A 144,179-nucleotide genomic window follows, 5' to 3' on the forward strand; every position below is an offset into this window, starting at 1 on the left:
GGTAGTGTTTCCTTTCTCGTTCCGGGCGCTCTAAGCACAGTATTATGAGGGAGTAGTGCAGTCCGCCGGTTCCGGCTTTGGCGTGTTTTCCGTTCTTGCATTTGTTTTATTGGACGTCAGGTAGCTTCAGCAAGATTATCACTAGTCATCGTTAGACTGACGCTAGCCTGAGTCACCATCTTGTGAAGTGAATGCAACTCTTGGCTGCCTATCTCATCACTCGCGAAAGTGTTTGCTGCCGGACCCTCTCAGAGGTCGATTCCTGGACAACTGACTGGATCAGTTGCTTGTTTTTTTCTTTTAAATTGACCTTTGTTTGTATTTGCTGTTTTACACCAGGTTCCTAATTTTTTTTATATAATTGCCGTTCCTGGCGTTTAAGGCCTTCAGCCTTGATTGTGGTCATTTGCTTTGAAAAAATAATTCAGTATTTGTGTTTTAGCAGTAAGCCTTAAAACCTTATTTACTGCCATTCCTGGCGTCTGATACCTTCTGCTGTGTTTGTGGCCACTTATCTTTTAATATTTCAATACCTGTAAGTTGTAATTGCAGCGAATTCTTAATCATTCTTAATTTATTGCCATTCTTGGTGTGTAAGGCCTTCAGCCGTGATCACAGTGGCTTGTTTTTTAACATTATCTGTATCTGTATTTTATGGTGATTTGCTACCTTGTAAGGCACTGAAAACACTATTATTTACGCAGTTGTTTATTCCTTCATTAATAACGTTCGGTATTTTTTTATTTACTGTTGAGTCTGGAATTACTATTTTAAAAATAAATGTGTGTAACTGTAAAAGGCAACGAATAGTAACTGATTACGGCCGCGTCCACAATCGTAACCGAATCCTGCCTTCCCTTGACTATCAGGTTTCAGTATCGTTATCTTGTCATATGTCATCGATCGGATAGACAAGGCATACATTTACTCAGTTATACTAGGAAAAGAAATCCGATAATAATTCAGCCGTTTAATTGATTATAGAGCTCTGTGGCTGTGCATTCTCTTATTTTAAGGAATACAGCAACTAACCACTTTTTTATTTTTTTTTATTTATATTTGTAAGTGCTTAGAGTTTTCACCCATCGTCGACTGCCATAATACATGTTTCAATCTGCAGTTAGTACATCTTTAAAACATCCACTGCGTAAATGAAATGTACATATGGCATTTTTGGCCGGGAGTTCCCTTGTGCGGCGTTCGACGGCTTGGTGCAACTCAATTTACCGTGTTTGACGCTACTTCGGCGGTTTGCGCTTCAATGATTATGGAACGGTGATAATGACAACACACACACCCTGTCTTTTTTCCAGTATGTGATCACAATATAAAGTCCTTCGACGATGACCGGTTTCAGACAGTAACGACCATCTTCAGATCTACAGTATTAAAAGTATACAACTAGTGGGCAGTCTATCTTTCAAAACAAAACAGTATTTCATATCACGATATACTCTCATACAAACTGGAAATGTACAGGTAAAATAAGGTAAAGCGTACCTCTTCTACACGATGTCCTAATGTGATAAAGCCGTAATGCGGCACTGGCTCTTGGTATACGGCATTCTAGGCCTTCGGTGATCGTAGGCTATCCTTACAAATCTCTTATTTCAATATTTTCCACGGGTAAATGTCGAGGAGTGTTGCGTCCGCTGAGCTTCCAGGCCAGTTTGTGCTTCTACACCTAATGTACATACGTACATACTCCGTAAACACGTCAAACACGTCAGAGTGCACGTTGTACCAGTACTAGTCATTCCCTTTCCTGTTCCACTTGCAAATAAAGCGAGGGAAAGGCGACTGTTTGTATGTCTCCTTATGAGCTCTAATTTCTCTTGTCGTATCTTCGTGGCACTTACGTGAAATGTACATTGGCCTCGGTGCAAACGTTGTGTAGACAGCTTCAATTGCCGCTATTACCTTGTTACTATTTAAGTTCTACATCTGTTATGTCTCTGAGGTCGACTATAAACGTTAATAATTATTTTCTTTTCCAAGAAAATTTGCCACTCTGTCCCACGTAGATAACCCAAAACCGTTCGTCGATGTATGTACTTGCTCTGCATACGCCATCTGGTCAAAAGTGTTGCTTGACAGTAAAATGGGGTGTTTCCAGTCTTCGCCTTTATAAAGTCTTGAACTCTGTCTCGTGACACTTTCAGTGAGGTGTCTGAATATCTGTGGAGGAATGGCGATGTAGACGTTCTGACTCATCTCAAAGACGTTCCATTTGGTTCAGGTTGGAAATCTGAATAGACGAGTCGATTTCATATCATATATTCCGCAAATTGCTGCAGATTTCAGAGCTGGGCCATCAACAGGTGTCAGCGTGCGAACCATTCAACGAAACATCATCGATATGGGCTTTCGGAGCCGAAGACCCACTCGTGTACCCTTGATGACTGCACGACACATAGCTTTACGCCTCGCCTGGGCCCGTCAGCACCAACATTGGGCTGTTGATGACTCGAAATATGTTGCCTGGTCGGACGAACGGATGGACGTGTACGCGTATGGAGACAACGTCATGAATCCATGGACCCTGCGTGTCAGCAGGGGACTTTTCAAGCTGGTGGAGGCTCTGCAATGGCGTGGGGCGTGTGCAGTTGGAGTGATATGGGACCCCTGATACGTCTAGATACGACTCTGGGAGGTGACACGTATGTAAGCATCCTGTCTGATCATCTGAATACATTCATGTACATTGTGCATTCCGACGGATTTGGGCAATGCAATGCAGGACAGTGCGACACCGCACACGTCCAGAATTGTTACAGAGTGGCTCCAGGAACACTCTTCTGAACATTACTTAGCATATCTGTGGTACCTTGCAACTTGCTGTTCTGAAGAGTTCTCCACCCCCTCGTACTCTTACGGATTTATAGACAGCCCTGGAGGATTCATGGTGTCAATTCCCTCCAGCACTACTTCAGACATTAGTCGAGTCCATGCCACGTCGTGTTGGGGTATTCCTGCGTGCTCGCAGGGGCCCTACAGGATATTAGACGAGTGCGCCGGTTTCTTTGGTTCTTCAGCGTAATTTGACCACAAAACTTTGCTGGACTTATAGAAATCACACCTTCTTAGAGACAAATATCCCTCTCTGCACAGTCATGCGTTATACTTAGTGTTAAGTATATTACGTGCGGCCCAAAGATACTCTCTTCTTTCTGCGTGGCTGAGGTAAGATAAAAGGTTGGACACCCCTGCTGTAAACCGTATTCCAAGTAAGTGCAGTGCATACATTTTTTTCTAATGGAACCAGTTTCTGTTTAAATGAGCCAGGAGACGCAGAGGTTAGCACGCTGGACTCACATTCGGAAGGGCGACGGTTCAGATCCCCGATTTAGGCTCAAATGGCTCTGAGCACCATGGGACTCAACTGCTGTGATCATCAGTCCCTTAGAACTTAGAACTACTTAAATCTAACTAACCTAAGGACATCACACACATCCATGCCCGAGGCAGGATTCGAACCTGCGACCGTAGCGGTCACGCGGCTCCAGACTGTAGCGCCTAGAACCGCACGGCCACTCTGGCCGGCCCCGATTTAGGTTTTCCATGATTTTTCTAAGTCGCTCCCGGCAAATACCAGGGTTTCTTTGAAAAGGGTACGACCGATTTCCTCTTCCACCCTCTGTTTCCTAATGACCGCGTTGCCGACGGCACGTTGAACTTCAATCTTAATTTCTTCCTTCTTCAGTTCGTGTTACGATTAGTTTGTGATGCGCTTTTGCGAGTATATTGTAGTTTTATCTTAGCCCTATGGCTAAGCATCTTATTCCACACGGGAAATGGCGCACGGGTTCTTCTGTTGTGGCCTGGGAAATGGAAACAACTGTCGAGCACGTGTCCTGTACGCTGTAACACGCCCAGAACGCAGGGTACCATCTGCACAATTGTTTAGCCTTCTTTTCCAGCGACTAGCAGACTCTGGCTCCATTGCTCCGACAACGGCGGATCGTGGCAGACCTAGTACCATTCGTGCTCATGTTGTGGAGGAACAAGTATTGCAACGGATGGAAGATGATCCTGGAAATGGTGTACGTAAAATTTCAGGATCTATCGGTGTTAGTCATAGTATAATCTAGACGATCCTGCGCGAACAGTTGCTGTACCTGTACCACTCACATCGTGCTCAAACTCTTCGACCCCAGAATCAGCATGCCAGGATGTATTTCTGCCAATGGCTGCTGCAAAGTTGTAGTGAAGAACCATTTTCTCACAACAAAAATACTGTTCACAGAGAGGCCGATTTCAAGGGAGTTGATGTTGTCAGTTTTCTTAGGCAACATGTGTGGGCTGACGCCAATCTACACACACTTGAAGAAGCAAGCCATCGGCACCGGTTTTCAATTAATGTATGAGCAGGGATTATGGCCAATAGACTAACAGGACATTACGTACTATCAAACAGGTTGACTGGACCAAGGTATCTTCAGTTTCTATAAAACGACTTGCCTGCCCTGCCAGATGAAGTACCGTTCCGACAGTGGCCCGAGATGTGGTTCACACGTGGTCGAGCAGCAGTCCATTTTCTTCGAAATATCTCAGGACATCTCACACTGACATTTAATGGGCAGTCGATTGGTCGGGGAGGTGCAGTACGTTGGCCATCCAGTGCCTGCAATAGAAGAGCTGTGTCTCGCTGTAGCAAAAACGAACAAGTCCTCTTAGATCTTAAGGGTCCATTCCTCTCAGTCACCTTATAAAATAAGCGGTTTTTACGACTTTCTGGCGAAACTAATGAAGTAATGAAAGTAAATCTTTTTGCACATTATTTATTGTCTCCAGAATAGCTTTTCCTGATTGTATGTAAGAAATTCAGTCATCATTAAGCCCCTTATTTATTAGAAAACAATAAAACTTTGAAACAAACATGAGATTTTGTCGTTTGTTTTTGGTCACTTTCCTTGCTGTAACTAATAAATAATTTAAAATGAAAAGCTAGCCTATTACTCTTCACTGATGTCGGAGGAGTAATTCAGCCAAATTTCAGAAAGTTATCTTCCATCTTGCTCCTCAATTCCAACCAATCCTTCCTGAGGTGAAAGACCAGCTTGGGTCCTAACATTCCCCCTGTATTGTGATCTCATTTGGATTCTGAGAGTAATAGGCTATTTTTTTATTTTAATTTATTCATTAGTTACCGCAAAATACCTGATCAAAAAGTCTCATAAAACCACATCTTTGTTTCAAACTTCCACCGTTTCACTATTTTTTCAAATTTCAAAAAACTGTGCTATTACCCCGTATGCAATATCCTGTAGACTAAGAAAATTATTTTTTTTCGCTTTCCGCCAAGACTTGCAGAGAGCACAGTGTCGTCATGGACACACCTCATTTTGGACAGACCAACTGGAAGTCTTCGGAAGGAGGGCTTAATGATGAGTGCATTTCTTCCAAAAAATCAGAAAATGTTGTCAAAGAATCAATACATAATGTGCCTCATTAGTTTCTGCAAAAACCGTAAAAATCGCTTATTTTATATGATGACTGAGGAGACCCTTAAGTTACGCATTTTAGAACCCATGGTAAATTGATATTTTCGTCTTGTTTTGGTCCTTACTACCAACTCTGAAAAAATGGAATATTTTTTTAACACCCTCTATAATAGTTCTGGCTGTAAGGGACCTTCTCATACACGAATTTAAAAAAATCTTAACAAATTCACTGATAAACGTAAACAGAAGAGCAACGATATACGTAATTCATAAAGGACGCTTGCCGTCTTGATATCTCAGCTTCGTTTGTCAGAACACGTACGTGGTGCATAATTCAGTACTCCCCGACACAGCCAAGGCTCGCCTTACTGCCATCAAGAGGGGCCTGGGACACCCCAAGAGGGCAGTTGAAGAATCGTCGACTGCAGCAGCTGTGAGGCGAGAGGCGGATGCTGCATAACAATTCTGAATAAAGAAGCAAAAAACTACAAATAAGTTTAAAAATTCAGCGAGTTTCATTCCTCTCACCTTATAAAGTCGTAAGAAGCACTTTGTTCCTCAACAACCACACAACGATCGAAAATATGCGGCTACCGAACAAATGCTAGCAGACTGTTATCATCTCCCATGGTTCAGTCGTAGTGCAGCAGGCGACAGCGAATACCCGATTCCCAGAGTCAGTACGAAGTTAACTTAGAACGCTTAGTTTACCATTGTTTAAGTACAGCTATTATTGAACAAAAGCAATAACGTAATTTCTTCTTCTTCTTTCGTTACGCACAATGTAGGACCACGGGTAGTCCATTGATGGACTGCATTTTCTTGTTCTCCTTCCTGGATATCTTTCATCATTTCGCTTCCTTCCATACTTCTTCCGAGATCCTCATTATTCTCTTGTCTGCTCCATTGGTGTCTCTCTGTCCTTTTTCTGTTATCTTCTCTGACATCGATCTGTGTCATATTGTTCGTTTCCAACATATGTTGTGCAATGACTGATTTTTCGAAATTCTTGAGCCTGAAAGCATTTACATGTTCTTGAAAACGGGTCTTGAAGTTTCTGTCTCATTTCCCCACATAGTAGGCAGGACAACTGGGGCATGATACTTTGTACACTCCGCTGTTGTTGTATGTTTGTGTAGTTCATTTTACGTTATAGATGAGTAAGTTTCCTAACTTATTGTTGGTAGAGAATGCAACTGTTGCCGGCCGAAGTGGCCGTGCGGTTAAAGGCGCTGCAGTCTGGAACCGCAAGACCGCTACGGTCGCAGGTTCGAATCCTGCCTCGCGCATGGACGTTTGTGATGTCCTTAGGTTAGTTAGGTTTAACTAGTTCTAAGTTCTAGGGGACTAATGACCTCAGCAGTTGAGTCCCATAGTGCTCAGAGCCATTTGAACCATTTTGAATGCAACTGTTACATTTGTTTTTCTGAAAAGGTTGCCGATTTTTTGTGATATGGGGCCCAGGTATGGGACACTGGCGAATGTTTTCTCTTCTTTCACAGTGTGTCCATTCGCTGTCTTGCTTTTGTGTATTTGTCTGCTTAAATTGTAATTTGTTTTGGCCGTGTAGCCGTTGCTTATGGCAACGCTCCTTATATATCTACCTCATTCTTGACAGAGTTTACTTCTAAATCAAAGGAGTGTACTCTGTGTAGCATGGACCTAAATGCAGCATGTTTCTGTGTAGTACGATGGCATGATGAGTTGTCCAGTGTTATGTCTGTGTATGTGCTTGCTCAAATTTGTTGACAGTTATATTGTCTTGTAAACTGATGAGCCCACGACATTGTTCCTGTACATCTTCATATTCTTCAACGTTACAAAAGAAGAAAGGTTACATTCACCTCAAAACTTTCGAATATCGTCTATAATAACATTTCAGGACTTAGACAAATTCATCCAAGTACTATAAAGCGTAGATTCTCGTGAAATCAACTCCAAAACATCTTGAGTGAAAAAATATGAAAATACGCCACATGGAATTTCCTTGATCAATATCTCATCTTCTAAAGCTTCTCATCCAGAAAAGGTTGCTCTACGTACTTCAGCTTTCCCTTCTCCCACAGAACATTTGGTATTTTCTTTATCTGCACTGTGTTTAATGTCTTACCTTGTGCAAATATGCCAGGAGAGAATCCACTTGTACTTGCAGTTGAATTTACTGCTGTAACTACTGAGCTGTCTGCATTCATTGGCTGTGCAGCACAATCAGATTTATTTGGAGTCGCACCTAGATGGGAAGCATTCACTTCAGAAACAATATGATTAACGTTTTCACAATGGGTTTTCACGAATTTATTGCTACTGCCACAGATCCTATTCTCATCGCCACTGTGATCTTTATCTTCCTTCAGGGTTGGCATTGGGAACCAAATTTCCTCCGTCAGTTCTTTTAACCATCCATGATCATTCATAAAAGAAGCTGTTTCGGTACTCTTGTTACTTTATTTGATAACAGAAACAGCGTACACCCACTGAAATTCTACAAATTCGTGAGCGATGAGAGACAGCTAACTATACAAGTACTCGACATTGCTATGACTGAATTCTTGATGTTGCCAAATGTCGATAAATAATTTTATTTACACGAAAACTTACTTACATGGACAATATTAACATCTGCCTCGTTTTCTATTCCCATCAGGCGTCTGTAACACTGTAATATTTCTTTAAATTAATAGAAGTCGTTCAACATGCAATTACGCTATGAAATTTGATGCTCAACAGTGAGTACAATTCAGTGGCACGCCCTTTGTTATAATTCTTCTCAAATAAAGACTATGTTGCCGCCTGTAGAGGAAATGATCAACTAAATGCTCAGAACAGATTCCAATGCATACTGAAAGCAAGGTATTTCCATCTGGAAATAATAAGTATGCCTGGAAAACATAGCAAGAGTTATTGTTAAGAGATATAACAAAAGCTCCCATCAGACTCTCCTGGAATTTGAGAGCCGACTTGGGGTGTTTTCTGTGAAGTGAATAGCACAACACGTTTCAAGCTGATCATCTAAACCATCCCGATAAGCGGAAAAACTGTTGTCATTGACTAAGTAGTACAAGAGCTAAATATAGTTCAAGATTTTTCAATTATTAAAAAAATTCTAGGATATGTAGTCCTAATAAACTATTATGTATTAATGCAGTAGTTCTTCTGAATGTTTGTAGAAGAGCATGGCCTTTCACTGTCTAAATGTTTACATATTTGTGTCATGCACATGCGACATCCATGGGGGCCTACTATCGGTCATATCGCTCCTGTGTTTGCCTCTGGTCAGTTGCTGGGAGACCAGAGGGCGCCTGACATCTAGAGACTGCGTAAGCAGTGGCGCGTAGTGATACAGAGGCGCGCTCAGCTGGCTATAAGGAAATGACATGGCATCAGTGCGCAGTTGGATGTCCAGGTTTACATAGGACGTTCTGTTGAGCTGAACATAGATGGAAGGCGGTGGCGTGGCCTTTGGAGTGCTAAAGGAGCCGTCACGATAATTGTAGTTTAAGTGTTAGCTGCTCGACCGTTAAAGGAAACGACCCTGCTCCGGGAACTGTTCCTTGCCCACATTGTGGACTATGTGGTGAAGCCCTTTTGTAATGGGTGGTGATTTCGTTCTCAACCTATGTGTCGTCCACTGCATTTTGGTTTCTTTCGAACCTATTCGGTATTTGTATCGTTACTCAGTCTTCTGCAGTGAACCAGCTGTAAGAATGCGATCGTTTATTCGCGACTGTCACAGGAAGGAGATTTTTATCTTGCCTTCCCTTCTGCATACTGGTCTCAGGCTGCACATAACCGAGTAAAACACTATTACAATGATGAAGCATTTCGAACAGTCTGAATTTTCCAGCCCTGTAAAATATTTTGAAAATACCTGACACAGGACTCAGTATTTGTAAAACCCGTACAGCCCCTCGGAACTTATTCGCATTGGCTTAGTTAAATTGCCTGAACACTTAAGACATATTATTTTGCCTGGGCGTTGTAAAGATGATATCGAAGCTTTTCAGGAACTTTTGCAAGGATTGGAAATTGGCACAGACAATCGCATGACGCGAAAACAGGAAAATAACAACAATTACATGTCACATGCATCACAATTTCGTGACGACAGAAACAATAACCGTACACGACAAGTCTACTGTTATAACGCAAATCGTGACCAAAACAGACACACGCATATGACAATTGGCAGAATAACAATCATTAGAGAGAAAGATCACCTTTCCGTGGTAATGACTATGACAGAGACAACCATAGAAATAGACAATATGAGAACCAGAATAATTATTATCAAGGGAGACAAAATGGCTTCAGGCGCAACAGTCTACCTCGTAATTACAGTTACAGTAGAAATTCTCCACCTCTTAATCGACAAGAAAGAAACTACAGAAGTTACCAACAAGACAACAGACGCTATAGTCATGCCAACAGACCTGAATTTAATCAGAACTAGCGTGATTCAAATGTGGCAGGGCGCTCTCAACAAGTTGAAACTGTAGAAATTAGACCTCCAAATCCCAGGAACGATGTACAACAACAAAGAGATGAGAGACAATGACTCGCACCGCAGGCAGCCACAAAACGTACTTATGAAGCTGACGACGTTCCTGCCATGACTGTCAATTATGTGAAAATGGTAAACGTTAGGGAAATTTTACTCCAAGAACATGACATGAAACAGAACAATACTGCATATCCTGTAATTCACACCACAACAAATGACATAAAATTTACAGCAATACTTCACTCCAGCAGTCCTATTTCGGTAATTAGTGAAACAGTTTTCAGTAAATGTAACAAATCGAACAACTGCCCCACACTTGCTTTACGTAAGATTAAATTGCAAGGTACAATTTTTGGAAAAAGTGTAGCTGTACTCCAACAAACTAACTTAGAGTTCTTTTGTCAAAGCCACAGATTTATTATTAAATTTCTTATTGTTCCATTATTGTCGATGGAGGTTATATTAGGTCAAGATTTTTTGAATGAGTATAAAGCAATTTGAAACTTTCATGACGCTGACATAAGTTTAGAGAAAGAAGGTAAGTCAATAGCTTTAAAATTTGAAGATTGGCTTTCATACCGGGACGAGGAAATCAATCGACTTTACCTTTTGTCAGATCACAGTTTGGAACTTTCGACGGAATTTGACACTAATAATCACTTTGCAACTAGCGACAGGTATGATATTGATGACATATTAGGTACTAACGTTTTAGTTCACAAAAAATTCTAACAGTTGAGAACTGTAATGACACTGATAGGCAGGACCTTTTTTACATCTAACAATCATACTCCACAGTTTTTATTCAGGAACAATTAAAGGATTCCAGCACAAATTTCATGTTTGTGGGCATACAATATTTTGCATCAGACCATACATAATTCCGGCACATTATAGAGACTGTCTTAGAACGGAAATACAATCTATGCTTGACAAGGGCATTATTGAACCAGTGGTAAGCTCATAAAATAACACATTACATGTTACTCTGAAGAAAAACGGATCGATCAGGCTTGTCTTAGATTCCAGACAAATAAATACCATAATTATTACTGAAATAGACATACAGCAAACGTTGAAAGAACTTCCTCAAAATTTCAATGGCTTAAAAGTGTTGTCTTCTGTTGATCTCAGATCCAGCTTTAATCAACTGAAATTCATCCAGCATTTGTTATCAATTTCGGATACTTCCTTTTGGTTTGAACATTTATTCGGCAGCATTCATTCGCGGGCTAAATTCCATATTACATGAGTTCGTAAAACGACACATCACCTCGTACATGGAAGATATTTTTGTAGCAGAAGCCACTTGGGAACAACATAATCGTATCCTCAGCTCTTTGTTACTTATTTTTGTTTTTGCTAAATCTAGCATTACAGTTAAATTGGAAAAATCTGAATTCGGCAGGACAAAGGTGAAGTTTTTGGGTCATATTATTTCTTCTGAGGGCATTCAGCCGGATCCTGAAAAGTTGTAAGCAATCAGAGCTATTCCTGTTCCATCCACAAAAAGACAAGTTCGCAGTTTTCTAGGTGTTCTGAATTTCTTCCATCGTTTCCTGAATATGAAAATTCTAGGAACTCCAAAACTTTGTTCTCTCACTGGCAAAAACTCTATTTGGTACTGGGACCAACAGACACAGTTGGCCTTTTTTATTCTTTGAAAGAAGCGCCAATCTCAGCTCACCCAGAGATTTCAGTCTTAACACGGATTCTTTTAAAGTTGATCTTGGTGCCCATTTATTTCAAGAAGCTATAGAAAATGACATTACTGTTCAGAAAACCATCGCTTTTGCTAGCAGAGTGCTGACAAAATCTGAGTAAAATTATTCCGTTACTGAATTGGAAGCTTTAGCTATCGTTTGGGCGTTTGACAAATTTCGTTTCTTTCTTTCTGCCAAACATGTAAAAGTTTATAGTGGTCATCGTGCATTACAATTTCGTATGTCTTCAAAATTAAATCATGACAGCTTGAAACGTTGGGTATTATTTCTGCAAGAGTTCAGCTTCACAATAGTCTACATTTCTGGCACGGAAAAAACTGTTGTGAACGCACCGGCTGTCTCTGAGAGAAGCAACACCGAAGCTAACCTTTTGAAAAATTTCAGTATTCTTTAGATTCAAGAAGTAGCTTGAGAAAACTTCGTCACTACATCTTTAAAGGACATTGCTCATGAGCAAGACAAGGATGCGATTTGGAAAGATATCAAAAGTAAATGGCATGAAAAGACACATACGCAGTTCGTCATTATTATCTGGTTAGAGATAACATACTCTTCAAACGTTGCACTGTTGGTGACAAGCTATGGGTACTTTATATTCCTTACGATTTTGTTAATAAGCTCATCTGCTATATTCATTTCAACTACACACATTTTTGTCCAAGAAAACGTTGCATATTCTTTGGACGACTTCTTATTTTAACAACATGGAAAAGAGAATTTCGAGAGTTTTGTCTATTCGGCAAACTCTGTCAAAAAGCTAAACCGTCTACCATCTCACATCGTGCTCCTATTATCCCTACTAGATTAAGAGAATTAGCTGCTGTTGATATTCTGGGGCCCCTTGTCAAAACATCTAATGGATTTTCGTACGTTCTAGTCACTGTTCAACTTACTTCAAAATTTATTTCTTTCACTCCGTTACGTAAAGCCACTGGACGGTCTGTATCCAACGCCTTTGTTAAAAATTTAACGGAATTCAGATCTGCTATTTTATCACACATGCTTCGGAATCGTAGAATCAAACCTGCTTTTATTTCATTCTACTCACCACATTGTAACCCATCTGAACGCATTATGAAAGAAATTAATAAGATTTGCAGACTTTATTGTCACAGGAAGCTTGAGTATTGGGACAGATATTTACCACTGTCTCAAATTGTATTGAATGAAGTGCCTCATGACTCCTCTGCTTTACTACATATTCTTGTACTGAAGAATGGGGAACCACCGAACAGAATCAGAGAGCCTGTACCTCTTCCGAGTACACGTAAACTTCGACATAAAGACATAATTGATTTGGCTGTTAAAAATATAAATTCTGCTGCAGACAAAAGGAGAAAGTTACACGGTAAGACAAATGCAAAGAAACTGCTCACTGGTCAAAAAGTTTTCATTAAAGCCCATTCATTGTCACGTAAGGAGAAATATTTGAGTCACAAGTTCTTTCTGATTTACGATGGACCTTTCATTATGCGACTTAATAACGCATGATAATTGTGTCGAAGTTGAAACCATGCATACTAAGAAAAGTAAAGGATTACACCACATTTCTCATGTAAAACCGCTTATTGAGAAATAATTTGCTTGCTGATTTAGTCTTTGTTATAAATTTTTTCCTCATCATGTTACTATTATGCGTTGTCACATTTAGAAACTGTTAGCATACAGTGATGTTTTGAAGAAGTTAACTATCTAGTCAAGAACCTATGGAGCATATTAAGACAGTAATTTTACGACTACACTTTTATATGAAACAGACTACACAGTTTTATTATGAGCACATTTTCGCTTCTCAGTTGAACGATTAAGTCACGGCTATAATGCTCACATTCTTGGAACACATACTGCTAATGGGGTTTTATTGCAACATTTTAGTTTGCTTGAAAAGACATTTTAATTAAAGTACTTTCTGAGAGGTCACAGATAACACAGTATTCGGTATGACAGCTACACGAGTATACTATGACACTACTTACGAGTGAAACAATTTTCGTTGTTGCTTGCTTTTACGCTGTATCTGTTTTATGTCTACACAATCTTACATCAATACGTTACAGTACAGTATTTTCAAGATGACGGCAATGAACGTAATAACTGAGACATTTATACGCATACTACTTTACTTTTGTATATGACAAGATAAGTACATTGATTTTTGGTACATTTTTACCGCTAAGCAAAGACAGAAATTTTATTACAGCAAGAAGTACAGATTAGCGCTACATGACAATCATTTGAGTGATTACGTTTTGTACTTGGAACATTATTAGAAATATTTTTGAACCACAATAATATAGAGAAGGTTTTTCGGTTATACATTTCATTCCACAGTTTTAATCTGTAGGATCTGTGGTATAATTACATTAACCCTCATGAGGGTACACCTATTTTATGTAAAATGCGTGTGGCAAGTGCAAGGAGCCCTAGCTTATGTGGTATTTGCTTATACAGTTTTGTACTTTGGTGACATATTTCTCTACTGCAGCATTACACAGCTATCTGGTCATTTGACAGAGATAAATCAACATTTTTACTATGTCTCTTACACATGTCTAGGTAATTACACAGTTGGATTACTTTGCATTTATGAAATTGAACTTTGTCTCCGTTTTGTGAACTGTTCATATATATTTTCAGAACAATTGTGATACTGCGAGAGCTTTGAGTGATATATATTGCAATTGATCATCATTTTTAAGCACATTTGAGATAGATGTTTCTATTGAAACGAGCAGAGAACATTTTTTTGAGGTTTTGAGATAACTGAAAGAAGCTAGAACGATTCTGAGATTTGATTGATGCGTTATGACGATATCATTACGACGATGATATGTATTAGGACATCGAGATATGATTATGATCAATGTGAAAAGTGAGAATATTAATGAATGTGAGTACCAGAATGGCAGTGGAAATTTTGGATACTGTTATTGATGAGATTTCGTTTCTACACAGTTCTCTTAGGTTGTCCGCAGATGATGCTGTAATTTACCGTCTAGTAAGGTCATCCTAAGACCAGTATCAGTTGCAAAGCGATTTAGAAAAGATTGCTGTATGGTGTGGCAGGTGGCAGTTGACGCTAAATAACGAAAAGTGTGAGGTGATCCACATGAGTTCCAAAAGAAATCCGTTGGAATTCGATTACTCGATAAACAGTACAATTCTCCAGGCTGTCAATTCAACTAAGTACCTGGGTGTTAAAATTACGAACAACTTCAGTTGGAAAGACCACATAGATAATATTGTGGGGAAGGCGAGCAAAAGGTTGCGTTTCATTGGCAGGACACTTAGAAGATGCAACAAGTCCACTAAAGAGACAGCTTACACTACACTCGTTCGTCCTCTGTTAGAATATTGGTGCGCGGTGTAGGATCCTTACCAGGTGGGATTGACGGAGGACACCGAAAGGGTGCAAAAAAGGGCAGCTCGTTTTGTATTATCACATAATAGGGGAGAGAGTGTGGCAGATATGATACGCGAGTTGGGATGGAAGTCATTAAAGCAAAGACGTTTTTCGTCGCGGCGAGATCTATTTACGAAATTTCAGTCACCAACTTTCTCTTCCGAATACGAAAATATTTTGTTGAGCCCAACCTACATAGGTAGGAATGATCATCAAAATAATATAAGATAAATCAGAGATCGAACAGAAAGGTTTAGGTGTTCGTTTTTCCCGCGCACTGTTCGGGAGTGGAATGGTAGAGAGATAGTATGATTGTGGTTCGATGAACCCTCTGCCAAGCACTTAAATGTGAATTGCAGAGTAATCATGTAGATGTAGATGTAGATTTCTTCTCCTGTAATGCTTCAACCTGTGAATTTTTTTAAAATTTTGTATTAAACTGTCATTCTAGCCAAATTATTGTCGTAAATATGTTGGTAAAGAGTATATGTGACCTCGACGTAATGCTCTGCTGTGCTGGGCTGCACGCTAGCCTTATTGAAATACACCTATTGTTTTGTTGCATTTCAGCTTTACTAGTGCCGCTTAAGCCACTCTGAAGCTCGATGCACTCCCGCAAACGCTCGCACAGCTGTAGAAAAGAGAGGCCATTGACCTAGTTACTGACATTTCTGTACAGAATACACCACAAACACTACATACACTATTACTTGTAAACATGCGGTTACACTTTGGAGTTTGAACTTTGTGCTACTTACTGAAATGCTTGTGAATTGATGAGAAATATTTTTATGTCTACACACCTCTATGAGAGTCGAGAGAATTTCTACTAACTTATGACATGGCTATTGAATGACGTTTTTATGTTTTGCGTTGTACATATTTGCTTATTTTATTTGATATCTGGATTCTAGCTGCGCTGCAGCATTGCTTTTATAAAATAAAATTCAATACACATGCTAATGTGAACACCTTCTGTCAACAGATCCATTAAATAATAATCGTATGATTCACATTCTTAAAAAAGAGCACTTGGAAAGGAACTGCATACATAATTTTATTTTCAAAAACTTGGTAATTTTTTGCTACAATAAGTTGTCGTGATGCATCTCTTTAGTATTAAGATGTGACATAGAATCAATGCATTTAACATGGGTGGTAGTATAGATCTTGTTCCTTGTGCTGATGTGTTACATAGTTTTGATGATCACAGATGCACACATGCTACTTTAAGCTTACACATACTTTTCCCTTACCTGCATTGCTGTCTTTACTGTAATATTTTTTCTCCTTGTACTTTGTCGTGTTGAGGTACAAGTTATTGCATTTGCTGCTGCTATTTGTCAGGCAATGTCCTACTGAATTTTACTTTGTATTACTGTGCTAAGTCAGTTTTACCATTGATTTATTTTTCTTGTTTCCTATGTATTGCCTTACATTAGTTGTAATGTTGAATTTGCTTTGCTAATTTAGATACGCTGCTGTTTGCTTTGCCAGTTTGCGTTTTTGTCATTGTTGTTTGTTTTGATTTTTTTGTGCTGCTGCATTGCCTCATTCTCTAGATTATGTATCTGGGGCCAATAGATTTAAATTAGCTTTAGAGGAGGTATGCTGTATAAGAAAATGAGTTATGATGAGCTGGGAAGAAATGCATTGAGAAACTGTAAGCAAAAGGTCTGACCAAAGAGTATTGTATAATGAGGAACAATTATTTTGAAAGAGAAAACGAACAGATTTAAGTAGGGTATAGTGACAACAGGTTTAGGTAGGATTTTCTTGCATATGAATGAAGAGGTAGGAAAAGTATGGAAGTATAAGTACTAGTTGAAAGTATAAATATAGATGGCATGCTTAGATAGGATTTTTTGTGGAAACAAATGTTGAAGTTTTGGTTGGAAGTGAAGTAGTTTTGGTTGAAATTAAAGGAGATATGTGCATGAAAGATATTCTTGAAATGAGAAAAATAAAACAGAGGTATAAAATGCACACCACAAGCACTGCAGTATCAAATGTTACACGTACACTTATACTTTGACAAATTTACACTTGACAACAGATCCTGTCCTTTCCATTTATGTTATATCAATATGTTTATGTGTAACCATGTGTCTCTGTGTTCTTCCTATCTCTTTGTGTTTACCTGATAAGATAAATTTAGTAGAATTTTCTTCTTCTAATACTAAGCTGCATTCACTACAATGAGGAATCCTGCTATCCTCAAACCTAATCTCTGTTTTTCTACCATGTCCTTTATTTTAGGAAGATGTTCTGACATTATTTATTCTGTTACGTTTTCTTTTAATATTCATGTGCCAAATTTATCGTTCTACTGATGTTCTAATTTTTCATTTATTTAAGAAGAAGCATTCCGTCTTCAGGTCACAAGTGGCCCATTGGGACCATCTGACCGCCGTGTCATCCTCAGCTTAGGATGCGGATAGGAGGGGCGTGTGGTCAGCACACCGCTCTCCCAGTCGTTATGATGGTTTTCTTTGATCAGAGCCACTACTAATCAGTCGAGTATCTCCTCAGCTGGCATCACAAGGCTGAGTGCGCCCCGAAAAATGGCAACAGCGCGAGCTGGCCTCAATGATCACCCATCCAAGTGCCAGCCACGCCCGACGGTGCTTAACTTCGGTGATCTGACGGGAAACGGTGTATCCATTGTGGCAAGGCCGTTGCCGTTCATTTATTTACTTCTGTCATAATTCCTGTAATACTTGTATATATGTTGATTTCTGTTCTTTTTTAAAGCTTCTGTTACTACAAATGTTATTTGTTTTATCATATTCTTTACTATAATGATGTTTTCTTCAGATTGGTAATTGTATTCTCATGCTGTTAAGTTGTAATTGTATAGGCACCAGTTATTCAAGTTAGGTAAGTAGTAGGGGTTCTTTCTACTGCACACGTTTATCTGTTGGTCATACTATATGTATCAAATCTCAGAGACTATCTGACTGTGTTAGGGCTTGTACATCTGTTGATAATTCAGCAAGGGTCTGGTTAACAGCATTCCTAGTTGTAAGAATATTGCAAAAAAATTAGTGAGAGCGCAAGTGATGGTTTAGAGACTTGAAATTTGCATCAATACTGACTACACGGTAGTGGCTCATGGCCATACCATATTATCCTCAAGACTCTTCAATTGTGATTCTGAACTCGCACAGATGCAACGGATGACTGCTGACCATCTCTACAAGGACTACAGTGGGTCTACACATTTTGTGGCCCACTACTACCATAATATCTTCTAAGACTGTAGTGGGTCTGCTCTATGGTGACCCACCAATACTACCAATATTCTTCAAGACTTCGACAGATACTGCTGTAGGTCTGCTCTGTTGTTGGCCATTACCAATCTTACAATACCAACTGAAATCTTCATGTCAAGAGTCATCTCTGCGTTCCTGTGGGGATGTCAACACTATTTCTTCAAGACTGCGTGGTTGTCCACTACTTACTTGTGCATTTTCATAGACTGCTCAGCCTTTGTGCGTAAAACTGCCGCAGACTTCTCTTCTGATGAAATATTAGGACTGTCTTTAGGGACTGTGAGGAGAATTTTTACTTTATTGACCAACAGCATATTACTTAACCTTTTGTGCATCTGATCTATTTGATATTATTGATATAAAAACATTTGGACACCTTAGTCATTGGCCACTGCCCCAAACACTTCGTAAAATTTTTTGAGGGAAGCAGGGGGGCCATGTGAGTAACCTGTTCGTATGTGTATGGCCTTGCCGCAGTGGTAACATCGGTTCCTGTCAGATAACTAAAGTTAAACGCTGTCAGGCTGGGATAGCAGTCGGATGGCTGACCATCCAGTCTGCCAAGTGCTGTTGCCAAGCGCGGTGCACTCAGCCCTTGTGAGGCAAACTGAGGAGCTACTTGATTGTGAAGTAGCGGCTTCAGTCTCGTAAGATGACATACAGCTGGAAGAGCGGTGTACTGACAACATGCCCCTCCGTATCTGCATCCAGTGACGCCTCTGGGCTTAGAGTGACACGACGGCCGGTCGGTACCGTTGGGCCTTCATGGCCTGCTTGAGAGGAGTTTAGTCTTTTTATGTTGGCAGTGTTATAGACTGTGTTAATATCACTGACAGCGCTCTGCGCCCTCGGCAAGAGATTCTGTGGTTGGACAGACTAGCAGTTAGCGAATGGATAGAAAAGTGTATGGACATGTTTTTCTTAGTGGAGACTCTGTGTTGGTAGGACATGCATTGCAAAGTGAGACGCAAGGAAATGTATGAGGATGAATGTTGTTGATAATGTTTGGGTAGTGGAATTATTGACAATTACATAATTTTTGGAACTGGGTGTCACATGAATAAGATAAAATTTCCTAAATACATTGTTTGCTCTTCAACAAAATCTTTCTTTTGCTAACCGTATGCCTGCTAGTACTTAGTCCATAGCAGTTAGAAACTTTTTATTTAGCTGGCTGTAGTTGCTGCTTGCTGTAATTGCCTTAGTTCGTGTTATGAGGATTTTCTGTGAGGTAACTTGTGCTTGTATATTATGGATAATAAATGAATAGGTTAAGCTTGAGTTGTCTTTGTCAGCGAAAACTCTTTAGGTCAGTGTTTAAATGATAAGAATAATTAAAGACATAGTTTCAAGTTGAATCAGTTGCTCAAAGCGAGGAAACTAATCGAACTGCCAGCTGTATACAAGATACAATTACCGCGACATATAACAAGTTAATTGAAATGTAGTCCAAATATGCTGATACGCGTAATGAAATTACAACTAAATATGGTGAGAAGTGTAATGACATGTCATCCAAACAAAATTAAATGCGTAATGAGATGTCATCCAAACAGGACGAAATATCTAATTAAATGTCCTCTCAACCAAAAAAGTTCACAACCACTGTATAAAATTAAACATTACGACAAAATTAAATGTTAATAAAAAAACGCGCTTGAACTAAAATAACAAATTTGTCATTGAAACAAAGTGTATTAACTACTGAAATCATCACACTGAAAAATACATACAATGGCATATCTGATGCGATTTAACATTAACAGATGAAAAAGATCAATTTAAAGAATCTGTTTGTGAGCTAGATTTAAAAGTAGAAAGTTGTACTGCTGACCGAAAGGCTAAGGTAAAAATTCAGTTTGATACACAGAGAAAAAGTTTTTCTACAGATTTTTTCTTTGTGGATTTCAAGTAAGGAAACAGATATAAATTAAAGATTCGATTAAGAACGACTGTGGGTTGATCAGCATACAGCTACTGAAGTGTTGTCACAGGGAGGCCTTTGGGAGAAGTAAATAACATGGAACTGAACTGAACTACAACTCCTTAAGCAGAGAATCGAGACAGTGTCACGTCACGAATCAGTAATATACAAAAGGAGCTGTCCGTGGTTAAGCAAAGAACAAATGACCCAATGTCCTCTGTTACTGGAATTTATGATAAAAATATTAGTCCTACGTCGTATGAGGGAAGGTGCAACAATGATATAAATGAAACAGGCTTGTCACCTAACACTTTATCATATGGGATCGAAGCAGAACCTCTATTGTTATCTGTTGTGTTGGTTGAAATCTTTTTAAAGCACAGACAATTTCAAGTGTTTGGTGCTGAAGTAAAAGTCATTTATATCGTCGTCTTCATTAGATCATTTAAAGGTATGTTACCGAGGTCATGAACAGATCAGCGAAGGACCCACCTCATGAAAGATTTCATTCCGGGAGAAGCAGCCTTTTGGGCAACCAGGATGGATGAAAATTGTCAAAATTATGAACAGATCGAGAGGACTTTTCTATCGAAGTACTGGTCCGGTTGTGTCCAAAAAGAATACTTTAGTTTTGAACCCTTTAACCGTAGACAAAGAAGCATGTGCAAGTACTTCGAGAAGTACTTGAGTAAGTCACGGTACTGGGACGAACCCATATCACATAAGGACGTTCTAAGCATACTAGAAACTAAATTACTGATGGACTTAAGGGTCGTAATACAATTTTGAACGCTTCATATCCACATCTCACTTGTCCATATATATGAAGGATTAGAATTGATTAAGAGTCACAATAACGACAAAGCACAGTTCTCTTCACAGTGGATACAATAGTACATTAAAACAATGTCATCTGATCGATTTAATAAGATTTTTAGGGTACAAAAGTTCCCACTTCTGATGTACAAAGTTGCAAGATCATTGGAGCGATTGGTGTTAAGTCACGAAATGTCAAAATTCAAGCGCAGGTGGAAGTGAAATGTCAAAATGTAAACCCAGGTGGAAACTGAAATAGGAAACAGAGTTATAAAACGTTTAAGGAAGAAGGTTGCACTAACTGGCTTCTCTCCAGACATATGCTTTATAAACATCAATAGGCAAAATATAGTACTTTACATAGTGAAAACAAAGACAGAGCTTACTAAATACTGTCAGAGCTTAAAGATAAAATTTCTTAAGATAAAGCCAAGATGCACCGACAGTACACCTTCATACAGTAGTCCAGCTGAGGATACTGAAAATCAAGTGAAAAATGAGATTATAGAGTCTACTAACATTGGGTCCTTGCAACATGCAGAGTTATAAGAATTTCTGTTAAAGTATATACATGTATTTGAGAAAAATCCTGTAATTATTGACACATACCAATATCAAAGAAAGTGTGACACCATCTACTTCTGTATCTAAATCTACACCTTACTCCAGAAGCCACCTAACGTTGCATGGTGAAGAGTACTTGTGGTACTACTAACTGATCCCCCCTTCCCTATTCCACTCACGAATGTCGCATTGGAAGAATGACTGTCAGTAAGCCTCTGTATTAGCTCAATTTCTCCAATTTTCTTGTTGTGGTGATTTCAGGAGATGTATGTGGGAAGAAGTGATATATTGTCCGACTATTCCCGGAAAGTGCTTCCTCGAAATTTCAATGGTAAACCTGTTCGTAATGCCCTGCACCGCTCTTGTGGTATTTACTTGAACATCTCCATAACACTCTCGAGCCGACTAAACGTGCACGTGACGAAATGCGCCGCTCTTCTTTGTATCTTCTCTATCTCTTCTAACAGTCTTACCTGGTAAGAATATTAGGCTAATGGACAGTACACAAGAATCGGTCGAACAAATACCTTGTAAGCATTTTATTCACAAATAAGTTACACTTCCCTAAGATTATTCCTACAAATCACTGTCTGGTTCTGCTTTTCCTAATCTTCGTTTTATATGCTCATTCTACTTAAATTCACTCTTAGTAGTTATTCTTAGATATTATACGGTAGCTACTATGTTGCAGGAATCTGTCATCAGCATTGTAGTTCTACAATAGTGGATTTCTTTTCCTATGTATGCTCGTTATGTTACATTCATTTATGTTCAGGGTTAGCTGCCAGAGCCTGCACCATTCATTGCAGGTCTTTCTGCAAATCGATACTGCCTCCTAGCGTCGCTACTTTCTTATAGACAACTGTGTAACCTGCTGATAGTTTTAAAGAGGTTCTGACGCTTTCTACTAGATCATTTACATACATTGTAAACAGTACGGTCCTACCACACTTCCTTGGAGTACTCCATCTGTCGATTTTGTTACGTTAAGGTCGACGTGTTGAGATCTGTCTGTCAGGATGCCTTGAATCCAGTCGCAAATCTTCCCCGATACTCGGTAAGGCTGTGTTTTGTGCTATGAATCTCATCGAAAAGAAAGAGTGAGCTGAATTTCGCAAGATCTCTGTTTGCGGAATTCATGTACATTTTTATAGAGGGGATTTTCATTCTCCAACAACTTCATAATTCTTGACATAAAATATGTTACATAATTCTACAACAGTTGTTGTTGTTGTGGGTTTCAGTCCTGAGACTGGTTTAATGCAGCTCTCCATGCTACTCTATCCTGTGCAAGCTTTTTCATCTCCCAGTACCTACTGCAACCTACATCCTTCTGAATCTGCTTAGTGTATTCATCTCTTGGTCTCCCTCTACGATTTTTACCCTCCACGCTGTCCTCCAATACTAAATTGGTGATCCCTTGATGCCTCAGAACATGTCCTACCAACCGATCCCTTCTTTTGGTCAAGTTGCGCCACAAACTTCTCTTCTCCCCAATCCTATTCAATACTTCCTCATTAGTTATGTGATCTACCGATCTACAACAGATAGGCCTACAAATATGCGCACCTGTCCTACGACTCTTCCTGAAGGTGGGAATGCCCTGCGTCTTTTTTTTCCAGTTGCTAGGTACCGTTCTATGCTCCAGCGATCTACGGTAAACGGCTGCTAGAACGGGAGCAAGTTCTTTCGCATAATCTTTGTAGAATCTTATACCTATCTCAACTGACCCTGATGCCATTCCACTGCCAAGCGGCTGTATTTGCTATTCTGTTCTGTTATGTTCTGTGATCATTTAGCTCAGTATCAGCCATTTCAACGTGCATACGATGAAGGAGGGATCACGTTACAAAATTCCACGGTGAAATAATTTTGGAAGACCGAATTCATTATTTCAGCCTCCTCTCTCTTGTGTTCAGTTCCTATGTCAGTATGGTCATTGAGTGAAGGAATAAAGTATTACCAACCATTTACTGATTTTACCTAAAATAAAAACCTCTTTGTGTTTTTAATCAGATCAGATGACAAAGTTACTTTCAGAGTCATTGAAAGATTTTCTCATTGCTCTCCTTACGCTCATTTTCGCTTCGTTTGTAAAATGAGTTTTGACTTCTCTTGAATCTATGATGAAGCTCGCTTTGTTTACATACTAGTTTTCTAACACGGCTATTGGCTCAAATGGCTGTGAGCACTATGGGACTTAACTGCTGTGGTCATCAGTCCCCTAGAACTTACAACTACTTACACCTAACTAACCTAAGGACATCACACACATCCGTGCCCGAGGCAGGATTCGAACCTGCGACCGTAGCAATCACGCGGTTCCAGACTGTAGCGCCTAGAACCGCACTGCCACTTCGGCCGGCTATCACGGCTATTAGACCACGGTAGTTCTTCCCCATGCCTCCTGACCTTACTTACAAGGGAACCTCCCCATCGCACCCCCCTCAGATTTAGTTATAAGTTGGCACAGTGTATAGGCCTTGAAAAACTGAACACAGATCAATTGAGAAAACAGGAAGAAGTTGTGTTGAACTGTGAAAAAATAAGCGAAATATACAAACTGAGTAGTTCAAGGGAAGATAAGCAACAATAAGGACAATAGTAACGTAGGAGCGCCGTGGTCTCGTGGTAACGTGAGCAGCTGCGGAACGAAAGGTCCTAGGTTCAAATCTTCCATCAAGTGTAAATTTTAATTTTTTATTTTCAGCTGCGGAACGAAAGGTCCTAGGTTCAAATCTTCCATCAAGTGTAAATTTTAATTTTTTATTTTCAGTTTATGTGACAAACTCTTATGTTTTCATCACTTTTTTGGGAGTTATTATCACATCCACAAGAAAACCTAAATCGGGCAAGGTAGAAGAATCTTTTTACCCATTCGCCAAGTGTACAAGTTAGGTGGGTCGACAACATATTCCTGTCATGTGACGCACATGCCGTCACCAGTGTCGTATAGAATATATCAGATGTGTTTTCCTGTGAAGGAATCGGTTGACCTATGACCTTACGATCAAATGTTTTCTGTTCCCATTGGAGAGGCACGTCCTTTCGTCTACTAATCGCACGGTTTTGCAGTGCGGTCGCAAAACACAGACACTAAACTTATTACAGTGAACAGAGATGTCAATGAACGAACGGACAGATAATAACTATGCAAAAATAAAGAAAGTAAAATTTTCAGTCGAGGGAAGACTTGAACCAAGGATCTCTCGATCAACAGCTGCTCACGCTACCACGGGACCACGGCGCTTCTAAGCACACTTCGTCCATGATGTTGCTTATGTCACCCATGGACTACTCAGTTTGTATATTTTGCTTATTTTTTCACAGTTCCACACAACTTCTTCCTGTTTTCTCAATTGATCTGTGTTCAGTTTATCAAGGCCTATCCACTGTGCCAACTTATAACTAAATCTGAGAGGGGTGCTATGGGGAGGTTCCCTTGTTAGAACAAACTTGTTTATGGCATATTGAACGATGCATCTGAATTGTTCCTATTTGTGCTCCACATATTCGTCCTCAGTAGCGAATATTTGGTGCTGACTGTTCACATGCTCTGCAATTTTTATCCTGTCACTCTTGCTAATCAAAAATGTTTTCTTACCTTTCTTAAAATTCCTTGTAAAATCCATGGTCGTTGTTGCCATCACAGCCTTATGATCACTGATAGCTTCGTCTGTGTTAACTGACTGGGTAAGTTCAGGTCTGTTTTATTGCCAGAGGGTCTAAGACGTTACCTTCATGAGTTGGTTCTCTAATTATCCTCTCGAGGTAATTTTAGGACAGGTCATTCAGAATAATGGAACGCGAATCCCTAGCTCTCGCACCAGGTTGGATAGCATAACTCTCTCAATCTACACCTGACAAGTATTTTGTCACTCCCTATTGCAACGGCGCGCACTAGAACTACATTTCCTGACCCTGGTGGTAGTGGTCTGTAAAAGCAGCACTATTTGATATTTTCGCAAAGTATGTTGCACTATATGCTACAAAATCTACAGCATCAGGCCTGATCGTTAAAAGAATAGTAAATGATTATGTACCAATGATTGGGCAGCCTGCATCAAATTTCATGTGCCGAGCATGGAAAGCACTTCTAAATGAATATGAAATTAAACAGATAACAATATCACGCTTTCATTCAGGAAGAACCCATACAGTGAGAAATTTCTGTGATTTGAATATGTTTATATGAACACACGCAGCCACTCAACAGATATATTCAATAGAATTTTCAAAGTTATTTGAACAGATGGTAAATAATTTTCCTCCGTGCTCCATACAGTATATTCCAGCTGCAGTAATATGCAAGACGAAAGAGAAGAATCACTGGATAGATCTGCTTCTACGTCTTCAAAGAGAAGAAGGTTCCTGGGAAGAAAACGTAAGACAAGTCTTAGTCACACTCACCGAATAAGCATACTTGAGAGGGCCTACTGTGACTGTTACATACGACCAATGCAAAAATATCAGGAAGGAGAAATTATTCTTTCCAAAACTCACTCAAAATCTTCACTTCTTCGAAAAATAAATTGTAACTGTCTCCTAGCTTTTCACAGAACCAGTAAAGCTGAATGATTATATTCAGAACACGATGTTAAAAAAAGTAGCTACATAAATGATTAATCCTATTTATATTATATGAGGTTCAAATGGTTCAAATGGCTCTGAGCACTAGGGGACTTAACTGCTGAGGTCATCAGTCACCTAGAACTAGAACTATTTAAACCTAACTAATCTAAGGACATCACACACATCCATGCCCGAGGCAGGATTCGAACCTGCGACCGTAGCGGTCACGCGGTTCCAGACTGTAGCGCCTAGAACCGCTCGGCCACTCCGGCCGGCTTATTATGTAAGGTGTTCTTATTAAATTGATTATTAATTGTGTTATAGATCTAACACCTGGGGCCATTAGTAGAAAGCTTTGGAACCATATGAAAACAAAATATCTATATGGACTAAAAAATACCATGCGATCAGTACCATTAGTACTTGGACACTCAGTACAAGGAGAAAATTTATATCTAGGTGAAGTTAATTCTCACTTACTACACTCCTGGAAATTGAAATAAGAACACCGTGAATTCATTGTCCCAGGAAGGAGAAACTTTATTGACACATTCCTGGGGTCAGATACATCACATGATCACACTGACAGAACCACAGGCACATAGACACAGGCAACAGAGCATGCACAATGTCGGCACTAGTACAGTGTATATCCACCTTTCGCAGCAATGCAGGCTGCTATTCTCCCATGGAGACGATCGTAGAGATGCTGGATGTAGTCCTGTGGAACGGCTTGCCATGCCATTTCCACCTGGCGCCTCAGTTGGACCAGCGTTCGTGCTGGACGTGCAGACCGCGTGAGACGACGCTTCATCCAGTCCCAAACATGCTCAATGGGGGACAGATCCGGAGATCTTGCTGGCCAGGGTAGTTGACTTACACCTTCTAGAGCACGTTGGGTGGCACGGGATACATGCGAACGAGCATTGTCCTGTTGGAACAGCAAGTTCCCTTGCCGGTCTAGGAATGGTAGAACAATGGGTTCGATGACGGTTTGGATGTACCGTGCACTATTCAGTGTCCCCTCGACGATCACCAGTGGTGTACGGCCAGTGTAGGAGATCGCTCCCCACACCATGATGCCGGGTGTTGGCCCTGAGTGCCTCGGTCATATGCAGTCCTGATTGTGGCGCTCACCTGCACGGCGCCAAACATGCATACGACCATCATTGGCACCAAGGCAGAAGCGATTCTCATCGCTGAAGACGACACGTCTCCATTCGTCCCTCCATTCACGCCTGTCGCGACACCACTGGAGGCGGGCTGCACGATGTTGGGGCGTGAGCGGAAGACGGCCTAACGGTGTGCGGGACCGTAGCCCAGCTTCATGGAGACGGTTGCGAATGGTCCTCGCCGATACCCCAGGAGCAACAGTGTCCCTAATTTGCTGGGAAGTGGCGGTGCGGTCCCCTACGGCACTGCGTAGGATCCTACGGTCTTGGCGTGCATCCGTGCATCGCTGCGGTCCGGTCCCAGGTCGACGGGCACGTGCACCTTCCGCCGACCACTGGCGACAACATCGATGTACTGTGGAGACCTCACGCCCCACGTGTTGAGCAATTCGGCGGTACGTCCACCCGGCCTCCCGCATGCCCACTATACGCCCTCGCTCAAAGTCCGTCAACTGCACATATGGTTCATGTCCACGCTGTCGCGGTATGCTACCAGTGTTAAAGACTGAGTTGGAGCTCTGTATGCCACGGCAAACTGGCTGACACTGACGGCGGCGGTGCACAAATGCTGCGCAGCTAGCGCCATTCGACGGCCAACACCGCGGTTCCTGGTGTGTCCGCTGTGCCGTGCGTGTGATCATTGCTTGTACAGCCCTCTCGCAGTGTCTGGAGCAAGTATGGTGGGTCTGACACACCAGTGTCAATGTGTTCTTTTTTCCATTTCCAGGAGTGTATATATATATCAGGCAGTCCGTGAGCTCCATCCATCTAACTAGCACTAAAGGTGCTTTATGCTTATGTGGTGACTACAGAATCTTTAAAAGTACTGTCATTGATTGTTATCTGATGCCCAACATACGAAACTTTACTCACTACCTTGTGGGTGTAGCTGTACTCAGTATTGTGGACTTTAATCAAACTTATCATCAAATACTGATGGATGCAGATGATGTTCAAAAGACAACAATCATTCCACTGTTTCACCTGTTTGAATGTTCTTTTATGTTGCATGTCCTCAAAAAATACTGCCCAGGTGTGGCAATGGTTTCTAGACAGTATCCTACTCAAGCTGTCCTTTTGCTATGCTCTCCTGGATAATATTCTCATCTAATCACCAGATAACGACACCCAACTATGACAAACCAAAGCTGTCTTCCTGGTTCATGAGTTAATACCACAGGAAACCACCCAACATTCGACTGAATGGAACTCATCCATAAACTCCCGCCTCCCCTTATCTGGGGATGGTAAATTTTTACAGGCATCACACACAGCGTAGTGTTACCTTAAAGGACCTGCTAACAGAGGCTCTAAAAGGTAGAAACACCAATGGCAAATTGAAACTGCAGTGGACTACTGTCACGCAGACAGCTTTCAGACAGCTAAAGGACTGCCTTACCCATGTGACAATCTTGGCCCATCTGCTATTTCATGCACCATTATCAATAATGGTGGATGCAAGTGACTTTGCAATCAGCACAATCTGTGACGAAGCAAACTGGGATAATTTTAATTCCCCTCTTGTTTTGCCATCTGCCTCCTTAAATTCATTTTGTTACTTTTAACTATTTACCATTATCATACGTGAATACAAGCTGCATTTTCATAAAAGAGAAAGGTTGACCATTATTTTTAAAGAATATAACACCAGATCTAATTTTGTGGTTAATTTTTATGTTTGTAATTGGTTATCTAATTTATTTTGACTATTCCTAGTTAGTATTGTTAGTATAGTATTGTGTGTGTGTATGTGTGTGTGTGTGTGTGTGTGTGTGTGTGTGTGTGTGTGTGTGTGTGTGTGTGTGTGTGTCAAATAAATTTGTTACCTGTCACTGTACTATGCTACTCAAACACTTACTGATGTATATTACAAATGGTGTTCATTAGAAATGTAAACCTGAAAGACACTTAAGTATTAGTATGAACACAGTGTAGAGAGTGCACTATAAAAGACAGAATCAATTTGTTGTGGAGCTCAATAGGTTAGGTACATTGAGACATATCACTACTTCTGATTATTCGATAGAAATGAAATCACACTACTCCATTGAAGATTAGCATATCTATGTTTGGAGTAGAAAAAGAAGACATTTATATCTGCATGCCTATGCTTTATAGTCTATGGACAGTCTCATACCATATTTGAAACACAAGGTATTTAGCTGTAAGGCTATGTCTTTATGTATTTTTTTCCAGTGCTTACAGAACAAATGAGACAAAAGCTAGGCCCAAGAAGGACTTGCCTTTGTCATCAATTATTTGTAAATACCTAATATATACTATTACTATAAGGTAATGATGGGAGGTTAATGTAGTGTTTTTAGTATTCAAATCTACATAAATATTAGCATTAGCCACGTTTGCTGGCTTTGCATGAGTACAGTTGTCCTAACTTCTCACAAGTTCCAAGTATGTGTCACGCTCAGCTCTGAATGTGTTTTCATTATTCCTATTTGCTTTGCCGAGTTCCACATGTGATTTCGGTTGAACACTCTACGCAAAGACTAATTTTATCCTATGACAAGGCAATGTTATCCTCATCTACATAAATGTGCTTCCATCAGAATGTAGAATTTTATTTAGTCAGGACAGAGTTTTAAGAAAGAAAACTATTTTGATGATTGTAATCGTATTTCTGTAACAAAGTATGGACATGTACACATTTGCTCTACAGTCAGGTTCCCATTTTTGCCTAATAAAAGGCACTACAAGAAGGGGGGGAGAGGGTGATACAAAAGTTTGATCTGTAAATAATATATGTTGATGGACTGTGATATAGTGAACTCAGTTCCTGAATGGTTACTGTGTTAATGAACCAAAGATATGGGACAGTGATAAATATGCATCGTGAACAGTTATGGCACAGCAAACTAGCACTGTGTTAGGGCGTTTTGATATGGACAACAAGAACTAGAACACTGATGCAAGCTCTGTGTGGAATTTTGTACTTAACTCAGATGAAATCACTAATCTGCCATCCACTTCTGGTGTAGTCCAAGATGATGAAGCTTTCCTTGTGGGAGAAGGGTCGCCTTTTCGCACACTTTCACACACACTACGAAGTCAGATGTTCGATGCACTACAGCACTGCGACACAGTGTTGTGGCTGACCATTCTGTGGGCCATGCACCAGGCCTGATAGCCACTGTAAGTACTGGGGATGCTGTCATTACTGGTGTAAACTATATATTTAAAACAATATAAAATTGCCCAGGAGAAACACATAGTGCATGTTGTGGACATTAATTACAAATGTACAGGCATACATCAAATATGTCAGTAGTCCGAGTCACCATATATTGTATAATAAGTGATGCTTTGTAGATGTCATGAACCTGGCCTCCAAGATGGGTCCCACAACAGCTGACATCATTGCCTGAAACTTACCCTTATGTCTATCGCACCTGGTCATCGCCTACAGAAGCGTCCAACCATTCCCATAACCAAGCATCTCATGAATTTTGACACTTATTGTTATAAAAAGAAAGAAACTGTGTTCATCCTAATGCTTTTACCACCTTATTTATTCAACCATACTGACACTACATCGTTTATGAAAAAAGGAGAGCTGAAAAGTACTCGCCTTGATCAAAAGTATATGAAGCTATTATCATAAATGAAGAATTAATATCAAGTTCATAAGCTGCCAAAGCATACATTGTTAAAAATATTATATGAATGTTAGTAAATCGCACATTATAACAAAATTGTCTTTCAAAGAAATATCCATAACAATCTTCATATCAGTAAAGTATGCTTCTTTACTTTTTCAACCAGTAATCCCATCTATCACTCGTAAAGTGGTAATATCTGAAGTCCCCATCAGAGTTTTCTCAGGTTTTCTGTCGACCTCATCCGGATGGGGAGAGGGGAGGGGGACAAATATTGGACAAAATAGCCCTGAGCACAGCTAAAATTCCAGACATTAACGCTAAGTCATGAAATTTAAGATTTTGTTATTAGAGTGTTAAGTAATCCGTTGAGATCAGCTCCTTACTTAAATGTCATACAAGAAAAGGCACTCAAAAGCATTTCCAAACTAAACCAAACAAAGACTCTTTGAGATATACATAGAAAGCATGTTTGTTAAAAATGTACTGTGTAAAAACTAATCTGTCAGAAACACTATCTGACACTGTGTTTGTGCTATATTTTATACTGAATTGACATGTCAATGTACTATCGTGTTTTTTTATTCTAAAATCGATGAAATACTCAAACTCTATATTAACTGAAGCTAAATGACGGAAATAAACTATTGTAAACTTTGTCTGCACCATTCAAGGTGATACTGTAATGAATCATTATAATATAATTTAAAGTCAGTGAGGGAATTATTCTGTAGAGACTACATCACTAGTGTATATTATAAAATCTCTGCAAAATTCGTGGATCATCTGTTTCCAAGAAAAATTGGTGCAAAACTTACCCTTGTGTTTAACTGTTCATTGGCTCTTTTGATTGGTTGTGGAGAGGAGAAGGTTCTGTATTTATGTCGTTAATATACTTGACATTTAAAAATGTATTGTGTTTTATTCATTACTGCTCTATCAATTGTAAACCATTCATATGATTTCAGCTAATTAATCCTGTTGGAAGCAGTCGATTTGGTGCTATGATGACCACACGCCACCAGCACACTATTGAATGTGCATTTACATTTTCAAAAGTTGAGCCTAGAGTCTAATACTTTTATGAAGTCGAATTATCATTGCTATTATCATGCAAATCACTTGTCGTATTGCAATTCAAGATCTGCATGCTAATGTGACACCAAGCTTTTCAATCTCTAATAAGAACTTCTGTTACTGGCTATTTCAAGAATTTCAGCTGTCAGGTATTCCAATATTAATTGATGCAATAGGAGTTTCAATTTTATCACTAATACAAAAAAATATACAACTCCACAGTGTTACTATACTCCTGCTGTTGTCAATGTGATGTGTCCCACTACTTGAATAGTTACCACACAAATCACATTATCTCACTCTTTACATTTATTTATTTTTTAAAGGGATACATTACACTTGCTCCTGAGCAATCTTTTCAAGTTAAACCATAAGGAAATTACTAAATGTGACATTTTGCAAATAAGTGATCCCTGTTTTTCTTGAAATCATACTTAGTCCCATGAGTCAGCCCTGGACAAGACCTCAATAGCGAATCAGCGACATTTTTCCGATTTGGGAATTGAGACAGCTGTGAAATTAAACTCATGAAGAAACAGTACCCACTTGACTAAGTGATCCTGACTCAATTTCTCACACATTAACGACTCCAACGCTCTGTGGTCGATATAAACTTTAGTAGTCTGGCCACATAAGAAACAACTAAATTTCACAAAGCCCCATAAGATGGCTAGAACCTGAGATTCAGTTACTGAATACTTGCATTCACACTTTGTGAGCGTCTAGCTCACAAAAACGGTAATATGACAGTTCACCACTCCATCTAAACTTCCTGTAATAACTCAGCATCGAGACTCATCTTAGAACTATCCGAACTCAACCAAAAATGCTGACTAAAGCCTGTATGTACTAGAAGAGGGCTTTGCAAAAGAAGCAGTTTATACTCTGAAACCTTGTTTCAGCTTTGGTGTCCCAGTCCCAGACAGTCTTCTTGGCTGTCACTGCACACAAATGTAGCACAGCCATAAATTAATATTTATAAACCTTTTGCAAAAGTTGATCAAACCCAAAACTAAACTAAACTACATTCTCTTCTTAGGGACAGGAAAGTCTCTAATTGCATCTTGCTTCTATGAGTCAGATACAAATCTCTGAGGTGCATAAGAAATTTCACTTGTTTCTGTATAAATCTTCTTTTTTCTAGTTTACATTTACACCAAATTCGTTGAAGATACTTAACAACCTAACCAACACCTCATGTGAACAAGAAAGGCTTATTCAAATCTAAAATTGACATCTAATTAGATTGTAATCTTCAACTGGTAACTGTCTAGAGAAAATATTGTCTCACTGGAATTAGGAACAGATTCATATGCATGGAAACAAATTAATAGTGGAGTTTGATAGGATTGCCTCTTACCTCCACATTTGTATCAGTACAGTTGTAAGACAGTGGAGATTAATAATCCAAATAAGCTTAATAACCAATTGTATACAACTCACAGTCTTAAGTAATATTTTCAAAACTATGAAAGTCCAAAGACAAAAAAGATTAACAGCATATCAAGGAATCGTTTAGTAGTCACTGAAATGAAATTCCATGGGAAAACTGAACATAACATTTTCTAGATCATACACACAATAAATCCATATCCCAAGAACTTAAGATACCACATATACCAGGTTACATCTAAGAATAAAAACAAAATTGGCTTCAACATATTAGAAAAATGACACTCTCTAAATTGCATACACACGCAAAGGGTATCAGCGTGTCAAATGGACTGTAAAATTCTACTTGGTCTATTATTTGAAACGATGATGAGAATGGAAGTGGAAGGTTGAGAATTAAGGCACAAGGAGAGGACAGAGTTCTTGATTTTGTAGGATGTGCACTACCAAAGAAAATCCAAGTGGCAAATGTTTTATAGAGGAACATACCACGTGGGACACGAAATTAATGAAATATGTAGGCTAAGTGATCGACTGTTCAGAGCTGCAAGAGTAACATTCGGACTACTAGCTCCACAGAGGAGAGACAGATTGAAGAAATGTATGATGAGATAAGACAAATTATTCAGATAGTTAAGGGAGATGAAAATTTAAATGTGTTGAGGAAATGAAAATCCAAAGGACAAAAAGGATGAGAAGTAAAAATAGTAGGTGAATGTGGGCTGGGGTAGGTGGGGGGGGGGAGAAATGAAAGAGGGAGCCACCTGCCAGAATTTTGCACAACGTATATTTTAATCATCAGTAACACTTGGTTTAAGAATCATGAAAGGAGGCTGCAGAAATGGAAACGACTTGGAGATAATAGAAGGTTCCAGACTGATTATATAATGGCAAGACAGAGAATTATGAACCAGATTTTAAAATGTAAGACATTCCCATGGACAAATGTAGATATCAATTATAGATTAAAAATGGAAAAGTTGCGAAAAGGTTGGCTGTTTAGGAGATGGAGAGTTGAAAGAATGCAAGGTAGTTGAGAGTTTCAGAGGAGTGTTAAGCGACGATTGGCTAGAACAGGGGAAAGCAACACAGTAGAGGATGAATGGGTTGCTTTGAGAAAAAAAGAAACAAATCCTAGTAGATGTCCTTGGATATCACAGGAGATTTTGAATTTGATTGATGAAAAGAGAAAACATAAACATACAGCATATAAAACAGGCGAAAGGGAATACAAACACCTAAAAAATGAGAGTGACAAGGCATTCTGTCTTAACTACTGACAGCCTTGGGAGGGCTAGTCATAACAAAGCAACTCCATCTGGTGTGCAAGTTGTATGAGGCAGGTGCATTACCCCCAGACTTAAAAATGAATGGAATAATTCTAGTTCCAAGGAAGGTGGGTGCTGACAATCATGAATATTACCGAACTGTCAATTTAATAAATCACGGTTGCAAGATACTACCACAAATTCTATACAGAAGAATAGAAAAACTGGTAGAAGCTGACCTCAGTGAAAATTACTTTGGCTTCCAGACAAATGTAAGAACACACAAGCCAATACAAGCCCTTCGACTTCTCTTGGAAGATAGGTTAAGGAAAGTAAAGCCTACATTTATAGCATTTGTGATCTCTGAGAAAGCTTTCCACAGTGTTGATTGTAAGAACCTTTCTGAAGTTCTGAAGGTAGCAGGGGTAAAATACAGGGAGTGGAAGGCTGTTTACAACTTGTATAGAAAGGGCATGGCAGTTATAAAGAGAGAGGTGTGAAAGGAAAGCATGGGTTGAGAGGAGTGAGAGGGTTGTAGCCTCTCCCTGATGTTATTCATTCTGTACATTGAGTGGGCAATAAAGGACACCAAAGAAAAATTAGCAGTAGGAATTAAAGTTCAGGAAGGAGAGGTAAAAACTTTGAGGTTTGTCGATGACATTCTAATTCTGTCAGACACAGCAATGAACTTGCAAGAGCATCTGAATGGAATGGATAGCATTTTGAAAGGAAGATATAAGATGAACATCAAAAAAAGTAAAAAAAGATAATGACGTGTAGTCGTATTAAATTAGATGATGTTGAGGGAATTTGACTGGGAAACAAGACACTTAAAGTAGTAGGCGGGTTTTGTTATTTGAGCAGATAAATAGCTGATGATGGCCAAATCAGGGAGGATTTAAAATGTAGACTGGCAATGGCAGTAAAAGCGTTTGGAAGGAGAGAAATTTGTTAACATCAATATAGATTTAAGTTTTAGGAACTGTTATCTGAAGGTATTTGTCTGGGCTGTAGGTATGTATGGAAGTGAAACTGTTTAGACAAGAACAGAATATAAGAAAGCAGCTGTGACATAAAATTTGACGAAACATCCATCGTGGCTGGCACTAACAGCTTTTGGGATTGTTTAATTAAAGAAGCCAATGAAATAAAAATCACCGATAACACTCTCAATAGAGACGGTGGCCTGCTGCTTAGCACAGGGTGGGATCCAGAGATCGCGCAGTTGAAACGGGTGCATCAAATGCCCAGTCAACATATACCTTTACATGGCAATGCCGTAGGCACCAGTGACGCCACAGCCGGCAGCTAGTGTATATAAGTGGCGTATTAACAGCCCACTGGGATTCATACCACTTGACAGTGGCCAAGGAGTACTTTCCGAAAGGTCGTGTAATTTTAATCGCTTGACGTGGTTGGAAACCCGAGAACATTTTATTCTAGAAGAGATTATAAGCTTTTGCAATGCAGAGCTACAGCAGAATGCTGAGGCAAACACAAGTAGATCTCCTAACTAATGAGGAGGGGTTGAACATAACTGTGGAAACAAGAAATTTGTGGCACAACTTGACTAAAAGGAAGGGATCAGTTGATAGGACAATTTCTGAGACATAAGGAGATCAGTTTAGTACTGGAGGGAAATGTGGGGAGTAAAAATCTTCGCAGGAGACCAAGGCATGAACACATTAAGTATATTCAGAAGGATGTAGGTTGCAGTGGTTATTAGGAGATGAATAGGCTTGCACAGGATAGAGTAACATGGTGAGCTGTATCAAACCAGTCATTGGACTGAAAACTACAACAATAAAAATAGCCCAGCCTACATAGAAAAACTGGTGCCGACTGAGAAAGATTTAAGCAAAGATAGAAATGGGAATGACTCAAATGTCACTGACTGACTCTCGTATTACTGTTACTATAGGTATCGATCTAACTACAGTCCATACATGTTATAAACGGATCATCAGTAGAGGAGGTTCACATGCAGGGAAAGAACATGAACAGTTTCACTCCCAGAATATGTGTAGGATGATGAAGAGGAAAATATTTAAGCAAACTAGAAAAGAAGCTGTTACTTAAGGGCAAATAAAGATGTTAACGGAACTTTCGATTAGTAAAGATGAAAATTCAAGCTGGACACTCAAAAGCAACGCAGATCCACAGCAACTTTTTGCAGACTGTTGCAGACTTTGACACACCGTTGCTTTGAGCCACTTTGTTTCTGCACCTGATGTGAGGCACTGTGAATTCTGCTGATAGGTCACATAAGGCTTTAGTCGTGAGTGTAAGCAATAACAGTTAAGTCACTGTTGTTACACTCCTGCTTCAGTCTTTTCAGTCAACATATACAACACACCCACCAACTGCAGACGATGCTTTCTCAGATACACAGACTGAACTACTATTTGTGACACAAAAGCTGTCACGTTACTAACTCTTGTCTAATACTAATAAGCACTACACCAGCTGAGTAAAAACTAGGTAGTATGCCTCGAAGCGATTCGTATTAGTATCTAACATCCACGAGTAGCAAACGTACATAAAGATAACTATTAATATGATAGTCATATTACTGTTTTTCGTTCCTTGATTCTGGTGGATAGATAAATGTTCTTTCAATTTAAGAGCTTTGGATTTAACTACGAAGATTTTTGTAAATGGTACTACTATTAATAATATAAGCGTTCTCCAAAACGTAATTTTTCGGATAGTAAATGCGACTATGATCTGACTGTTATTTTTCTTCAGCTGGTGCAACACACATTTTAATTTTTATTGATTTCAAAACCAACACCAAAGTGCATTGGTTTAATTACGCTGTCTGATTGCCTAATTACTAATAACTGCCTCCCTAACAACAAATCCATCACAACAAAAATCAACAACTCAAGTCATCTTAATAAAATTTCATTTTTGGTATTGCAAATATTCGATTCTTATTTATTGCGTGTGCAATAGCAGCTTAAAGTCCTGTCATCTGCTGAACAGTTTTGTATCCATGTTCTCTAAAATGGTAGATCTGATTGAGAACAAGAACATCTCTGAAGGTAGGTTTATGTGGACAACACATGAATGACCACAAAGAATTGGACACAAGATAAAGAACTCTTAGCTAGATTATTGATGATCTTAAAAGAAATAATAGTCATATAAATCCGCTAAAATTTTGTGGTTATATCATATTAGCAGAACATATCAAGCCTAGTTCAGAAAAATAAAGGTAACTAAGTAGACTTAGAGCATAGAAACAATTTTTTTTTTAAATTTATTTCAGTGTTCACAGAAAATTTGAAGGAATCTGGTAAATCAGGCAAAACGTGACTAGAGTTAAAAAGGAAAATTTAGCATTGGTAAAAACACGTTTTTGTAATGAGCAGCCTGTTGTTGTTGTTGTGGTCTTCAGTCCTGAGACTGGTTTGATGCAGCTCTCCATGCTACTCTATCCTGTGCAAGCTTCTTCATCTCCCAGTACCTACTACAACCTACATCTTTCTGAATCTGATTAGTGTATTCATCTCTTGGTCTCCCTCTACGATTTTTACCCTCCACACTGCCCTCCAATACTAATTTGGTGATCCCTTGATGCCTCAAAACATGTCCTACCAACCGATCTCTTCTTCTAGTCAAGTTGTGCCACAAACTTCTCTTCTCTCCAATCCTATTCATTACCTCCTCATTAGTTACGTGATCTACCCACCTGATCTTCAGCATTCTTCTGTAGCACCACATTTCGAAAGCTTCTATTCTCTTCTTGTCCAAACTAGTTATCGTCCATGTTTCACTACCATACATGGCTACACTCCATACAAATACTTTCAGAAACGACTTCCTGACACTTAAATCTATACTCGATGTTAACAAATTTCTCTTCTTCACAAACGCTTTCCTTGCCATTACCAGTCTACATTTCATATCCTCTCTACTTCGACCATCACAGTTATTTTACTCCCTAAATAGCAAAACTCCTTTTCTACTTTAAGTGTCTCATTTCCTAATCTAATTCCCTCAGCATCACCCGATTTAATTTGACTACATTCCATAATCCTTGTTTTGCTTTTGTTGATGTTCATCTTATATCCTCCTTTCAAGACACTGCCCATTCCGTTCAACTGTTCTTCCAAGTCCTTTGCTGTCTCTGACAGAATTACAATGTCATCGGCGAACCTCAAAGTTTTTATTTCTTCTCCTTGAATTTTAATACCTACTCCGAATTTTTCTTTTGTTTCCTTTACTGCTTGCTCAATATACAGATTGAATAACATCGGGGAGAGGCTACAACCCTGTCTCACTCCTTTCCCAACCACTGCTTCCCTTTCATGCCCCTCGACTCTTATAACTGCCATCTGGATTCTGTACAAATTGTAAATAGCCTTTCGCTCCCTGTATTTTACCCCTGCCACCTTCAGAATTTGAAAGAGAGTATTCCAGTTAACATTGTCAAAAGCTTTCTCTAAGTCTATAAATGCTAGAAACGTAGGTTTGCCTTTTCTTAATCTTTCTTCTAAGAAAAGTCGTAAGGTTAGTATTGCCTCACGTGTTCCAACATTTGACGGAATCCAAACTGATCTTCCCCGAGGTCCGCTTCTACCAGTTTTTCCATTCGTCTGTAAAGAATTCGCGTTAGTGTTTTGCAGCTGTGACTTATTAAACTGATAGTTCGGTAATTTTCACATCTGTCAACACCTGCTTTCTTTGGGATTGGAACTACTATATTCTTCTTGAAGTCTGAGGGTATTTCGCCTGTCTCATACATCTTGCTCACCAGATGGTAGAGTTTTGTCAGGACTAGCTCTCCCAAGGCCACCAGTAGTTCTAATGGAATGTTGTCTACTCCCGGGGCCTTGTTTCGACTCAGGTCTTTCAGTGCTCTGTCAAACTCTTCACGCAGTATCATATCTCCCATTTCATCTTCATCTACATCCTCTTCCATTTCCATAATATTGTCCTCAAGTACATCGCCCTTGTATAAACCCTCTATATACTCCTTCCACCTTTCTGCCTTCCCTTCTTTGCTTAGAACTGGGTTTCCATCTGAGCTCTTGATATTCATACAAGTGGTTCTCTTCTCTCCAAAGGTCTCTTTAATTTTCCTGTAGGCAGTGTCTATCTTACCCCTAGTGAGACAAGCCTCTACATCCTTACATTTGTCCTCTAGCCATCCCTGCTTAGCCATTTTGCACTTCCTGTCGATCTCATTTTTGAGACGTTTGTATTCCTTTTTGCCTGCTTCATTCACTGCATTTTTATATTTTCTCCTTTCATCAATTAAATTCAATATTTCTTCTGTTACCCAAGGATTTCTATTAGCCCTCGTCTTTTTACCTACTTGATCGTCTGCTGCCTTCACTACTTCATCCCTCAGAGCTACCCATTCTTCTTCTACTGTATTTCTTTCCCCCATTCCTGTCAATTGTTCCCTTACGCTCTCCCTGAAACTCTCTACAACCTCTGGTTCTTTCAGTTTATCCAGGTCACATCTCATTAAATTCCCACCTTTTTTCAGTTTCTTCAGTTTCAATCTGCAGTTAATAACCAATAGATTGTGGTTAGAATCCACATCTGCCCCTGGAAATGTATTACAATTTAAAACCTGGTTTCTAAATCTCTGTCTTACCATTATGTAATCTATATGATACCTTTTAGTATCTCCAGGATTCTTCCAGGTATACAAACTTCTTTTATGATTCTTGAAGCAAGTGTTAGCTATGATGAATGAGCAGCCTATACCCATTAAATCAGAGCTATTACATATTTTTTTCTGGCACCTAACTTTATTACGAGAATTCCTTGCAGTGACTAATATTATGAATATAGGAGAGTGCAAGAAGTCTTTGGACTTATTGAGAATGCATAAGGATAAGAGAAGAGACCCATTGCCTTTTCTGGTAGAACAGTGAAAATTGGAGTAGCAATATTATGTAAAGAAATGTAAGTGTTCACTACTGTAGGAACATTTCTGAAATTATGTAACAGATATAATAAGATGTATGTTTATCAGGGCCACAGAATATTGTCTATTCTGCCAGACTACAGAATGACACACAGTGGACTGACATTAGTTTTGCAAGAACATAATTTTATGACTAATACCAATCAGAAATAGTGAATGTGGTGACAAATTCCCTGTGCAGATTGACAAATACACAAAGAATGCAGTGAAATCGGCTCATAACACTGGAAATGGTGAAAGTTGATTGGAAAAACAGAAATGATGTATTACATAAAGACAATTTATCACGGAATGAGACAACATTTAGAAAATGTAGAAAAGAATTAGAAATCATATTTGACTGAATATGGGACTGAAGAATTGTCCAGAATGACTTCTTGAGCTATAGACTACTTAATTTCAGATGCTACATGGAAAAACTAAGAGAAAATTCTGAACCTGTGGCACAAGATCAAAGCTTTTGGACATAAATTCTGAAGGACAAATTTATACTGTAATCCCAAGCAAACTACTGGATTATAACTCGGTTGGTCAACATAGCTCATCATCTTGAACCAAAGAAGGAAATGTTCACATCTTTATTAGTTTATATTTGTGAACCTGAATCTGCAAAGAAAAGTTGTAGGAGCATTCTGGTTGAAATGTGGGAAACAAAAGTGTATAAAATATTTGGAAGTGTTTAAAGATGGTATGAACATATCGACACAGTCAATAATAGGAAAATCTCCAAATGAGGTCTTGTCAAAGAACTATGAAAATTAAGAGTTTTTCCCACAAAGGATGGATACAGCATTAGATGAAATACAAAGACTGTACTGCAAATAATGAAGGCGATGTCAGAAAAGACAAGAGAAAAGGTTGATATATTGGTGAGACTGAAGAAATTCTATGTAGGTGATATAATATTAACCAGAGCTTGGGCCATATCACCCAGATCAAATTCTGTTGATAAAAACAATTTCTGCTGCACACGTAAAAACGTACTAAACTTAAGGATGTTCCTCTCTGTAATGATGGAGAAAATCATTATTCAACCAGATGTTGGTAATGTGGTATGTAATACTAACTACCTGAAAAAGTATTACATGATGTGAGTAAAAAAAATCACTTACCATTCGGAATTCTGACGATTTATTTGACATTTTGCTTTGTTCACAACTGTGATCAATTTACTTTTTCTTTGAAACTTTGTAACAAAAATATAATCAAATATTATATCTTCTGATATTATATGGTGCAAAAAGCATAACTTGGTTCAAGCGATGCATGAAATATGTTCCACGAATTTTTCAATTTCATGATGCAACCTTCATCTAAATTTGACGTTTGATTCAAGAATAATGCGAATTTTTTTTGAGCAGTGCGTCAGAATCCTGGGAGTATGGCAGCCATGTTCAACCATTGTCACGCAAGGATGGTGAGGTGCACCCATAGAAGACACGAATCAGTTGAAGGGTGGAAGCAAGGAACCAAAGAGGGGCGAAAGCGAGGCGCCACCCCTGCCACTGAGCTGTTGGCAGGGACACCATCCTCTTTATCCTCTTCATCAACAATTCCAGGTCCATCTCGTACACTACCGCCTCTATGTACGGCTTAAAAGGGGGAGCGCTACAATATCCAACCACTCCAGTTACGTGGAGGCAGACTCAGAGAGAGGCAGCGATGTTATTTGTGTGGCAGATAGTTCCACTTTCTACACTCGTGACTCTTGACTTCTGGTGATGAACCACTTCGTGTCGGCCATTAGGCCTCTACAGGAAATCTACAGGGTGGTGAGAAACAGTCTTAAAAGCTTGTAAGGTTGCTATAGGATAGATTGTGCTGAGAGAAAATTCTTAAGGAAAAAAATTGATACTTTGCTTCTTTTCTGAGTTAATTAACATTGAAGTTAGCCAACCAGGTCATAGCGTGCGCAAATTCAAGTGACCCACCGGCAGCAGTATTGCCAAACGTTTTGTTCGTTTGTTTTCCTAATACAGAACAAGAGATCGATACGAAAATTTGACTTGAGAAGGTAATAAGGATCGAACGCGAACATAAGGCTGGGCATTAACGTGCATTATCGTCTATGCTATGAGAACAACTGACGCTAATCGTTCCTGGCGGGCCGTTTGAATTTCGCTCGCAGCGGCCTGATTCGTTAACTTCAATGCTAATTAACTCGGAAACGGCGCAACGTATAGGATTTTTTCTTAACGGTTATTTCTCACCACAACGTTGCCCTGCAACACCCCTACAAGCTTTTTCGACTGTTTCTGAATACCATGTATACCAGACCCGGTAAGAGGATAACAGTCGAAGCTTTTGTTACGCAGATAACCTAAGACGACTGTTACTTCGCTTTTATGGCCTCGCAGCTTACTTTGTAACTCTGTATGATTGTGTGTTGTTTACAACGAGAAAGACATTGTAAATTGGTACAAATTTGAGCTCACGTTACTTGTAGGTATAAAACCTGCTATTTAATATACAAAGCGAAATCAGTAAACCCGTACATCTTAGCCAAGTAAATTCACTGTTAGTTTGTATTTGTAAAGATAAGATTGTGGTGATTAATTCTGCCACTGACATAAACTTACGAAAATACAACTGTCACTGGGTTAAAAAAAGGTAACAGTGCCATTTATTGGCTCTTTGGTGTACTAAGAAACCAAAAGCGCCATCTATTGGTTGCTTGGGGTATTACGCCATGATGATTAAACATCCAACTACTAAGCTTAGTAGACGTTCAAAACTTTAAATTTTGATATCTTTTTTTCATGAGAAATGGTAATGAAATGAAGCCTATACCTTGCCCCAAGCTACGCTCAAGTTACCTGTAAAAAACCCTACGTAAATTCACCTAGTAGGTTTGGGTTTAGTGGTTTCAAACAGACAGACACGATGGTTTTCGATAAAACTTTAATTTACGATATCTTTCTTTCTGTGATAGTATTTTGATGAAATGAAGCTTATACATTACCGCAAGCTGCGCTCAAGTTACCAGTGAATATCCCATGGAAATTTGTAAAGTTGTTTGGGAGATTAGCGTGTCCATAGGACAGACACGACGGGTTAACAGTTTGATTATTAGTATAGATAGATCAATAGAAGCAAATGGTGCACCTGGCTGTTTAAATTTCTGTTATCATTAATAGATGGTTGCTAAATCTTCTCAATTAATGTCAGCATAGCTACAAACATAACACCAACTGATGCTTTACGATCGGCTGTTTTTTTCCGAGATCCTATGGTGCCTAGGGCTACCATCTGCAACCCTCACATCTACGCTCCACAGGCCAGGAACCGCGCCGCTCATACACGCTACCACGACATCGCTGGACGCCGAAGTTACTGGCAAGTCACCACCAGGAGCCGTAGGAGGCGTACCGGGAGCGAGGAACCTCAACAGGCGTAGCCACTAGTCGCTGCAGTACCGCCTAACCACACCCCTGCCAGTCACGTGTGCATGAGGGGATCATATCTCTCCCGGAAGAAAGAATATTTTTAAGCAGACGTAGTGATCAAAGGGGACAGTTCCCGTCGGCAAGAGCTCGCCGCCTCATGGCGCCGGCTACACTGCAGCTTAATAGCTTCCTGCCAGCGAAGTAGACGACGATCCCAACTGAAGCTCCGCTCAAAGTGCTATCAGTGTAGATTGTTTATTTTCTGTCTGACTCTTGGGCACAAGCCAGAGTCAAGATGGTCAGTGTATGTGCCATTCCGCAGGAGGAGCGGAAGGTAGTAACTTTTGTTCTTGGTGAACCCTGCTGAAAGGAATAAAGAACTATTGTGAAGCTTCCTGGCAAATTAAAACTGTGTGCCGAACCGAGACTCGAACTCGGGACCTTGCGGGCAAGTGCACTACCATATGAGCTACCCAAGCACGACTCACGCCCCGTCCTCACAGCTTTACTTCCGCCAGTAAATCGTCCCCTACTTTCCGAACTTCACAGAAGCTCTCCTGCGAACCTTGCAGACCTAGCACACCTGGAAGAAAGGATATTGCGTAGACATGGCTTAGCGACAGCCTGGGGTATGTTTCCAGAATGGGCTTTTCACTCTGCAGCGGAATGTGCGCTGATATAAAACTTCCTGACAGATTAAAACTGTGTGCCGGACCGACACTCGAACTCGGGACCTTGCCTTTCGCGGGCAAGTGCTCTACCAACTGAGCTACCCAAGCACGACTCACGCCCCGTCCTCACAGCTTTACTTCCGCCAGTACCTCATCTCCTACTGTGAAGACGAGACGTGAGTCGTGCTTGGGCAGGCACACAGTTTTAATCTGCCTAGAAGTTTCATATCAGCGCACACTCCGCTGTAGAGTGAAAATCTCATTCTGGAACTATTGTGAACTTCTCACAGGGCTAGTCGTTAATACCCAATCGAGGAACACAGCACTAACACTTGTATCAGACAGTCATTATACAATTGGTGCTCAAGATGTTTAGCTGTATAAAAATATAAATAGCTACAAACGTTCAATTTACGCGTAAATTTTTTCTTCATATCCAACTATTCAGGCAAAACAGGTTACAGTTGTTCTTTGTAACATTTAACACTAAAAGATTCTGGAACCCCCTTGATTGTTTCACTAAAGAAACGCCCCATATGTAATTTTCATTATGGATGTTCGTGATCTTGTGAGCTACATTGTGCAAATATTGGTAAGATTGCATGCGAGTAGTCGTATTCGAACACCAAGAGTAGTCTGTCATGATTGTGCTCATATAAAGAGTTGCACACAGCCCACTACAAAATCCTTGTCAATCATGACGTGTAGTACCACCATAATTTTGCAACGACATTGACTGCGGTCCCTTTAGCTCAGCTTGCTAACATTAAAATGTCGTTAAAGACGTTTGTTTAAATCTTCATTACCTTTTTAAACCTCTGAACCCTAGCATTGGCACATCTCTCTTAACATAGTCTCCTGCCTTCGTTGTCCACTTTTATTACATACACATGATTTTAGATGGCGTACATGACACGCTCTTGTCTCTGCACCGTATATTTGTTCTCCCGAAGATAAGGAGCAACTATTTGCAGATGACATGCTTCGTACCACAATATATGTTGACAAATGCTATAAAAATTTCCGGTTTTCTACGTTCTTACTTCGATAATTAGGCATAAAATCAAAGGTGGCATTCTGGTACCTTTACATACCCAGGAAAGAAAATTACTTTTGTCCAGAATGTCTTCAATGTTTCTTTTTTTTTATTTTTATCTGTAAAGATTTCTAGTCAGTTGTTTGCAAGCATTAGGTGTCAGATTAAACTTCTGATAATTTTCATGTTTATCTGTTTATGCCTTCACTGATAGTTGTGTGATGATAATACATTGAAAATACCATTTAGGTCTCCTATTTTCCGAAATTTCGAGACCACATCAAATACCATTCTGCTTCATTAACACCTAATTTATTGTTATACACTCCTGGAAATGGAAAAAAGAACACATTGACACCGGTGTGTCAGACCCACCATACTTGCTCCGGACACTGCGAGAGGGCTGTACAAGCAATGATCACATGCACGGCACAGCGGACACACCAGGAACCGCGGTGTTGGCCGTCGAATGGCGCTAGCTGCGCAGCATTTGTGCACCGCCGCCGTCAGTGTCAGCCAGTTTGCCGTGGCATACGGAGCTCCATCGCAGTCTTTAACACTGGTAGCATGCCGCGACAGCGTGGACGTGAACCGTATGTGCAGTTGACGGACTTTGAGCGAGGGCGTATAGTGGGCATGCGGGAGGCCGGGTGGACGTACCGCCGAATTGCTCAACACGTGGGCGTGAGGTCTCCACAGTACATCGATGTTGTCGCCAGTGGTCGGCGGAAGGTGCACGTGCCCGTTGACCTGGGACCGGACCGCAGCGACGCACGGATGCACGCCAAGACCGTAGGATCTTACGCAGTGCCGTAGGGGACCGCACCGCCACTTCCCAGCAAATTAGGGACACTGTTGCTCCTGGGGTATCGGCGGGGACCATTCGCAACCGTCTCCATGAAGCTGGGCTACGGTCCCGCACACCGTTAGGCCGTCTTCCGTTCACGCCCCAACATCGTGCAGCCCGCCTCCAGTGGTGTCGCGACAGGCGTGAATGGAGGGACGAATGGAGACGTGTCGTCTTCAGCGATGAGAGTCGCTTCTGCCTTGGTGCCAATGATGGTCGTATGCAGGTGAGCGCCACAATCAGGACTGCATACGACCGAGGCACACAGGGCCAACACCCGGCATCATGGTGTGGGGAGCGATCTCCTACACTGGCCATACACCACTGGTGATCGTCGAGGGGACACTGAATAGTGCACGGTACATCCAAACCGTCATCGAACCCATTGTTCTACCATTCCTAGACCGGCAAGGGAACTTGCTGTTCCAACAGGACAATGCACGTCCGCATGTATCCCGTGCCACCCAACGTGCTCTAGAAGGTGTAAGTCAACTACCCTGGCCAGCAAGATCTCCGGATCTGTCCCCCATTGAGCATGTTTGGGACTGGATGAAGCGTCGTCTCACGCGGTCTGCACGTCCAGCACGAACGCTGGTCCAACTGAGGCGCCAGGTGGAAATGGCATGGCAAGCCGTTCCACAGGACTATATCCAGCATCTCTACGATCGTCTCCATGGGAGAATAGCAGCCTGCATTGCTGCGAAAGGTGGATATACACTGTACTAGTGCCGACATTGTGCATGCTCTGTTGCCTGTGTCTATGTGCCTGTGGTTCTGTCAGTGTGATCATGTGATGTATCTGACCCCAGGAATGTGTCAATAAAGTTTCCCCTTCCTGGGACAATGAATTCACGGTGTTCTTATTTCAATTTCCAGGAGTGTAGAAACAAGGCTTTCATGTTAACTAGGACAAAATTCTCTAATAATTTACAGTTGTCTGAGAGATACGTACAGAGTATTTTAATCATATTTTTAAGCCTACAGAAAATCAATGCATTTCGGGTAATTGTCTGCCAGATAACCAGTAGACTGTTTTATAACATTTTTAAGCCTACAAACATTCAGTGCGTATCAGGTAACATTATCAAGTCTAACTACATTTTGGCCTCTTTTGTACGTAGATTACAACTGAAACAGGCAAGAAGGTAACCACAGCTGCGTCTGATAATGAATGAAAACATTTTATGACATGAAATGTCGCATCCACTATTACACAAATAATTAAACACAAGCACCATAATATTAAGCCCTTTAAAAGTGGTAGAACTAATAACTGAGTTTCGAAATAACGAAATTAGTTTCATTAATCAATAAATAGGTAAATATATATTTTGACCACATGAACAGTAGGAAATGTTCCTCACATGACATCATCAAACATGTTCAGCCACGTAGCACCACCATATCAGACTATTCATCACCGATTTAATAGACAGTTAAAATAATTTACACTTCCCATTTAAAGTTATGTATGTTTTGTCAATACGTTCCTCCAGCATGTTCATGACCTCTTCTGTTTCATACATGCACGTGGTAAGCTTCTGCAGTAACAAATTGCCTTGTACAGCAGGTAGACCAAAATGGACGCCGTCGCAACCATGAAGGCGATGACGTCGACCAACAGCAGCTGCCACCAGCTCAGGTCGAGGGCTGCAGTGCGCAGGTGTGGGGCACCATTGTGGCGGATCACGTACTCGATCCACCAGACAGCCTTGTCCAGTGATCCCTCCTGATGCTCACGGAATACCGCCGAGAACCGCTTCATGTTCTCCTTGTAGCTGAGAAAAAGTGGTACAGCTTAGTATCTTACTGGAAAAAAAAAACAAAAATAAAATGAGAGTTGTAGAAATGGACTATCTCAGAAGATCCTATAGAATATCTCGGCGAGATAACGTAAGAAATACAACGATCATGGAAGTGACCGAGACTCAAGATGGTTGTTCCAGCTTTCTACATACGAAGAGTTATTTATTACTACGTCCATGATATTAAGTTGCCATTCGTGTAATTAACTTTCATAAATATGGTAAAGGAAAGAGACTACAGTTGGAAATACCATAGCGGCAGACATTGGATACCTATTCGGTAGACATATAGCCTTACGTCTTTTTTTCGGATCTATACCATCCATCCAAGAAGTTCCGAGACTTATTTTATTATTGCCGTACAAGCGACGACTGTGCAGTTAAGCACGGTGGCAGCTTGAACGACCAACTGTAAACAACAATGTACATCCGATCAGTCAGTTATGAGAATGTAGTTTTAAGCTGTAGACGTGCAGCCGACTGCGTTGTTATGTTACAAATCGCAGTGGAGGGTTGGGTTGGGTTATTTGGGGAAGGAGACCAGACAGCGAGGTCATCGGTCTCATCGGATTAGGGAAGGATGGGGAAGAAAGTCGGCCGTGCCCTTTCAAAGGAACAATCCCGGCATTTGCCTGGAGCGATTTAGGGAAATCACTGAAAACCTAAATCAGGATGGCCGGACGCGGGATTGAACCGTCGTCCTCCCGAATGCGAGTCCAGTGTCTAACCACTGCGCCACCTCGCTCGGTAATCGCAGTGGAGCAACATCTCTAAGTCAGGTGTTCGACATTCACCAGAATGTTTTGAAGAGGACAAAAGTGTGTGCAAATTTTATCCCACAAACCTTGAGTCCCGAACAAAAATGACACATGGACACCCGCCACGTTCTGATTGAAACCAAAAATACAGAAAATTCCCTTCTGGAATGGAATTATTGCGGGTGATGTGACTTGGTGACATAACCGACATTCAAGCCAATACGACCCCCAACATGAGCAACACCCAAAATTATGTCTTTTCCGACAGTTTCACATGAATGTATGAGCGTTCTGTGCTTTGTACTCAAGTGGTGGGAGATTATCCAGCACATACGAAGCATTACAATCATGATCTTAACTTTTCTCTGTTTATTATTAATACAGTCTCAAAGCTTTTTGGACTGATTAAATATTGTATGGGAACCAGCAGTATTTTGACACTTTTAATTGTGAAGAAAATGAAGCAGTATTGAATGAAAGCCACAGAGGACTTTGCGTAAAGCAGACATTTAAAAAAAATTTAGTGTACGTGATAATGCACGATAAATATTTTAGTAACTTAGAAAGAGACGCGTGATTTGAGATATAGACTTCTCAAGTTAGTATATACATTTCTTCAGTTGTACATCGACGTGCGTAAAATAAAGTACTGGATGGAAGGAAAATTAGGTTTTAGCATCGCATCGATGACTATATCGTGAGAGACGGATAACATTATCCGCATGACATCCCTATTTTAATCATCAGGGACACGTATATACAAGGCCATACTCACATGTTAGTGCTTTAACCTTATCTGAAACACTTCGGCTGCTTTCTTATGTCGTGATGTTATAAGCTTTAGCTATTAGATGCCTGTAGAGAGGCGAGATAAATTCTCAGTATAAACCATTATTGCCTCTGTCTTTGTCCAAACAAGAGTCCAGTTACTGGAGCTAATCATAAAAATTTATTTTTTTGCTGTAGTATCTGCAGTGCAGTTGGAGAACACAATTTTCGAACAACTTCTCTTAATTTAAACATACTATATGTTAAACATTTTTCGTGATGGAGCATTCTAGACGAAGTTTAATCTTATAATCTACCGTGTAATGTTGCCCCTCACCACGAGATTATTATATTGAAACCTGTGAGCAACTGAATCAGAGGCATCTACCTAGTACCATGTACCACCCATCCCTGCCCTAATCACTGACTGCCTAGACTGGTCATAATATACACTCCATGAAACACTGACGATACTGGGAAAGTGCACCAAACGGCCGACACCATACACTATGAAGTAGGTCATAGCCAGTAATAAGGCACACATGCCTCTCCCAGTAGCCATCCAGGTGTCTTGAATAGGACAGAGGTCAGGTAGCTTGCGAGGAGAAAAGGAGGTCAGTAGATCTGCCCAGAATCATCCCCAGTTCCATGAAGTTTTTCTCAGTTTTGGAATTGGTTGGGAAGTGCATCGCATTCTGGAAGCTATCAGTCACCTGCATGACAGTCCAGGTGAAAAAATGGATCTACGCACTTGAATGTTCTCAATTACTTGGACGATTTCTCATAATACGTGAGCATTAGTATAACATTGTTGGAAGAGTTCTGGGAGAGTGTGGTGCATCTAAAAAGTTGATTTGCCACAAGATGCTGCTAAGACTAATTCTTGGTTACCACTCGAGTACTTCCAGTCCTTATCAAGTAGACTTCAGTAATAGGGCAAGGGTGGCACCAGCACATTTTGTTAGTGCGGGTTACCTACATCAGGGACAGGCATGCACTCAGGGGTACTCCTTAGATTGACAGGTCGTTAACCTATTGTTGTGCTAAAAGGCTCCTTCCTTTTGATTCACAGATCCTTAACCTATTGTTGGCCCCCCCCTACCCCCCCCCCCCCACCAACCCAGGAAACCTTCAACCCATTTCCTCCCCATCACTGCTACAGGTACACTTTCAGGTCTGAGTTATTGAAATAGCCCCTCTCAGTCTTATCAGTTTGATTGACTGCATAATTAAACTGATTAATTAATTAACCCCTCCCCCCCTCTGGTAAACCGCCTCCGCTCCCACCCTCCCTCCTGGAAATTGGTGGGGAAAAGACTCAGTTGATCAGTCATTTAAGGGAATTCGATTGCAGTTTATGGAATATCATTTAAACAATAGAGACAATGTATAGAATATTGCTTAATTATCTATGACAGTGTATGGAATATAGTTTATTTATTTAGTTAAAGAATTCGTCAGGAAATAGATTGTGGTGTATGGAATGTTGTGTAAACAGTTTACACAATGTGTGGAATATTGTTTATTTAAACAATTTATGAGATTCAAGTCAGTGTATGGTGGTTCTGTGGTGGAGAGGGAGGATCTCATAACACGAAATTCAGAGGTATATTGTTTATTTATAAAAAATTCAGTTTGCAGGGGTCGGATTTCTCTTGCTCATCATTCTCTGCTGTTTGTAAAGATGGGTCTTGTAAGAAATAATTACATAGGGCAAACATGTTGCATAATGTAATGTTCACCACTGTACTCTGGGTGTCTTAACTTAATGTTTGGCCCTTTGTCATCACTTAACCTATTGTTCTGTGAAGTGGTTTACCATGTCAAATGTATTTTCGGGTATACAGTTAGAATTCTTTGAGTGTTATACTGATGTCACATGTCTATGTAAATAACAGCCAAGTCTCCCTCTGGACGTACTATAGAAATCTGTTGCAGTGCTTCACAGAATAACACAGTTTGAAGTCTCCTAGTGATCCTAATGGGATATCCCATCCCACATGAGAGATGTATCGGCCATGTGCACCTGTTTACCTGTCCAGTATGGCTGATGTGTAGATGCAAGATGTGTGTGTAGTGCGGCTGGAATTTTTGATGTCCTACACCTACTGGTCTGGAGATGTCCTAATGCCACAATGGCGGATGAGGGACACCATCATGCCACAGATGGATGGCATGCTTCAACTTGTCCTTGAACACTTGAACAAAGATGAAAACATCACACTACTCTCAGACCTTTCCGTAGATACCTTGCCCCCATCTTGTTTGAACCAATCTGTAGAGGCTCCTACGTCCCAGCACAAAGGATGTCTTGTGAATGAATGGAGCATTCTGATTGGCTCTTACTGAATTTACCCGCCAAATTACTGATGCTGCCAGTGTGGAAACACTCTCCATCTCTTTTTCTGCAGATGAGACTTTCAGTGGCAAAAAAATATTTTGTACAGATAGCCATATTGCACTGATAGTTAGACCCTGTAAAAGTGATCTACAGATTGTCAAATATATCCCACAGTGAGTGGGAGGACATAGCTAATTACTTAATTTGGTATCAAAGTCGATACAATAGTTTAGGGGGATGGTGGTGACATGGAAAACCACTTAACAGAACAATAGGTTAAGTGTCAACAAAGGGAGAAAAACGTTAGTTTAAGACACCCAGAGTACAGTGCCAAACAATAGGTTATGAAACATGTTTGCCCATGTAATTACTTCTAACAAGACCTACATCTTTCCAAACAGCAGAGAATGAAGAGCAAGAGTAATCCAACCCCCACAAACTGATTTTTTTATAAATATACAATATATCCCCGAATTTCCTATTATGACCAATTTCCAAATATTCCATACACTGCCTTGAATCCCACAAATTGTTTAAATAAACAATATTCCACACATTGTCTAATTGTTTAAACAATATTCCATATATTGCAATTGATATCCTGACCACTTCTTTAACTAAATAAATAAACTACATTCCATACACTGACATAAATAATTAAGTAACATTCTATACATTGTCTAAATTGTTTAAGCAATATTTCATAAGCTGCAATCGAATTCCCTCCAAATGACTGGTCAACTGAGTTTTTTTTCTGCCAATTTTTGGGAGGGAGGGTTGTAGGGGAGGGGGTTTACCAGAGGGGGGATGGGTTAAGTAATTGATCGATTTAATTAGGTAGTTAATCAAATTGATAAGACTGAGAAGGGTTATTCCAATAACCTGAAAGTGTACCTGTAGCAGCGAGAGGTAGGGGATGGGTTGGAGATTTCCTGAGGGGTTGTGGGGCAGCAGGGGGAGGGAACAATCGGTTAAGGACCTGTCACTCAAAAGGAAGAATCCTTTTAGCTGAACAATAGGTTAAGGACATGTCAATCAAACGAGAACAATAGGTTAATGACCTGTCAATCAAAGGAGAACAATAGGTTTGCCCCTGAATGCATGCCCACTCCTGATGTATGCAACCCACACTTACAAATCGCGCTGGTGCCGCCCTTGCCCTACTACTGACATCGAATGAATTCATAATGCATTTGTAGGTATAACCTATATTAAAACCAAAGAACTGAACTGGGAATCATTACAACAAACACAGCATAGTTCTCACTAAATGTTTTTGCACAAATTTGAGGAAGAGTGAGTGACTGTTGTGGTTGTATCTTACTTAGGGATACTGAGAATAACATATCAGAGATTATGAGGGGTACACAGCACCAATTTCTCTACATAGGCTGGGTTGTTGTTGTTGTTGTTGTTGTTGTTGTTGTTGTTGTTCCTGCTGCTGCTGCTGTTGTGATGGTGGTGGTGGTGGTGATGATGGTCTTCTTCCAATGACTGGTTTGATGCAACTCTCTAAGCTACTCTATCATGTGCAAATCTCGTCATCTCTAATAATTACTGAAACCCACATCTATTTCAACCTGCTGCTGTGTTCATGCCTTAGTCTCGCTCTACAAGTTTTACTTCTAGCACTTCTCTCCAATACTAAATTGCTGACCCCTTGATATCTCAGAATGCGTATTATCAACCGGTCCCTTCTTTCAGTCAAGCAGTGCCACAAATTTTTTGACTCCACAGTTCTCTTCAATGTTTCTTCATTATCCTCCTACTCTTCACCAGTCTTATATAGCACCACATTTCAGAAGCTTCTATTCTCTTCTTGTCCAAACTGTTCCTTGTTAACGTTTTATTTCCATACATGGCTACTATCCAGACAAATGCCATCGGAAAAGAGTTCCCGACACTTAAATTTGTGTTCGAATATTAACAAATTTCTTGCCATTGCCAGTCTAAATTTTATATCTTCTCTAGTTCAGCTATTATCAGTCATTTTCATTCCCAAAATACCAAAACTAATCTACTACTTCAAGTGCCTCGTTTCCTAATCTAATTCGTCAGAGTCACCTGATATAATTCGGCTACATTCCATTGTCCTTGTTCGCTTTAGTTGATGCTCATCTTATATCTTCCTTTCAAGACACTGTCGATTCCACTCAATTGTTCCTCCAAGTCCTTTGCTGTCTCTGACAGAATTACAGTATTATCGCCAAATGTCAAAGTTTTTATTTATTCTCCCTGAACTTTAATTGCTACTTCAAATTTTCCTTTGCTTTCCTTAATTGGTTGCACAATGTGCAGATTGAATAATATTGGCGATAGGCTACGATCCTGTCTGACTCCCTTCCCAACCACTGCTTCCCTTTCATATCCCTCGACTCTTATGACTGCTGTCTGGTCTCTGTACAAGCTGTAAATAGCCTTTCAGTCCCTATATTTTACCTCTGCTATCTTCTGTATTTCAAGGAAAGTTTTCCAGTTAACATCGTCAAAAGCTTTCTTAAGTCAATATATGCTATAAATGTAGGTTTGCCTTACATTCACTTATCTTCTAAGATAAGTCGTAGGGTCAATATTGCCTCGCATGTTGCCCCGTAATCCTAACTGATCGTCCTAGAGGTCGGTTCCTACCAGTTTTCCCATTCTTCAGTAAAGGATTCGTGTTAGTATATTGTGACCATGAGTTATTAAACTGATAGTTGGGAAATATTCACATCTGTCAGCACCTGCTTCCTCTGAAATTAGAATTAATACAGTGCTCTTCAAGTCTGAAGGTATTTTGACTGTCTCATACATCTTGAATATCAGATGGAATAGTTTTGTTATGGTTGGCTCTCCCAAGGCTGCCAGCAGTTCTGATGGAATGTCATCTACTCCTGGTGCCTTGTTTCGACTTACATCTTTCAGTGCTCTGACACTTCTTATTTCAGTATCATATCTCGTCTTCAACCAGATCCTCTTCCCCTTCCATAATATTCCCTTCAATTTCATATCTCTTGTATAGACTCTCTATGTACTCCTTTCAGCTTTCCTTTCTTTTCTTAGGACTGGTTTTCCTCTAAGTTCTTGATATTCATACAGCTGCATTTTTTTCTCAAAAGGCTTCTTTAACTTTCCTATAGGTGGTATCAATCTTTCCCCTTGTGAAATATGGTTCTAAATCCTTACATTTGTCCTGTAGCCATTCCTGCTTTACGATTTTGCACTTCCTACCAGTCTCATTTTTTAGACGTCAGTATTCCCTTTTACCTGCTTCATCTGCTGCATCTTTACATTTTCTCCTCACGGCAACTAAATCAATATGTCCTGTGTTATTCAAGTGTTTCTACTAGGCTTTGCTTTTCACTTATTTGATCGTCTGCTGTCTTTCCTATTTCATCTTTCAAAGCTAACCATTCGTTTTCTTATGCATTTCTTTCTCCTGTTTTTGTCAATCTCTCGTACTTATAATTTATACAAGCCCCATCTTCTTAATTTCCTATCTTTTTGTAGTTTCTTCAGTTTTAATCTGTAGTTCATAACCAATGAATTAAGATCTAAGACTGCAGCCACCCCTGGGAATGTCTAGTTTACAGTTTGCTTTCATAAACTCTGTCTTACTATTATGTAATTAGCGTGAAATTTTTCTATGTCTCAAGGTCTCTTTAATGTATAAATCAAGTTTTAGCAACGATTAAATTGTGTTCTGTGCATAATTCTACCAGGAGGGTTTCCCCTGCATTCCTCTCATCCAGTCCATATTTTCCTATTCTTTTTCCGTTCTCGTCCTTCTCCTATTATCGAACACGATTCCCCATGGCAATGAATTTTTGTCTCCCTTAATTACTTAAATAATTTATTTTATCTCGTCATACATTCTCCCAATCTTTTCATCATCTGTGGCGTTAGTCAGCATGTAAACTTATACGACTATAGTCGGTGTTTGATTTGTAATTATTTGGACTACGATAACGCGTTTTCTGTGTTACTCATACTAACTTACGCGCATTCTTATTTCCTTATACATGTTTAGTCCTACTCCTCCATTCCCCCTATATGATTTTGCGTTGATAACCTTTCACTGTCCAGACATCAAGTCCTGTTCTTGCTATCACCGCATTTCACTAATTCACACTACTTCAACGTTTCTATTACTCTTTTTAGTTTCTTTAACCTACCCATCCGATTAAGGAATTTAGCTTTCCACCGTCCGGAATGGAGAACGTTAGTATTGTTTTTTTCTGATGACGATATCCTAGATTTCCTTCTGGGTAGTCCTGGCCCAGAGTTTCGGAATGGGTTCTATCCCCTTCTCCGGAATACTTTAGCCAAGAGAATGCCATCATCATTTAACCACACAGTAGAGTTGCATGTCCTGCTGAAAAATGTTTGCTATTCGCGATACTAGTGCTCGAAGGCCATGTAGGCTACATTACGGAGGCTGATGAGTTAATCATCCAGACTGTTGCCCTACCGACTATTGAAAAGACTCTTGCCCTGATCCTTGGTTAGTCCGCCCTCTCCTCATATCCTCCTCCGACGTTGCTCCACCTAGAGCTCGGCCTATCTGTATGAGTCATGCACGCAAGCCACCTCACCCCACCTCGGCAAGGTCCATGGTTCATAGGGAGTGTATTTTCCCCTCACTCTGTATGCTATATGAACTGCGCAATGAATCGCTAATGATGTTAAGGTCCTCCATCACACACAGTATTCTGGTGTGCAGAATATACGCGTTCATGTATCGTGCACCGGTGGGAGCCGAAAGCACATCTTTGAGAGATGCCATTTCCCCAGTGTAAACATGCCTTACACGAGAGATCTGTCGCCACTTGCATGAACTGTGCTCTGTTAGGTACACGACGTATTTCCATGCTTTAAGGTTCGGAAGGCGATGTCCTAGCACCGACACCGAACTCTGCGTCCTATGTCTCACTGTGATCAGAGGCAACACGCGTGTGGCAATGGCTTCTGCGCCCCACAGATCTAAGGCGACTTTGGATGCTGTGGTTGCACTCCCGTTGCTATTGCCCATAATTTAACTGGCAATTGGTTTGCTGCAATGTGGCCGGCCTTTCTGCTGTTACAATCCACATACGTCGACAGCGAGCCCTATCATCAATATGTTACTGTCTTTGCGATTTTCTTTGAACCTAGATACTCAGAGGTACAACTGCCGCGGCGATGGAGAGTCCAATGCGCTGTGTTGGGCACCCACGTTCTGGCCATGATGAGTTGCTTACTTAGCTTGTGTGCGACTGTCATGCCAACTGGCACCACTAAATTTGGCGACGTCTCAGTCATGTGACATACCAAACTGATCAGTTAGCTATGGTGAGATTCTCTGTCTTTCCAACACAGCAACCATCTTTAACACACTCTCAAATCAAGAGTGTACATAACGCATCCTTTTTTTAAATTAATGAACATTTGTTTCCTTAAACTTTAAAACGCTTATTCATACAATTCTCATTTCCTTCGTAGCCTTAGAAATGTTGCACCCTGTGCCAGAACTGAAGCAACTGGATATGATGTCTGTCACTAAACAGAGATTAATACGTGACAATAGATTTTTTTTTAATAGACCTCTTCATGCCACGTGTGGGAGAGCATTATAAACGTGATTAAGTTTCAATAGAACTTCAATTTCTTTCAGATACCTAACCAAAAACTTACAAGGATTGTACAACACACATCTTTCCACAGCGTGCTCCACATCCCTACATACCTCACATTCTATAAATAGCCTAACTTCTCGAGTGATCTTCCTGCCACCAGTATAGTACAGTATGTATGTCCTCATAATAACCTCTCTTCCAAGCCGGAGCTTTTCTATTATAACTTCATCACATAAATGTCACAATCATACATTGTCATGTGATGCATAGGATAGGACTTAATAACTTTTCAAAGAGAGACAGTTGCAAAGGTTGGACAAAAATATGAACACACCACGAGAAGTGCACGCTTGAACAAAAATGCAGATGCTAGCCAAGCCCTGCAGGTTGCGCTGTTCTACAAACATCAAAAAAAGTTTTGCCTCACCCCGGTTCCCAGAACTCCTGGAGATAGACGTTGACTGTGGATATTGTATCACAGACACAGTGCCTTTGACTGTTCAGAGATGTCACTAAACCCACCACAAGATGTAAACAACCATGGGTGAGCAGCGCCTATTACACGGAGGGGGTCCGACAGCCGATCAGCTCCAGTCATTTCACCAGGAAGGACGTACACGGCTCGAGTTGTCTGTAGATCAACCATGGCAAGACGGTCAAGACGGTTCGATTGCGTCCGCATTGTTACTTTGTGCCAGGAAGGGCTCTCAACAAGGGAAGTGTCCAGGCATCTCGGACTGAAGCAAAGTGATGTTGTTCGGACATGGAGGATATACAGAGAGTCAGGAACTGTCGATGACATGCCTCGCTCATGCCGCCCAAGGGCTACTACTGCAGTGGATGACCGCTACATACGGATTATGGCTCGGAGGAACACTAACATCAACGCCACCATGTTGAATAATGCTTCTCGTGCAGCCACAAGACGTCATGTCACGACTCAAATTGTGCGCAGTAGGCTGCATGATGCGCAATTTCACTCCCGACTTCCATGGAGAGGTCCATCTTTGCAACCACGACACCATGCAGTGCGGTACAGATGAGCCCAACTACATGCCGAATGGACTGCTCAGGATTGGCATTACGTTCTCTTCACCGATGAATGTCGCATATGCCTTCAACCAGACAATCGTCGGAGACGAGTTTGGAGCCAACCCCGTCAGGCTGAACGCTTTAGACACACTGTCCATCGAGTGCAGCAAGGTGAACGTTCTTTGCCGTTTTGGGGCGACGTACGCCGCTGGTGGTCATGGAAGCCATCGTAACGGCTGTACGATATGTGAATAATATCCTCCGATCGATAGTGCAATCATTTCGGCAGCATATTGGCGAGGCATTCGTCTTCATGGACGACAATTCGCGCTCCTTCGTGCACATCTTGTGAATGACTTCCTTCAGATAACGACATCGCCAGCATCTTCTCTAGACACGAACCCTATCGAACATGCCTGGGATAGATTGAAAAGGGCTGTTTATGGACGACTTGACCGACAACCACTCTGAGGGATCTACGCCGAATCGCCGTTGAGGAGTGGGACAGTCTGGATCGACAGTGCCTTCATGAACTTGTGGATAGTATGCCAAGACGAACACAGGCATGCATCAATGAAAGAGAACGTGCTGCTGGGTATTAGAGGTACCGGTTTGTACAGCAATCTGGACCACCACCTCTGAAGGTCCCGCACTATGGTGATACAACACGCAATGTGTGGTTTTTATGAGGAATAAAATGGGTGGAAATGACGTTTTTATGGATCTCTATTCCAATTTTCTGTGCAGGTTCCGGAACTTTAGGGACAGAGGTGATGCAAAACGTTTTTTGATGTGTGTATTTTACTATGAACGGCACTTCTGTAATGTTCTCAATACGTTGCAAAGTCAGTCGCGTTGACAGTGTTTTGTGGAATTGTGAGTGTATGATATCGGAGCTATGCGTAGTATTCGAACGTAGGGAAATTTTTGTTGCTCGTGTGGTGGACGCTTCCGTAAGCTAGTGGGCCGAAGTTTTTGGTGTTTGAAGACGCTTCGTATCCAAGATTTATATCGCATAAGGGGAAAGCAGAGAAACATCGACCGCTAAGTCACAAAGCAGTCGAAGGTGCGTGTTGAGTGATCTTGACATGACAAATGATCATTCAAGAGTTTTTTCATGACTAGCAGGAAGACTATAGCAGCAAAAGTCACTGGAGAACTGAATGTCGTACTCGCGAAGCCTGTCAGCACCAAAACAACACGAAGGGAGTACCATAAGCGGTGAATTACAGGGAGAACTGTAACTCCAAACCCGCTCGACAGTGGTGAAAATGCCCGTAACAAGATAACGTGGTGCGGAAGCCATAAAACCTCGACTACGGAGCGATGAAAGAAAGTCCAATGAACGAAAGTCATTTGGCCGGATGAGTCTTCTTTCGCACTGTTTTCCAATTCTGGCCGAGTTTACGTCCCATGAGTAAAATATGACCGGCGTTCGGTGGTGATTTGGGTAATCATATCGTCGTATTTCCTGGGCCCGATGGTTATTCTGCAAAGTCGCATAACCCGCAAGGATTATGTGGCCATTGTAGCTGATCAGCCCTATCCTATAATACAAGGTTTGCCCCCCCCCCCCCCTCCTCCCAATTGTGAAACTGTGTTCGGAGAAGACGAAGCTCCTGCTGACATAGCTCGAATCGTCCAGAACCGATTTTTTTTTTTTTTTTTTTGTGTACGATAGTGAATGGTCGCATCTTACCAGGCCACAATAGTCACCACATTCATTAATTCTGAGCCTCTGTGGTCTACTTTTCCATCATTGTTACTTCAACTCGCTACTATTCTGCAGGAAGAATGACATAAGATTCCCTTGGAAACCATACAGGACCTTTATTTAGACATTTTGAGACATCTCGAAGCTGTTTTCAATGCCAACGGGTTTCCTGCACCATATGAGGCATGGAAATGTGCAGTGTTTTTGGTGTTTATACATTTTTGCCCAACCTCTGTACCTTGGTTAAAAATTTAACTGTTTATTGATTCGTAAGTCTGTAGCATAACTAGAGATGGATGTGTACCTCGTTCGGGAGTCTCGAGGGGAAAAAAAAAAACAGAATTCTCGACTATGTGAGTTGCTCGGGTATGTAAACTAACCTAACCTAACGTACCTTTATATAAGAACTGCTTCCTAGAAGTGATTGGTCATCAGAATAAGCCACTAACATCTGTGAATTCTTTGAGACTATATTGTTACTACATACGCCCAATAGCAGCATCTGCGTTTCCTGTTAATATGCCAGATCATCTGCCGTCAGTTAATTGTTGGTCGTTAACCGTTAGTAAAACAAGCTTTACAGCTGTTCAGTCAGACCTTGATAAGATTTCGATGTGAAGCATAAAACGCAGAAACGTAGTATTGTATGACCACAATATCAATTTGTTGTAATTGGAATTAATCAACTCATACAAGTACATGGCAGCCACAACTGATGTAGATACTAAATAGAAAGACGATAGAGGATCAGTTGTAAATAACACAGAAGGCTTGATACAGGAAAAATGCAGATAGTCTGCTACTGACATGCTTACGAAACATGTAAAATATTGGTCACATTGGGGAGGCACAAACCAAAGTGGACTAACAGGGGATATTGAATGTATACGACGAAGGACAGAACGAATTGCTACATCACTGACACACGGCAGAACAACATCAAAAATGCTGAAACTCCTTAACTGAAAGACGCATGAGCCTTGAAGACTGACGTCAATTATCCAGAGAAAGTTTCCACAACCATATTTAAGTGAGAAATCTAGGAAAATATTACAGGCCTCCGTACATCGCTTCCTTAGGGATCGTGAAGATAATATGAGGCCAATTACAAAGAACACAGCGGCAATTAGGCAGTCATTGCTCCCTCGCTCCATTCAAAAATGGAACGGGAAGAAACCCTAATATACGATGCAGTGGTAAGTACGTTCTGCCATTCACTTCACAGTGGTTTGCAGAGTATGTCCGCAGTACTAGCGCAGACCAGTCATCATTAAAACAAAGGCGTTTTTCGTTGCTGCGGAATCTTCTCGCGAAATTTCAGTCACAAACTTTCTCCTCCGAATGCGAAAATATTTTATTGACGCCGACCTACATAGGGAGAAACGTTCATCGTAATAAAACAAGGGGAATTAGAGCTCGTTCGGAAAGATATAGGTGTTCATTTTTTCCACGCGCTGCTCGAGATTGGAATAATAGAAAATTATTGTGAAGGTGGTTCTATGAACCCTGTCCCGGGCACTTGTGTGTGATTTGCGAAGGATCCATATTGATCTGCATGTCGCTCCCATCAGCCACCGCGGCGTGTATCAGCTTGGACTGCGCAAACACTAGATGTAGTGCAGATTAAACGTTTCATAATAGGATATAACCGCATACGCTTCATCAAAACGGTAATCCCTTCGTGCAGAGTACTATGTGGCACTTCGGGAACTGGAGTGGTGGAATAAATACGAGGGTCATTTCAAAAAGTTTGAATAACGTAAAATTATGGTTCGATTCATCTTTTTTCACAAAGTGGCTTTACAGGTTTCCACGTTACCTCTAGTCTTCGCAACAACAGCGACTCAGTCCCTTTGTAAGTACTGTATTCCCGTTAGGGTACCATGTTTGTTGATCTGTCTGATTACTCAGATCATAGCGTCAGAAGCTTCATCAATGGTTTGAAAATGTTTCCGTCGGAGTGATTTGTTGAGTTTTGGAAACAAATCGAAGTCTACTAGGCTGATGTCAGGACGCTAGGGTAGATGGGGAAGGATTTCCTATAACCGTAATTCCCCAAACTCTGTGTACAGGTTCGGTAATACATGGTCGTGCATTATCGTGCAGAATGAGCACTCCAGATGAAAAAGTGTAGGACTATCTTTGACGAATTTTTGGCCGCAAAACATTTCTAGAAAGTCCGTGTAGTGATGTCCCGTGGCGCTCTATTTGTTTCTAACAGTTAATTACTGTCATTTACCATAATCATCGTTGGCATTTTTTTGGTCGAGGGGAGTCGGGGTGTTTCTACAGGAAGAACTGATATTTCAGTTCTGGCTCAATATCTCGAACCCATGTGGCAACAATCATTTTAAACGCTGATCTTCCTCTGACTCGTAGCGTTGAAGCCATTGTTGTGTAGTTATCTTACGATTTGTATTTTACTCTGTTCTTACATGATGAGGAACCCACTTAGCAGTGACCTTTCTTTTCTGTAGTTTCTCGGTTATGATTCTGTACACCAAAGAGGCAGACATGTTTACTTCAGAATGAGATTTTCACTCTGCAGCGGAGTGTGCGCTGATATGAAACTTCCTGGCAGATTAAAACTGTGTGCCCGACCGAGACTCGAACTCGGGACCTTTGCCTTTCGCGGGCAAGCGCTTGCCCGCGAAAGGCAAAGGTCCCGAGTTCGAGTCTCGGTCGGGCACACAGTTTTAATCTGCCAGGAAGTTTCATATCAGCGCACACTCCGCTGCAGAGTGAAAATCTCATTCTGGAAACATCCCCCAGGCTGTGGCTAAGCCATGTCTCCGCTATATCCTTTCTTTCAGGAGTGCTAGTTCTGCAAGGTTCGCAGGAGAGCTTCTGTAAAGTTTGGAAGGTAGGAGACGAGATACTGGCAGAAGTAAAGCTGTGAGTACCGGGCGTGAGTCGTGCTTCGGTAGCTCAGATGGTAGAGCGCTTGCCCGCGAAAGGCAAAGGTCCCGAGTTCGAGTCTCGGTCGGGCACACAGTTTTAATCTGCCAGGAAGTTTCATGTTTACTTCACTTGAAATTTCCTTGCATGAGACCCGCCAGGATAGCCGAGGGCGCTAACGCGCTGCTTCCTGGACTCGGGTAGGCGCGCCGAACCTGGATCGAATACGGCCGGCGGATTATCGACAGGGGCCGGTGTGCTGGCCAACCTGGATGTGGGTTTTAGGCGGTTTTCCACATCCCACTAGGTGAATACCAGGCTGGCCTCCATGTCCCGTCTGAGTTACACGACTCGCAGACATGTGAAAATGTTCGCACTATTTCAAGGCTTCCAGTAGACACAGACAGCTGTGGTACACTTATTTCATCCCAGGGGGTATGGGTTGGTGACAGGAAGGGCATTCGGCCATCCTCCGACAGTAACATCGCCATATCTATAGTAACAAGGCCAACCCAGCGTTGAAGTGGGACAAAGGCCCAAAGAAAATGATGATGATGATGATGAAATTCCTTTGCATGTTTTGTGTAGACTTTCTTGCAAATTATTTTCGACAGCGGAAGTGTAGTCTGCTGCAGTTGCTGACCACCCATCCTTGGTTGTCTTCAGTCCTTGTCCAGCCTTTGCGAAAACTGTAAACCCACAGTGACACGTGCTTCGATCCAGATCACTATCTCCACAAACCTCAACTGGAGCATTGTGAATTTCGGTTGATGTGTCCCCCCTTAAACTCTCAATTTTAATGTAAGATCAATGGTCACTGCGCGAGCTTTGACTGAGTCATTCTCTCCCTCCAATTCAAATCACAATTTCTCGCTCAAAGCACAAATTATCGTAACAATGAAAACGCGTGCTGAAGGCAAGGCTGGCAACTTAAGTTGCGCACACGGTACTCATTCCACTGTTATGAACGCGCTTACGTGGGGTGCAGAAGTTTTCAAGCGGTGCTCGTATTATTGTCGTATGTTCTTACCTTTTATCGTCAAGGATGGTGTGAATGGCTTTGAGAACGGTATCGGTCGTAACATCCTTAAACTGCAGCCGGTATGCCACTCCAGCTTGTACCATTTTAGCTACATTGTGCTGCTGGTCCCCCATGAAAGGAATTCCAATCAAGGGCACAGCGAAGTAGCTTGCTTCATTCATGCTCTGGAGTCCTCCCTGGGTGATGAACAGACGAATGTTCGGATGTGCTGAAAAAGCGAAAAGGGAGGTAAGATACACAACTTCTATGAGATTTTAATTACAGGATTGCTGAACTGTAGAGAAACTTACCCAAGACGTCCTGCTGGGGCAGCCATTTGGCTATCATGACGTTCTCCGGCTGCCCAGGGAGGTTATCCATCTCCCACTTCCACAGCACGCGCTGTGGAAGCTGCGAGAAAGCCGACAGGAAGGCTCGTCTCTTGTCTTCTGGCATCGCACTGGCTCTCACGTTGCTACCGAGACTGAAGTAAATCACTCCGTCTTTTGCACCGTCGAGGAAACTCTGAATATTCTGCAAGATAGTTGGTTACTGTAAAGTGTCCAATGTGTCATTCAGTTTAGGAATAAATAAATTCTTTGTACTTGCCTATATGCAATACGCTTTCACTATCTGATCAGAAGTATCACACACTATCAGTATGTGGAGCCTCCTCCCTTTGCCTTTATGACGGCTTGAATTCGGCTGCTGAGAATTCTTCCGTGTTGTATGGCCGTGGTCCATGGAACTCTTCTGTCCCTGACGTTTCGTCCAAGGCTACGTTGGACATCTTCGGAGGTGCTCCTGGTTGTGCTGAGTCTTGCCGACTGACTACTCGGACGTCGAAGAGCGGCCTAAATACCGTGGAAAGTGGCCGTAGTATGGATTTCACGTGATAGCTGAGATAAACCTTGTCAAAGATAACAAATTTTAAACTATCGATCATAGTACGTCAAAGATAAAAACTTCTTGGATGTCTTCGTAATGAGACAGACTGATGGCAGCTTGAAACATAAAGTCTTTCAAAAGGTTACACATACCGACAGATACTTGCATAAGGATTCCAATCATCATCCACAACAGAAAAGAGGTGTATTTAAAAGTCTAGTGGACAGAGCTAAAAGGATTTGTACCCCGGAACACCTGGACGCCGAGCTAAAACATATAAAGCAGGCTTTTGAGAAGAATGGGTATTCTAGTATTCTAGTAAGGAAATAAATAGAGTTTTGCGACCGAATAACAGGAGGTCTAAGGACAACGACAGGACACAGCGATGGAAGAACACGGTTTCTCTACCCTTCATCAAAAAAGTAAGGGATCAGATCGGCAAGATTCTAAGGAAACATGACGTTCGATAGATTTTCAGACCAAGTAAGGAAATAGGCCAAGTACTTCGTTCCGTTAAGGATAAACGTCCCCTCTGTCTGCAAGTGGTGTATACAAGATTCCGTTTACGTGTGGCAAGGTCTACATTGGAACTACAAAGAGAAGTGTAAATACACGGTTGAAGGAACATAAAAGTCTATGCCCACTAGGGAAAACAGACAAATCAGCCGTGGCGGAACATGCTCTTCAAGCAGGTGATCAGGTAGCGAAATTTTCGGAAACTGAAGTTCTACGTACTATGACGACCTATTATCCACGGTTATATGGAGAAACCATCGGAATCTATAAACATGGGGATAATTTTAACAGAAAAGAAGAAGCCATGAAACTCAGTGATATATGGACTGTCGCGCTACAGAATCGATGAGAAGTTTTTATCTTTGACGTACTGTGATCGATAGTTCAAAAATTTTATCTTTGACAAGGTTTATCTTTGCTATCACGTAAAATCCAGACCACGACCACTTTCCACGGTATTTAGGCCGCTCTTCGACGTCCGACTCGTCAGTCGGCAAGACTCAGCACAACCAGGAGCACCTCCGAAGACGTCCAACGCAGCTTTGGACGAAACGTCAGGGACTGAAGAGTTCCATGGACCACGGCCATACAACCCGGAAGAATTCTCAGCAGCTGAAACATCCGATCGTGAAAGCCTTCATTGTTTGGCTTGAATTCAGCTAGGGTCACTTAGAGCGAGGTGATTGAAGGTCTGTGGAGAAATGGCAGCCACATCTTCCACAAGAACTGTAATCAGAGAAGGTGGTGTTAGATGCTGTGGGTCTGGAGTAAGATTGCCGTTGAGGCTAATCCCAGAGGTGTTCCATTGGGTTCAGGTTTGGACTCGTGATAAGCCAGTCCATTTCAGGAATGTCATTGCAAACAAACCACTGCCTCATATTGGTTTATGACAGGAGTCAATATCATGCTCATACCAACAATCATCGTTTCGACAGTTCCTCTGGTAAAAGTAGGACACAATGCTAGTAAATGTGTCCATAATCTTCTGCATTTAGCGTTTACATAATCACAGTACAGAGACCACACAGTAACCACTAGAAACATCTACATGCTCGTACACCGCTTCCTCCGTACTTCACTGTTGGAGTTACATGTGATGGTAGATAACGTTCGTTAAACCCAAACTCTACCATCGGGTTGCCACAGGGTACAGCGTCACTCATCATTCCAGATCACTCGTTTCGTCATACACTACACCACTTCAGGCGTCGCTTAGGATTGTCTACAGACCTGTGTGACATATGACGAACTATTATGTGAATGCATTCACATAATTTGATTGGCCTGGCTGGGCAATGGATCCATCTTCTTCAGTGCGGATGTACAAATACGTCCGACCTCCTGTGGGAATATCAGAGTAGCGAGCATGGAGGAAATGGAGAGGGAATGCGGATAGGTGGCGCTCGATGGGACTGGGAATCTGCCATGAGGCGTGCAGAGATAGTCCACGCAGTTGCGATAAAACTGTGTCCCGGATGGCGCAGTGGCTACCGCACCTGCCTAGTAAGCAGGAGACCCCAGGTTGGAATCCCGGTCCGGTACACATTTTCGCTCGTCGCAGCTTATTCCGCGTCACGACCCGATGCAGCTGACAGCAGCGATCCACTCCCTTTACTTTCCTCTCTTCCCCTCTCCACCTTCAGTTTACATGTAATATAATGAACTTTCTATTCCATTCTTTTTAACTCCCTAAGCAAGCACTGTTGCTCGCTGGGCTACTGGTAGCACTTTGGAACTGATGGGTGATCCCTTTCGCTGATTTTTACAACCACCCTCCGCAACGTTCGACGGTCTCTTGTCCGCCAGTACACGTGGTCTGTCTGGTCTCGGTTTAGTTGTGGTTGTTCCTTTGTCTTTAAACTTAACAGTCACATCACCAACGGTAGACTAGGGCAGGTTTGCAAGGCTTGAAATGATCCTGATGGAATTGTTACTGGAGTAGCACCCAATATTTAGTCCACGTTCTAAATCACTTACCTCTCCTGACCGACCCATTCTGCTCCTAATGCAGCTCTACCGAGAACACAATACTCTGCGCCTCCTTTGATAATGGCGGGTCCGATTCTACTAACATGCAGTGGCTAATTTCGCATTACATTGCGGTGTCCGAATACTTTTGACCAAATAGTGAACTCCTCCACAGCGTGTTTACTGCTATTCGAGGTAATTTCAACCCAGAATCCAGACTAACAAAATTATTTACTCATATTTGCACAAAATGTATTCAGTACTCCGCGTCTGCAGTACAGTGACAAATGGCAGAATACTCTTAATGTACGGTGTTTAATAGAGCGTTTAATCCCACAATTTTGTGATTTCCTTTGTTGTTATACCTAAATGGCGGCGAGACAGACATACGGGTAGAAAGTAAAGTACACAATCTATATGACTATTCCGCAATTCACACTGAAGTGCTTGGCAGACGGCAGATCGAACCATTTTCGGACTATTTCGCTACCTTTCCACTCTTGAATAGCACGCGGGAAAAGTGTATACTTATATTTCCGTGCCAGCTTTCATTCTCTTATTTTATTACAATGATTATTTTTCTGCGTGTAGGTAGGCCTCAATAAATCATTTTCACATTCGGAGGAGAAAGTTTTTGATTGAAATTTCGCGGAAGGATCATGTCGCAACGAAAAACGTCTTTGTTTTAAAGATCGCCACTCCAGCTCGCGTGTCATACGCGTGACGCTCTCTCCCCTGTTTCAAGATAACACAAAACGAGCTGTAGTTCTTTGAACTTTTTCGATGTCCTCCTTCAATCTTCTCTTATAAGCTTCCCACACCGCGCGGCAGTACTCGACAAGGGGAGGGACAATCGCAGTGTATGCAGTCTCTTTAGCAGACCTGCTGTGTCTTCTGAAACTCCCTATCGTACACCCCTCAGATTCAGTGGTAAGGTTGTCTAGTGGATGGCCCGTCAAAAACTGAACAAAGATCAAGCGTCAAAACAGGAAGAAGGTGGTTTCAAATGGTTCAAAGGGCTCTGAGAACTATGAGACTTAACATCTGAGGTCATCAGTCCCCTAGAACTTAGTACTACTTAAACCTAACTAACCTAAGGACATCACACACATCCATGCCCGAGGCAGGATTCGAACCTGCGACCGTAGCAGTCGCGCGGTTCCGGACTACAGCGCCTAGAACCGCATGGCCACCGCGGCCGGCCACGAAGAAGGTGCACTGAACTGTGAGAAAAAGCGAAATAGGAACGGTGGACGGTCCAAGAATAAGAGGAACAGTGGATGGTCCAAGAATAAGAAGTGCAATAAAGAGCAACCTGAAGCAGCAACAGCTTCGTCGGTAAGTGGTCCTGGTGTCGGACTGCCTAACGGCCGAACGGTAATCGAAACTCCCTCCTGCTATTTATTGTTTTCGCAACGTTATGAACCGTCCGTGCAGTCATTGAAATGTTTGTTCTCTTTCTGTAATCTTGGCAATTGACATACTACACATTGGTTGTAGAATATGAGTTATGTGGTAAGAATACGTTACCGTCGGAAGTACATGTGGTGAATATTGAGAGCAGGCGAGATACCACATAGATGTCTCACAGAAATGAAAACATCAAATAAACGGGTGTGAATTATGTTAAAACAAAGGAATTCAAGACTCAAAACACCCAAAAGGAATGCCACTTCAGAAACGTTAAAAACCTGTGTTTTGACAGAGCACAGAGAAACTGCGCGATTGTAAAACCATTGCGTTCATTTGTTGCAGCTTATCACATTCACACGTACACCTACATCGGGCAAGGAGCCGTGTCTCACTCACTTACCAGTCGTGCGAATTAGGTGCGTCGATAAGAGATTTCTATGAAATAAGGCATGTACAGTCACTAATGCCGTATGTGACGCACCAGACGTGTTCTCCGGTGGAGGATTCTATTGAGTTATCGCCTTGTCATCAATTACAACTCGCTGTTGCAAATGAACGTTAAGCCACGACACATCCACAAATTTGAAAAAAATCGAAACAAAATAAATAATTAATTTTTCACGAGGGAGGTTTGCACGGCGCGGTCGCTTGCGGTCCTACACCGTAACCATTACTGACCGAACACGCCGAACTACCGTGCCGGCTGTCTTGTCGCCTGCTCTATATTGCATCTCCTGTTCTTGGACCGTTCACTGTTTCTATTTTGCTTCTTCTCACAGTCCAGTGCACCTTCTTGCTGCTTTCATGTTTTAACTGTGTTCAGTTTTTGACGCGCTGTCCAGTGGGCCCTCTTAACGCTAAATCTGGGGGTGGGTGCGATGGGGATTTCCCTTGTGAGTGTCATACATGTTCAAAACAACCAGGAGTTTGACAAGGAATGGCTGTAGCTTCATCCAAACGGGCAACCAGCTCTTTTGGAGTGTCTGTCGGTATCTCGTACACTATCTCCCTAACAAATAGAAATCCATTGCATTGAGCTCCACCACACTTTGCCATTGACATCAGTCAATATTTAGCCAATATTTTCCCCAGCTGTTGGATTGGGAGCGGTGGGCCAGTACCGTAACCACCACGCTCTCACGGCTGATGCTGCAGCTATTATTCGTGAAACACCTTGTTGCTTTAACGTGTTAGACAATCATTAGCGTGCAGATGCTAGTTGTGCATTAATGTAAACGGACGACATTATCAGGAGCATCTCTAGTACAATGTCCATTACACGGCAGCTTGAACTCCGTCTCTCAACATCGTAAGTGTCGAAACCTTCACGGATGTGTAACGGTGAACCTGTGATATGTTTTGTCATATAAGAAACTGTGTTTCTTTTTATCTCCTCTAAACACTTCAAAATTCTGTACATGTAACTTTTTACACTTTACTTATACATATAACTGTAAGTCTCAAACTTGTTATCACTTTCGTTACACATTTTCTTCTGCCTTCTTAGAAGCCAATTTATTCTTAAATCTGACAGTAGGTCAAATATTTTCGACAATGCCACATTACGATGCATCAGCATCCATTACGATATGTCCAAAATTTTAGTGTCATTCGATGTTCTCTCCTACATCCTGAACGCTTTTGTCATTGCGCAGCATATTTGGGTACGGAGGCGAAGTTGATAATTGGCTGGTGGACCGACTTAAGTTGTAGCTTTTGTCGACTGCAGTACCTGTGTGCATTATATTCTAAATGCTCTCACTTCACAGGTAACGAAACCTAGATACACACTTACAGGGACATAAACAAAAGAATGTCCTTACTAACAACACGTTAAATATTCACTACTTACCACGAAGAAATTTTTATTTACCAGTTTAGGCCATGTCTGTTTGGTACTATTGCCATAAGAGACTCTCATGTTTGGAAAGTAAAACGAAGGAGCTGTAGTTTACAGTACGGATTTGTCTTACAACGCTCCCTACCCAACTTTGGAAAGGACCCAAAGAACATAGTACTTCCTTCCAATCACTGACAAAGTATAACAATCTCGACCTCATTGCTTAACGCACAGGCAGTCGTTCCTTGTAAGGCTAATCCGTGCACGGAGAAAGAAACGGAGAGGAACACTGGTTACATTAGTACAAGATGTGTAACTCGCTAAGCAATCTGACACAGCATTGGTCTCTCTACGGATGGCCGCGCGGAGTAGCCGCTCGGCCTCGGGCGCCTTGTCATGGTCCACGTGGTTGCCCCCGTCAAGGGTTCTCGAGTCCTCCGTCGGGCATGGGTGTGGGTGTTGTTCTTAGCATAAGTTGTTTAAGTTACATTACGTAATGCGTAAGCTTAGGGACCGATGACCTCAGTAGTTTGGTCCCATAAGACCTTACCACAAATTTCCTAAATTTTCTCCACGGAGCGATGATGTCACCAGGCGCGAGGCGCCATATTGGAAACTACCGTTTCTAGCGACTTGTAACTGTCTTGTATTTCCGTTCGATGTCCCACTCGCGACGTCCGGCGCTTTGGCTGATGTTTAACTCCGAAGATCCGCGAAAAATTACGTCCTGTCAGAGACGACTTTGGATCCGGAGAACCAGGTGCGTGCAGTAAGTATTCTCTGTAAATGTGGCAGCATTTACAAACTATTCGCACCGTCACCGAGTTCTGTGAGGATCACAGGGATCACATAAAACAAAAAGCATATATGCTAGTGATACGCCACAGTACACAATTTAAGGGGAAGAGGATTTTGGTCCAGGTGACTAAATATTGCGATTCTATAAAAGAGGGAACTGAGATTTGATTATGGCGCAGTAGCTTCAGCAGAGAACAGAGTTATACTGTTAGATCAACGGTTTCCAGCGTGGGGGTAACTATCCCCTAGGGAGTAAAATGAAGTTTTCTTATGTGTAAAAAGAAGTAACGAAGTAAATTATTTTTAAAAGATCATCACTACCATCACTATTACGTAATACTGATTATATAATATTACTTATAATCCGTCTTGATTGCATTCACATGACCGGTTTCGGTTCCTCTAGAACCATCTTCAGATCTGAAACGATAATGATATCAATTTACTATTTCCCAAATGCAAACCTTTTTCATCCTATCCAGTCAACATCAAATGTACCAGAACATACCTGCAATTTCGGTTACAGGAGTAGCCCGTCACCGGCCCGTGTGGCCGAGTGGTTCTAGGCGCTTCAGTCTGGAACCGCGCGACCGCTATGGTCCCAGGTTCGAATCCTGCCTCGGGTATGGATGTGTGTGATGTCCTTAGGTTAGTTAGGTTTAAGTAGTTCTAAGTTCTAGGGGACTGCTGACCTCAGATGTTAAGTCCCATAGTGCTCAGAGCCATTTGAACCATTTTTGAGTAACCCGTCCACACACAGCAACCTTCACATGCTGCGTCACATAAAATTGGTTGGCAGAATGCACGTCATTTGTATTAATTACAAAACTATTACCGACAGGTGGTGTCTGGTACATTTGTTACATTACATATGGACATACTATATTAAGTAGATTTTTCTAATTTACTTTTACCTCTAAAAATACTTAATTACAATCTGTAGGCGTCAAGTTTAAAATCTCTACTTTTCAAAATTAAAATACACAGTAAAATTATCATTTTTGTACGATCTAAAAGCAAAGGGCGATTTCTATATCCATGGCGCTGGTGTAGACTTGTTTTCCTCCATGGTCTGCTTCCGTGGTTCCCGCCATTTCGGTGTTGTGCCGCGAGCCGTTCGGTCGTCTGATACCCATCGCCGTGGGTAAGAGGGACGTGCAGGATGTCCCCGTCAACGACGTTAGGCGGTGCATGCACCTTCCAACTTTTTCACCATGCACCATTTCTCATCCATCGACTTGCACTTCTATACGCAACAGTGATCATCTCAGTAAGTCGTCATAAATACTAAAATAGGCGTTATGATTGAACTCGCTTTGCTCGTCGAGGGTTAAATCCGGATCTTTCTTTTTGTGGCTGTATATTTCAGTTTCTTCCAAAATGTTAAGAAACCGCCCTTTATGAGCTCTATGCAGGATGTCTAAATTTTGTTCAGTGTTCGTGACTGAGTGCTTTAAGGCAGCCATATGCGCCCCAAACGCTGTTTTGTTTTGAGAGTAGGTGTGCTCCCTGAATAGTTCCTACCAGTTTGCCCTATATATTGTTTACAGCTGTCATTACACCTGAATCCTGAAACTTATTCCTACTATTACATATTTTGTAAATAGTATCATTATCGTTTCAGATCTGAAGATGGTTCTAGAGTATCTGAAACCGGTCATGTGAATAATCATTTTAGCAATCAAGACGGATTATAAGTAACATTGTATAACCACTGATTGCGGTATCCCATCAGACATTATGTCTGTTTTTGCAAACTGATTATATAAGTTAACAACAATCGCTTTTTTTCAAATACAGTAGAGTCTCTATATTCTGATTCTCGGAATTACGAGCCTCGAAAAAAAATTAAAAAAACTTCTATACAGCGTATGGAACCTCGATGCGTTTCCCCCAGCCACTGATGGCACAAGACCTGTTCAACGACACCACACATATGCTCTCCCGGTTTTTAATTGTTTACATAAGCATAATTTTGTTGAAAATGGTGTCTTAGGTTTATCATTATCAGTAAAACACAGTGTTGACTATTTTGCCTGTACACCTAAAATGATTACTGCAACAAACAAAAGCAAATTAGTGCCTCTAAATGTTAAGTTAGAAGCACTGAAACGGCTCGATAAAGGAGGATTGCTTTCGAATATAGGGTCGACGAAGTTACTGTTGGTGACTGAGCAAGCAACCGACTGAAACTGAGACACTTTTCTTCAATGAAATGCTCTGAAGAGTCTCTCAACCGAAAAATTACGAAGAAGTCGGAGTTTGAAGAAGAAGAAAAGAAGCTAGCGAGGCATTCTTCATGTGGTTTACTCTTATGAATATGACTTTAAAGTTCGAGGTGGTCCCGGTCCCGTTCACCTCGAATCATCGAGACTTTACTGTGCCAGCATTAACGCTTGACAGTGTGGTGGAGGTTACAGCTAGTGAAACGAATGTATGAACAACATCTCCACCTATGACAGCAAAATTGAGACATATGCATTAGATATGTTTAAATGTGTCATGAAAATGTCTTATCAGAGTTGAACGTAGTTCCAGCAACAGACCAGAAATTGCTTCATTGTTCACCTGGGAACAATAACTAAACTAACTGACAGCTGAGCGCAACAATAACTATGTAATGGCTAGTGCGTTACTTAGGACCTATTCATTATTATCATTATTATTATTATTATTATTAGTAGTAGTAGTAGTAGTACTTGTTGTTGTTGTTGTTATTGTTGTGGCAGTGATCAGACACAAAGCAATGGCGGCCTGAAGTCTTCTAGTTTGTGCCAGTTCATAGGTAAGGAGTCTAACAATCAAATGATTTACAAACAGTAGGGGTAAGTACAGTGAACACATTTCAACTTGGTTGATCTTAAATGGAGGTGCAGCATGTGGATGAAGCAAATGTTGCTAGGGAGAGAGGTGGTGAAGAGGAAGCATGTTTTGTAACAAGTGTCTGTCCTCAATGTGGGTCGTTATCTTTCTTTCCTGAGAAGGAGTTGTAGGTAGCATTATCGATGCACTGAGGACTGCTTCATCATTCAATAAAAAAAAGGTTGTTAGAAACAATCAGTACCGATTGCCCCATTGGCTCATTAGTTCGTGGTTTAATGAAAACCCATAACAACTTAATGTCATTTATCTTCCGTCATTTTAAAAATGAAAGTGTCAAAGAAAATTATTTTTCATTATAAAGTTTAGTTAAGACCTAATTTTAATAATGGTGTGGGAGGGGGTGGTGGGGGTTGATGGGGGTACTGACTAATATCTGATCGTGCTCAGAGGCAATGGTCTCCGAAAGATTGGGAACCACTGTGTTAGAAGGACATGGGGTCGAGTTTGGGTATCAAACGGAAACTCAAGGAAGCGCTTGATAGTGACTGGGCGATGGAAGCAGTATTTTCCAATATTGCTCCCGACTTTTGCACCTACTTACCTCATCGAACCTGTTTGGGGTCGGTGCTGTGAAAGATTGCTTAACTCACCCTCCCCCGAAATGCGTAGCAGTCGCGCGCTTCCAGACTGAGGCGCCTAGAACCGCTCGACCACCAGCGGCCGGCTTGACCTGGATGGCCAAACTGTAGGAAAACGACGACTGATAATTCCAACGTTCCCAAAATGCCTCTGCAGCAGCCACTTCACTAGCTGTACAAAGTGCGGAGGAGCGCCTTCTTGCATACAAATGATCCTATCCACACATTCTCGCTGTTGAAGTGTTGGAATGACGTCGGTGCGCAAAATACTCTCCTAGCATTTACCAGTGACGGTACAGGTAACAGGACCCGCATCTCCTCGAAAAAATACGGTCCTACGATAAACATGCCGTCAAGCCGCCCCACACAGTTATCTTTGCAGTATAAAATGGTACCGGTTGATGTGCGTGAGGATTTTTTATAGCCCATATTCTGCATATCGACATGTCGTTGGACATGGAAATGAATTGGCCATTTATTCTCCATTTCCACGCGAGCAAGAAATTCCAGAACGAACGTTTCTCTTGCTGGCAGCTCAGCAGGAAGCAGCTCCTTAACATAGATGATTTAGCGTAGATAAAAATGTTTCATAGGACGTACAACGTTAGGACTATTATCCATGCAGCGCATGTTTGCACACCACCGATTGGCCGCTTCTGCATTGTTGTGGCCACGTCTTCACAGACGTCAGACCAACTGCTTACCTCCTTCTGCCACACTGCATTTCAAAACAACCTGTCTTATCGAATATTGTAATAATTTTCTCCAGACCCTTAGCAGATATCGTACCAATGTATTTTTTCTTGCCATTGAGCGTCCGGAACTTCTGCATTGCTGCTGGCACACAGTCACAGTTCTTGTAAAACTGCCTAACCAGCAGCGCTTTCTTTCATGAAGACAGCCATATTGAGCATCTCGGACGCAAATTAAGGGACAACTGCGTGCCGCGCGTCTGTAGGTGTACATATTCTGATGCTTATAGCGCCATCTATTGATCTAATTTTAGTAATTTCTTTCCACTACGTTTGTCCCCGCGTCAGTAATTGCTGTTTAAATTTTGACGTCATTCTGAGCAGTGGTTCTCTTTCTACAGCGTTTTTAAACTGTAACTTTAATTATGGGCACTCTGTATATAAGGAGCACTCAAATGAAAAGGAGACATATGGAAAAGAAGAAAGTAAACTGTTTATTATTTCCAAAGTAATCGCCATAACTGTTAACACATTTATCTCCCTGTAATACAAGACGGCCAATTCCTTCATAGAAAAGTGTTTGCGGTTGCCTTCGGAATCATGATTGTACGCAGACTTCGTCCGAAGTAAATCTACGGTCACGTATATGAACCCGACACTGTTTCGCAATTGCTAAATAGGTATGGGTATTGGATATACATGCTAACCTCCTTCTCCTCCTTTATATTCTCCTCCGCCATCTCACTATCTTCTCGTTCCCAGTCTCTCTGATCATCTTCTCCTTCACTGTCTTCCTCAGCCACCACTTCGCCTATCTCCTCTTCCCCCTTCTCTCTGACCTTAACCGTTGTTTATTGTTATTGCCAATTCCGATTCCGTAGTTGTATTCTAAACATAAGACAGTAAGCCACAAACACAACTATCCCGTTTTCTGTGAAAACAGACTGCGGGGAGGAAAACGAAACAGCACACTGTTCTGATAACAGTTGTTGTTTAAAATGTATATAACGAGAAAGAATACGTATGGGAAAAACAATTTGTCGAATTGTTTAAGGATCCTACTATCATAGTTCAAACAGACAACAAGGAATAAAAACAAAACGCACATTTTCACAGCGGAGCACAGTATAGCATTTCCTTCCTTCCAGTCGGTTTTAACAGAAAAGCACAGTATAGTATTTTCTTCCTTAAGTCGGTTTTAACAGAAAGCCTGTACGTTGTTGTTTAACAAAATGTAAACCCTATGTCTGTCTGAACATTTATCAGAGTGTCGAATAAAAATTTGAAGTCAGGTGGTCAAGAACTTTTCGACATTTTGTTCTAACAACGTTTCCCATTTATATATTACATATATTAAATAAATATGTAGAACATGGCTGTCCAGATGTTCATTAGAAGTAAATCGATCAGGTACTTTTCGAAATTTTCAGTAACAACGTTTCCCCTTTCTACATTAACTAAATATTTCTACAGTATAAACATTAAAAAATACATATGTTCATCTGAAAGTTCATTAGAGTATCGTGTAAAAATTTGAAGTAAATCGATCAACGTTTCGAGATTTTTGATACCGACGTTTCCCCTTTATGTATTAGATATATATTCATTCTATTCATAAATTGAAGAAACGTAGCCCATGTCTGCCCGAATGTTATTTAGAGTATCATGTAAAGATCTTAAGTAAATCAGTCAACGGATTGTCGAGATTTTTGGTAAAAATGCTTCACTTTCATACATTACATTAGCCTAAGTCTCTCTAAATGTTAATTACACTACTGTATAAAAATCTGACTTAAATCGATCAAGAAATTTACAAGATGATTGGTAACAATCTTGCTTTCCCTTTATGTATTACACATACATTTATATGTTACATATATTAAAAATATATAGCCTGTGGTAATCGAAATATTCAATTGAGTGTCATATAAAAATTTGAAGTAAATCGATGACAAACTTTAGAGATTTTTTGTAAAAAAGTTTCCTCTTTATGTATTACATATGTATATATATTATACATATTAAAAATGTGTAGTGTACGTCTGTCTGGTTGTTCATTAGAGTACTGTGTAAAAATTGGAAGTAACACGGTTAAGAAGTTTTCAATACTTTCCGTAACAACGTTTCTATGTATTACATAGATATTTACATATTAAGGAACATATAGGCCACGGCTCTCCATATGTTCATTAGAGTATCACGTAAAAATATGAAGCAATTCAGTAGAGAAATTTTTGAGATTTTTGGTAAAAACGTTTCCCTTTATGTATTATAATTGTATATTATATATATTAAAATATATAGCCTCTGTTTGAATGTTCATTAGACTACCGTTTAAAAAATTGAAGGAAATCGGTGAAGATCTCTTCAAGATTTTCGGTGACAGTATTTCCCCCTTATATACATTACATATGTATTTTATACACTAACAAGTATATAACCTCTGTCTGTTCGAATGTTCATGAGTATTGTGCAAAAATCCTAACGGATACGTTCGTCGTATGTTCCACAATTGACTGCTAGGATTATTTCACGCAGTGTTGCTTCTCTGTTAGCACTGACAACCCTATGTAAACCCCGCTACTCTCAGTCAATAACTAAAGGCCATCGGCCAAGGCGTTGTCCATGGTAAGAGGTAACGCCTGAAATTTGGTATTCTCGGCACACTCTCGACATTGTGGATCTCGATGTATTGATTTCCGAAAAGAAATGTCACATGCATCTAGCTCGAACTACCATTCGGCATTCACAGTCTGTCAAACCCCAGCCTGCGGCCATAGCCACGTCAGAAAGCTTTTCACACGAATCACCTAAGTGCAAAGACAGCTTCGCTAACGCACTTACATTTTATACCTTGTGCACATGACACTATCATCATGTGTATATGTGCTTATCGCTATCCATTGACTTTTGTTACCTGTGTGTGTATTTAAAAAATTTGTAGCCTATGTCTGGCCTAACGCTTTTTGAGTATTATATGAAAACATGAAACAAATCAGTGAAGCATTTTTCGGTATTTGGGTGCCAGGTGTGTATGTATGTTCCACATCTACTACTAAACTACTGGATAGATTTCAACCAACTATGGTACACATCCTACTTACTATTCGGAAAGAAGTGCTGTGCAGGTAAATTCCATCTAGCTCCCATAGGACTGGGGTCGGCGTGATTAACTTGTGGTAATACTTCATATCCAGGCTGCCCTGCAGGACTAGTGTGTTGTGCGAGCAGTATTGAAAAGCATCCATGAGGTACACATAAAAATTTGGATGCCTGAAGAGCAAATATAAGGAAGGAGATGGATAGTGAGAGGGAGGATGAGAAGGACAGAGAAAGAGGCAAAGGAGATGGCCAGAGAAAGGGGGAGAAGGAGATGGACAGTTAGAGACGAGAGGGTGAAATGTACAGAGATATAGGATGAAGAAGGAGATTTACACAGGGCAAGGAAGAGATGAACAGAAAAGGTGAGGAGAAGATGGATGGACAGACATCAGTAGATGGTCATGACATCCTATGAAAGAGGAGGATTACTACTTGCAACACCAGAGCGTAGTCCTACAACTTGTATCATAAGGAGGTAGAGCCACCAAGTAGAGATGTACGAAGAGATAGATAGGAGATCGACAGAAATAGGAGGAGATGGACAGAGAAAAGAGGAGGAGGAGATGGAGGGAGAGATAGGGGAAGAAGGAGGTGGAAAGAGAGAGGGAGGAGGAGAGGCACAGAGAGAGGGGCCAGGAGGAGATGTATACTATAAACGTGTGGTACACTTAACGTGTATGCAGGCAAAGCCGCAGGTAAAAAGCTAGTATACATGTATTAATGATGTGTTATAGTACAGTCGTGAGAAGAAAAAGATAAGAGCTTTGATTAAATTGCTGAACATTAAATTTATACATACCTGTGGAAGTGGCTTCCGCTCTCTTTCTAGATGCAGTCCCGTCAGCTCTATCACACCAGGCAGTCTCGGTCGTGGATAGTTCATGCTGAAGTGATTGTTTACAAGAAGGAGGCTGAAGTTTCTCTCAAAATCACGTATAGGGGGGAGATCATCGCCGAAATGCTTTTTAAGTACCTCTTCTTGATCTGATATCATTTTATAATTCCATATGTAATGGAAGCGTGCTGTTACGTACGCATTATACAGCCTCTCCCAGAAGGACATGTGGTCCGAGTATCCGACCATTATATCAGGGGAGCAGGAGGGGTTGTTGGGATTTCCCAGCGCTGCTAGTGCCGGGCTGGGAGCGCCCAGAGAGACGAAGCCAACCATCGGAGGGGATCCCAGCTTGTGCACCAAGCCGTAGTAGCAGTGATGCATGAACCTCTCTAGGATAACCACGTCGAAAGACATCTGGGACCTGCAAACAAAATTAAGATAGCGGACTTTTTCAAATGCCCTCTTGATTATGAAACTTTAAAAAATCACGGATATCCTCACATAGATGCTTACTTACTGAATTAAATCCTTCATCTGTTGGGATCCTAGCTGCATTTCACATATATCTTTTCTTGTCAGAGCGCAGATGCTCAGTAGTTCAATAGGACTTACATCTGAGGTTGAGGTAAAGTCGAATGAGGCTTTCCAGTAATCATACGACATCGACAGGTCAATTTCAGTATAATTATGGATATTTTCCTGCAGGAAAGAAAAGACTTTTTTGATATAGTAGCCAGTAACAGTAATCTGAAAGTTGTACAGAATGTGCTTCCATTTGCTTCTTATAGTACTGTTCATGCTTGACTCGCACTCTTTAGATCTTTATAGTAAAACTGTCAGATGTAAACACATTTCTTCCACAAATTGCTATAAACGTGGATCAGCAACATTCGTTTATGTATCAAGTTAAGAACTGGTTAGATATCAATAAACCATACTGAAAATATGTTCTGAACTTCAATTAACAGCCAAACACTAATTTAAAGAACGTAGCTTGCAGAACACTTGTAAAAGACATAAAATCGGTTTTGGTTAGACAGAATATCCTAAATCGCCTCTGTAGCCGAAATATAGGTCTTTTATGTAGAACGTCGCAACGTCGCAACACTAAAAATTCTGCGCAATATAATGCAGACATCCTATGAAAGAGGAGTATTACTACTTGTAACATCAGAGCGCATCCTACAAGCTGTATCAACAACGAGGTAGAGCCACCAAGCAGAGAAACACCAGTTGATGTTAACCTCGTCAATACCCATGTCATACACCTACGCTCATTCTTCGTAGAGTACAGCTACAGAGAAAAATCATTTGCACGAAATCCAGCAACTAAGAAGATAAACACTGAAGTGACAAAAATCATGGAATATTCACTTTCGTGAGCACTTGCTCAACAAAAATGGCAAGAATTCATACAAGTTCTCCAGAACATCTCAAAACAGAGAAACACACATTTCCTCCGTCATCTATGCTTGACATACGAATTTTACATATAGTTGAAAGTGCTACAAAATGAATATTTTCGAAGAATTTGAAAAACATAAACATTCTCACGTAAATTCAAAACACGACTATTTTGATTGCATAGTATCTCATATAAAACATGAAAATTAGTCAATTATTAGAACTACATGTCATGTTCTTTCATATATATATATATATATATATATATATATATATATATATATATATATATATATATATATATAGGGTGAGTCACCTAACATTTCCGCTGGATATATTTCGTAAAAATCAAATACTGACGAATCGATTCCACAGACCGAACGTGAGGAGAGGGGCTAGTGTAATTGGTTAATACAAACCATAAAAAAATGCACGGAAGTATGTTTTTTAACACAAACCTACGTTTTTTTAAATGGAACCCCGTTAGTTTTGTTAGTACATCTGAACATATAAACAAATACGTAATCAGTGCCGTTTGTTGCATTGTAAAATGTTAATTACATCCGGAGATATTGTAACCTAAAGTTGACGCTTGAGTACCACTCCTCCGCTGTTCGATCGTGTGTATCGGAGATCACCGAATTACGTAAGGATCCAAAGGGAATGGTGATGGACCTTAGGTACAGAAGAGACTGGAACAGCACATTGCGTCCACATGCTAGCACCTTTTTATTGGCCTTTTTCACTGACGCACATGTACATTACCATGAGGGGTGAGGTACACGTACACACGTGGTTTCCGTTTTCAATTACGGAGTGAAATAGAGTGTGTCCCGACATGTCAGGCCAATAGATGTTCAATGTGGTGGCCATCATTTGCTGCACATAGTTGCAATCTCTGGCGTAATGAATGTCGTACACGCCGCAGTACATCTGGTGTAATGTCACCGCAGGCTGCCACAATACGTTGTTTCATATCCTCTGGGGTTGTAGGCACATCACGGTACACATTCTCCTTTAACGTACCCAACAGAAAGAAGTCCAGAGGTGTAAGATCAGGAGAACAGGCTGGCCAATTTATGCGCCCTCCACGTCCTATGAAACGCCCGTCGAACATCCTGTCAAGGGTCAGCCTAGTGTTAATTGCGGAATGTGCAGGTGCACCATCATGCTGATACCTCATACGTCTACGCGTTTCCAGTGGGACATTTTCGAGCAACGTTGGCAGATCATTCTGTAGAAACCCGATGTATGTTGCAGCTGTTTGGGCCCCTGCAATGAAGTGAGGACCAATGAGGTGGTCGCCAATGATTCCGCACCATACATTTACAGTCCACGATCGCTGTCGCTCTACCTGTCTCAGCCAGCGAGGATTGTCCACGGACCAGTAATGCATGTTCCGTAGATTCACTGCCCCACGGTTTGTGAAACCCGCTTCATCGGTAAACAGGTATAACTGCAACGCATTCTCCCTTAATGCCCATTTCAGAATTGCACTTGATGATTAAAGTCATCACAATGTACTTGCTGATGTAGCGACACATGAAACGGGTGAAAGCGGTGACGATGCAGTATGCGCATGACACTACTTTGACTCAGTCCACCGGCTCTCGCAATGTCCCGTGTACTTATGTGTGGGTTCATGGCAACGGCAGCTAACACACCAACTGCACCCGCTTCTCCTGTGACGGGCCTGTTACGGACCCGTTTGCGTGCTACGACCATACCTGTTGCATACAGTTGGCGGTAGATGTTTTGCAATGTGCGGCATGTTGGATGCTCTCTGTCCGGGTACCGTTCTCCATACACCCTGCAGGCTTCAGCTGCATTTCGTCGACACTCGCCATAGATGAGTATCATCTTCGCCTTTTCAGAGTTCGAATACGCCATGGTCACAATTCCTACAACACTACACTATCACAGACGTCTGGTAACACGGTGTACTACAGTTAGTCTGCGTGCGGAGACGAATGCAGAATAACAATAGCAGCAAGCGCTACATGCGGACACTGCGACAGCTAGACCAAACCACAACAGTGCACTACAGCCACACTCGTAAACACGGTCGTCATCGTAAACATGTCCATGCAGACGCTGCTTGCCGAGCGTGGCCCGTGTTTGTTAGAACACGCAACTGAACGTCGGAGGTTCCAAGCGTCAACTTTAGGTTACAATATCTCCGGATGTAATTAACATTTTACAATGCAACAAACGGCACTGATTGCGTATTTGTTTATGTGTTCAGATGTGCTAACAAAGCTAACGGGGTTCCATTTGAAAAAACGTAGGTTTGTGTTAAAAAACATACTTCCATGCATTTTTGTATGGTTTGTATTAAACAATTACACTAGCCCCTCTCCTCACGTTCAGTCTGTGGAATCGGTTCGTCAGTATTTGATGTGGTTTACGAAATATATCCAGCGGTAACGTTAGGTGACTCACCCTGTATATATATATATATATATATATATATATATATATATATATATAACTTCTTTGTATAACTTAGTTATATTTACTGCTAGCACAATACTCGTAGATACGTAAATGTCATTCAGATACTGTAAATTGTCAATCAGTATGTATATTTCTGGACATACCATGGAATTATGACATCTGCAAAACCAAAACAAAGTATGTTTCTGTAATATACTTTTCATACATCACGTAAATATACAGCCGAAGTCTAAGGATTTATATCATCCCTAATTTTGATGGCTTCTGAAGATGACATATTAATTTGTAGAAACCGGTAAAATATAACAAAATTTATTTGCAACAGATGCCTGAATTTTATCCTGGGAAGAAAGTACCTCCTAATATCCTGTTGGACCTCCTTCTGCCCACGTAGTGCAGCAGCTCGATGTGACATGGTTACAACAGGTCATTCGAAGTCCACTGCAGGAATATTGAACCACGCTGCCATAATTGCGAAAATGTTGCCGGTACAGGATTTTGTGAGCGAACTGACCTCTGATTATGTCCCATAAATATTCGACGGGTTTCGTGTCAGGCGATCAGGCTGGAAAAATCAATCGCTCGAACTATCTAGAATGTTCTTCAAACCAATCGCGAATAATTGTCCCTGTGACGGAGCGCATTGTCGTTCATAAAAGCTCCAAGCGTTGTTTGGCAACATGAAGTCCATGAATGGCTGCAAATAGCCTCCAAGAATCCGAACCTAGGTACTTCCAATGATCGGTTTAGTTGAACCAGAGGACCCAGTCCATTCCATGTAAACGATGCCAAGAACAGACGGATGCCAACAACAGGCAGATTAAAATTGTGTGCCGGAGCGAGACTCGTACTCGGGACCTTTGCCTTTCGCGGGCAAGTGCTCTACCAACTGAGCTACCCAAGCACTTTACAGAAGCTCTTCTGAGAACCTTGCAGAGCTAGCGTTCCTAAAAGAAAGGATATTGCGGAGACATGGCTTAGCCACAGCCTGGGGGATGTTTCCAGAATGAGATTTTTACTCTGCAGCGGAGTGTGCCCTGATATGAAACTTCCTGGCAGATTAAAACTGTCTCCGCAATATCCTTTTCTCAGGTATGCTAGTTCTGCAAGGTTCGCAGGAGAGCTTCTGTAAAGTTTGGAAGGTAGGAGACGAGGTACTGGCAGAAGCAAAGCTGTGAGGACGGGGCGTGAGTCGTGCTTGAGTAGCTCAGTTGGTAGAGCACTTTCCCGCAAAAGGCAAAGGTCCCGATTTCGAGTCTCGGTCAGGCACACAGTTTTAATCTGCCAGGAAGTTATATATCAGCGCATACTCCGCTGCAGAGTGAAAGTCTCGTTCTGGATCATTATGGAACAACCACCAGCTTGCACAGTGCCTTGTTGACATCTTGGGTGCATGGCTTCATATGATCTGCACCACACTCGAACCCTGTCATCGTCTCATACCAACTGTAATGGGACTCTTGTCACTAGGTCACAGTTTCCCAGTCACCTAGCGTCCAACTGATATGGTCACAAACACAGGAGAGGAGCAGCAGACGATGTGCAATTACAAAAGGCACTCGCATTGGTTGTCTGCTTCCGTAACCCATTAATACCACATTTCGCCACATTGTCCTAAAGAATATGTTCGTCGTACGTTTCACATTGATTTCTGCTGTTATTTCACGCAGTCTGTTAGTTTGCCAGAACTGACAACCCTATGCAAACACCGCTGCACACGGTCGTTAAGTGAAGACCAACGGCCACTGCGCTGTCCAAGTAGAGAGGTAATGCCTGAAATTTGTTATGCTCGACACACTCTTGACCCTGTGTATCTCGGAATACTGAATTCCCCCAACTATTTCGGAAATGGAACGCTCCACGCGTCTAGCTCCAACTACCATTCCGCGTTCAAAGTCTGTTAGTTGCCGTCGTGCGGCCATAACCACGTCAGAAACCTTTTCACGTGAACCACCCGAGTACTAATGACAGCTCCGCCAGACCACTGTCCTTTTATACCTTGTGAAAGTGATACAACCGCCACCTGTATACATGCGATTCGCTATCCCACGATTTTTGCCACCACAGTGTGCAATGCAATATGCTAACAATATACGAGCAAAATGAGATTTTCACTCTGCGCTGATATGAAACTTCCTGGCAGATTAAAACTGTGTGCCTGACCGAGACTCGAACTCGGGACCTTTGCCTTTCGCGGGCAAGTGCTCTACCAACTGAGCTACCGAAGCACGACTCACGCCCGGTACTCACAGCTTTACGAGATACTGGCAGAAGTAAAGCTGTGAGTACCGGGCGTGAGTCGTGCTTCGGTAGCTCAGTTGGTAGAGCACTTACCCGCGAAAGGCAAAGGTCCCGAGTTCGCGTCTCGGTCGGGCACACAGTTTTAATCTGCCAGGAAGTTTAATATACGAGCAATGTTGAAACTTAAAATAGCTGCAAGGACTGGAAAAAATATGGGCAATTAACCATAACCCATTGATCAGTTCAGTGGCACGAGAGCAGGGTTAGCCTCGCGGTGTGGGCGCGCAGTTAGTGGCGTCATGTCACGGATTGCGCGGCCGCTCCCGCAGGAGGTTAGATTCCTATCTTGGGCATGGGTATGTCTGTTTGTTCTTAGCATAATTTAGTTTAAGTAGTGTGTAACTCTAGGGACCGATGACCTCAGCAGTTTGGTCCCTTAGGAATTCAAACAGGGTTATCCAGCAAAAGATTCCCACGAACAGCAGACTACATAGCCCTCGTCAACGTATACTCGCTGCAACATAGAGGATACGATACGTCATTGCGTAAAATGTTGTGAGAACCCTGAAATTTGGCAATAGACGCGACAAAATTTGCAATCTTAACGCTTACCTCGCCGTCCAGGTACAGCTAAGAAAAGATTCTATTCCTGCACAAGTCCTTTTATTCAATAATGAAACACAACGTATCTCTCTGCCTCCTAGCCATCTGTATCAACTACTCACTTAACAAGAAAATCGAAATTAGTCTTGATTACTGGTATTACCTGGAAGTGGAGCACAAAAATTGCTACATTGCGCGAAATACAGATATAATTTCGCCCGATTTTTGACCGTTGAAGGGCAAGGCAGGGTAACGTGGCCCGGATGGTAAAAGTAGCCATTGCATGTTTTTTGCCCTGAATAGTGCTTCTGCCTACCGAGAGGTGGTCAAAATAGTTCCAATATACACCATCATTTTTGTCAGTGAGTTTGACACAGGAAGTTTGTTCCGCTATATTTTAGTAAAAACTTTTCTGATTGTCAGCCGTCTAATGTGATGTAAGGAAGGTATTCTAGTCTTGTTGCTTGACTTACATTTAGAGTAATACTTTTTTACCATACCACATGTTTCAACAAAGTCTTTGGGGCTACAAATGTAGTTCCTTTTTGTTTGTTCCTGTTTTATAGTTTCATCTGCGAACTATTAATGCCAGTATGGTGTCCGATCGGGAACAGTGGCCACATTACTCTTTGGAGAAAGTGCCCAAGTTGTTTACCCTGCAACCGCACAGGAGTCAGTAATTATTTGTTCTTATGAAATTAATTTTAATTACAAGAAGAATATCCTTTTCACGAGTAGAAAGTATATCGTTTAACAGCGGGAGAAACTGTAAGTATGCTGTTTAGGTTTTTATATTGGTAACGCCATATAGCGCTCTATATGAAAATCACTGGCTGTGCTGTGTGCAGTCTGTGGTTGGGTGGCATTGTTGTAATATTCGCCTTGTAGTGTTGGGCTGTTGGCTGTTAACAGCGCTTAGCGTTGCGCAGTTGGAGGTAAGCCGCCAGCAGTGGTGGATGTGGGGAGAGAAATGGCGGAGTTTTGAAATTTGTAAGACTGGATGTCATGAACTGCTATGTATATTATGATTTTTCAACACTATTAAGGTAAATACATTGTTTGTTCTCTATTAAAATCTTTCATTTGCTAACTGTGCCTATCAGTAGTTAGTGCCTTCCGTAGTTTGAATCTTTTATTTAGCTGGCAATAGTGGCGCTCGCTGTATTGCAGTAGTTCGAGTAACGAAGATTTTTGGTGAGGTAAGTGATTTGTGAAAGGTATAGGTTAATGTTAGTCAGGGCCATTCTTTTGTAGGGATTTTTGAAAGTCAGATTGCGTTGCGCTAAAAATATTGTGTGTCAGTTTAAGCACAGTCATGTATAATTTTTCTAAGGGGACGTTTCATATGTCGACCCTTAGCCGAGGATACCTCACTGGAATCTTCTGATTTTTTTCTTGTAGTTTGTGTAATTAGTGTAGATTTTGTTTATTATTAGCGCGTAATTGTAGAGAGAATCTCCTTTGTAGTTGCAGTCTTTCATTGTTGTACATTAAAACAGGTGTGGCACGCATGTAAATTTGCACCAACTACTTCGCAGCTGCGCTTGCCATTAACTAGATATTATTTTCAGTGCTATGTTAATGTGTTCTCTTATTTTTGCTCTTCAAATTGTGTTTTTATGAATTGTCGTATGAAATATTGTGACAATAATAGCGTGTGAAAAACGTAATACTTGGCTCCAAAGTAAACTGAGAAATGACAGTGAAGACGAAAGCAGTGTGTTAGCGCCACCATGTAATGAATTAACTAATGTTCAAAGCAGTAATTTGGTAATTGTGCATAGGGAAATGGAGCGAGCTGCAAATAATGGTGTAGGCAGTGAAGCAATTAGTGAACAGGGAAGCATTATCGATCGATCGGTCGGCAACAGCTCGCCTCAGGATTCCGTAATGACAGGACACAATCTTTCAAATACTGTAGATTCAGGTTTTGCGTCCTCACCGTTTTCTCAAATAAATCAAGACACATTTTCTGCTTTTCAAAATGCGAATATTGTCGGTTCAAATGCACTGCCGAATAGCACTGAGGAACATGTTTCAGACACCAGTGCACTATTATTACAGTTAATGCAACAAATGGGACAAAGGCTACAAAAGTTATACACAACGCTTGAACAAAATCAGAAACAAATGGGACAAAATCTTCAAAAGTTAGACACAATGGAACAAAATCTTCGGAAGTTAGACACCACACTTGAACAAACATGTGAAGATTTAACTACTGAGTTACATAACATTGAATCGAAATGTCAAAAAGTCTGTAATGACGCAAAAACATAAATTTATGAGCATTTCCAACCTATTTTTTCGCGTCATGAAAATGCATTATAGAATCACGAAGCAGCCATAAAAGAACTGCAAACTATTTTTCATGAAAATCACGACACCTTGCAAGCTAAAATTGACTCAGTTGCATCTAACGATTCGGTTACGCAACTTGCAAAAACTCAGGAAAACTTAAAGAACACAGTAGATACGATTTCAACACAAATGGACACTATGAAACTTGGTTCAGAAAAACACACACAGGAAATAATTTCACTAACGGATAAAGTAGCCGAACTTTCAGATCAGTTCACTAACTTATCTTCAAAGGTAGATGATGATCTGAATGACACAAGACCTGTAGCCTTCACGGGCACTGAAGAGTATAGAAATCCGGGAAGTACAAGATCAGTTGGCACAAGTAATACAAGAATTACATATTTCAGAGGACACTCGCGCTCCAGTACGGGAAGAGGGACATAGAAATACGGAACAACCACAAAATAATAACACAGGACACTTCGGAAATTATGAAAGAAATTGGCAAGGCGCATTGGATTTTGAGATGGAAACGCCGAAACGAAGTAACAATGAGCGATGTGCGACTCGCCGACACGATGATTTTGACTATAAGCTGTTCATTACTACATGTAAATTCAAAACATTTCAGAATTCTGACAACGACATTCATCCACAAGCATGGCTTCATCAATTCTCTCATTGTTTTCCTCCCAACTGGTCATTAGAGCACAGATTAGAATTTATGTGTGGCTACTTAGAGAATGAACCAGCTGAAAGAATGCGATCGGTCATTCACGATTGCCACAGTGAAGGAGAATTTTATCATGCCTTCCTCTCAGCATATTGGTCTCAAGCTACACAAGACCGAGTAAAACATAGCATCATAATGACGAAACATTTCGAACAATTTGAATTTTCCAGTCTTGTGAAATATTTTGAAGACATGTTGCACAAGAATCAGTACCTGTCAAATCCATACAGCCCCTCAGAACTCATCCGCATTTGCTTAATCAAATTACCTGAACATTTACTACATATTATTTTGGCAGGACGTTGCAAAGACGACACTAAAGCTTTTCAGGGACTGTTACAAGAATTGGAAATTGACACTGACAATCACGGGACGAGAAAACAGGAACACAACAATTACAGGTCATATCCATCATGATTTCGCAATGAAAGAAATAGTAACTGGACACGACAAGGCTATTCTTACAACGTAAGTCATGACCAAAACAGACACCACCCGTATGACAACCACTGGCAGAGTAATAGTTACAGAGAAAGATCGCATTTCCGTAGTAATGAATATGACAGAGACAATCATAGAAACAGACAATTTGGCAACCAGAACTATTATTATCATGGGAGACAGAATAACTTCAGACGCAATGGTCCACCGTGCAGTGATAATTCTGGGAGAAATTCTCCACCACTTAACTGACAAGAAAGAAACTACAGGAACTACCGACATGACGACAGATGATATAATCATAACGACTGACCTGAATTTCATCAGAACTGGCGGGATTCAAACAGGGCACGGCCCTCTCGACAAGGTGAATTTGTAGAAGTTAGACCTCCAAATCCCAATAACGATGCGCGCCAACAAAGAGGCAGACAATGACCTGCACCGCAGGCAGCCATGTGCACCGTCTGGCTCAGAGAAAAATAACATAGATGCCATCCTTTACCAACATATACCACACGATGATTCCGTTGAAGCTGGAGCTCTGCATAGTAGTAAGAGTAAAGGCTTGAAACCACATTTCACATGTAAAACCGGTTATTGAAAGATAATCTGCTTTTTAACTTTGTCTTTGCCATATAAGATTTACTTTATATTACTAGTATGCTTTGTCAGACTTAGAATCTGTTAACATGCAACAATGTTTGAAGTTAAATATCCAGTCAAGAACCAAGAGGACTTATTTAAACAGAAATTACGAATGCATTTTTATTGTGAACAGACAACACTGTTATTGTATGTGTACATTCTTGCTTGTTAGTTGCATGATTATGTAACGACTATAAGGCTCACATACTTAGAACATTTACCAGTACTGCTAATGAGATTTTAATGCAACATTTTGGTTTACTTGAAAATACATTCTGGATTTAAAGTACTTTCTGTGATATACCAGATGACACAGTGGTTAGTTTTGTGACAGCTACACGATTTTATCACGACGCTACTAATGAGTGACAATTTACAATGTTGCTTTCGCGGTGTATCTGTTTTATATCTGCACAGTTTTTCTGAATTCTTCTGGAAAGTAAAACATGTTTTAGTAGTAACTTTTGTGGTATAGCTACAAGGAGACAGCCTTTTCCATAGCACAACAATACGTTACAGCACGGTACTTTCTTCATCACGGCAATAAGCGTAATAACTAAGATATCTATACGCAAAGCATTTCACTTTTGTTTATCATGAGGTAAGTACATTGACTTCTGCAAAACTTAGCTTTCGGAGGACGATAACTACGACACTTCCACAGAGTTTATCTTACAACAAGATGCACAGTTTAGCGCTACAATACACGTATTTGAGTGATTAATTTTGTACTTAAAACATTTATTTTTAAAGATATTTGAAGTACAATGATACAAAGTTTTTCCGTGGTACATTTCATTCCATTGCAATAATCTGTAACACCTGAGGGTATAATTACATTAATCCTCAGGGGGGTACACGCTTACTTTGTGTACCATGTGTCTGGCAAACACAAGGAGCCCTAGCTAATATGGTATTTGCTTATACAACTTTACACATCGGTACCATATTTCTCTAACACATAAATTACACAGCTATCTGATCATTTAACTGAGAGAGACAAATATTTTTTTTTACTATGTCAGTGACAGATGTAAACGCAATTACACAGCTGGATAACTTCACACTTATGAAATTGTATTTTGTCTGTACTGTGTGAACCCTTCATATTTTTCCGAACCATTGTGATACTATGAGAGCTTTGAATGATATATTTGGTATGGGATCATGATTTTTAAAGTACGTTTGAGGTAGATGACACTATTGAAATTATTGGAGGAAGCTACGACGATTTTGAGAATTGACTGAGATGTTATGATATTATTACAACGACGATGTGTATTATGCTGTTGAGATATGTTTATGATGAATAAGATGATGCTACCATATATGAGGAATTTGATTATGCTACGTATTTCTTATGATGAAATATTGAAGAAGTGTCGACGAATATGTATATGTATAATAAGGTAAGCAATAATGAATAGTGGTTAGGGACTCAGATTTGTGCAAAAGGATGTTGGAAACCAAGAATCGTACTTTAAGAATTACGAAATGTGTGTACATGCGTGAATGCATTACAATGCTGTCGAAAATTTTTTGGACACTGTTATACAGTATTTATAGGATTTTATTTTCTACACATTTGTAATGCAAATTGTCAACCTGTGAAAATATTTTTATATGAGACTGTCACTGTAGTGGAAACTGCTGTCGTAAATATTTCAGTGAGAAAGGTAAGTGACCTTGATGTAATGCGTTTTGGGCGCCCAGCTGAGAGATAGTCATCTGACAAAAGAAAGCCATTAGGTGGAGAAAAAAAAAGAGACCATTATCCTCGCTATTGACATTTCTTAGTCGAAAGTATCGCAAATACGACATGCTCAAACTTGAAAACATATGATTACACTGTGGAGCTCTTAATTTATGATATTTACTAAAATGCCAAATGAAATGATGAGAAACATTTTACATCTATTGTCTTTGCAGTTGAGAGATTGCTCATTTTGTTTAATATCTAGTTTCTAGCTGCACTGCAGCATTGGTTAAAATAAAATTTTATAGATGTACTAAAATAAATATTTTATGCCTACAGATCCAGTAAATAATAACTTCATAATCTACTTCAAGAAAACGATAAAGCACAAAAAGACACTTCCCTTCACAGGAATTGCATACATAATTTTTGTCAATGACTGGGTAACTTATTTAGTAGTGTAAGTCAAGGTGATGCATCACTCTAGTGTTAAGATGTGACATAGGTATTAGACATGGCCATCTTTACTGTAATATTTTTTATGCTTGAGCTTTGTCATAATTAGATATAAGTTATTGCATTTGCTGCTGCTGCTTGCTTTGCCAATTTCCATTTTTTTGTCATTGCTGTTTGTGTTAATTGTTTTGTGCTGCTGCATTGCCTCGTCCCTTAGTATATATATATCTGAGCTCAGTAGATTTAAGTTAGCTTAAAATGGGGTAGGCTATATAAGAGAACGAGTTGTGATGAATTGGAAGAAATGCATTGAGAAGCTATAAGAATATGGTTTGGCCAAAAAAAGTATTTTGAAAGAGGATATGAACAAAAAAGTAGGGTTTAGAGACAACAAGTTTAGGTATGATTTTCTTGGAAATAAATGATGTAAGATAATGGAAAATAAATAATGAGGTAAGAAATATGTGAACATATAAATACAGAAAGCATGCTTGGATAGGATGTTTTGGTGAAAACAAATGTTGAAATAAGACGAAAGATCTATGGAATGAAGTTTTGGGTTGGACTGCAGTACCAAATGTTACACTGAAAACGAACCCTGTCCTTTCCATTGTGTTATCCCCCTATGTGTTTGTGTACTCTTGTATATTTGTGTTTTTCCTGTCTTTATGTGTTTAGTTAATAAGATTTATGTTGTAGAATTTTTCTAGTACTAAGCTACATTCACTACGATGAGGAATACTGTTATCCTCAAATATAATTTGCATTTATAATATGTCATTTTCTTTGTAAAGATGTTTACACATTATTAAATCTGTTCTGTTTCAATTCTCATATATGAAATTAATGTTTCGAAAACTATTCTCATTATTTAATATATTTACTTATGTCATAACTCCTGTAACACTGATGTATATCTTTATTTCTATTCTTTTGTAAAGCCTGTATTACTACAAATATTATCTGTATTATTATGTTTTAATGAGGTTTTCTGTATCTTTGTAATTGCATTCTCATTTTATAAAATAGTAATGGACACCAGGTCAGCAAATTAAGTAACTTGTAAGCATTCATTTCAGTGCACATATTTCTGTTGGTCATAGCAATGCACAATATGTGAGAAGTTGGGACTGTTAGTGTTGGCACGTGTGTTAATAACTCAGCAAGGGACTGAATAACAGCATTGCTGGTTCTAAGGACAATTCCAAAAACTTTGTGAGTGCACAAGTGGTGGTTTATGGACTTGCTATATTGTCTGCAAGACTCTTCGATGGTGATTGTGCACCTGCACAGTCGCACAGATGGCTGCTGGCCGTCTCTACAAGGACTGAAGTGGGTCTGCACCTTCGATGGCCCACCAATACCATTATTTCTACAAGGACTACAGTGGGTCAGCACCTCTGGTGGCCCACCAATACCATAATCCCTACTAGGACTACAGTGGGTTTGCTCTGTGATGACCTACCTACCAATATTCTTCAAAACTTCGACTGACTCTGCTGTGGGTTTGCTCTGTTGTGGCCCATTACCTGCCTGCATGTCAAGAGTCAGCACTGTCTTTCCGTTAGAAGGACAACACTACTTCTTCAAGACTGCATGGAAATCCACTACTTCCATTTGCATTTTCTTTTACTGCTCAGACTTTGAGAAAAACACTGCTATTTTACTGTGATGAACGATCAGGACTGTCTTTATGGACTGTGAGAAAATTTTTGCTTTTGACCAACATTGTATCAATAAGTGGGTGCATTTGATTTCTCTGTTATTGTAATTGTGCAAAAATTTTAACAAATATGTATTGGCCAGTGCCCAAAACAATTTGTAAAATTTTTTTGAGGGTCCATGGGGGCTATGTAAGTAGGCTGTTTAGGTTTTTATATTGGTAACGCCATGTAGCGCTCTATATGAAAATCACTGGCTTTGCTGTGTGCAGTCTGTGGCTAGGTGGCATTGTTGTAATATTCGCCATTGTAGTGTTGGGCTGTTGGCTGTTAACAGCGCATAGCGTTGCGCGGTTGGAGGTGAGCCGCCAGCAGTGGTGGATGTGGGGAGAGAAATGGCGGAGTTTTGAAATTTGTAAGACTGGATGTCATGAACTGCTATGTATATTATGATTTTTCAACACTATTAAGGTAAATACATTGTTTGTTCTCTATTAAAATCTTTCATTTGCTAACTATGCCTATCAGTAGTTAGTGCCTTCCGTAGTTTGAATCTTTTATTTAGCTGGCAGTAGTGGCACTCGCTGTATTGCAGTAGTTCGAGTAACGAAGATTTTTGGTGAGGTAAGTGATTTGTGAAAGGTATAGGTTAATGTTAGTCAGGGCCATTCTTTTGTAGGGATTTTTGAAAGTCAGATTGCGTTGCGCTAAAAGTATTGTGTGTCAGTTTAAGGACAGTCATGTATAATTGTTCAAAGGGGACGTTTAAAAATTTTAGTTTCACAGAAGAAGATATTTACTTTTAACTATTATATCACAAAGACAAAGAAACAACAAAGCTAGTCGTAGAAGGCAAAGAAACAAATAAAAATAAAAACCAAAGAACGAAGAGATGATTAGATTCGCCACTTTCGATGCGGGTGCATCCAAGTTCAATTCGCGGTACCTCCTCGGATTTTGTCTGAGTTAGGAACGGGATCAATTCAGCCCTTGTGATGCCAAATGAGAAGCTGCTTGGATAAAGAAGCAGTGTTATTATCAGGATTCGTCTAATGGAAATTACGGCTGGAGGGACTGGCGACATTTCGATCACATGTCCCACAGTCATAGGCCGCTCCTCGTACCACCTTCTAGGCCGCAGTCGGGTAGTTACAGCAGGTCTAAGGCCTAATCCTCGAATGATGTTCACGTTTACGTTTAGAATATTGTATCTTCCTGCTGTCTAACATTTTCCCAAGATGACGGTCTCCGCTTTCTGCCGGCCGCGGTGGTCTAGCGGTTCTAGGCGCTCAGTCAGGAACCGCGCGACTGCTACGGTCGCAGGTTCGAATCCTGCCTCGGGCATGGATGTGTGTGATGTCCTTAGGTTAGGTAGGTTTAATTAGTTCTAAGTTCTAGGCGACTGATGACCTCAGAAGTTAAGTCGCATAGTGCTCAGAGCCATTTTTCCGCTTTCTGCTGGTATGCAAAGATATTACCCGGAATATCGATCCTTGCCAGTTGGCAGCAGAGCCATGCTTACGCCCGAGAAACAAGGAGAGGAAGCAGGAGCACACTACACGTCAGTCAGCAACTGTCCTTTTCTGTCTCGTCTGTCCCATAGAAGATGTGGAGCTTTATGTGTCGCTGCGTTCATTGGCCTCTTGCGAGATACCCATTTCAAATGTCCATTGTACCATTGCATGCAGTCCCCTTCGCAAAGCTCCTTTGGACTCTGGATGAGATGAACCTGAATTCCTTAGCTGTAGAAATTTTTGCCTGGTTTAAAAAAGATTGCCATTGACAAGGCATGACACTCGTCTTCAATCTCTGTTGGTTGGCATCTTTGTACAAGCACTGTTCCTTGCTAGGGACCGGAAAAGCCAACCTATGAAAACCGATACCAGTATTTTAGCTCTAAATAACATAAATTCTTCAGAATTTTTAAGACCTTGGTTATAACAGTATTTTTATGCTTTAATAATAACTAAGGTCTCCTCCTTGTGACGGAATAATTAGTACATGGATGTGTCTTTAAACCATGTGAGAGACTCAGTCTTCGCGGTTTGGAAGTATCTTCCAGGCATAGGACATTCTAGGGGAAGTGAAGCTTGTCAATGGGTCCACAGTTTCGCCATAGTGTGCAAATATAAGGCTGCACCTCTTGCTCTTACATTTATAAGTTCCAGTCTACCTTCAAACAGAGGGAGGGTGAGAGGGTGAGTGTGTGTCAGCGGATTTTAAATAGGAAGCTTACTGCTAATCCAAACACCGCCTTCAGTCTGCATGTCATCGCTGTAGATAGTAGGACAACCTGAGCTATGTATGTCATCTTGTTCACCACGTGAAAGTTAAGGTGCTCAAGATGCTGTAGTACGTCTGTGTGTCAGAGTTGATTTTGGTGGACTTCTGTGCATTTCTCCTGCAGTAGTCGTCTACAGACCATGATAGCCGTACAATGCATGTCCTGTGCGAAAATAATTCCCAAATATCTACTCACATCCATCTGTGGGATGGGCAGTATGTAGTCCTCCTGGAGGCTCCTTCCAATATGCATCACCACCGACTTGGCTACGTTAATGTGGCTTCTCGCCACCAACCCACAAGACTTGATCCATTCAAGCACTGTATCGACCTCATCAGCTAATTGGGCCAGCAGTAGAAGTTTAGCAGCATACATTCTGCAGTGGACAGTGTGGCTCCTCAACCTAATCACCGAGAGCCTGTGTTTCAGTCTTCCTTTCCGGTCGCTTAAAAGGTTATGGAGAGTGAGCATCCTTATCGAACAGAACGCCAGATCGGTAAGGGACCCACTGTACGCCCACTTACCAGTACACTGGATGATTCTCCGTGTTGTGAGAGATGGAAAACTACGTCGAAGAAGTCATGTGAGAAGCCAGAACTGACGTAAGAAAATTACGATGCACTCTGTCGAAAGCGAGGTCGAAATCAGTTAAGATCACAGCAGCTCGAAGGTATAGGATGTGGCGATAGCTATCAAGTTTCTACAATCGTTGGTGGCCGTTTGCATCTTGGTCTCTTCTCCCAGTGTCGTTTGCTCCATTGAAAAGATTAGTGGTAGTACACACTTTACTCGCGTCGCCAGAAGCCGGGAAAAGATCTTATAGTCCGAATTTAACATTGTAATCAGGCGGTAGTCCTCGATCGTTCGTCCTCTTGAATGCTTGCGTATAGGAAAGAGTAGTCCATCGACGAAGGCAGCTGGCATGCTGAAACTGGGGGACATCATCTCTCTCGGTGCATGGCGATCCAACATGGCATCTTTTCTAACATGTTCTCTGTGTCCTCCTGCATAATTTCCGTTAAATGCGATGATGCTGCTGTGACGTTGAGGGTGCGTGACAAGTACTGTAAAATGTCGTTATCATCCCCCTCCAACATATTCTTTTCCTGGTAAAATCGTATAATGGTCTGCAGCGGTTTTCTCAATGGCCGCCTGCATCGTTAAGGATCGACCATCCGATAAAGTGAGGTCCAAGATTAATTGTTGTTGGCGCCAACGGCTATCGAGCACGATGTTACCCATAGATGGGGTTTCACTGCTCGCTCGGTCTTGACACCGCGACCACACAACCTCTTCCAATTTTCGCCATGTAAGAGAAAATATTGTGGCTTTAATACAGCGTCTTACCATCTGTGGGTGAAGTAACGTCTAATAAAAGCCCAACAAAGTAAGACGATGCCACGAAGCTATATCCTTTCCATATTGTATTAGCATCATACAGAACGCCTGTTTCGCATATTCCATCCACCTTGCCAATGTCGAACTATCATGGAAGACTTCGCTGACAGTCTACCTATATGGCGGCGATAATCTGACGGAATTCTGGGTACTGGAATGTGCTGCGTTCATCTTACAGATCACAGGGCTGCGCCATACCCATTGTCGCTAGAGGGTGACCACACATACATGAAGGCACTAGGTTAGAGAAAGCAAGTGGCCATCGTTCGGCGTCCAACACTCCTGGCGCAAGATCGTGTGAAACGTAGATGCGAACAAGATGAAAGGCCGAGTGACTGGTGAGATACGTTTGTCCAGGGCGGTCAAGTTGCACTTCCCCCCCCCCCCCCCCCTAGTAATGATGAGAAGCAGGTCCCGCACCAGTATCCACCAGTATCCGAAGTTCCTGACAAGTTGAAAAAAAGAGACCCAGTCGTTGCGGCGGAGAAAACTGTTAAAATCGCCACCGAAGTATATTAATCGCGATCAAGATGAAAGGCCGAGTGACTGGTGAGATATGTGTCCAGAGCGGTCGCCTTGCACTCCCCTCTCCCCCCCCCCCCCCCTCTAGTAATGATGAGAAGCAGGACTCGCACCAGTATCCGAAGTTCTTGACAAGTTGAAAAAAAAGGGATCCAGTCGTTGCGGCGGAGAAAACTGTTAAAATCGCGACCGATGTATATTAATCGTAGCGACCAAGAAACAGACGATTTCCTCCAAGATGAACTGCAATCTCTCGCAGCGCTTGATGGTTCCTGATGGAAGTAGTCGTTAATAGTATGTGTGCCTAGTGCCACGATCGCCAACCCCCTAGCCGAAGGGAGGTAGGTCACATCTTCGATTTCAGTACCATCATGCACTAGTATCACATACTGCTGCCAGTCCGATGCATCGATGTCATGTCACATAACCATAGAAGTCAGGGAGGGATGCTACGCGAACTTCTTGCAATAAAACAGAAGCATCTCTTGCAGCATATGGAGCCTGACCATTGTTCCAGTCATATTGAGGTTAACTGTGGTGATACGATAAACCTGTCATAGAACTGCAGGTGCTAACTAACTCATTAGGTCAGAAATATCTCTTGAGCATCAAGCTGCATTGTTTTCAAACTCGGCTGGGCCCGTTCCTAAAGTGCCCACACCACTGGCACGGGTTCCTACAGTGTAATGTCCTCCACCCACGTTGTTGAACGTAGAGCAAAATCATCTTTCATCGTCTCCTCAGGTCACAAGATGGTTGTGTGGGGGGGGGGGGGGGAGGGGGTGGGGGGCAGTACCCATCTCACAGACTGATGGCTGATTGCTCAGCTGTGGGTAATACTTCCTCAGTCCCATTCTGTGTTCCCAGACAGCAGCCAGTGGTGGCTGCCTAGATGGGAGCAGTGTCCTGGCATATGGAGACCTCATCCTCCAGCTAATGATCCCAAGTCTTTCTGAAGTTGCTCCGCGCCTCTGCTTACAGCGCTTAGGGTATCGCTGATTTTCGGCATGTCCTTCTGTGTTAGGTGAAGACTTGACTCACGATGCTCTTGCACGTAAGCCACAGCTGGCAATATCAGTGAGCCTGTCGCCATTCTTTCGTCATGAACCTTGCCATCTGTCAGTGGGGACGGTGCAGTCAGAGTGGAGTCTGCAACGCGGATAACCGACATTTCATATTCCCACTGCATCAGAGGATGCTGTGTTACATCATCAGAGGGTGTCAGATGCTATGGTGAAGTGGCAGCAGTCGTGAGGGTGGCAACGTAAGTCACGGCAAGCCGTGTCGGCTGTGATGGCAGTACCGGGACCGCCAGTAGCAGTTGTGTGTTCCAGCATTGGATGAATTCGGATCAGAGATGCCCCTCCTTCTCACTTCTAGAACAGGGTTTTGGTTGTCTGACGTAAATGACGATGGCACAGCGGCCTCCAATACACAGATTTGTGGGAACATGTCTTTTAAGTTCAGACCTCTCGGACTCAGCTCAGGACAGGATATGTTTGGAATAGTGTCCATCTTTCCTTAACATGACTATGCACCGTGCCGTACGGGCAAAGTGCCAACTCGATGTCTTCTGCTAGGAATTCAAATGGAAGTTCAAATATGCTGATTATGCGGAGTCCCAAACCAGCACCATCGACTTCCATAGTACCCTCATTGCCATCAGCGTGGCAGAAGTGAAGATCTTGTTTCGTTTCCCAAAGGATCTGTTCCCAAGATGTGTTGTTGATTATCTGTACATATACTATACTACTCACGAAGGATAAATGTATTCTGCTGGGATTTTGATCTCTTCTCCTAACATTCGTTCTACTTCAAGTGCTTTTGGTCGTACAGATTTGTTTTGGAACGTAAATTTGAGCTTCAGTTTTCTGTATTGGTTCGCCGGCGCCAACCTTGCGTGAATGCTCTGAAAAGCTAGTCATTTGCATATCACAGCATCTTCTTCCTGTTGGTTAAATTTCGCGTCTGTAGCACGTCTTCTTCGTGGTGCAGCAATTTTAATGGCCAATAGTGTACTTCTGTTATTAAACTTGGTCTCTTCTTCTTATAACTGTATCCATTCGTAAAGTAACTGTTTTCTTAATGGGTGCCAATCTATGCTTTTCATGCTCCAGAGGTAGTGTGCACTGTCCATTTAGCGGCAAACCAGTTGACAAATCTTTCAGTCTAATGTCAGTCCTGGAGGCTTGCTACACTCATGGTTTTAATGTTGGCTTTACAAGATAACTTTTACTTATCTGAGTTGAGCACTCTAGCTCAGGTGTTTTTATTATATCTCCATGCAATGTTAATTTATGTAAATAATACTTTAACCAATTTTTATACTTCTAGTATTGCTTGATGGTTTTTATATGGTTGTTATTCTCCTGTTTTGATTTTAAAAATTTACAAGCAGCTGTAACTTATTCAGTTGAAGACACCCTCTGTTGGTATCGAAAACAGGTCAGTGTAATAAAATGTGTTCAACCGGTGGGCAGTTTTTATCCTTCATTAAAAAATTATTGAATATTATCTTTTTAAAATATATGACCAACTGGCCATAATTCTACTTTATTTGGCTTAGCTTACCGCAATAGAGTACGAGTAGCACTCAGCATATCCTCGTTCGGGGCCACTTCTCTACATACACAGTGTTTCCATAATAGTGTTCACAAATGTACGAGTAACAAGACATAGAGAGTGCTCCACTGAACAGTTCAAGATAGGCAGCCTGGAGTCGGAGAAGCCAGTTTAAGGAGATACGGAAGTAAACTGGTCTACCGCTTTGTTTAACATTATTGTTTTCCAGCTTATTTACAACTAAGATGCGTACAAGTTTACACATACTGTGCTGTTTACTTACATGTACCTTCTTTATTTCCTGCAAGGAAACGAGGAGGAGGAGCATGATTACCAGGAAGTCATGATGCAGGTTTTGTTTACTTTACTTGTCCATAAGTTGACTCTGTTGAGTCATACTTCCATTTTCCCATGACAGAAAGTGCTACTAATCAACAACAGACTCATTCATTACTCAATGCTGTTCAGAGACGTACTGTACAATACAATGGATCAGTATTGGTACAGTATTTCCTGGTCGCTGAATTGAAGGGGAGGTCCTACTCCATGGCCTGCGAGGTCACCTGCCCTGAATCCTCTTGATTATTTCCTAAGGGGATATCTAAAGTCACTTGTGTATGAGACCCCAGTGAATACAGAGATGGAACTACACTCATGCTCATAAATTAAGGATAATGCTGATATATGGTGAAACAACGCTCTGGTGGGCAGTTTGCGGATTTAAATCCCCTTGGAGTATGACCAAGCGGTGCATTTGACCTGCGGTCGACGCACAGTGGCGCTGGCAGCAGTCGACAGACACAGTGGTGTGTTGGTACATGTCAGAGTACGGTGCAGCAAGTAAGTGTGCAGGCGCTTTCAGAAGTGCTAATGGTGACTGTGTGTTGAAAATGGCTCAAAGAACACACATTGATGACATTACGAGGAGTAGAATACTAGGGCGGCTGGAGGCTGGTCAAACACAGCAGGACATAGCATGGGCCCTCTGTGTGCCACAAAGTGTGATCTCAAGATTATGGCAACGATTCCAGCAGACAGGAAACGTGTCAAGATGCTACAGTATGGGACGTCCACAGTGTACAACACCACAAGAAGACCGATATCTGACCATCAGTGCCCGCAGACGGCCCCAGAGTACTGCAGGTAGCCTTGCTCGGGACTCAACCGCAACCGCTGGAACAGTTGTCTCCAGACACACTGTTTACAGATGACTGAACAGACATGGTTTATTCGCCCAGAGAGCTGTAAGGTGCATTCCACTGACTCCTGGTCATGGTAGAGCCCGAAAAGCCTGATGTCGAGAACACAGTACATGGTCATTGGAACAGTGGAGGTTATGTTCATGGACGAGGCCAGGTATAGTCTGAACAGTGATTCTCGCCGGGTTTTCATCTGGCTTGAATCAGGAACCAGATACCAACCCCTTAATGTCCTTTAAAGGGACCTGTATGGAGGTCATAGTTTGATGGTGTGGGGTGGGATTATGATTGGTGCACGTAACCCTTGCATGTCTTTGACAGAGGAAATGTAACAGGTCAGTATGTCCACTAGGAGTAGAATACTAGGGCAGCTGGAGGCTGGTCAAACACAGCAGGACATAGCATGACTCTACTCTATAAACTCTATGTATACATTACATTTAGCATACATACATACAAATTTAGCATTGGAGGGCAGCATGGAGGGTAAAAAGCGTAGAGGGAGACCAAGAGATGAATACACTAAGCAGATTCAGAAGGAAGTAGGTTGCAGTAGGTACTGGGAGATGAAGAAGCTTGCACAGGATAGAGTAGCATGGAGAGCTGCATCAAACCAGTCTCAGGACTGAAGACCACAACAACAACAACAATGTCCACTTTTTCAGGGGTGCATTGGGTCCCACCTTGCTCCTGATGGATGATAACACACGGCCCCACCGAGCTGCCATCATCGAGGAGTTACCTTGAAACAAAAGATATGAGGCAAAGGGAGTGGCCTACCTGTCCTCCAGATCTAAACCCCATCGAGAACGTCTGGGATGCTCTTGGTCGACGTATTGCTACACGTCTTCAAACCCCTACGCCACTTCAGGATCTCCGACAGGCACTGGTGCAAGAATGGGAGGCTATACCCCAGCAGATGCTCGACCACCTGACCCAGAGTATGCTAACCCATTGTGCGGCCTGTGTACATGTGCATGGTGGTCATGTCCCATATTGACGTCAGGGTACATGTGCAGAAAACAGTGGCGTTTTGTAGCAGATGTGTTTCGGGATGGTTTTCTCAATTTATCACCAATACTGTAGACTTACAGATCTGTGTCATGTGCCTAAGCTGTTAGCGCCAGTTTTGTCTAGTGCTAAGTTGTGTGGCACCACATTCTGCTATTATCCTTAATTTATGACCATGAGTGTAGTTGCCAGAATTGTAGCTGCCTTTGATGTGATTCGAAACACACCAAGGATATTTGTCAGTGTGCATTAGAATCTTATTCACCGAAGTCATGCTTGTATTGAGGCTGAAAGCCATACGTTTCACCACATTTTACAACATACGGCACAAACTGTACATTCATTGTGTCACTGATGGTATTTGCAGTTAGCTAATGTAAATAAAAAAGTAAATGGTAATGTGATTTTATTCCTATTATTTCTTTAAGCTGGCTTCTTCGACCCCAGGTTCCCTACCTCAAATTGTTCAGTGGAGCATCCTCTATGTCCTGTTAAATTTTTGCATGTCCTTACAGAAACCCCTATACGTATCATGCAAAATATTGTGCGTTGAGGTTACATGCATGTAGAATGTTCTCCTGCCATTGACAACAATGTAAATAATTTTTCGGTAATGGATATAGGTATGTACAGTATTTCTAGGAGCGCCTAGTGTCATGTAATAAGCTTCTACCTCAACATCCGAACAGTGCACTTGAGTTCAGTCCTCAGAACTTAGAAGCATTTTTCCGTGGTTTGAAGACTGTAGTAGGATTCACTATGCCTCGTGTGACAGTTGTGGAGATCTGTCAAAAAAACACATAAACAATGGGTAGAAAACTTGTTAAATGCATCCATCCATTCACGTAATACTCTGAGCAGAAGACAAAGCAATTGGCAGTCGGAAGCAAACCATGATCTGCTGGGCCTGATCAGGTATTAACTTATAGTTCTATTTTCCATACAGAATCTACTGTTATCTCGTTTTGTAGACTTGGGATATTGTGACACTGAAGCAGCTCGCACTTTGAGATCCGAATGTGGGACTAATTTAATTTTACTTGATTTTACCTTATTGTTACACATATTGACTCAAATGTGAAGAACGTAATCACTGCACCTGCTTCAACGATGGATCGGTGATCCTTGTAACTTTAGCTACAGGTTAGGTTTCATGGCTGCCGTGATCAACTATATCAGCGTAACCAATTTAAGGCAAGTACACGACCTAGAGTTTTGGAGCAGCTCATTAGTCGGAAGTAGTTCAGTCATGCACTGTTGCTTTAAGCCCTTTTATAGGTATGGTTCAATCGAGAAGCACACTAATTAGCAAAAAATTTAGCAAAGAATAAATGGAATAATAATTTGTTGAAGGATAAACACCAATAAACAATCCGATAGGATGATAATGTGGCCAATAATAGATGGGTTCCTCTTTGAATATCTGTTTATTCGAATAATACACAAATTTATTCGAAGAGTTGTTCACATGAAATTTGTTAACTGAACGCAATACAGAGTCAAGATACCACACAATAAATACTCTTGCAGGGAAGCAGAGCATTTTGAGTCAATAACAAGCGCGAACTAAGGCTTGGAACAGAGCAATAAAGTAATTTAAAAAATCTGCAGCACACAAGTATTTATACAGTAACCAGTTTACCGCTGCTAGAAATCTTCAGTCACCAGTAACCCGACTGTGGTTCTAAGTTCACTGGTATGAAGAGTTCTGTAATCTAAATTTCGAACTGGTGGGCACCAAGCAGCGCTTGGGCTGTACAATATGACGACAAAAGACTACAATCTCTACTCCGTTTGGTTATTTAAAACCTTGATCACCTTACTCAACACAGCAACGTAAAACTTGGCCACCATTTCCTAAATTCGACATATTATAAAATTAATGCATTTTAAATTTGTGTAAAAAATACTCTCGGCTGATTAAAAACTTCATGTCACATTCAAATGGCTCTAAGCACTATGGGACTTAACGTCTGAGGGCATCAGTCTCCTAGACTTAGTACTGCTTAAACCTAACCAACCTAAGGACATCACATACATCCATGCCCGAAGCAGGAGTCGAACCTGCGACCGTAGCAGCAGCACGGTTCTAGACTGAAGCTCCTAGAACCGCTCGGCCACAACGGTCGGCCATGTCACATTACTCAATTCTACACATAGCAATAATACAAACTTCAATCACTATAATATGCCACAACTGAAACTGCTGGAAAACAAGTCAACATAGTGACATCGTACACTATGGAGCTGCAGTCAAATGGCCATCTTATGTAGAGGTTGTTCCATTTATCTGATGACTGCTTGTGCGGCGCAGTAGGTGCCGTTGCCCCGAGATCAGATGCCGTGTCGCCTGTCTACTGCTGCGGTACGACATGATTACATTTAAAATATGAGCAAATAAATTTTGTACTCACCTGTGGCATGCAAGAAGATGCTGCAACTCCCTGCCATTATTTTCCATGCATTTCCGACACCCACACAAAAAATTATTATTCACACAATGTAATTCTCTCCGAGATACTGTATTAATTGATTTTTAGGTATTATCCTTGAGCACTTCTATCGTGTGAAGATTTGTTGTGTACACTTTGACCTTCAGTGCACCCCACAAATAAAAATCGTCCGCTTCTAGCGGGCCGGATATTGTTACTAATCATTCTTTCATCGAACACATGGTGAATTGCAAGCACAGAAACTTTGGCCATATGAGCTCTAACCGGATCCTGTTGAAAAAATGCGAAGCTTCGTTCTCTTTCCCTCAGTTCATTGAAAAACGGTCGCAAAAAGTTTTGCACATATCTTTCACTTGTAACTGTCTCACTAAAAAAAATTGGGCCTATTATTCTGTAACCATCAACAGCCCACCACATTCATCCCCATTACGGTTAGAGGAAGGCAGTGGCAAATCACCTCCACTAGGACCATGCCTAGTACGGCGATGTGGGTCTCCCGCATCGTTCCCATACGCTCTGTCGAGGAGTATGGGACCTCATCATCATCATCACACCCCTATTTTCTCATCATGAAGGGGTCCTCATGAAGCACAACAGGTCAATCTGCACTTCAATATCAACAGTTTTGGGAATTATAATACCCAGGAAATGGAATCAAGCCTCATCTGAAAACAGAGTGAGGTAAGGATGCATGTCACCATCGTGCACTTGTTTTAAAACACATTCGCGAAACTTAAGCCTGTGCACAAAATCACCAGGTCGAAGTTCTTGTACTACCCACACTCTATAGGCCCTTAGCACAAGCAGCTTAGCACCTCTTTGTACAGAGGTGCATGATATTTGTGTTCACTGCAAAAGATGTCTAAGAGAGTTTTAGGCGAATTTTCCAGGCGATATGCAATGTCGAGACAAGCCTCTGTGAGCACTGTACATTGTCGTTTACGCTATTGTCGTGAACACTTCCTGTTTCACAAAATTTATTCACTAATTTGTGAACTGCATCACGACTCAGAACTTGAACACCTGGAAACTTCTGTTCAGCAATCTCCGAATAGTACTAGCAGACTCTGTACACCCACACAAATCGTAAATAAATATTCGTTGTAGAATTGAATAATTCGCTCTTGCCATTGTGACGTTCATAAACTTCACTGTTGCATTCATGATGCCTGTTTCACCGCTCGAGTGACACTGGCCGACAAGGCTGGCCTTCAGGCTAAGATCCACAAAAAAGGGGGAGGGGGGGGGGAGCATGGTGCAGTCCCGCGGGACCCATTCGACCGGCAGGCGCGGCCTCCGTGGCTGGCCTGCAATACTTCCTGGCAGGCAGTCATCAGATATATGGAACACACTGGAACACAGCAAATTCTGTTGAATTTCTTACACGAGCGTTTCGATTTGCGGGTCATTTCACTCAGATTTCCAGGTCGTGTCATTGATGGACAATTTTGGCCCCCCAGTCGTCCAGACCTCAACCCATGTGACTTCTTTGTTTGGGGCAACCAAAGGAAATAATTTTCCCGGAAGTCCACATAGAGCTCAGTGCCTTATTCTTCAAGCTTGCAGCGAAGTCACGGAAATCATGTGTTGCAGAGTTATCGCTAACATCACTCTCTGAACCATTGAAGATAGTAATCAAACTGGTCGACATACTGAGCATGTGCTGAGTTAGAGCAATCCTCCACAGAGTGTTTCGCATGACAGTATGTGTTCCTTTGAATTTGTCTTGACAGTAAAGCTTTTAAAACAAAATCGTGGCATTTTGTGCGCCATTCGTACGAACCTAGAGTTAAAACCAGAAATATTGTGATATATTAAATTAGGTTGGCAAGCTTACCCTCCATATTACAATTCTAGCATGTCGACTGAGCTGGGTGAACTGGTTTCGACCAAGGTATACTACCAATAACAGCTTAAGGCTGCAAGACACGAGTACTAAACGAGTTCATTGTTAGAAAACTCACAGTTGCTCAAAGAAATATAAGAAGATCAATGTTTGGTCACACAAAGAACCACAGAAAGGAAGCGGTAGATATCAGATGTACAAGAAATGTCAGTAACATAATGGAAAGAGTAAATGCCGAGAAATGGCTGTGGCCTGGTCATGCAGTTAAAGAAACGAGAGCAGTTGGTCAAAACAAATACTAGATTGGAAACCAGTTTACCAAAACAGATTAAGAGAAGACCACCAGATAAATGGAACAGAGACTCACTCAAGACAGCTGGATACAATTGGTAACAGTAAGCTCAAGATCAGCATAAATCGAAGTACCGGATGGGGTCCAACGATGCATGCTGAAGACATATCATCAAGTGAATGAATTGGCTGACGATGATGATGATATCGACTTACTCTTATCGGGTCTGTTGTTATGAGTGTCACCTGGTGCCCTCTCCTGATGAGCTCGAGCACTATGAGTCTGAAAGGCAGCTGGTGGCTGATGGAGGGCGTCGGAATGACGCCCAGTATCCTGGCGGAATGAGTCACTGTAGCTGCCGTAGTTAGAACCAGGAACAGAGCCACAGCAGTCCTCATGGCGAGTGTGTCGACGACTACCTGCAAATACAGTCAAAGTTCTACGCTGAGACAGTGTTTCTGTGGCAATTAAAAACTGCAACTCAGCTCTTAGCGTCACATTCTGCCGTCGTTTCATGTAAAGTTATACCTTGCTGCAGAAGGAAAGATTCATTCTATTAATAGCTACGACATAAAGCATTTCGACTCTTCGACAGGCGTTTTTTCTGATATATTAAACTAGCAAAGGGACGGAAGGTCAGTGAAATCTGGAATAGTAGAAGAAAGGCACTGTCATACTGACATTATTAGCTGAACCATGAGGAGTACTTTGATAGTATTGTTGCTAAGACAATTCTCTTCGAAACGTAAATATCTAGGTTTGAGTCTACTTGCTGTTCTAAGTTAAACTTGCTAGGGATTTTCATATATTTTATTTTCACAGCATCATGTTAAGTAACGCTATCTTTATTTCTAAACAATTAGTTATCTCAAAATGTTCTTCCACTTGGCAACAAAAAGATATGACTTGATCCATCTGTCTTTCAGGCCAACAACAACGTGAAGTACACGTAGATACTATTTTATAACAGCCATTGTCGCCCAGTTGACAACAGAATTGAAAACATCATGTTGGTTTCGGAGCTGAAGGAGGGATATTTCTTGAGAACCGCTTTATAATTTACTATTTCCTCTGTTCTTTCTTTCACAATTGTTCATGACACCTGCGTTTTCTGCAAAACAGAATTACGGAGGCAAGGTGACAAATTTGTGGAATGAAAGCAAAAAGCTTCATTGTCCCGATAAAGCGTGATTTTCTCTTTACTATTGCCTTTCAAACCTACATGGTAAACATTGCTGTCCATTTACTGCAGATTATTCATGAAGTGAAATCGGCTTCGCCTTCTTTGACGCCAGAAACATTGTGCTGCAGTCACTGTGTTGCTTTGGTTTCGTTTGTACCATGAATAAGTTGAGTCACGTTTTGTACGAAACCGGTGAACAAATTCAGTGCGGTCCTGCTTAAAGTGGTCTAAATATTGGTGAGAAACTTCTTGCGTTTTCCTAAAAATAAATTTGCAGCTTTATAATGATTCCTTCATGCAACATGTTTTACCACCTTAATTACACTCCTGGAAATTGAAATAAGAACACCGTGAATTCATTGTCCCAGGAAGGGGAAACTTTATTGACACATTCCTGGGGTCAGATACATCACACGATGACACTGACAGAACCACAGGCACATAGACACAGGCAACAGAGCATGCACAGTGTCGGCACTAGTACAGTGTATATCCACCTTTCGCAGCAATGCAGGCTGCTATTCTCCCATGGAGACGATCGTAGAGATGCTGGATGTAGTCCTGTGGAACGGCTTGCCATGCCATTTCCACCTGGCGCCTCAGTTGGACCAGCTTTTGTGCTGGACGTGCAGTCCGCGTGAGACGACGCTTCATCCAGTCCCAAACATGCTCAATGGGGGACAGATCCGGAGATCTTGCTGGCCAGGGTAGTTGACTTACACCTTCTAGAGCACGTTGGGTGGCACGGGATACATGCGGACGTGCATTGTCCTGTTGGAACAGCAAGTTCCCTTGCCGGTCTAGGAATGGTAGAACGATGGGTTCGATGACGGTTTGGATGTACCGTGCACTATTCAGTGTCCCCTCGACGATCACCAGTGGTGTACGGCCAGTGTAGGAGATCGCTCCCCACACCATGATGCCGGGTGTTGGCCCTGTGTGCCTCGGTCGTATGCAGTCCTGATTGTGGCGCTCACCTGCACGGCGCCAAACACGCATACGACCATCATTGGCACCAAGGCAGAAGCGACTCTCATCGCTGAAGACGACACGTCTCCATTCGTCCCTCCATTCACGCCTGTCGCGACACCACTGGAGGCGGGCTGCACGATGTTGGGGCGTGAGCGGAAGACGGCCTAACGGTGTGCGGGACCGTAGCCCAGCTTCATGGAGACGGTTGCGAATGGTCCTCGCCGATACCCCAGGAGCAACAGTGTCCCTAATTTGCTGGGAAGTGGCGGTGCGGTCCCCTACGGCACTGCGTAGGATCCTACGGTCTTGGCGTGCATCCGTGCGTCGCTGAGGTCCGGTCCCAGGTCGACGGGCACGTGCACCTTCCGCCGACCACTGGCGACAACATCGATGTACTGTGGAGACCTCATGCCCCACGTGTTGAGCAATTCGGCGGTACGTCCACCCGGCCTCCCGCATGCCCACTATACGCCCTCGCTCAAAGTCCGTCAACTGCACATACGGTTCACGTCCACGCTGTCGCGGCATGCTACCAGTGTTAAAGACTGCGATGGAGCTCTGTATGCCACGGCAAACTGGCTGACACTGACGGCGGCGGTGCACAAATGCTGCGCAGCTAGCGCCATTCGACGGCCAACACCGCGGTTCCTGGTGTGTCCGCTGTGCCGTGCGTGTGATCATTGCTTGTACAGCCCTCTCGCAGTGTCCGGAGCAAGTATGGTGGGTCTGACACACTGGTGTCAATGTGTTCTTTTTTCCATTTCCAGGAGTGTATGTAGAGGTCAGGAAATGTCTGAAAAGGTCGGTAGTCTTCTTGTCAAATTTCTGACCAGTAAGCCCTAATGACTAGAGGCACACTGGTGAATAACGAAACGACGTCAGAACTCACCAGGATATCTGAATCTTTCATCCTGAAATTGTCGAGGCGTTTTAAAAAATCCACAGAACAGCGGATATAATGAAGGCATATACCACATAAGAGCTTAGTATTTCCGCCAGGTATTTTGCTAGAAAATATGTAGGTGAATACGGAGGTGTCCCACAAATTTCCATCAAAAGAATTCACAATTTGGAGATACAAGACCCTCCCTCACCCCCAGATCAATAGTCCCAAAACAGCATTACACAGCCTGAGGCTCTGCTTTCGAGTGGCCCTCCTGGATCCATAAGGATCGGGAGTGAAAGGTGAAAAAGAAAAGAAGATTCTCAGGAGTTCAGTTCGTCACCCAAAATATCGTGCCCGTTAGACACTATGAACCAACAATATACCCATGGACTTCAATCTACTTAAGCAATGTTCACTTTTCAGAATGGTTGCTCCACTGATCCAAGGAAAAAGTGATGGAGTTTCACAAACAGGTAAATTGGTTCCCTGTTGTTTATATATTGTTACAAAAATCATAATGGGGCATGTTAAATTTGTCACCTCCCCTCCGTAGCTCTGTTATGCAGAAAACGCAGGTATCATGAACAATCCTAAAAGAAAGAACAGAGGAAATAGTAAATTTGTCTTTAGAACAATTATAAAGCGCTTCTCAAGGAATATCCCTCCTACAGCTCCGAAAGCAACATGATGTATATATACGTGTATATATGAGTGGTTTACGATTTGTTGCAGAGATGAAGTAAATACCAATTTTCTTTGCGGTATATTGCTTAGTGTTGTAGAATAACGAAAGTTAAGTATACACTTGACTTAGGGATAGTTGAGTTTATATGCCTTTTTAAAGTATTTTCATGGTTTATGTTTGATTCAAAGGGGTATCCTGGACTTCTATACCATCACAAAATACTTTGTTTTGTTCGGGTGATCGTAATAGAAAATTCATTCAATGCTGTGTTCAGGTTAATGAGTCTGTTCCATTATTTTTCAGAGTTAGGAAATAGATACCGGAATTCAAACGTCACTATTTATCTCTCCTAGCTATTTCTCGTAAAGTGCGTCTCATCAAAATTTCAACCACGGAAATAATACTGTATTTTCTGTTTAATGAAGAATATTAGGAACAAATGGAAGGAGTCGCAATCTGCAGCCCACTCTCTCCTGTGGTCGCGAATTTGTACATGGAGTTCTCCGAGGAGGAAGCCCTGGCATTATCCAATTAGAAACCCACGTGTTTTTTCCTTGTGTGGATCACACGTTCGTCATCTGGCCCCATCGAAGGGACAAATTCTTGACTTCCTTATACATTTGAACTCCATAGATCCCGACATCAAATTCACTATGGAGGCCTAAGCAGAAGGGAGATTACGTTTCCTGGTCGTCATGTAAGGAGAAAAGCTGATGACACCCTGGACCAAGGTCTGTGTCGGAAAAAATCGCACACTGACCTGACTTGCATGCAGACAGATCCACCACCCTTCGCATGGGGATAGCGTACTAAAAACACTAGTGCACAGGGCGCGCATCATCTCAGATGCAGAGACTCAGACACAGGTTTACCAGAATGGCAGATTAGGAGGGCTCTCTGCTCCACCACAACAGTACAATCTGTGGAGACGGAAGAAATGACGGAGTTAGAGGCAGCCACTGCCTTCATACTGTACACTGACGAAGTATAGGGAAATATCGGACGCATATTGAAGAAGCACCGAGTAAAAACTGTCTTTTACATGCCCAATAAAACAAGAGTATTATTGGGAATCGTCAAAGAAGATCTTGGTTTAGGAAAGGCGGTCGTATACCCGATTCTGTGTCAATGTTGAAAGACTCATAGCGGACAGAGAGTGCGCACTGTCGAAGATCGCTGCCGAGAACACCAGAGGCACAGTCAGTTGACGTAACGTATCCCAAAATGTCAGCGGTCATAGAGCACTGTTTGTCCGAAAATCACGCAATGGTGTACGAACGTAACAAGATCCTGGCACAGACTTCCAAAGACTGGGACAGCGTCGTTAGGGAGAGCGTAGAAATTCGAATCAGAGACGATCTCATCAAAAGAGATTGCGCCCATAATCTTAGCGATGCTTGGGAACTGAGTTTAATTAGGAACACTTTCAACAAACGAAATGACCTGGCGAGAGCACCTACATCAATGCTACCACAGACGCTAGCGCCTCCGCGACCGCCGGCGATCGGCTGTGGGCGTGGAGTGCGAAGGGAAAGGTTCGCAGTTGGAGAGGATCAGCCTCGCGCCCTCAGGAGCTCCGGGCGACCGCCCCCCATCCCATTCAACCGAGCGCTACAGTGCGGGTAACCTCGTTGTGCACGCTGCGCCGAATTCCGTCTTGCCACTACATCTGGCTAAGCAAATTGTCGGGCTGTAAAGAAAATTGTCGAGTTTGTCCGACCCTGCGATGGCAGGGAAGAAGAAGCCAGCACAACTCCACTGCAATAGGCATACTCCGACATATGGTTGTCACCAAGCACAAAGAAGACGACCCAGACGATGCAGCAGCAGCCTTCATCAGCGACTTCGCAGAAGAAGTTTCCACCAACTGCGAAGATACGGCATGTACACCATGCAGTGTCATGGAAGAACCTGTGAACGGGGTATCCTCAACGCCTTCACCCTACAAAGTCCAGGTTCCTCCTCTCTCTCTGAATACACAAGAGAGAAACCAACGGCAGAACTGGAGGCACATCACCTCGGCCACCCAGGACTGTTTCTGTGCAAACGAAGAGGGCGGTGGCGGCTTTCTGTCATTGTCCTTTGCCACCCAAACGGCCTACAACGCAGGTACAGAGCTTCTGGCAGTATCCCTTGTCACCGAGGCTCCCCCCACAGAGAAAAGATTGCGCGAGACATGAAGGCTACCACCTGTGGCCTCCTCTGGATCGTGACATTGCGAGAAGAACTGAAGAGACTCGGATACTACGGTGTCGTCGACACGTGCCAGGCCTCAAGCAGGATCAGACCGCTGTCCTGCTGTTGGTAATCCCAACCTGACGTAAGAAGAACCAAGAAATCTTCCATGAGCGGAGGCCTCTCCAAGTATGGAACGAGCAGAGTACTGCTTTCTCTGCCAGCAGATGGGCCACATGGCGAAATACTGCGTGAACGCCGTGGCGTGCGTGAAATGCGCACAAGCACACGACACGTGAGCCTGCGCCAAGCAAAGAGCTCCATGCCGACCTGTGTAAACTGCAGCAGAGGTCGTCCTGCCAACTTTCACGGCTGCTAGTACATCCTGCGCTGGCGTCGCGAACAGAAGAAACGAAGACAAAGACGCGGGAGAAACGCCCACATGAATGGACTACTACACTCACGACTCCACAAAAAACACGAGCGCTCGCCCCAGGGGGAGGCGTCGCTCAACCATCTGCAGTACACGATCTCAACCAGTTCCGCAAGAAGATGGCCGACACTGTCAAACAGCTGACAGAGCAATTCCAAACTATCTTGCTGGCCGTCAAGGAAGCAGCCTTCCAATAGCTGTCAGCTGTCACCACCAAGATTGCACCACATCCCGCTGTCGTCAAGAGATTGGAGGAAACCGTGGGCAGCACAAGAAAGAGTACACCGTTTGTGTCACTGCAAAGCCGCGGAAAGCAGACGAGATGGCTCCAAAGACGCAGCAGCCGCCCCATGCGCTGCCATCCCCCAAGGGCCGAAAAAAAAAATGTGGGCCCTCCAAGTGCCGTCAGATCCCAGGAAACAGCAGCTCGCCACCCGCGCCGCCTCTCCTGTGAGGAAGGCGCCACAAGTATTCACCCTCACCGCCGCCAACATCCATCAGAGGTTACCTGAAGAAATGGACGACACCTGCAAGAGAATCCTGGCGGACATCGAGTGGTCACCACCCCACAAAACTCCCAAGAACCAAACTGAAACAGACAAGGCCCCCACACCAACACCAAGAGTGACTACGACCTGCATAAAGTACGGATCACAAACGCCTGTATCGGCTAGAGAGAGCAATAGCCGAACGTGAAGAACGAAATCCACGCCAACGATGATAGATGCCACCATAAATCTCTCGCAAAAGGGGCGATTAATACCCCATCTGCGTAACTGTTGAATCTTTTGTTTACAGATAAACAGCAAACCTGTTGCCTACCAGAAGAGTTTCAGAACAAGTTTCAACAAGCGTTTTCATAATCAAAGCCTTAGGAGTGGCAAACTCCACAACAGCCAGAGTTACAGAAATCCAACGATTATGCTGCGACGTATGCGGTCAACTTCCTCCGCCCCTGCCGATGGCAGAGGTATGGAGAAACGCCTGCGCCGCCCTGTTGAGCGGGAAGAGACAGCGCCCGACCACCGAGAGGAGCAAAACACAGAATACAGCGCAACATCAGACGGATAACAAGGCAACCGGACGCCAACGCCGTCCTGAAGGTGCAGAAGCGCGTTTCAAAAACGCGCTCTATGCAAAGATGGAGGCCGCTTACTTCCTCCTGAGAGAGGCATACCTCCAGCGCATCAAATGGAGCCTAAAGATGTACAGACAAACTTGCCAATAGGCACCTCAAGAGCCCCAAACGAAAGGTCAGACACTGCAACGCCATGGGACTCAGACAGCACTGCCAATGGATGGCAAGAGTAAGAAAATGGTGGCCAACGGTGGAAAAAAACAGATGCTGCTAGAGAAGTCAAAGATTGACCAACCCAACCAGAGATGGTCGACCAAGTTATCATCCTGAGGTCCTCGACTTCTCCGGCAGGCTTCTGACGCCATATGATTACGAACGACGGAAGCAGTCATTTTAAGCAGACAAAGCGACAAGGAAAGTTCATCCTGGCCTTGTCTTCCTGGACCCCTACTGGAAGCATTGAAAATACCGACCGTGGCAATGGGGCCAGAGGCCCCCGCGGCAATCCAGGAAGAGAGCAGAATACGGTCAAGAAGCAGACTGAGCAAGGATAATGCACAAAACCAGTGCACAACCGTTAAGGTGGTAAGCGACCAGAAGCTCTGACGGAGTTTCGCAGGCTTTCCTTAGACCGTAAGGTGACTCCCGGAGCTCTCCCTAAATTTCCTACAGATAAATTCCCAATTGGAGGATATAAGACCATCCCCCATATCCTAGTTTAAGGTCAACAAAAATAAAATGTGTCGAAACAGCTTTGCACAAAGCCAGTGCACAACCGTTAAGGTGGTAAGCGACCAGAAGCTCTGACGGAGTTTCGCAGGCTTTCCTTAGACCGTAAGGTGACTCCCGGAGCTCTCCCTAAATTTCCTACAGATAAATTCCCAATTGGAGGATATAAGACCATCCCCCATATCCTAGTTTAAGGTCAACAAAAATAAAATGTGTCGAAACAGCTTTGCACATTATAAGGCCCCACTAGAGAAAGATGCTCTCCAGTGGCCCGTCCGACCCCTTATGTAACGGGAATGAAAAGTTAAAAAAAAATAATAAGAGACTCAAGAGCTCAGTTCGTCAGCGCACTTGCCGATGGCATCATGTCTGATTGCCGAAGTATTGTTCCCGTTGAACACTAAGAACAGGCAGTACACCTGTGGACGGTTCGATCAACAAATATACCAGGAGAAACTTAAGATCACATTGCTTAAGTAGATTTGGTATTATTAACGTTGAATCTTAACAGATACTTTAAGGCGTAAGGGTGAAGGGAAAGGACGGAGACGGGCAGTGTTGTGAGACGAAAAAGTGAGTTGGACGAGGATGAGATCTATGTGCCATATTAACTATATGCGACTATGATACGGTACACCAGCTGGCTGAGTGAACATTAGAAGTACTTGTCTAGACAAATACTTCACTGCTCCTTCATTTACAACCGTGGCGCTCGGGGGCCACAGCATAGTTGCGACACCTGAGGATGGGCTTATGAGACCCCACAACGGGTCGTGATAATAAAAGAAATTTACAACTGAAGCGGTATTTTCAACCTCTGGTATGAAGCTACGGAGACAGTTACGCCATATCGCGAAAGATGAAAAATAATGTTACATTCAGAGAACGAGTGTCCTTAAGAAGAGGTCAGCGAATAAATTATGGTTATTTTAACTGTGAAATACTCATATAGAACACAACAAATACTTAAAAATTTAAAAAAATTATATCAGCAATTAAAGAGGTCGGGAATTATTAACGTCTAATTTATCACATTCCTTAATAATGCTTGGTTTTAAACCAAAGACAAGACATCTCAACTTATTTTTGTATTCCTTAGTTCTTTTAGAATATTACATCCTTTTGGGAACAAATCTTCACACTGTACTGGGAAGAATCATCAATATTATGGCAGTGTTTAGTTTGAAGAGAACTTGTTATTTTCTTTATTCCTGAAAACGCACTTGGTTTAACTTTCTCTTGGTTAACGTTTAAGAACTTCATTTTAACCATTCTGCCTTGCATTTCTTCTGGTCGACTTGGTCCTATTTCTCTTCTTCGTTAAATGAGTTACACAAGGGGCTTTAAAATTGCTACACCAAGAAGAAATGCAGATGATAAACGGGTATTCATTCGACAAATATATTATACTAGAACTGACATGTGATTACATTTTCACGCGATTTGGGTGGATATATCCTGAGAAATCAGTACCCAGAATAACCACCTCTGGACGTAATAACGACCTTGATACGCCTGGGCATTGAATCAAACAAAGCTTGGATGGTGTGCAGTACAGCTGCCCATGCAGCTTCAACACGATACCACAGTTCATCATGAGTACTGACTGGCGTATTGTGACGAGCCAATTGTTCGGCCACCATTGACCAGACGTTTCCAGTTGGTGAGAGATCTTGAGAATGTGCTGGCCAGGGCAGCAGTCGAACATTTTCTGTATCCAGAAAGACCCGTGACCTGCAACATGCGGTCGTGCATTATCCTGCTGAAATGAAGGGTTTCCCAGGGATCGAATGAAGGGTAGAGCCACGGGCCGTAACACATCTTAAATGTAACGTCCACTGTTCAAAGTGCCGTCCATGCGAACAAGAGGTGACCGAGACGAGTAACCAATGGCACCCCATACCATCACGCCAGGTGATACGCCAGTAGGGCAATGACGAATATACGCTTCTAATGTGCGTTCACCGCGATGTTGCCAAACACGGATGCGGCCATCATGGTGCTGTAAACAGAACGTGGATTCATCCGAAAAAATGACGTTTTGCCTTTCGTGCACCCAAGTTCGTCGTTGAGTACACCACCGCAGGCGCTCCTGTCTGTGATGCAGCGTCAAGGGTAACTCCAGCCATGGTCTCCGAGCTGATAGTCCATGCTGCTGCATACGTCGTCGAACCGTTCGTGCAGATGGTTGTTGTCTTGCAAACGTCCCCATCTGTTGACTCAGGGATCGAGACGTGGTTGCACGATCCGTTACAGCCATGCGGATAAGATGCCTGTCATCTCGACTGCTAGTGATACGAGGCCGTTGGGAACCAGCACGGCGTTCCGTATTATCCTCCTGCACCCACCGATTCCATATTCTGCTAACAGTCATTGGATCTCGACCAACGCGAGCAACAATGTCACGATACGATAAACCGCAATCGCGATAGGCTACAATCCGACCTTTATCAAAGTCGGAAACGTGACGGTACCCATTTCTCCTCCTTACACGAGGCATCACAACAACGTTTCACCAGGCAACGCCGGTCAACTGCTGTTTGTGTATGAGAAATCGGTTGGATACTTTCCTCATGTCAGCATGTTGTAGGTGTCGTCACGTCGCGACAATCTTGTGTGAATGCTCTGAGAAGCTAATCATTTGCATATCACAGCATCTTCTTCCTGTCGGTTAAATTTCGCGTCTGTAGCACGTCATTCTTCGTGGTGTAGCAATTTTAATGGCCAGTAGTGTATTTGTGAAATGTCATTCAGGTGTTTTCATTTATCTTGTAATGTTATTATCATAACGATACACTGTATGCCTAAATATACTGTTTTTGTTTCAGTACATGCTGTACACACTGCCTGACAAAAAAGTGAAGCACTCAGAAGAGGAGGAGGACACGAAATTCAACTTCACGGTTCGAGAGAGTGTGTAGTGTTATTTCAGTGATTCGAGTCACATTTACAAAACGCTTGGCAGTGTGAACCCACTTACCAGTATGAGCTGGATGCCCCGGATGCATGCACTGACTGTGTTGGATAGGGTGTCATAAAGCTGTTATATCCTCTTCTGAGACGAGCCAGTCAGCAGCTTTTGCAACTGGTCCTTGATATGCTAGACACTGGCGCTGGGATGGAGTTGATATCCGAGCTCATCCCCCACACATTTCATTGTGGACAGATTCGTGGACCTTGCTGGGAACGGGAGTACAGTTCACGGACATAGCCATATGTGGACGAGCATTGTCATCTTGAAAAGTAGCAAAAAAATGGTTCAAATGGCTCTGAGCACTATGGGTTCAAATGGTTCAAATGGCTCTGAGCACTATGGGACTTAACATCTGTGGTCATCAGTCCCCTAGAACTTAGAACTACTTAAACCTAACTAACCTAAGGACATCACACACATCCATGCCCGAGGCAGGATTCGAACCTGCGACCGTAGCAGTCGCACGGTTCCGGACTGAGCGCCTTAACCGCGAGACCACCGCGGCCGGCGAAAAGTAGCACCAAGCTCTGTCACATGAGAGGTAACACATGAGGAAGCATGGTATCTGTGACGTACCGAGTTCCCTCAATCACCAGCAGCCTTGACATGAAATCATACGCAATGGTTCCCACACCATGATACGAGAAGTAACTCCGCTGTGCTTCTACAATATTTTGGAAGAATGGAACCTCTGCCCAGGTTGTCGCGTTACTCACTGGCGATGGTCATCCTGGGTGGTGCAGAACCGAGATTTATCACTGAATAAAATGCGACGTCATTCGCCAGCATTCAATACTTTCCGGTCACAGCAGGACCCCAAATGCAGCACTTTTGATGTGATGTTAACAGCAGCCTACGAAGGGACGGTAATTCCCTAGTCTGGATGCTCTCGTCTCTGACCAATGGTGCGGGATTCCATCACTTTTTCTCAGAATGCTCGCGCTGATGTGAAGAGGTTACTATGTGTTTTGTGCACCATATGGCGATTCTCCCTTGTAGTGTTCTGATGTGGTTGACCGAAAACTTGAAGAGTATATATGTCCTCATGTTCCTATGCAGCCCGAAATAAAGTCACTGTCCAAACGACCCATAAATGGGGATACAGCGTGATTAGACTAGCCGACCAAATGAGACACACAATGGCTACCGAGCAAGGTGCCGCAGTGGTTAGCACACTGGACTCGCACTCGGGACATGTCTTCGTAGTGGTACGCGATCGCAGTAACTTCGAGATAGGCAGTACCTGTTCGAAAGTGATACTGACGCTCCGTGTATCGCCAGTCTATGTTGCAGAAGGGTCATCGCAGGAGTAAACGCCATACTAAAACAAGACCGTATATACGCTTTAGAAGACGAATGAAGATTATACTGTAATTAGTATTGCAAGCTGTTAGTCACATTCTGTATTATGATGCGGTTGGTAATGTTCTCGAACAACAAGTACTTGTTGTAAGATCATTTATCACATGAAAAATATGTGTCACACGTGTGTGAGAACCATTTATCACAAGTAAATAGGTATTGTGCTTAATCACTGTCTTCCAGCATAAACCGCAGACTAAGAAAAAGAAGCCTGCGCTCTTTTTATCCACGGTCTACCAAGAAATTCACAAATAACATAATAATAGTTGTAGTAGCCACAGACTAAAGTGAATTTAAACTTCGAAATACCAGCAGGAACATAACTCCTCTTGTCAAGATATTATCAGTTCTGTTCAACTGCTCTCCTAGGTCTTTTTGTGTTCCTTACAATGTCACCAGCAAACTTCAAAGTTTCCACTACCAAGGATCTCAATCATTTAGAGGGAGTCTACTCCACAGGCCTTGTTTTGACTTAGGACTTTCAGTGTTTTGTTAACTTCTTTTCCAAGTATCATTTCTCCCATCTCATATTCACTAATTCCTCTATCCTTTCTATAATATTGCCTTCATTTTCCTTCTATATATTCTTTGCATCTTTTACGTTTACTCTCTTTTCTTAGTACTAGCTTGCCATCCGAGCTGTTGATATCCACACAGATACTTCCCTCTTGTCCAAAAATCTTGTTAATTTTCCTGTAGATTAGCAGTCCGTTTTTCAGAAGTCTGTACTCCCTGTACTCTTATATTCTCCTTTTGTCATTTAAAGTCAATATCTCCTGTGTTATACAAGGATTTATACTAGGCCTTGTTTTTTTCATCTATTTGAGCCACTGCTGCCTTCAGTGTTTCATCTGTCAAAGCCACATATTCGTCTTCTAATGTATTTCTTTCCTCTGGTCTAGCAACCATCGCTTGATGCTCCATCTGAAACTCGCAAACAACATCTGGTTTCTTCAAGTTAGCCAAGTCCCATCTCCTTAATTTCCTAAGTTTTTTCCATGTCTTCCATTTTAATCTGTCGACAATAACGAATAAATTACAATCAGAGTATATATCTGCCGGTGGAAATGTCTCACAGTTTAAAATACCGTTTCTAAAGCTCTATGTCGCTGCTAAATAATAATCAATCTGATGCCGTTCAGTATCCCCACGTCTTTTCCATGTGTCCATCCTTCTTACATGATTCTTAAACCAAGTGATAACAAATGATTAAATTATACTGTGCACAATATTCTACCAGGCACCTTCCTCTTTCATTCTTTTCGCCCAGACCATGTTCTCACTCTGTAATCACTATATTTTAAATGTCGTATCTATAAAATTATAAGTAGTCTTCCACTGTGTTTTGTGTCTGTGCGTTATGGGTAATCCAAAGCTAAATACATACTCCGCAAGCTACCGTACATGCATTGTGGACATTAACACGTACCACAGCTGGTCATTTCTTTTGTGTATCGAAGCAAATCTAGATTTACTTCAGGAGGAAGTCGAGCGGTTACCACACAGACTTTAATCTCTAATACTTATCTTAGATGCTTCCAGGCCCACTTAAATAAAAATAAATATTTCTTAATGTCGCCGACAACAAGAATACTGTTTATAACCTGCAGTAACTTGATCAGTGCTAAAGAACAGTTATCTATGAAAGTACAATTAACGTTAAATTTTGGCACACAGTTCTGATTAATATACAAGAGCTTCTGGATCTGAGATGTGTTGATGTAGTCTTCACTGCGCTCTGACTTAAGTAGTCTTCAGCCAGCAGCGGCGTATGGAACGTCTTTCACATGTCTTCGCGATTACTCTCATTCGTGGCTGCGTCTGGCAGATCCGTGATCAAGTACCAACTGTAACCTGGGACATTATTCTTCGGACGACACCACAGTTTCCTGTCAAGAGACTCCTACAATTCAAAATTCACAAGCCTAACCATCCGATACGCCCGATTTCTAATAGTATGAACAGCAAGTACCATGATTTAGCCAAATTTCTGCATGAAACTCTGAAAAAATCATTCGTCTTCCAGAGCAATTACTCCATCCCCAATAGTCACGCCTTAGACCATAAAATAAAAGATTTAGAACGCAACCCAGATACCGAGTTGTTTTCACTAGACATCAAAAATCTTCATACGAGCAAGAAACGCTTAGGATTGTAGAAATAAATTTATGTCATTTCAAAAAAGAACTTTCAGATGAAAAAATCACTGTTTTTATGAATCTAATCACAGTCGTAATCAAACACAATTACTCTGAATTTAATGAACAACTGTATCAGCAATCCGATGGTCTCGCTATGGGAAATACGTTGGCTGGTATCCCTGCTGACTTTTTCATAAACTTTCTGAAAGAAAAGTTCTTCAGCAGTTTCTCAGCTTAAGTGCTGGGCATTCCCTCTTTTTTCAGATATGTCGATGATAGTTTAGTCATCTACAAAGGACCTGTTGACAGCACTTACCGTATTTTCAATCTCTTTAATGAACTTCGCGAGAAAATGTCCTTCACCAGTGCACTTGAAAACAAGGCACACCAATTTAACTTTCTTGACCTGACGCTAACTGTAGAAGAAAATAAAATCTCATTTAATGTTCTTCGTAAAGAAACATATACCGATCAGATCGTACCTGTGTCTTCCAAGCACCCACATCTCATAGAAACGGTTTCTTTCAGTCTATTATTCACAGAGCTACTTCTGTTCCACTCTCGAAAGAAAAATTCGAGGAAGAAATTAATTTGATCAAAACGATAGCGGTTAATAATGAATACGGACCTGCCATAATTGACGACATCCTTAAAAAGCAAACTGCTGAAAGAGTTACTACACTCGACATCTCTATAATTGAGTCCAACTAAAAGAAGAGGTTCTTTTCCAATTCCTTTCTTGGAGCCCATCTCCTATCAGATTCAGCGACTTCTTCGTAATAAATACAACTTAATGTCGCCCCTTCAACCAATAATAGCTTGAAAAAAAATTATTCATAATTTAAAATCATCTTGTTCCCCTTTGAAAAACTCTGGTGTCTATAAGGTTGTTCGCGACACTTCCTCTTCTTAATACATAGGACAAACAAGACGTGCCTTTACTGTCAGATACTAAGCAAATCCTTTAAGAAAAAATGGCACTAGCACCCAGAATTCGCCTTTTCACGACCACCTTCTGATTACAGGTCACGCGCCCAAAGCTGTTCACAATATCAACATTTTCCACATTGAGAAGAAAGGCCCTAGATTAGATATTCTCGAAGAATTACAAATTTTTAAACATCTTTCTCGTAATGATGGCCTCATTCTTAATAAGCAGCTATAATTAAATAATAAAAGCTTCTTCAATGGTATAAAGCCGTTACTTGATATATGATTTCGTGTTCCCTCGTTCAGTTACCGAAATATTTTTTCTACCCATGTCGACTCATAATTCTTTTGTTTATTAAATGGTTTAAATTAACTGCATTTCATGTTATACCATTTTTCTGCTCTCTAAGTTACTCATCTCCCTTTGTATTTGCCGCGCGGGATTAGCCGAGCGGTCTAGGGGCTGCAGTCATAAGACGGTGCAGCTCGTCCCGTCGGAGGTTCGAGTCCTCCCTCGGGCATGGGCGTGTGTGTGTGTGTGTGTTTGTCCCTACGATAATTTAGGGTAAGTAGCGTGTAAGCTTAGGGACTGATGACCTTCGAAGTTAAGTCCCATAAGGCTTCACACACATTTGAATATTTTTTTCCCTTTGTATTTCCAAAATGGCGTTTTAAGCATTTAAACTGTATTTATGATCTCTCATGTTGTTAGCGTGTCTGCTGCTGTCAGATAAAATTATTACCTTTTACTTCATGTACAAAGTAATGTTCGTCGTAACATTCCTCTGTCCTTATTTTGAATGTTAACTAGCTTGTTTGTATTTGCGGCTACCAGATGGCACCCTTGGTGTAATGTTCACCTGCCCGCAATTGCTTACTAACGATGGTGTCTTAGTCTGATGCTATCGTAGCTCGGCGCGTGTGCGCAGCCCATTATGGCTTGCCTTAAATATATTCTGTTTTAAAAATTTTGTGGCTAAAGCTTTATCGCTTGATATTTAGTTTTATACGTGATGTGTAAGTACTGTTTCTTTTTTGTACTACTAGTTAGTACTTACAGTTACTTTTCTCGAAACAACATTTTTCAGCTCGAGAAGTGCTCTAGAGCTTCGACAGATTAACCGATTCCATTGATTTTTTTAATGAAAGATAATCAAATGTAGGGAGCCTTAGCGAGAGTTTTTTTGGTATTCGAATTTTAAATATTTTTTTAAACATTTGAACTTAGAAAAACATGCCAAGAAATTGACATGTTCATCTACATCTACATAGATACTCTGTAAATCACACCTAAGTGACTGGCAGTGGGTTCATCGAACCACCTACACAGTATTATTCCACTCTCGAACAGCGCGCTGAAAGAACGAACACCTATATCTTTCAGTGCGAGCTTTGATTTCCCATATCTTATTATGATTATCGTTTCTCCCTATGTAGGCCGGCGTCAACAAAATAATTTCTCAATTTGAGGAGAAATTTGGTGATTGAAATTTCATGAGAAGAATCCGCCGCAACGACAAACGCCTTTATTTTAATGGTGTCCATCCCAAATCCTATATCATGTCTGTGATACTGTCTCCCCTATTTCGCGATGATACAAAATATGCTGACCTTCTTTGAACTTTCTCAGTGTACTCCGTGAATCCTGTCTGGTAAGGATCCCAGACCGCGCAGCAGTTCTCCAAAAGAGGACGGACAAGCCTCTTGTAGGCAGGCTCTTTAATTACGTCTGTTACATTTACTAAATGCCCTGCCAATAAAACGCAGTCTATGGTTTTCATTCCCCACGACATTTTCTATGTGTTCTTTCCAATTTAAATTGTTCGTAGCTGTAATACGTAGGTATTTAGTTGAATTGACGGCCTTTAGATTAGAGTGACTTATCGTGTAACCGAAGTTTAACGGATTCCTTTTAGCACTCATGCTGATGACACAACACTTTTCTCTATTTAGGGTCAACACCATTCAGATACCTTTTCTAAATATTTTTGCAGTTTCTTTTGATCTTCTGACGATTTTCCTAGAAGATAAACGACAGCATCATCAGCAAAAAACCTAAGATGGCTACTCACATTGGCTCCTAAATCGTTTATATAGATAAGGAACAACAGAGGGTCTATAACACTACCTTGGGGCACGCCAGAGATCACTTCTGTCTTACTCGATGACTGCGTCAATTACTACGAACTGTGTGACACTACGACAGGAAATCACGAATCCAGTCACGCAACTGAGATGATATTCCATATGTTCGCAATTTCATTACAAGCCGCTTGCGTGATGAAGTGTCAAAATCCTATTGGAAATCTAGAACTACGAAATCAGTTTGAAATCCCTTGTCGACAGCACTCAACACTTCGTGTGTGTAAAACGCTAGTTGAGTTTCACAAGAACGATGTTTTCTAAATTCGTGTTGACAGTGTGTCAAAATAACTGCCATCCCAGATTCATTTTGATTTACGAATTTTATATTTTTTACGGGTTTCAGAAATAGCCACGAGTCTGTACAACGCTTCCCGCAAACAAGAACGTGCCGCGAGGCGCATACTTTGACATAGGCTGCCGCTGCATTTTTAATTTTTTATAAGAAAAAATAAATTTTTGCGAACACGAATATGCGCATAGTAAAGTGGGAAAAACCCTCATTTTAATAAAAACAATTCCTCTATGAAGAACAAAAATCTAGACTTCACTTATTTTTCGTGCCTCAGAGCCAGAACCTACCGTCATGTTCTGCAATAAGTATAAGTCTTATGTCCCAGAAAACAATTTGGAAACGCACTCTGACTCGTAATGTTTAACGGAAAGTCACACGCACGCTTTCATAAACGTGCGCAGCTGAAAAGTAGGCTTGTATAGCTACTATTTGAATACTAAGCAGTGAGTAATTTTCATCAAGAAAGCGATTAGGACTAAGCAAGTTTTAGCTTTCTGCTTATACGTTTCAATTCTGCTTAGAAGGACGTTTCCTCGGTTTTGCAATCATTGACTTTAATTTCAAAAATGGTTCAAATGGCTCTGAGCACTATGGGACTTAACTGCTGTGGCCATCAGTCCCCTAGAACGTAGAACTACTTAAACCTAACTAACCTAAGGACATCACACACATCCATGCCCGAGGCAGGATTCGAACTTGCTACCGAAGCGGTCGCGCGGTTCCAGACTGTAGCCCCTAGAACCGCTCGGCCACTTCGGCCGGCCTGACTTTAAGTTCAAAGGAATAGGCGAGCCATCAAAATCAACATGTAATTTATATCATTGCCACCTAACATCACAGTAATTTGCTAGATCAACTCGCAGCACATTTAGCAAGCAACGACCATCGAGTCAGCATTCATCGATATACCTCAAAGGAAGGAAGACTGGGTTTGATGTCCCGTCGACATCGAGGTCATTGGAGACGAAGCACAAGCTCGGATTATGTCAAGGTTGGGGAAGGAAATCAACCTTGCCCTGTCAAAGGAACTATGCCGGCATTTGCCTGGAACTGTTTAGGAAAATCACGGAAAACCTAAATCTGGATTGCTGGACGCGGGTTTGAACCGTCGTCCTCCCGAATATGAGTCCAGTGTGCTAACCACTGCACCAGCTTACTCGGTTCGACCTGTCTTGTCTGCATTTGTAAAGTAATAGCATGCAAAGAGAAGTTACTCACCGCTAATGTTCTGTGACTGCAGCTCCGTGTGTTGTTTCCGATGCATTTAGACTATTGGTCAAATCCATAAAACACAAGATGACTGCCATGCAACGTGGCACTTTCGTACATAAGTAACAAAGGATGACTCGCTTTGGATCGAAATAATTCAGTTGGAAGTTGGTTAATAATTGTTACCAAACGAAAGGAATTGGTTTACAAGCCAACATTGATCCTCGAAGCAGCAGGTATAAAATTCAATTTCACAAAGACTAATCGGGGTATTATGTTCCCAGTACACGACTTTAAACAAAGCAATAACTCTTTCATAATTTAGGAGAAGCTGATACCTTGAATCTTACAGCCAGACGGACTAAAAAGTAATGTTTGTCACTATACTTAACTCCCATTGAATCAGGTTTGAGCAGCCTTAAAAGTTTCTATTTTAACGGAGTATAAATTCTGTCGCATGCTTACACGCAGAGTAATCTTGAGCTGAAATTTACGAGCAGTTCTGTAAATAACCTAATAACTTCGCCTACACTTTACCGCAGCAAAGAATTGAAATTATCTCACCCACTCCTATAATCATTGTTGAATCCACACCAGCACTGATCGTCTTCAAAAATGAGTCTTCCTCCCAGGTTGGAACACAGGAATAGAACGACGAAAGCTCTTTCAAAAAACGCCGATTTGTGGTGTCTAAACCGTTGTGGCTTTCATGGGGGTGAATCTCACATAAACTTGGGGTAACACGACCTTGGTTCACTGCTAGGCCACTTGGAGCGCGGTGTGGGTTTGTCAGTCCATCATCTCGCTTTCATATTGGCTGATTTTTAGTGTTCCGTTTTTGTTTTCGTTTTGTAGTTAACAGAACTTACAGAAGCTGTCACCACATATGTTGCTCGTATTCTGATTGAGTTCTGCTAACATCCATAATACTGGGTTAGGTAAATGATGCTATATTTGGTTTTGTTCGATTTAAAACACAAGCTCGTTACTTTGCATGGTGTTCTGTGGACTTTTGTGTAATTGTTAATGTTTACGAATCTGCGTATGAACTGTACGAGTTAAATGCGCATTAAATATATTACTTTTATCCTACTTCATTTTTGTTTACATCCGTTTTCTGTACTTTGTCGCATTTAATGGAGACAGTTTTGATATTGGATTCAACTTTATTACATCTTGTCACGAAATGAGTATGTAATTCTGCTTTGAACGGTGTTGCTTCTTGCCTCTGAGTGGCACGTATCACAGAGCATGGATATACATATAGATGAGTATGGTTTGTAGTCTAGAGCATTCTTCTCTGTAAATGCTACGGTAGGTACGCAAATGTTTTCACACGTTACTAACAGGTACTACAAACACTACATTTTAGCAGAAGCCAATGAAACTTTCGGTGCAAGAGTACAAAAAAGGGATGGGGCATACCAATAACGTAGATGATTAGCAATTACTTGCAATGCATATAAATCAAGCAGCTCACTCACGGACTGGTAATCAGTAACAAATAGACATGAGTCCACAGACTACCATGCGACGACACCAGCTTCTGTTTCACATGACACAAATATGGAATCATTTGCCCCACCCAGTACTACGGATGAAAGCGAAAATTAAGCCTAATACGAGCAACACATTCACAGTGCATTTCAAATAGTGTAATACAAACTAGAAGACCATAATCAGGAACATAATTTCCACTTGATAACAGCCACACGGTCGAAATTGCAATGTTGAGCTTTACAAATAAATACACTTTACCACCAGAGTCACCCATAAAGCATAAATGAAAAATATTTTAGGACTCGTATTTCGAAAAGCTAAAATACAGATCATCGCCCCATATTTTTCCGAATTCGAAGTTCACTGCCAGGCCGCTTGGAGCGCTGCTGTTGACCTCCGTTTCCCGTATTGTTAACATTGTCCTTGCGCTTTTGATATTTTGGTTTTCTGTGATGGCTTTCGACTGGTCGAAAGACAAACTGTCTGCTCAAAGATGCGAAACCGCCTCAGTGACTGCTCAAAATGGTTTCTTAAAGATGCTGACTATAGTAGAAACGCATGAAGTATTGCAAAGATAACTGTCGCGGTCTGCTAAAAGTAATATATAATGGCAAGAAACGAAACTGCCGAATGAACATGCAACTTTCACTGTCATGAGATAAAAGGAACTGTAATCTCTAGTAAAATTGTCAAAACGTCCTGGAACACTGAAACATTGAGATGGAAATATAAGAGATGTCACCGCTACCACACAGTGCTCGGTAAGAGAATTACCCGAATATTCAAGTTACTGGAATTGTCAGCTTACCAAATCAGTTCTTCCGTTTTGCTATATGCTGAAACCAACAACAACGTTGTCGAGAAGTGCTCGGTAACAATACATTCTTGGTTTCAAACGGAGCGTGAAAGTTAAACACATACCTGCAAAAGCGTGTTTGTCTTAAGTAAACATTTGTTTTTAACGGGCCATACTCACGTACGCCGCGCAATCGGCGGACAGGCACGACTTCAGTTCCGCAGAGCACGTACGCGCTCGGAGCATTCGAAGGCGAGTCAGTCGGCAAAACTGCACGAACCACACTGCGTTATCGATAACATCCGTTACAGCAGCTAATGCACATATAATTACGACACAGCCTGAGTATTCCAGCTTAAGCAGCAACGCCCTCAAATGGGGACACAATGAGGGGTAAAACTAAATCAGTAGAGATGCTTTCTCCCTATCAGTTTAAACGAACCGAAATTCAGAAAGCCCCAATGAAAAAGGCAAGGAATGTAAGAGAAACTCCATGTTGCAACATACCAAGGAAAAGCTCCCACGTAAATATGTTGTATAATAGTAGTAGAAAATACAGCGAACACAACAGAAGAGCGCCTCCGTTATAACACAATCATCAAAGAACGGCCTATCCCTTAACGAGAGAAAAATAATTGCTATGTTGTGACGTAAAAGCCTGTCACCTGTTTCGTGTACGGTGTAACAGCAGCGAAACAGAAGACGTGTGTGTGCTGGCAATGGTGATGACAACAACGGTCGTCGACCTCGTGTCTGCAGTAGTTTGACGGCTTCTGGCCACAGCTGCCATCTCTGTGGCATTTATCTCCCCTTGCTCCGCCTTGACAGACGTCATATGTCACGTATGTCTGAAGGTATACACCACCTAGTCAACCTGGACATCGGAATAGTTATCTCCTGAAAACGCGTTTAACGTTATATAAATTACAGATTAGTCATCATAACAGGACAACTCTAGTTCAGAATACGCATCTTTTCTGCGTTGTGCGAGTATTTGGTTGTTGAAGTTATCACCACGGAGACCACAAAATCTGCATTCCCATGTCTAAGGCACTGCAGTCATCGATTGTGCGGTTGATCCCGACGGAGGTTCGAGTACTCCCTCGGGCATGGGTGGGTGTGTTTGTCCTTAGGATAATTTAGGTTAAGTATTGTGTAAGCTTAGGGACTGATGACCTTAGCAGTTAATTCCCGTAAGATTTCACACACTTTTTTTTTTGCATTCCCTTCTCACTTCCCTCAACTTTGCAGAAGACGGTATAATAACACAGAGTTTAATTTCTCAACTTTTAGGTGTCGGAACGCACCTCTTCACACAGTCTCCCCCACCCCCCACCCCACCCCTCCCCTACCTAGGGCATAAAATCACAGATTTCTATTTTTAAAAACTTGTGATAAAACTTACAATGATAAATTATATTTTAAACAACAGTTGTTGGCGTCTGTCCCCCTATCAGTGTCACTTTTCTCCCATAGCTCTGCTCGATACATACCAGCAAAAGTCGGTGGTCTTCGTTCGAGACCTACGAGAAAGACAGGCCGCGGCGCTTAAGTCACGAAGGTAGTACTACGTTCGCTCGCGCTCTCAATCAGCAGACAAACTACTTTTCTTCACCTGTTAACTCGTAACTAGACGTGTCCGTACAAACTAAAACTGAATTTTCTACTGGAAAATGGAGTCCCATACTCCTTGACAGAGCGTAGGGGAACGATGCGGAAGACCCGCACCGCCGTACTAGGCAAGGTCCTAGTGGAGGTGGTTTGGCATTGCCTTCCTCCGACCGTAATGGGGATGAACGATGATGATGAAGACGACACAGCAACACCCAGTCATCTCGAGGCAGGTGAAAATCCCTGACCCCTCAGGGAATCGAACCCGGAACCCCGTGCTCGGGAAGCGAGAAAGCTACCGCGAGACCACGAGCTGCGGACACACAAACGTTTACATAGAATCATTCTTTCCACGCGCCATTCTAGAATGGAATAGGGATGGGGGGATCAGTTAGTGGTACCAGAAGTAACCTCGGCCACCCACCGTAATGTCGCTTGCGGTATCAGTGTAGATGTTCTTGGGAAATTATGGCGCTCATAGGCGTCAGCTGGGGAGGAGAGGGAGCAAGAGGGAAGCTCGATGCCCCCCCCCCCCTCCCTCGTCTGGAATCTGGGGTACAGAGTTCTTGTTCATTGCAGAATGCTCATACACTTCTAGGAGTAATTTCCGTGATTCCGCAAAACCTCTCGTTTAGCTATTGTAGCTTTGTGTCGCCTCTTTGGAAAATGTTTAACTCCAGGCATTCGATTGTGGAGCGCTGTTAAGCCGTTCTACTTTCTATAACAATGACCACGCTGCTGTTTCGCGAATCAAAACAAGGCGGAAAAAAAGCCGTTCTTGTGTGCAGTGCCGACGTCCTTTCTACCTTCTTCGAAGTACTGATGTCAAGTTGGCTAAGGACGTTTCCCAACTGTTGTGGAATCAAATTCCCCGTCACCATCTCCTACCGTAACCATAGTTAAACGCAGTGCTTCCTGGAGCACTGCTTCGTTTCACAGGATGGCGTGTAAGGTATTGTGTGCATTCCGTTATATACACTCCTGGAAATGGAAAAAAGAACACATTGACACCGGTGTGTCAGACCCACCATACTTGCTCCGGACACTGCGAGAGGGCTGTACAAGCAATGATCACACGCACGGCACAGCGGACACACCAGGAACCGCGGTGTTGGCCGTCGAATGGTGCTAGCTGCGCAGCATTTGTACACCGCCGCCGTCAGTGTCAGCCAGTTTGCCGTGGCATACGGAGCTCCATCGCAGTCTTTAACACTGGTAGCATGCCGCGACAGCGTGGACGTGAACCGTATGTGCAGTTGACGGACTTTGAGCGAGGGCGTATAGTGGGCATGCGGGAGGCCGGGTGGACGTACCGCCGAATTACTCAACACGTGGGGCGTGAGGTCTCCACAGTACATCGATGTTGTCGCCAGTGGTCGGCGGAAGGTGCACGTGCCCGTCGACCTGGGACCGGACCGCAGCGACGCACGGATGCACGCCAAGACCGTAGGATCCTACGCAGTGCCGTAGGGGACCGCACCGCCACTTCCCAGCAAATTAGGGACGCTGTTGCTCCTGGGGTATCGGCGAGGACCATTCGCAACCGTCTCCATAAAGCTGGGCTACGGTCCCGCACACCGTTAGGCCGTCTTCCGCTCACGCCCCAACATCGTGCAGCCCGCCTGCAGTGGTGTCGCGACAGGCGTGAATGGAGGGACGAATGGAGACGTGTCGTCTTCAGCGATGAGAGTCGCTTCTGCCTTGGTGCCAATGATGGTGGTATGCGTGTTTGGCGCCGTGCAGGTGAGCGCCACAATCAGGACTGCATACGACCGAGGCACACAGGGCCAACACCCGGCATCATGGTGTGGGGAGCGATCTCCTACACTGGCCGTACACCACTGGTGATCGTCGAGGGGACACTGAATAATGCACGGTACATCCAAACCGTCATCGAACCCATCGTTCTACCATTCCTAGACCGGCAAGGGAACTTGCTGTTCCAACAGGACAATGCACGTCCGCATGTATCCCGTGCCACCCAACGTGCTCTAGAAGGTGTAAGTCAACTACCCTGGCCAGCAAGATCTCCGGATCTGTCCCCCATTGAGCATGTTTGGGACTGGATGAAGCGTCGTCTCACGCGGTCTACACGTCCAGCACGAACGCTGGTCCAACTGAGGCGCCAGGTGGAAATGGCATGGCAAGCCGTTCCACAGGACTACATCCAGCATCTCTACTATCGTCTCCATGGGAGAATAGCAGCCTGCATTGTTGCGAAAGGTGGATATACACTGTACTAGTGCCGACATTGTGCATGCTCTGTTGCCTGTGTCTATGTACCTGTGGTTCTGTCAGTGTGATCATGTGATGTATCTGACCCCAGGAATGTGTCAATAAAGTTTCCCCTTCCTGGGACAATGAATTCACGGTGTTCTTATTTCAATTTCCAGGAGTGTATTATAATTTGTTCGCTTAATTATCGCTTACGAGGAAGATTAGTCAAAGGCTCTTTATGACCGATTATTTTATTTATAACCAGCTGTATTCTCACTTTTGATTTCCTACTCCAGATTTTTCACACTCAATATCAATAAGCGTTATTGGTGTATGAATAAAAATACCTTTTCTAAATATTTTTTGCTTTATTTCCTATATTTTGATCATTCTCTTGGACACAGGTCAACTATAATTGTATAGGAATATAATTTTAGATCTGAGACTTCAGAAATGGGTCACGTTTATAATCATCTTAATACAGAATGCTTTGCTAAAGGTTATCTGAGTCATGCTTACCTTTTAAGAATCCAAGTAATCTATCTATAACAAATATACATATTGTGTGGATAACCATCAATTCTTTGGACTACAATAATTTTTTGTGTTATGTACAAAATTTCATCAATGGAGTCACGTACATTTCCAACTCCCCGAAGAATTAGGGGGAAAACATGCAGCACGGAGTTAGATCTTTAGTAAACGCTTTAGATGTCATTTGTCTTTTACTGATTGCCGGCCGCGGTGGGCGAGCGGTTCTAGGCGCTTCAGTCCAGAACCTCGCGACTGCTACGGTCGCAGGTTCGAATCCTGCCTCGGGCGTGGATGTGTGTGATGTCCTTAGGTTAGTTAGGTTTCAGTAGTTCTGAGTTCTAGGAGACTGATGACCTCAGATGTTAAGTCCCATAGTACTCAGAGCCATTTGATCCATTTTTTTAATGATAAAGTTGTATTACAACTAAACTGATCAAAGTTCATATTCATTACTACAAATAAGCAAGACATTTGAAAATAAACGTCACTACAATATTTCAACAGTTCTCAAGTTCCAGTGACGTTTAATACACGTGTACTGTTTTAAATCTCAGGTGCGTCCCGGCCAAAATTAAGCCCTTAATACTATGTTTCAGGAAATGGAGGATACACGTAGTTTAGACTGTTGGGTGCAGGAATCACTTTATGAGAAGAAAACTCCGTAAGCTATTATTTTACATTTTCGTATATTTCTTGCGCATAAACCGATTGTGGTGGCGCAGTGGTAGGACACAAGACTCGCATTCGACTGGATGGGATTCAGATCACGGACTTCAAATTGTCGCGATGGTTCCTTTGACAGCGACATATTCAATTTCCCTTCCTATCCTCTCCTAACGCTAGCTTGTGCTACGTCTGTAATGACCTCACCGCCGACGAGAAGTAAAAGGCTAATCTCCTCTTTTCCTGTTCTTTTGATCAAGTTTACAAACAAAAAAAAAGCAATGGTGTTGTAGAACTCTGTCTTTATCTATGTCAACGAGGCGTTGCCTGAAGTCTTCCTTCGCTCTTCCAAAGGCGTTTTTTATATATATTTTTTTGTATATAGGTAGTTTGAACTTTGCAAAAAATACGAACAATGTTCAAATCGTACATTTCGAAAATGCGGAGCTAGATGTTCGTGTAATACTTTAAACATGGCTTGCCCTGAAATTAACCCCAGAATGTTTGAACAGGGTGCCCTGGAAACGCAATGTGACTTACATAATGATACTTTGTATGTAACAGAACTTTGGCAAGTGCAAGGGGCTATTCTGAAGTGATCCTGAAAGATTTAGGTTTGAACACTGAATACAAACACGGCGTGATTACCTATCTTCATGTATTAAGCCTTGCCTTCTAGACTCAGCACGTGCAGGGCAACTTTTCTTGTCATTTGTAACCTTCAACGTATGAAAATCTGATACTCTATAAGATGGCGTGATGGAGAGCCTTAATTTCAATGACGGTGTTCCTGCAACTTCATTCGTCGGAGAACCGAATATCGTAGCCTTGCCTGTAATGCTGTGAAAATTCTAAGGAAGACAGTAGCAAAAGCGCTGCATAATTAACTGCTGTTGTCCAAGCATATAACACAATGTAGAAAAAATGAGACCAATTTCCATGAAGTAACTCTGATATAAATATGGTCGAGTGATGGACACGCAGTGAAAGCATAGACAAAAGGAATTATGCAAAGTACAGAATTCACCAACCCCAAAACAGTGATCCAAATGGTTATACAGAATGAATCATCCCTCATTGGTGAAGACAATACATCCGACCCATGTACTCAACACTGCAGTTTATAACGTCAGGCAAGAGCTCAAAAAGTAGTCGCTCGTGCTCTGAAGTGAAGGGATCAGAGTTTGGGTATTTGTTACAGCAAATTAATTCCAACTGCTCGTTTTGAGCAGTTGCATGTTTCTAGTCCTTTATACCCTGTAGTGAAGTGACCTGGTTCTTTTGTAAAGAATAACAATGTAACAAATTGTTTCATTTATGAACAATAATTTTCAACGTTTTTTTTCTACCTTTTTTTTCTACCTTTTTTCTACCTTAAAAATGCGTCTTTTTCGGCCATTAAAGATGAATATATATATTTCTTTTTGAACTAATACTATCAGGTACAGAAATACAATTTATTTACACTAAAGCTAATAAAGAATCTATATACACTATGTCTGCTTGAATCATTATACACTTCAATTTTTTCTGTGTTACGTTTTACGTCCCCCTTATAAAATATTTACAATGACTGGGAAACGGGTAAACCAGCAGCAGTAGATGAAGAACAACTACATACATTTACACATAACGTACGCACACACACACACACATAGTGTGCAGTCATGCACGTAGTAGATATAACATATACAACACATAGTGTGCAATCATTCAGTCTTACACAAATCTATGACATATGGTTCATCCACCTATTCTACACACATTCACATATACATCCACTATTTATAAATAAACATACATTCACATACTCAGTCACTCTGAATAGTGTGAGAATGGGAGGGTCCCAATACCATCCACAAAGATCAACCATATATAGTTATGAGACGATAGACTGACTTTCAGCAGCAGTGCAGTATGGCCTTATGATCGAAAGACTACCTAGGAGCAAAAAATGTGGAGCACAGCTAATGCCCTTGCACAGGCTTCTCTAGTAATCTTAGACCTTGAAAGTCTTTTGGATCACACGAAGCACACGCTTAACTCACCTTTGGGAGACATGCACATCTATATGTTATGCATACATTTTAGATCTGACAGTGAGCCCTACAAACTCCACATCTGTGATCCGTTCACCATTTCATCAGGCTGACAACCTTCTTGTTTTGAGGTGTTAAGCCATAATTATTATCAACTGAATTTCCAGAAGTAGGTGAAGAAAAACTACATACATTTACATATACTGTGGGATTGTACATAATTACTTCACATGGATTGCAATGTTCCAGAAAGTAGATAAAACTGTCTGTATCCATATAAAGTAATATGGGATCAGCAAAGTTTTGTGCTGCAAACACGTGGTGGAATCAGTACATGTGGAGTTTAGTGAGGTCCAGAATACATACATCTATATAGACATGCTTCGTGACGTCCACTGGAACCTTAGCCATCTGGACAGAGATTAGCTCTGCATCGAATACTGTGGCCCACATAAAATTTGTCCTGGTGATGTAATCTCTGAAGGCATAACGTCCCTCCCAGCGATAAACTAAGTGAATTTCATAGTCGTTCCTAACATTTTTCATGATTTTGCCGAAAACAGAACTATTCACTAACTGAAAAAATCATTTTCAAAATCTAACATCCAGATAGACCTATTTACATCAATGCCCTCCTTCAAACAGAGATGGAGCTTGAAGTAGATGCTATGGGTGATTCTAATAAGTTTTATCTCCAAAATAAGACATTGGTGGAGGTTTCTGTAGTGCAGAATGTATCTCTCCTTATTCTCCAGTGTTGTCATCAGCTCGGATACAAAAATATTTTGCAGAACTAGGTGCTTTGGACACAGCGGCAAGATGCTGAGCGTGTCACGCAAATGGGTAAGATATACCAGGTCTGCCACCAACACAAGGCGTTCACCAGAATCCGCCACCACATCTTGGATCTTTTTCTCCAATCTGACCATTTTCGCTTTGGATAGCCATCAGAACATTCCAAATTGCAGAGATTGCTGCATGGCATGTGAATAGATGTTTTTGTTTCTTTGTTTTTTAAAACAAGTCAAGGTTGTAACTGAAATCTTCAAATGGCCTGTACTGCTCCTCCCTCATTCACAGGTTCTTCCATTTTGCATCCTGAGCACACATTGGCCAAATCCCCCGTGCAGCGCTCGTGGTGGTGAGCATTGTTAAACGTTAAGAAATTGTTTACCTCCTTAGGCATTTTCACATGTACGGATTCCCAGCTAGAGCAATCAGTCAAAGGCCTTTCTGGATACTTGCTCTTAGTAAGAGAGTTAGTGCACCTACAGAGAAAATAACTTGCATTTTTTTTACTCTACTGGGTGGAAAATAGGCAGGGCATGATCCAGATGTAGTGTTGCATCTCACCATTGGAGAATAGCAACCTACCTATGTGTTTGGGATGCATACCAGCTACTTTGGAGCAGTAAAGGAGTGCAGTTACTTTATGTCTCACTTCTTTCTCTACAGAATGCTCCCGCTCATCAACTTCTTCTGGCTTGCTTTTATCTACATCCAATACATAAACATGAATTGATAAATCAGGTTTCTGCCTCTCGTACTTTGGCGTGTCATCGATTTCGACAGGCAGTGGGATGCAATTTAAGTTGTAATGCCGGCAAACATTAGCTTCTTTTGTAATTATATGTAATATATACATGTTTCGAGTAATTTCTATTGCAGGGCAGAATTGACCCTGCAGAGGAATATTTATTCGCTCATCTAGTTCTAATATATGTTTTGTTAGCGAAAATTCCTTTTGGAGGAGGGATGAAACTGAACCGTCATTAAGAAGGTCAAAAATATGTCGGTACACATTGAGATCAGGTACATGGCCAAGTGCCTTACCTGACTCTATTTCCTGCATTTTGGAAAAACGGTCAAATATGCGCTCTTGGCAAAAGTTCTGAACTACTCTGCAATTCACTAACCCCACTACATCACTCCATTTTTCCTCCAAATTTTGATGATGTTGTTCAGGATCACTGCCTTTTTTAATGGGGAATGGGGAAGGGGGGGAGAGATGTGTGAGCTTACAGTATAGAAATGCTTGCACCTAAAGGCGGGACACTGCGGGTCGTCGACGATTTCAGGGGCCTCCCTTTCCAAAGTGGCTTGACAGACATTAAAGAAAGTGGGAGGAAATCAGAAGCTCGAATTAGTGTCGTCAATGTGAGCTTGTAAGATCTTGCTCTAAAAGCACCTACAGGCTCAGAGTAGTCCAATGTGGCTGCAAGATTTACCTGGTGATCGTAACACAGCAGGCTGTAGGGCTGCTACTACTAGATACAAACTGATGCCGATGTTGGTATGGTACAGAATATAGCAGTCGAAGTTGGGGCAAATGCATCATCGTCAAAGGGCCCACCTGTGGCGAATCAATCATAGTCAATGGCGCAGACTGGGACACATCATAGTAATGTCTGTCCAGCACGTCGAGCAGCCTGTGTGAGGTTTGGGGGGGAAAACTAATGTATCATCATCAGTGGATTGTGCAGGGCAACGAACACATCATAGTTGAGTCTGGCTATGGTGCTGTTTTGATGGTGCAAGGCCACCTCAAGGAGGTTCCAACACTCGTGCAAAAGAAGATGTGAGATTGATAAGTATCCTGTGTGTAACACAATAGGCATATGCGTCCATCAAAGATTTGTACACTTACACTGACTCATCAACATTGCAGAAGCAGGTGTGGAATTTCAGCTGTACATCGCCATCATCACTGAATATATTACTATTCATGTATTCCAATGGTTTCCTACTCAGCTGAGCCTCAACATCTTTCATTGTGCTCCTGTCAAGTGCATCTTGAAAAAACAATAAGATGTGTTATAAGTATATCATGCTGGCATAAATTATCTGCAGAAGAAGAACAAGATATAGAAGAACTTACCTGATCCTCCACAATCGGACCAAAAATCCTATGAACTTTGTAATGAGAACTGCGATGGAATAATTTCATCTCACTCACATATGGCATTTAGATCACCTAGCGAAAAATAGAATGCATCTTATTATACCATTGTTTACAAACATAAATCATTATATATATATATATATATATATATATATATATATATATATATATAGGGTGAGTCACCTAACGTTACCACTGGATATATTTCGCAAACCACATCAAATACTGACGAACCGATTCCACAGACCGAACGTGAGGAGAGGGGCTAGTGTAATTGTTTAATACAAACCACACAAAAATGCACGGAAGTATGCTTTTTAACACAAACCTACGTTTTTTTAAATGGAACCACGTTAGTTTTGTTAGCACATCTGAACATATAAACAAATACGTAATCAGTGCCGTTTGTTTCATTGTAATATGTTAATTACATCCGGAGATATTCTAACCTAAAGTTGACGCTTGAAACCTCCGACGTGCAGTTGCGTGTTGTAACAAACACGGGCCACGGTCGGCGAGCAGCATCTGCAGGGACATGTTTACGATGACGACCATGTTTACGAGTGTGGCTGTAGTGCACTGTTGTGGTTTGGTCTAGCTGTCGCAGTGTCCGCATGGAGCGCTTGCTGTTATTGTTATTCTGCATTCGTCTCCGCACTCAGACCAACTGTAGTACACCGTGTTAGCAGACGTCTGTGATAGTGTAGTGTTGTAGGAACTGTGACCATGGTGTATTCGAACTCTGAAAAGGCGGAGATGATATTCATCTATGGCGAGTGTCGACGAAATGCAGCTGAAGCCTGCAGGGTGTATACAGAACGGTACCCGAACAGAGAGCATCCAACGTGCCGCACATTGCAAAACATCAACCGCCAACTGTATGCAGCAGGTATGGTCGCAGCACGCAAACGGGTCCGTAACAGGCCCGTCACAGGAGAAACGGGTGCAGTTGGTGTGTTAGCTGCTGTTGCCATGAACCCACACATGAGTACACGGGACATTGCCAGAGCCGGTGGTCAAAGTAGTGTCATGCGCATACTGCATCGTCACCGCTTTCACACGTTTCATGTGTCGCTACATCAGCAATTACATGGTGATGACTTTAATCATCGAGTGCAATTCTGTCAATGGGCATTAACAGAGAATGCGTTGCAGTTCTACCTGTTTACCGATGAAGCGGGTTTCACAAACCACGGGGCAGTGAATCTACGGAATATGCATTACTGGTCCGTGGACAATACTCGCTGGCTCAGACAGGTAGAGCGACAGCGACCGTGGACTGTAAATGTATGGTGCGGAATCATTGGCGACCACCTCATTGGTCCTCACTTCATTGCAGGGGCCCAAACAGCAGCAACATACATCGCGTTTCTACAGAATGATCTGCCAACGTTGCTCGAAAATGTCCCACTGGAAACGCGTAGACGTATGTGGTATCAGCATGATGGTTCACCTGCACATTCCGCAATTAACACTAGCTGACCCTTGACAGGATGTTCGACGGGCGTTTCATCGGACGTGGAGGACGCATAAATTGGCCAGCCCGTTCTCCTGATCTTACACCTATGGACTTCTTTTTGTGGGGTACGTTAAAGGAGAATGTGTACCGTGATGTGCCTACAACCCCAGAGTATATGAAACAGGGTATTGTGGCAGCCTGCGGCGGCATTACACCAGATGTACTGCGGCATGTACGACATTCATTACGCCAGAGATTGCAATTGTGTGCAGCAAATGATGGCCACCACATTGAACATCTATTGACCTGACATGTCGGGACACACTCTATTCCACTCCGTAATTGAAAATGGAAACCGCGTGTGTATGTGTACCTCACCCCTCACGGTAATGTACATGTGCGTCAGTGAAAAAGACCAATAAAAAGGTGTTAGCATGTGGACGTAATATGCTGTTAAAGTCTCTTCTGTACCTAAGGTCCATCACCGTTCCCTTTGGATCCATACGTAATTCGGTGCTCTCCGATACACACGATCGAACAGCGGAGGAGTGGTACTCAAGCGTCAATTTTAGGTTACAATACCTCCGGATGTAATTAATATTTTACAATGCAACAAACGGCACTGATTACTTATTTGTTTATATGTTCAGATGTGCTAACAAAACTAACGGGGTTCCATTTAAAAAAACGTAGGTTTGTGTTAAAAAACATACTTCCGTGCATTTTTTTATGGTTTGTATTAACCAATTACACTAGCCCCTCTCCTCACGTTCGGTCTGTGGAATCGGTTCGTCAGTATTTGATGTGGTTTACGAAATATATCCAGCGGTAATGTTAGGTGACTCACCCTGTATATATATATATCTGTGTGTGTGTGTGTGTGTGTGTGTGTGTGTGTGTGTGTGTGTGTGTGTGTACACCTATGTTCACACTCCCACAAATAATACACTAGAAAAGCCATATTTCATCATCACAGGATGCTGATGGTATATTGTCATCCTGCTCGTGTGTAATAGTCATATTTCCTAGAAAAAAAGAAACTATCATATAAACATTGTCTGCAAAAGTGAATCAATATTTTTAAAACACATACACACACATAGGAACATAAATGTGTGTATTTATAGTCAACTCCTGTGAATCATTCATGAGGAAAGCCGTAGTTTCACTGTCAGAAAGCGGTGATGGTATGCTTCCAGCCTCGTTGTCATCATCTGATAGATAGTTACCCACCATTCGGAGAGTCAGACTGGCTATTCATATTGATGCAGTAGCCTCGAATTATAATTGGACTGAAGTGAACAGAAGCTGTTCAGTGCAGCTTATTTATAGTCAGAGCCAGTATGCCTACTCCAACTGTATTTCACCACCACTGCTTGGCTGGGTGTGTAAATGGAAGTCTATTAGAGACTGTGCTGGCCTTTACCATTGTCACAAGGCACCTGACTATCCAAACATGTCGCAGGTGCACTGAATTTGTAAATCATGTGGTTTTATGTGGCACAGGGAACCACTGTCCTTGACGTAAACAGGCCACAAGGCATGTCACTGTCTGATGTCTCACTATACACTTAAGAGACACACATATTGCATGCACACTGATTTTGTAAATTGTGCATTTTTCCGTGGGAGCCGCTTGATGTAGGGAGGTACTAACTGGATATAGCACATACAGACATGCGGCAAAATACCTTGATATCTGATTCCCACTGGAGGCACATACATGCCATAAGACGCAACATTGTTATCTAAGCAACCATCGTGTCTCCCGACCGACGTCAGCCCACAGCTCACATGATAGCATGTGATGAATGCTAACTCTGTTATAGGTATACTAGGAGCTGAATAAATATATTGTTTTTCATATGACAATATCATTCATTGGTAACCTAGAACGGCTGCTGCAGTAATGTTTAAATAAAAAAAAGACATAGAGGAGTAGAAGACAAAGAAAGTTCGTTTTCCAAATGACGAGTGTACATCATTTCACATGTTAAACGATAGCGATTTTTGTACATACAGAGAGACATACATGGAGCCCCTGGCTACAGGCAGTCATCGACCACTGCTGCTTCTGACATCCTGTCCTTGACAAACTGCATAAACAACATGTGATGAAGAGAAGTGTAGGAGGGGCTGAATTAAAAAAGAGTATCCTTTATTGGGAACTTAACTTAAAACTATTTGTAAATTACAGAAGCAAACTTACATGTGCTACTGCCATCACTGTACATTTGCTTGAGTCTTTGAGGAATCATGATGAAATACTTTGCTTGTGATACAATACTACATGTGTACTACACGTTCTACCATTCCTGCGAGAGGTGAATAGTTTATGAGACAGTCATGTGGCAATAATGCATATGCTGCAACACTTGGAGGGAAGTTTCGTGATGATTCAAAGTCAAGACGTACATCCAAAGTTCCAGTTTCCACTGCCTCATTTTGCTTTGAACAATGCCTCTCCTCAATGGGTAACAACTGTTTAAACTTCCATGGACTGAGCACAGACCTAAATTCATAGCCCTCATAGTAAGAAGAGCGAAACCTTGAATACATATAATTCGGTACACGATCGCTGTTGTTGCCCCAGTGCCCAGTGAAGCTGTGAGTTACCACATGGAAAATATTCAATATTTAAGTACATTACAGCACTGGGTGTAAAAACAATCAATTCCTTTTTTCACATTCCCCTTCCTGTGCGTTTGCAGCGCCGGAATAATAAATCGAAGTTTTTCTCGTTTAGCTGATGTGTTAATTATCAACATTGGTTTGGAGGTCTCTGGAAGCATTGGATACTCATAAATTTCCCATGAACCGAAAGATAATGCCAGCTTAACACCTGCATTAAACACCCATAAAAGTTCCAGATGCTATTTGTTTGATATTGATATAGCGAGTACTCTCCACACCAATTTTATTCTCTTCTTCTTGCACTCTTTCGTTTATTATTGAGATACATATACCAGAATCGGT

The 144,179-nt window shown here is 41.8% G+C and overlaps 1 protein-coding gene across 1 annotated transcript; it reads right to left on the reverse strand.

Moving 5' to 3' along the window:
* Positions 1 to 48,134: 48,134 nt before the first annotated feature.
* On the reverse strand, positions 48,135 to 108,686 carry LOC126413033 (UDP-glycosyltransferase UGT5-like). Its single transcript, XM_050082926.1, has 7 exons — positions 108,504 to 108,686; positions 80,598 to 80,779; positions 80,042 to 80,501; positions 64,876 to 65,089; positions 64,574 to 64,793; positions 53,673 to 53,786; positions 48,135 to 48,411 (listed from the first exon to the last, which is right to left on the reverse strand). Exons 1-7 carry the CDS (start codon positions 108,684 to 108,686, stop codon positions 48,135 to 48,137), a joined length of 1,650 nt encoding a protein of 549 aa, XP_049938883.1.
* Positions 108,687 to 144,179: the final 35,493 nt, after the last annotated feature.

The sequence above is a fragment of the Schistocerca serialis genome, chromosome 7 (assembly GCF_023864345.2).
Source record: "Schistocerca serialis cubense isolate TAMUIC-IGC-003099 chromosome 7, iqSchSeri2.2, whole genome shotgun sequence".
In the NCBI taxonomy this organism is placed as follows: Eukaryota; Metazoa; Arthropoda; class Insecta; order Orthoptera; family Acrididae; genus Schistocerca; species Schistocerca serialis.

Bases quoted from the DNA above. Each gene is read 5' to 3' on its own strand.
- LOC126413033 (XM_050082926.1), bottom strand. From the start codon at position 108,686: ATGAGGACTGCTGTGGCTCTGTTCCTGGTTCTAACTACGGCAGCTACA. The intron at 80,780-108,503 runs GTAAGTCGATAT...TCTTTCCTGCAG, and splicing joins TAACAACAGACCCGATAAGA to GAAAATATCCATAATTATAC. The intron at 80,502-80,597 runs GTAAGTAAGCAT...TTTTGTTTGCAG, and splicing joins CAGATGAAGGATTTAATTCA to GTCCCAGATGTCTTTCGACG.